The 144,179-nt window shown below is 41.5% G+C and overlaps 2 protein-coding genes and 1 non-coding gene across 3 annotated transcripts; 2 read left to right on the plus strand and 1 right to left on the minus strand.

Annotated features, from left to right (window-relative positions):
* Positions 1 to 16,565: 16,565 nt before the first annotated feature.
* On the minus strand, positions 16,566 to 16,672 carry LOC127194946 (U6 spliceosomal RNA). Its single transcript, XR_007831326.1, has one exon. It is a non-coding gene; the product is annotated as a U6 spliceosomal RNA (small nuclear RNA).
* A 14,440-nt stretch (positions 16,673 to 31,112) lies between these two features.
* Tacstd2 (tumor associated calcium signal transducer 2) lies at positions 31,113 to 32,374 on the plus strand. The gene has a single exon (XM_051152234.1). The coding sequence runs from the start codon at positions 31,113 to 31,115 to the stop codon at positions 32,064 to 32,066; it is 954 nt and encodes a 317-aa protein (XP_051008191.1). The 3' UTR covers positions 32,067 to 32,374.
* Positions 32,375 to 62,978: 30,604 nt separating this feature from the next.
* On the plus strand, positions 62,979 to 120,211 carry Il23r (interleukin 23 receptor). Its single transcript, XM_051152235.1, has 11 exons — positions 62,979 to 63,090; positions 64,050 to 64,152; positions 67,602 to 67,898; positions 74,439 to 74,562; positions 80,829 to 80,989; positions 86,920 to 87,065; positions 95,320 to 95,476; positions 107,850 to 107,936; positions 110,706 to 110,808; positions 115,959 to 116,049; positions 119,163 to 120,211. Exons 1-11 carry the CDS (start codon positions 63,079 to 63,081, stop codon positions 119,799 to 119,801), a joined length of 1,920 nt encoding a protein of 639 aa, XP_051008192.1. The 5' UTR covers positions 62,979 to 63,078; the 3' UTR covers positions 119,802 to 120,211.
* The last annotated feature ends 23,968 nt before the right edge of the window (positions 120,212 to 144,179 follow it).

Consider the following 144,179-nt stretch of genomic DNA (forward strand, 5'->3'; position numbering starts at 1 on the left):
GTTCTTTCAGATCAAGATGTAGAGCTCTCGATTCCTCCTCTAGCACCATGTCTGTCTGTATCATGACATGTTTCCTGCCATGATGATCATTAACCAAACCTCTGAAACTCTAAGCCAGCCCCAAATTAAATGTTTTCCCTTGTAAGAGTTGCCATAGTCATGGTGCCTCTTCACAGTAATAAAAACAAACAAACAAACAAACTAAGACAGACACCTTGATGTCCATTGTCTGCGCTGCAGTCTGAAGTCATCTTGATGCTCATGAGCCATGCTGTCACAGGGGCCATACTGATCTGGGTGGCCTGTTCTGCCAACTGGGGTCATGGTGATACCTGGACCCAGAGGGTCACATCTGGGTCCACAGTTTTACTGCTGTTAGATCTGTGTTAATGGCCATGGCGCATGTCACCACTGAATGCCAAATGGATGTCAATGATCTGTTCTGCTCCTGAATCCATGTTGATGTCTGTGATCCGAGCTTCATTGGAGGGACTTATCTGGATCTGTAGCCCTGCTGCAATGGAGAGGCCTGTTTGTGAGCCATCTTTCCATAAGCTACTTTGGCAGTGATATCAGTGACTGTAGACATTTGAGAAAAGGGGACGTGGAAGATTTCTGTGACAACTCCTACCTCTTCCTAACCCCTCCACCAAATAACAACAGTCTAAACAGAAAACTGTCAAAGAGAACTCTTCAAAACGGTCATAGGTTGCAGAAATGTCACTCTCCACAGCAGTTGGCTTGTAGCCAGGGTGTAGGATGGGAAGCACTGAGAGTTTGACTACACTCCAGTTGGATTAGAGATAACAAAAATTAGACTTTTTGATGGGGGAGGGCAGGAAAGTAGACAAGGAAGGACCAGGAAGCAAATGTGATAGGGATGTGTGCTGCAGATCTATCTATCTATCTATCTATCTATCTATCTATCTATCTATCTATCTGTGTGTGTGTATTATGTTGAGAAAAAAGTTTTTAACCTAGTCTACAATATGTGTCCTCTGTATGTAATAGCAAGTTGTCTTTGTTATAAAATTGATTTTTCTGGCTATTATGAATAAGCCTGCTATGAACATGGTTGAGCAAATTTTCTTGTTGTGTGCTGGAGCATCTTCTGGGTATATTCCAAGGAGTGGAATAGCTGGGTCTTGAGGAAGCCCTATTCCCATTTTTCTGAGATAGCACCAGATAGATTTCCAAAGTGGCTGTACTAGTTTGCCCTATGAGAATATACAGGGGGAGGTAATCCCCCTCAGGAACAGTCATAGGGGAGGGGAATAATGGTAAAATGGGGGAGGGGGGAGGAATGGGAGGATACAAGGGATGGGATAAACATTGAGATGTAACAAGAATAAATTAATTTTAAAAAATTGATTTTTCTTTTTCTTTGCACTTTTATAATAAATGCATTGTATTTTTGCTACATATTGTTTTATATAGCAGTGTCAATAAAATGTCATCTTGAAAAAAATTAAAAAGAAGGTAATTGCTGGCTACTCTGGGCTGAATAAATTCTCTATGCTGTGCAACTTACTAGAGAGCCAGAGCAGCCTTATTGCCAGGGCCTGTACAGCAGCCTTCATGGCCATACTGTATTAGGACTGTGACTGAGTCCTGTTGGAACTTGAACAACCAGCTAAGAATCTGTCAGTTAAGAGGGATGTGCTCTGTGCACATGCAAATCAGCAAAGTTTGTCAGGCATAGGCACAGCTGCAGGTTTTTCTCAGCTCAGGAACACAGAAACTCTCAGTCTATAGGAACCATCAATCAGACCTGAGAGGCATAGACTTGATGCTGAGAAAGCGTTTGTTCCTGGGGACCACAGGGTGTAATTAGTCTACTATCCTTTGAGTAGAGTGTCTTTTTGCTCACTTCATGGATAAAACTATTCTTTGAATATGGGATGGATGGTTGGAGACTTCATTTTTTATAACTGCAAGAAATTTAAGTTGAGTCCGAAGTGTATTCCTTCCGGAGCTCTTATGTGATAAATCACTAGAACAAGCAGTAGACAGAGGCATAACTTTTACAGAGAATTAGATGCATCGATGGGAACAAAGGGATGCCAGTAAATGTGCATAAATTTATAGATATATCTTAAAATAAGAAAGTGTAAAAATGCTCCTTTGATAAATACAGTGTAATAATCTATAGGAAGGTCCCAGTTAGTGAGTGTCATGAATAAACTGTCACCCTCACATAAGCAAAACTTGTCCTCTATTTCTCAGGCCCTTTTTCACTCAGTGACCAAAAGCAGTACCTCTGGTGACACAGATTCTTGGTCTTCTGTTAGCATTATAGAAAGATACCAGCATCCACATACCTGCTGAGCAATGAAATTATAAAACTAGAGAAATTTACAGATAGGCTTGCAAAACCTTTAAATTTTTTTTTATTAGATTTCTTTATTTTATGAGTGTTTTACCTGCGTGTATAGATGTATATGTGCCATGTGGCTTCTTGGTGCCCTTAGAGGTCAGAGGAAAGTGTCAAGTCCCCTGGAACTGGAACTAGAGATGGTTGGAGACACCGTGTGGTGCTAGGAATTGAACTCAGGTCCTCTGCAAGAGCAACAAGTGTTCTCAGCCATCTCTCAAACCTTTTTTCAACAGGATCTCGCAATGAATCCCTGGCTGACCTAGAATCTAAATATAGACCAGGCTGGCCTCATAGACAAGGCTAGCCTCAAACTCAAAGAGATCCATCTGCCTTTGCAACATGAATGCTAATGTTAAAACTGTGCTACCCAATAGAGCTGTTCCTGGTTACTGGGCAGGGAAACAGGGTGCAAGTGAGCTGAACCCAGGTGAGAGAGAGAGAGAGAGAGAGAGAGAGAGAGAGAGAGAGAGAGAGAGAGAGAGAGAGAGAGGGGAGAGAGAGATGGCCAAACCACTTGTCTGCCGTGCAATGGTGTGGGTGAGGGAAAGATTCACTCCCCCTTTCTCCCCATTCCACACCCATACCTCCCCCACCTTGTAGCAGGCTGGAGAACTGCCCTCTGGACCACAAGAGCAGCACCTTTCCCAGGCAGCGCTGTAGAGTTGGTCCTGGGTGTCAGTGTAGGGGGAGGGGGGACAGGTAAGTTAGCCTGAGAGTGTGATCATGAGAGACCTGGCCCAGCTACTTGTCTGCCATGCAACGGCATGGACGATGGAGAGATGCCCTTCACCTCCTCACCCCTGCCTACCTATGGCACCTGGAAAGCTGGCCTTGAGGTCATGAGAGTGGGAGAGCTGTCCCTAGCCCTCACCAGTTACAACACTCTGGAGAGCAGGCCCTGCACTTCACCTGGGTAGCACAGTAGAGCTAGCCCTGCTGGTGTGGCATGGATGAGCCAGCCCTGGAGGCAGGAAAGGGCAGGGCAGGGAGGCAGGGATAGTGAAGGAGAGCTCACCCTAGTGGTGTGGGCGTGGGAGAGCTGGTAGGCTGATGGGCTCAGCTACCACCCAGGCTCAAATCCAGGGCTTTGAGTTGTCCCACCCCAACATCTTCCCTATTTAGAAATTGCTGGGGCATGTAAAGGGGCCAGCCCTACTGATTCAAACCTGCAAAACAAGGCAATAAAGGAGCCTCTGAGAGGGGTCCCAATGAGAATCCAGTGCTGACAGTGTAGCAGAAGCCAGAGGCCTCGAACCAAACCAATGACTCATTGCAGTTAACTTTTGCAAGGAAACAAGTGTGGACAAAAGGTGTACTGCAGGACACACTGTCACACACTACAGCTTTCACAAAGACACTTTTTTCCTTGGAGGGGTTGGGGAGGTTGCAAGGGAACAGACCAAGTATGAAGGATTGGGGACATGAGTGGTATTGGGGTGCATAATGTAAAATTCGCAGAGTCAATAAAGTGTTTTTATTAATGTATGCTACCATACCTGTTCCCCCAAACCCTTTTTAAGAGGGTTCCACACATCCCAAATTGGTTTCAAGCTCACTGTGTAGCAAAGAAGGGCTGTGAACCCCTGATTGCTTTCCTCCTCCTCTCCAATGCTGGGAATACAAGCCTATCTCCATCACACCTAATTTCTGCAATGCTGGAAATGGAATCTGGAGCTTTGTGCATACTAGGCGTGCACTCTACCAGCTGAGCTACATTGCCACCCCAAAGTATTCTTTAATTGGATCGATGGGATACTAGCTCTTGACCTAAGATGAACTCTACTTTTCCAAATGTAATTAAAAAAAAAAATGGGAGAAGCAAGGCTAAAAATACAACATGGAGAAATAAATTGAAAAATAGTCTCCAGCTGTGTATAGTAGCCCATGCATGCAATTCTAGCACTCTGAAGTTGATAGTTCAAATACAGTCTCAGGAACAACAGCAACAACAACAACAACAACAACAAAAAAAAAAAAAAAAAAAAAAAAAAAAGAAAGAAAGAAAGAAAGAAAGAAAGAAGGGGAAGTCCAAAATGTTGAGATTAGTAAGTGAAGCAGAAAATGACACAGTTCTAAGTACAGTGTTCACTTTGTGCTTATGATCAAGGATTCAGAAGTAAATAAAATGTGATTAAAAATATTTTGTACATTGTAGGTTTAGGGGCTGGAGATGTGTCTCTGTGGTAGAGCACTTCTTTTTTTTTCAGAGGGCCCAAGTTTAGTTCAAGTAACCGTGTCAGTGGCTCACAACTGCCCTTAACTCCAACTTCAGCGGCAGCCAACATTGTTTGTTTGTTTGTGACAGGATTACTCCATGTAACCTTGACTATCGTGAAACTCACTATGTAGACCAGGCTGGCCTTAAACTCAGGGTCACCAACACCTTAAACATATTTAATCTTTAAAAACAAAAGCAAAACCAAAACATTCTGTTTAGAGTGATTATAGTAGCAAGGCAAAGTTTCCTGAATAACATTTTAGTTTTAAGTAGAGTTTAGGGGGCCTGGAAATCTGACTGAGTTGGTAAAGTGCTCGTCTAGCACAGAGCATACACAAAGTCCTTGGTCCCATCCACAATACTGTAAAGCCAGCATGGTGGTAGACAGCTGCAATCCTCCTAGTCAGAAAGTGGGAGCGTGAAGATCAGATATTTGAGGTCTTCCTTGCTACAGAGCAAACTTGAGGCTTTCAACACAGGAGCCTGTGCAATAGAAGGAAGGAAAGAAGGAAGGAAGGAAAGAATTAACATCCGAGTACAAATCCCTTAATAATTTCATTAGATCTATAAAGTTAGATTATATTTCTTAGGCTCTATTGCCACTTAGTGGGCACATTGCTGTTACCGTGTAAACCTGTCTTCCTCAGTGTCATTATCGCTCTGAGCAAACACCATGACCAAAAGCAACACTTTATTTTGTTTACATTTCCATATCACAGTTCAGCACTGAAGGCAGGTGGAGGAGGACCAAGAATGCAGGAGGGGATGCAGAGGGTATGAAGGAGTGTTGCTTACTGGCTTGTTCAGGATGCTTTCTTTCAGAAGCCAGAACCACCAGCCTAGGCGTGGAAGCTCTCACAGTAGAGTGGGCTTTACCAAATCAATCAATCAACTAATACAATCTCCTGAAGGCTTGTCTACAGACCATCTAATTGAAGCATTTTCTCACTTAAGCTTCCCCACCTCTCAGATGGATGGTAACTTTATGTCAAGGCAACATAAAACTAGCCAGGATGGAAATTAAATAAGAAATATTGGCCTCCTTTTGGACTAAGTGTTGCAGTGCCCCATTTTAGTCCTATGGCTGAGACACTGGGTCTTATCTACATAAGGCTTTTTTTTTTTTCCAATGCCAAGAACAATACAGCAGCCATTTTTGTCACATTGAAAAGAAACAAGACCTAGAGTAAGTTTAACTCAGGAGCCATTCTCTGTTCTGTAGACAAGTTATCCACAAATCTGGTCCTCAATTCTTTCTTCTCAGGATGATAGTACTGACACCTGCCTCATAAAGTTGTTCTCATTAAGTCTGTTAATACAGGCCCAGGGAGGCGGAACAGTGGGCAAAGTGCTCACCTGTCAAGCATGAGCACAGATTGCCAGCACTTGCATAAAAAGCTAGATATAGACAGTACATGCCTGAAACCCCAGCACTGGGGAGCCAAGACAGGGAGTGGGGCATTCACTGGCAGCCAGTCTAGCTAAATATACAACTCAGTGAATTAAACATCTTCACAGTGTTGTACCATTTCCAGAAAAAAAAATTTATTATCCTTTATGTGTTTAAAACATGCAAAATCATAATACCTTATTCCATGTTATGGGTTATTTTACATTTTCAGTATACTCTGTCAATTTTTCTCCACTAATATAACTTGCAGCTTCCTTAAATAAAGTGAAGTTTATATTATGATCTTAAATGATATTTATTTATTTTTACCTGACCTTCGTAGGTATGTCTATGGGTACCTATTATGTACCAATATTTTATCTCTTCCTTGTCTAACTTTAGAAAAGTACAAACTGCTTACTGTGCATTTAGAAGCACTGTATTCAACATATAATATATGCACTATGAAAATGTTAAAAATTCTACCAAGCTCTAAAATAGGACATGAACTAGAGCAAGGGAACAGGCTCCCAAGAGAAAAGTAGACAAGTGGCATCAATCTTCTTACTTATACAAAAAAATGTAGGCATAACTACCCTGCCATAAGAGTTAGGGAAGTTATTTAATCCATGAAAAAAATAGTTTACTGATTAAGTTTCAAAATGCCAGCCAAAGGCCAGTTTACAAGAAGGACTTTCTTTACTAGGTCAACTCCCCACTTGTCTACCTCTTTAACTCTTGCCCATCAAGTATTACAGTAAAACTATTAACAAGAGCCCATGCAACAGAATCAGAGCAAGCTGTAATATTGAGTTTACTCATGCCTTTTAGTTGTGTTGGTCTTAGCCAGTTAAGTTTCATGTGGCTTTATTCTTAAATTTATTTGGTTTTGGTTCTGGTTTTTGGTTTGAAACAGGGCCTCACTGTGGAGCCTAAGCTGTCCTGGGCTCCACTATAAAGACAAGGCTAACCTGACCTCATAGAGATCCAACTGCCTCTGTTTCCCAAGCACTGGAAGTTAAGGTGACTGCCACCGCACCTGGCGCCACTAAATTTTTGTATTAAAGTTTTTGTTGTTCCTCTTTGTTTCTTGAGGTGATGATGTCTTGCTGCATAGCCCAAACTGGTCTTGTGTTCAGGATTCCTGTCTTACCCTTTCAAATGATACAGTGAAAGGCATGTGCCTCCAGGTTTGGCTTGAATTAACTTTTAGAGTCTGGCTTAGGTATTAATTTAATATAACTCAATTCTGCTTGCTCTAGGGTTGAGCTGCTTTCACAGAGTACACATATATAAAATACAGTCCCATAGACACATGTCAGTATACTGCAAGCCAAGGGTCTATGACTGTTAGATCACCTCTAAGCTGAACATCTGCAGTCCGGTAGTAAGGTTACATACCAATGCAGCCTGTCATTATGGGGCCTCCACTCTCTTCTCTGTTGCTGTTTTATTCTGAATAATTAACTGAGTCAGCACTTTCAGGAGGACTGTCACAAATTTTAAAGAATTTTGTTATCTTTGGCTTCATTTTCTCTGTGTCTAGACTGTAGATGACATCTGAAGGTGTTTTGTGGGAAAGTCTTAATGAGAAGCCTTCCCTCTCACTGCCCAACCCCCAACTATATTCTAACCTCTCAGGTTGGAGAGAGGCTCAGAGATCAGTTTGAATTTCAAGTCATCACAGCAGCTCTAAAGAGCAGTGTTGGTTTTCACCTTCCAGAAGGAGAATAGTTAGGAAGGTTTTAATGTTTGATGCCCTCTCCATTCCTCCACACCTCCCTAGGCCAACATAAAAATACTTTTTTTAAAAAATGTAAAACATACCTCTTTTATTTTAGTTGTACATCCAGTAAAAGGCCTTAAAAAGCACCAGTCTCTTTCTGGGGCAGCTCCAGTGAATAAACTGCCTTACTGAGATGTCTTCTGCCAGGAGAAAGGTGAGAGTTATAGAACGAAACTAGTCACACCTGAATGAGAAGGGCTAGAAGAACACCATAAGTCCAAATGACAGAAATTCTAGAGGACGAATTGCAGTCACTTCGGTCACACTCTCTCGCCATTGTTAGGGCCCATTTGGTATAAAATACTCGTATTATGATGGAATTCTGTAAAATGTCTTTATTTTAATAAAAGAAGCATTTTAAGCCATAAACACCTTCTTGATGGGTGATGGTTCTGTTGGTAAAGTACTTGCAACCTGGGTTTGATTTCCAGAACCCTTTGTAAAATCCCAGGCCCAGCCAGATGTGGTAGGGTGTACCTTTAATCCCTGTGGAGGCAGATGAAACTCTGCGAGTTCAAGCTCAGCCTGGTCTACATAGTGATTTCCAGGCCTGCCAGAGTTACATAGTGAGACTCTGTCTCAATATACAAACACACACATGTACACACACACACACACACACACACACACACACACACACACACACACACGAAAAAAGAGAGAGAGAGAAAAAACCACTACGCATACCAAACAAAATTCAAGCTTAGTGGACACATTTGTAAACCTAGTTCTACATAGGTAGAAACAAGTGGATCTCCAAGACTTACCAGTCAGCTAGCTAGCCTACCTACTTGGTAAGTTGTAAGTTCCAAGTCAGCAAGACACTTTGTCAAAAAAAAAAAAAAGAAAAAAAAGAAAAGAAAAGAAAGAAAGAAAGAAACATGTTGCTCTCTGGCCTCCACACACATGCTCACAGATATTCACATATACCCACACATAAACGTGCATTTATTCACATACATGTAAACAAACTCATTCTCAGTGATATTTGGAGAAAAAGGCAGTACCACAAGCAAGTTTGCACTTCTGCTTTCTTTCCGTGATAACTTTAAATGGTTTGTGTTGCTTTCAGATTTGTTTTTGTAGCACCAGTAATCTGGATCACACAGAGAATGCAGCTTCTGGAACTGGGACATCAGCTGGAGGTCACTCCACAGGAACAAGGTTTGGCTTAATGGCTCATTGCTCGAAAGAGCAGAAAGTTATTTTTCATATCCCTCTCAGTGAAAAGTTTCATTTTTAAAATGCTGTAAAAGCAGCACTGAGCACTAAAGAATAAGTGGACTAATGATGCCAATTTCTCAGTGGAACTACTATTGAGTATAATTTTCTACACTTTATATAATTTCACTAGCAATCACAGCATGCATTCATAGCTTTGCCTTTACGTTCCCTCTAGGTACAGAGGGTAGGATGGCCACTGGTAGATTTTGAAGGATTTTGTAGCTGCTTTCTCTGCCTTTGGTCAGTTATAATTTGAGGCATGATGGCTCTTATTTAATGTTTAATACCAATGGTAAGGAAGTTCTGGGAAGAGCATTGTATCAAACAAAGTCGACACAGGTTTTTTTCTTCTGTATTCTGGACTTTAGACCCTCACTACCAGACTGCAGATAAGAAAAAAATAAATTCTATCAATACACTAGTAAATTCTAGGAGTAGGTTGGGGGTGTGGAAATACACTTTTGTTTTGTTTTGCTTTATGAGTTGTTTATTTGGGGGGGTTGTTTGTTTGTTGTTTTTGATACTGGTGATTGAACCCACAGTCTCAAACATACTAGGGAAACACCACCACTGAGGTGTATATCGCTATCCCGTCAGCATCAGCATCAGCATCAGCATCAGCATCAGCAGCATCACTAGCATCGCCACCACCACCATCACAGTGCTAGGGAATCATGCCATGGCTTTGTGTATGCTAGGCAAGTACTCTATAACTCAGCTACATCCATAGCCACGAGAAAATATGTTTTGCAAACTAGAGACTTCACTATTTATTTTTAATTATTAAAATATCAAAACATGGATGATGGTTTAGTCGTTTATGGGAACCATGAGAAATCTGAGACTTGCTTAGAAAACGAAGGCTATGCATTTATCGTAAAGTGAAGAGAGGCTAAAGTCTTTTTAAATTAAGTTTGTTTATTTTTAATTTATTCGCTTTACTTCCCGATTGTAGGGCCCTCCCTCGTCTCCTCCCTGCTCCACCCTCCCTCTTTCTTCCCCCTCACCCCTTTACCTCGTCCTCAGAAAGGGGGAGCCCTCCTCCCCTACCATCTGACCCCAGCGTATCAAATCTCATCAGAACTGCCTTCATCCTCTTCCTCTGTGGGCTAGCACAGAGGAAAGTTAGCAATGAATAGGCAACAAGGCCGTGTCAGAGGCAGCTCCCACGCCTCCATATTATGGGGTTCATATGGAGACTGTGCTGGAGAAGCTAAATTTTTAAAAATAAAACTGGAAGAATAATAACAGCTAACATTTTTTTGTTTTGTGTTTCAATATGTCTCTCTTAGTCAGTGTTCTATTGCTGTGAATAGACACCATGACCACAGCAAGAAAGCATTCGATTGGAGCTTGCTTACACTTTCAGAGACTTGCCCATTATCACCATGGTGGGGAGCATGGCGTGCAGCCAGACATGGCGCTGGAGAAAGAGATCAGAGTTCTATACCCAGATCCCGAGGCAACAGGAAGGAACTCTGGGCTTAGCTGGAGATTCTGAGACCCCCAAGCCCAACCCCTTGACACACTTTTCCCAACAAAGCCACACTTCCTAGTCCTGTCATATAGTGCCACTCGATGGTGACCCAGTCTATGAGCCTCTGGGGGGAGGAGGTCTTTCTCATTTAAACAACCACAATGCCTTAAATTTTTTTCCATGTAGTATCTTATTTAAAATTTTCAGTAGTCAGAGAGATACATTTAGTGTATTCATCCAAATACAGTAGGTTGTCATTGCTGCTGCTGTTCTAAGTGAGGCTATACCTCTGTGTGTGCAGGCTCACGGGAATAAACAGAGAGAAGAATATCTTTGCAGTGAAACCCAGAGTCACTATATGAGTTTTATTTAGATGAGCAATTGCAAATTGTTCTTGATGAGGAAGCAAGGGAGGCTATGTTTGTTTGGACAACACCTGACATTGACATTATTGGCTTATCTAGGTGTGTGTACTTGCAGTGGGGGCTGCTCTGACTTGTTTTTCTGCCGTCTTGTTGATATAACATACTAGCAGCAGCCTTGCCTAGGTTTGACAGGGCCTCACAGCTCTTCCTGAGGTTTGGGGATTTAATGCTTGAGCATTGCTTTGATCCCTACAAACTGGTAAGAAAGTCTCTCTTGTTGCTTTCTCTGTGTGCTTTATTGCTTCTCTCCCTAGACTGGATGACCAGAGCTATATGTGGCAATTCTTCATTGTGATGTCAAAGAGAAATGTCGAGGCTGATATTAGGCCCCTGTACCATGTTTCTGGGTTATCTAACTTAGTTGCTTTGATTACATTGCTACATGAGGGAATACTCTCCTTCATAGATTCCATTTAATCACTCTGAGTCTTTACTTGAGGAACCAATGCCCACCCAGATCTTACAACCCTTCCAGTCAGGGACAAGGTTAATGCAGGTTTGTATGTACATTATTTAGCATTTCATTTTTTTTAATAGTAGAAAAACTGAAAAGTTCATAGATGTGAGTTTCATAAGAATGAGCACTCGGGAGGCAGAGGCAGGCGAATTGCTGTGAGTTCGAGGCCAACCTGGCCTACAAAGCAACTCCAGGACAGCCAAGGCTACACAGAGAAACCCTGTCTTGAAAATAAGAGAGAGAGAGAGAGAGAGAGAGAGAGAGAGAGAGAGAGAGAGAGAGAGAGAGAGAGAGAGAGAGAGAGAGAGAGAGAGAGAGAGACAGAGAGACAGAGAGACAGAGAGACAGAGAGACAGAGAGACAGAGAGAATGAATCTAGGCTGGGGTGCACTGCGGGTGCAGGGCCGGGGGTTCGAAAGATTCTGATTCTGAGGAGGATGATTGTGTTCTAGAGCTACACAGAAATGTTCACTCCTGAGAGCAGCCTGATTGGGAGGAAACACTTAGCGCAATATGTATTAGAAATACCCAAGCCGGGATCATCCAAGATGGCGTCGATCGTACGCTGTATCTGAACAGAGGAACAGCAGTGACTACACAGCCACCAAAGGACCATACTGAGAGCTCCAAAACACAACGCTGGTGTTTCCCAGAAATAAAGAAAGTCTGTCATGTGCATCATCCATACCCTCCCACCACAGGACCATAGGATCCTACTCAGGTGAGCTCCCAGGGACCTGGGTGCTGCCGCTGCTGCCGATTTTAGGGTTGTTGCCTGGCGCAGTGCAGGTCAAGGAGATGGCATTCGAGGAGGGGGTGCTGTTGAAGTCGAGCCCAAGTGAGGACTGCACCACCCACACCACAGGCCTCACGGACCTCCTCTCACAGGCCGGGGCCATGCTCACTGCTGAGAGCTGGATACTAGGGGCAGCATCGAGGTGGGGGCCCATGGCGAATGGAGCACAGGATGGAACCAGAGACTCGGCAGGTGCAAATCAACAGAGCCACAAGTTCCCTGGGATAAGAAGCTGAGCTGGGCCAACATCAATGGTCTCTGCGAGCTACTCAACGAAAACTTTGAGGGGCCTCCACTTGCCACCTGCTTGATGGCCCACAAGATCCAGTACCCACAGGATAGGAGGCCATCCAGGCCTTGAAGGCCAGCAGCAATCTGGCAAATTGAACAGGAGCAGGAGAGCTGGCCCTGAGGACACAAGAACAGGAGATCTGGCCCTTAGGACATCGGAGCAGGTGAGCCAGCCCTGCCTTGAGGATGCATGAGCTAGAGAGCTGGCCCTGCCCTGAGGACACAGAAGTGGGAGAACCAGCTCTGACCTGAGGACACAGGAGGGAGAGAGCAGACCCAGCCCTGATGATATGGGAGCAGGTGAGCTGGCCCTGCCATGATAACAGCTGGCCCTGCCAGGATGACAGGGGAGCGCGAGAGCAGGCCCTGCCCTGAGGACAGGGGAGTGGGTTAGCAGGCCCTGCCATGATGACACAGAAGTGGGAGAGTGAGCCCTGCCCTGCGGACAAGGTGAGGAGGAGAGCAGGCCCTGCCTTGAGGACACAGGAGTGGGCCTCTTGATCCAGGGCTCTGAGTGAACCTCACCCCAGCATCTACCCCATGTATCCTGTTGGAACACATGAAGGGGCCAGACCTGCAGATTCAAAGATTAGGAATCTCCTTGACACCCAGCAACAACGGGATATCTGACAGCAGTCCCAGTGAGGATCCGGTAACGATAGTGCAGGCCTCCAACCAGACCCATGACTCGTAACAATGAACATTTGAAAGTAAACATATGTGGACAAAAGGCTGTACTGTGTGATACACTACAGCTTCGGTGATAAGATTTTTTGTTTGTCTGTTTGTTTTATTTTGCTGGGGAGAGGAGAGGGATTTTAGTGCATGACGTGTAAATCCTAGACACTCAATACAAGTATTAAAAAAAGAATGAGAATCTACTTTCCTAATGATATAAATGAATTATAATGGCATTTCTGAGAAATTCAGAAAATCGGTCTTATTTTATTTTATTTCTTATTGTTTGAGGTAGATTTTGATCACTGAATTTTTTTTTCAATAGAATAGTCTCACTCAATGTTATAGCTTATACAAATAAAGGAGAGCAGAGAACACCTTTAGCTTTTCTTAATGTAGTCTCTGAGCAGCATGCCACACAAGCTATCAAAGCAGCAGCACCTCCCTTCCTGCATCCCAGCCTGCAGCTGCCTTAAAGTACTACCACAGGAGCTGTCAAAATGGCTGCACCTCCTCAGCCTGTGACCATCATGAGATACTGCCACAGAAGCTGTCCACAGTGGCAGCGGCACCTCCTCTCCAGCCTCCCTTAGCATTGGCACCTCAGCCAAGGCCATTTGCCCTGAAAAGCCCCACCCCTTAAGAAATCCTATATAAAGCCTAAGTCTGTTCAGTTCCCTGCTATCTGCTCAGAAGGCCAGAGGCAGCCACTCCGGGATTTGTCCCTCCAGTAATTCTCTTTTGTGAAATTTGCTGCCCGTTGTGGCTCTCTCATCAGAAGACGCCAAGAGGTAATAAAGAGACGAGAAGTAGAACAAGCCCGAGGCTCCTCAGCTCCTCAACTCCTCACTTGGGAGGTGCAACAACCTCGGCTAAGGAGGCTTCCTCTCAGAGCTGAGTGGTTCCTGAGGCCCCGTGTCCCAGGATGCCCTTCCATTGGAATACCTTCTCCCCTCAGAGCTGAGAGGTTCCCGAGCTTCCAAGTTCCGTGATACGGTTCCATTTGAGCAAGAAAGCCAACACTTCATTCTGCTTTGAAAGAAAATTAGGTCGTATTAATGAGCATCTGTAAACTATTCTAAGATATTAAGTAAAGTAGATAGTTTACTATCACCAATAATCTACTGCTTATGCTAAAGTGACTATAATTTGGTATTAAATCACTTTGCGCAGTGGTGCTTGTGAGCCTGAAGACAGGAAAGAAGTGGTGATGTGTGAACCTGTGAGAACGCAATGGCATCAGCTTCAAGCAGCGCACGAAGAGAAATCACCCTGTCTGTGGACACAGTGCAAACCACCAGGGCTTCTGTGTGGATGGCTGCTTTGGTGGTGTATGTGGGAACGGAAATCCGTACTTCCTGCCATGGGGCAGCTGCATGAAGAAATACTGAGCCCTGAAGACCAAGACAGAGTCAACAAGTTCTGAAAAGTACCTTGAAATTGTGTTGTGGATACTAGACTCCTTGGATGACAACATCTTATTCTGTTAAGACACAGGAGGTGTATTGTTTTGTTCTGTTTTGTTTTTTATGTAGAAAATTGAATTTTACCTTCTCAGAAGTACTGTGACTGGTGGATTGGGGCAGAGCACACAGAGGTTGAGGAATTCTCTGCCCAGCATGTCTGAGGGTCATTTTTGGTCTCCTGGGAACACAGACCTAGTGGCATGGCGGCAGACCCTTCACGGCAGTGTTGACTGTGTTAACCATGGGCATCTTGGAAGGCTGAGGTCAGGGCCTTCATCTTTTCACTCTCAGGAAGTGTGGGGTTGAGAGTGCAAATTGACAGGACCCACCATACTTCTGGCACTGGAACCAAGACGGTTTTTCATGATGGGAAAAAAAAAACCATATATTGCTCTGTTTAAATGAGCTTCTATGAAAAACGATTCTCTTTGTATACGTAATATCTACTTTTGCCGACTCTTGAGTCTTCGATGCATTTTTAAGACAGTTTGGTTAAAGGGAGTATTGTAGGTAATCAAAAATGTCACCTGTTTTCCTAAGCAGTGACTGATCTGTAAACATCTGCGTACATACAGCAGTTTTTACTGCATTTGTCCTATGCTTATGTCTACTCCTTGATTAATATCTGCTACTATAATTTACCATCTTGATTGTGTGCATTCATGTATATATTAACTCAAACTTTTCCGAAATGCATCTGAGGAAGTTTGATAACAACAGTTCACATGTGAGAGTCAAAGTAAAAGCATCCAAACTCAAATGTCAGCTTTATTACAGAATGGTAATTTGTTCACATTATTTCTCAGAAAATAAATATGTACCATTTTTAAGTTTCTCTGTCCTAACTGTGGAAAACAATTAAAATTTGAAATGAGCCTTACTTGTTTCTTGGAGTACCTCCACCATCAGCTGTAACGTTTGCTGTTGCTTCCAGTGGACTTAACTGCACTTCCCTTAGTCTGTCTCCAGTGCCTCAGGTATGCAGTTTGCTCATGTGTCCAGGAGATGGCGCCAGAGTTCATTTTTGTGGGCGCCGGGCTTTCTGACTTGAACATTTTATATAACCAACCAGTCTTACCAGAACGATGCCGTGTTTATACTCACATACTATATATTTATTTAAATTTCAGAAGATTGTGACATGATAATTTCTGATGAAGATGAAAGACTAGCAGGTGAAGAATTTGAATTGGCAGCTGGACTGCATGGTTTAAATGACTGACTACCTCATTGTGCGAAAACTGACTCAGTTCCTTGACAGTGACCCACTGTCAGCAGCCATGGCCACAGCTACCAGCAGTACATTAGGGACTCTGGTGCAAATCAGTGATCTGAAAGGATGATTTTATTGTCTATTTTAATATTTTCTCAGGTAAATAGTAAGAATAGTGGTTAACATCACTCCCATCATCAAGTCTCTTTAGCCATTTGGAGGGGAAAGGGCAGGGAGTGTATGCCAGAAGCTAACATGAAATTTTTCCTCTTTTGTTTTCCACCTTATTTTTTGAGACAGGATTTCTCCCTGAACCTGGAGCTCACTGATTTGGCCGGACTGGCCACATTCACCTGTTCAGGAGTATGTGAGGGCACAGACTGCAATAGGTACATAAATACTACACACACACACACACACACACACACACACACACACACACACACACACACACTGGTACTATTGATTACTTAGCTCTTTTTTTTAATTTTTATTGTATTACTTTTTATATATACATTTATATTCTATACATAAAATAAACTACACACAGCAAGAAGAACCACAAAACAATCAGGAAGTATATAAATGCTACATTCATAGTGTTTTGGCTATTTGTATTTGGCAACCTTGAAGAAAACATCTTTCCTATCTTGATGAGCCTAAAATTCTGATTGTAAATCAATATCTACCATATCTCATCTCTATCAACTTAAAACATATATCTAGACCTAGACACATCTTAACTCCTAAACAACTAAGCTTAAAAAAAAAAAATGAGACGCTCCATGAATTTGCATGTCATCCTTGCGCAGGGGCCATGCTAATCTTCTCTGTATCGTTCTGATTTTAGTATATGTGCTGCCGAAGCAAGCACAATGACTTAGCTCTTTATGTGCACTCAAAGCACATTTTATTATACCTTTCCTGGAGCTGGAGAGATGGCTCAATGGTTAGGAGCACTTACTGTTCTTACAGGGGACCCCAAGTTCTGTTTCCAGTACCAATATGTCATTTCCCAAAACTCCAGTGTCAGGGAATTTAATGCATCCGTCTGGCATTCTTGGGCACTCCACACAGGGTGCACACATACAAGCAGGCAAAATACTCATACACATAAAATAAAACAAAAAAATAAAAGTAATTATCCACATCTTTTTACATCAGAAGAGACACATAAACAGAATGAAAAAAAACAAACATGTATTTAGTGGAAATTGTCTGTTAACTCAGAAATCTCTTAGTTTAATATTTTAAGGAATTTTCTAGATCCGGGGAGCAAACCCACTTTCTTGCTATATTTCTGTGCTGACTAGAACCTATGTAAAGTGAGGGAGGGGGATTGGTAATCCAGATACTTTTCATCTTTCTTTGTTGAGACTATGAACAGAATCCTGCTTTCAAGTTGCCATGGCTCTGTTGGAAAGAGTTCCTCTGGGAGCAAACCTTTAGCGAGGCAGACAGCGATCCTTGTTAACCCTTGCAACCTTTAAGGAGACTAACAGCTGCTGGTCCAGCCCTTCTGACCAGAGCCTTGCTCATGCAAGTCCTGTCTCTTCTCTTAGTCATAGAAGTATTCTTTGATCTCAGGCGATGCAGTTAACTCACGGAATGGGAGTATGGCTGATGGTGATGGAAGGATGAGGGGGAATTTTCAAAACCTGAAGGTATATTGTTGAATGAGTCTTGAATAGATTTGGGTACCGTTGGTTTTTATTCAGTTAATACTTGGCTCTTTAGGTGTTGAAAATAATGCCAACTTAGCAACTGAGTCGACTGCATACCTTCGCTGTTGTCGTTGAGGAAATCGGGAACTAAAGTTGCTCCGCTGGTACTAGATAAAAGAAGAGACTTGATACCCTATGAGCATATACAGGGGGAGGTAATCCCCCTCAGGAACAGTCATAGGGGAGGGGAATAACGGGAAAATGGGAGGGAGGGAAGAATGGGAGGATACAAGGGATGGGATAAACATTGAGATGTAACAAGAATAAATTAATAAAAAAATTAAACATGAGTGAGTGAGTGCTTTTGCAGAGCTGATGGACTATGTAAGGATCAGAAGTAGACAAAATTAGCAACTTTAGATGTTAGACTGATTACACCTCAAGACAGAATGGCTGCAAGGAGTCCTCAGCCTTCTGAAGTACTGACAGTGTTCTGTTTCTTGAGTTAAAGGATGGGTACGTGGGGATTTTCAGACCGAAATACCACATTCCAGTGACTCAGTGATACTTTTGGTGTGTCCAATATTCACTAAAAAGAAAATGTTAAGTTAACAGTTTCCATTTTTGCGTCATGTTTTGATATCAGGCCATGGGTGACCAATGGTGGCACAACCTGTTTGATTTGGGTTTTGAATGAAGAGGACCTGGGATTCAAACCTGTCCCTAAAGAAACCTATTTTTTGTAGTCTAACTGGCGGTGATTAGAGCATAGCCTGGATGCTAGTCTTGAGTCTCTGGCTTAACAGACACCCATACACTAGTTCGGTTAATGTGCTTAGCTGTAACAGGGAGAGCTGGCCTTTCCGCCAGCCTTGCAACATTCATGTGGTGGGCACATCAAGGCCAGCAAGCCCATTTCTAGTCTCGTCTATCTGAGCGATCAGTGGAATGGCTGGCAACAGACACTCTGCTACAAAACTAACTACCGGTGCGGCTGAGTGCACACAGGTAGGCCAGTGTGGAGTATTTCTTCTGTGTTAAAGAACATTCTGAAATGAAATCTTTTTGTTCAAAAAGTATAGATAAAGCATAAACTGTTTGTCCCTATTTCCTCTTCAGAACTTAATTTCTGCTGCAATAGGCATCAATCCCATCACAGTTGATGATCCAACTCAGTGGAAATTTCTACCCAACTTTCTTCAAGGAAATGCTGAACAAAATAAACTTGTAACCACACCCAAATAATGCTATAACTCAAGCCCTGTGGCATTACTGGCATGCAAGGGAGCCAAACTGAGACCCACCTCTGATAAATCAGGTATAAAAGAATTGTAGGTTTCATACTGTTTGAGTCTTTGAAATGATTTAATTCATGGTTTTAAGAGGTGTCGCTTTGCAATACTGTGCTGATAAAAGACATTTCTTGAGTTTTAAATACAAGAGAATTTCATAAAGATTTGGACTTTGAGACAGAGTCTCACTGTGTGGTCCTGGGTTGCAGCCTTCTTAGCTGTGCATCTAGAGAGCTGGCATTACAGGCCGACAGAGACATGGAAACGAGCCTTAGAAAAATGTATCAATCTGTGTGGTTATAGACAGCATCTTGAACCAACATAAATGGCGGCGGGGCTTTTTAATAGAATTTAAATGGAGCTGGCATGGGGAAAGCACTTTGAAAGGACTGCTTACATTACTGTGTAAGCTTTGCTCCAGCCAGGAACAGTTAGCTGAGATTGACGGGCTTTGGAGCCATCGGTGTGGCTCTTTGATAAGCTGTCAAGATCCATCTTTAGTTATTCTTTATGTATTTGGTGCATCGGAGCATGTGGCTTTGAATGTTCTGGCCATGTGCTCTGTCACTGAGCCCTAATCGTAGATATGTCCTGCTAAGGTGATCTTTAAGCAGCAGACACTGGGGTGTTATCCTTAAGAGCCTATTGCCCTTGCATAGGCCAGAAAATTATTTCTGCTGCAGTCACAGTCCATGAAGTCCTTAGAACAGGGACTATTTATTGGTGCATAATAAAATTGTAGAATGCTTAATTAGATGCATGTTCACTGCTCCGCTAGTACATTCATGACCAGTGGTGTGCTACTATGTCCTTGTGTGTGACTGTCTACTTCTGTGAAAGCTGACATCATACATGGATGAGTCCTGCTGGAGGACGCGTTCCATTTGTGTGTTTCTGTAATGGTATATCTGTGTACACCCGTACTCTTAAATCCATTTATACTACCTTGAAGAAACATGTGTGATCACTCCTGTAATAGGAATCTCTGTGCCCTCCCTCGCTTTATTCCCATGTGTGTTTTTGGACTAGTAAACCTGTGTGGACTCATGTTCATGGACATCTGTGTGCTCTGATTTACCAGGGAGTGCATGGACGACACCCCATAGTAGAGCACCCTTGAGCACCTCTCTGCTTCTGCACAGGTAGATCTGTGTCCATGTGCACACAGTATCTTCGTTTGCACTTCTTTACTAGTGGATATCTATACGGTGCTGTCCCGGAAGATCTGTGGGCATGCAGAATTAATCCAGCCAGGTTTGCTGCTGCATGTGTACACACAGGTGCGCTGCAGAACCAGGATATTGATGGGGACCAGTCTGCTCCAGTAACTGCTGTTTAAGACAGGCATGTGCACTGTGATAAAAGTACACCCCTGTGCTCAGTTGTTTCAGTACGTACACATTGGTTGTGCTGCAGAGGTAGGGCATCTGCCTCAGGACATTAGTGTGTGCGCCAGAAGCAGTAGTACATGGATCTTTGCTGCTGTGTTTCCCTCGCCAGATGTGTCTGCACTTATCCAGATACCCTTCACCATGGGCACAGCTGTCTGCATTTATCCGACTCTGTGCCGCTGTGCACACGTGTCTCAGCTGTTTCTATTTGGAGAACTAGGCGCAGGTAGGTGCAGTTTTTCTGATTAGTTATTCTTGCACAACAGCTTTTGGCCACTTTTCATGATTAGCTGCACTCCTGGATCAGGGGGTCCCTGGTTTGCCTTATTAGCTAACAGCTCAACACAAAGTGTCTTCCCATGCTGAATTAGCTGCGGCTCTGATCACAGCAGATTTGATGTGAGCCCTAATCTATACTTAGTCCTAACCTAACCTGTAACTAGAAATCCTACTCCTAACCCTAACGCTAACCTAAACATAATAAACCTAACCTTGAATACCTAACCTTAGAGCTCCAACCCAAAGTGTTAGGGTTAGAATTCTTTATCTAAGCTTAGCACTAGCCCTAATCCAAGCAATAGTTCTAACCTTACACTAAGCAAATGATTGACCATAACTAAAATGCTAATTTTAATACTAATTGTAACCATAGCAACAATCATAACCACTAACCCCAGCACTAACCAAAACCATTGCATAAGCCTAGCCTTAACCCTAACACTGAAGAAAGCTCTTCATCTGTTAGAAACATAACTGAAACCATCTTGTGTAATACTGCAGTACCTGCGCTTGCCACCAGGTTGCGCTGATAAGAGGTAGCCTCAGAAACAAGCCCCAGACAGTCCACCCAGCTGCTCAGAGGAGACTGTCCTAGAACAGGCCTTGATAATGCTGATGAATCAAGCCCAAGTTGGTGTTGTTAGGCCAGTGTTCTAGCCCCAAGTTGTGGGTCCAGATAGCACAAAGCTGGCACTAATAAGATGATACAGAAGTTGGAACTATGGAAGCAGTCACTAGGATCACACTGCTCTGCTCCCAAGACATAGCTTCTCTAGCTTTCTGTGAGGAAAACGGTGGATTGAGACTTTGTGAGTGACTTTGGCCTCCATGACTACTGAACTTCTGGCACTGTTGCTGGATTCACATAGACTAACTGGCCAGCACTCTCAAGGACTTCCCGGACCTCCATCAATGTCATCTGCTCAGTTTATCATACATAGAGGAAGGATTTCACAATGATGGTGGGTGAACCAGCAAGCTAATAATTCATCTTCACTGGAAAAGACTCTCCAGTGGAATCTGGCAGCAGCATTTTCTGCTCAATCAACTATTACCCACCAGGTGAGATGTCTGTTTATCTTTTATATTCACATGTTATAAAATGTGTTTATGTGAATAAATGGAGCATATCCAAAGGCAAATCTTGTGTGGCCATTCTAATGGCCAAGCACATTTCAGCCCATAGACCATGCTGTTAATATCAAACCCAAACACTAACAGTAAACCTAAAGTTAACCTAAACCTTCCCTAAAAGTGGGTCTAGATTTAAGCCTAACCCTCATCCTATGTCTAACCCTATCACTAATGCTAGCCCTAACCTTAAACCAAACACTTACACTAGCACTAACCCTAAACCTAACTTGAATACTAACCCAAACCCTAATTCTCATCCTAAATTTAACCCTAGCCTAAACACTAGCCTTAAAGACACGACCGGCCTTAATGAAATTGTAAGCCTGCCTCTAGCCCAAATTTGAAAACTAGGTCTAAATCCTATTTCTAACAATAACTGAAGACCTTATACTAACTTTATACCAAACTCTTGCCTAACCTTATCCATAATGTTAACCTTGACTCTGCCTCATTAAACCTAACCCAAGGAATAATACTAACCATAACTGTAAACCTAGCCCTAAAGTTAACATTGGGCCTACCTCTAACCATAACCTTAGAAATAACATCAATACTGTACCTAACTCTACCCTAAAATTAACCATATTTCTAAATCTCACATTAATCTCAGAACTATAAACAAAACTTTTATTCTAACACAAACTGTGGCCTAACCATAACTCTATGCCTAACTCTAACATTCATCTTAGAATAAACCTAAAAGGCTCTTTAGAACAAATGGGCTAGAGAGATGGCTCAGAGGTTAAGAGCACTGGCTGCTCTTTCAGAGGTCCTGAATTCAATCTCCAGCAACCACAAGGTGGCTCATAACCATCTATAATGAGATCTGATGCCATCTTCTGGCCTGCAGGCGTACATGCAGGCGGAACACTGTATGCATAATAAATAATAAATCTTAAAAAAAAAAAGAACTAACACTAACTAGGAAACCAGACATTACCCTAAACAATGTCTTACCTTTTCTTGTCATAGCCTAACCTTAACACAGCATTTTCTAACCTAATGTTAACCCTAACCCTAGCCTTAATGTGTATGATTATTCTAATCATATCCTATGGAAAACCCTAACCCTAACCTTCCATCTTGTCCAAACACAAATACTAAGTCTAAGACTGACCAAAATCCAATTGTTAATACTAAATGTACGCTTGCCAAAATGTTACACCAAGTTCTATCAAACCTTAGTCATTGCTATATGTTACCCTAACATTCACCTCAATAGTAAAGGGAATAGTCACACATCTCTGTAAGGTTAGATCACATCCTAATTCTAAGCCTAGCTCTAACATTCAACAAAACATAAATGCAATCCTAACTTTAACACTAAGGTATCCTTATCACTAATCTTAATTCTAATGCTAACACTAACCTTAGCCATTAACTAAAACTAGTCCTAACCTCATTTGTAAAACTTAAGCCTAACACTAACCAAAATTTTATATCTAACAAAAAATGCTGGCTTAACCCTAGTCTTTACCTAAAGCTATCCTAAACATTGCCCTAATTCTAGGCCTACCTCTAACCCTATCTATAGTCCTTACACTAACACTAGCCATATCCCTAACCCTAAACCTAACAGTAGCTTTAACAGTAGACTTAACTTGAAGTAACATCCCAGTCCTAGCTCCTGCCCTGTGCTAAACTCCAGCTCAAAGAGTAGCCCCGAATCTATACCTAGTCCTAAATATTTTAAGCCTATCTCTCACACTAAACTTGACCTTAGCTTAAATACTAACCCTAAATACACCCTTGATCCTAAATAAAAATGTAACCCCACTTCAAGTCTGTACCCTAAAACAAAGTCCTCAATAACTTCTACCCTAGTTCTAACTGTGCCTCCTTCACTAACTTTATACTAGCTCTAGCCATAAGCCTAACAAACTTTAACCCTAACCTTACCAATTCTAATCCTAAGCCTCACTCTCCTGCAATAACTTTATACCAGCCCTAAGCCTAATACTAAACAACACTTGTCACAGACATGGAGATAAGTCATAGAGGCTTTGCTTGACAAAGTTCCAGAGACCTCCGACTGTCTAGCATGCTCTCTAGACATCCAGAGCTGCTGTTGAGGCTTTGCTTGACAAAGTTCCAGAGACCTCCGACTGTCTAGCATGCTCTCTAGACATCCAGAGCTGCTGTTGAGGCTTTGCTTGACAAAGTTCCAGAGACCTCCGACTGTCTAGCATGCTCTCTAGACATCCAGAGCTGCTGTTGAGGCTTTGCTTGACAAAGTTCCAGAGACCTCCGACTGTCTAGCATGCTCTCTAGACATCCAGAGCTGCTGTTGAGGCTTTGCTTGACAAAGTTCCAGAGACCTCCGACTGTCTAGCATGCTCTCTAGACATCCAGAGCTGCTGTTGAGGCTTTGCTTGACAAAGTTCCAGAGACCTCCGACTGTCTAGCATTCTCTCTAGACATCCAGAGCTGCTGTTGAGGCTTTGCTTGACAAAGTTCCAGAGACCTCCGACTGTCTAGCATTCTCTCTAGACATCCAGAGCTGCTGTTGAGGCTTTGCTTGACAAAGTTCCAGAGACCTCCGACTGTCTAGCATGCTCTCTAGACATCCAGAGCTGCTGTTGAGGCTTTGCTTGACAAAGTTCCAGAGACCTCCGACTGTCTAGCATGCTCTCTAGACATCCAGAGCTGCTGTTGAGGCTTTGCTTGACAAAGTTCCAGAGATCTATGGTAGATCATCACTACCTTTAAATATTATGTATGGTCCAGGTGTGATTTTGCTTAGAAATATGCTATTTCTCCTAAAACTGTTTTTTTTTTCTCCTTATTTCTCACCCTTAGGAAAATCATACAGGGAAAACTTTTTCCCACAGAGAATGTTGAAAGAGGGCTTCTGACCAAAGGCTTGAGACAATGATAGAGTTTTTTGTTCTGACTGTGAGCACCCAAGCAGAAACAGCAAGAGGGAAAGTTAAGACCTGGCCATAATAGTACCTGGATAGATACTGCTACCTATAGAAATGTTTCCTTAGAATCTGCTTTGAGATCACTAGAAGGTGGGCTTGGAATGTCATGCTTTACAGATGGTTTAGAATAGAGGACCCCTTGGTGGCTAGCCTAGGCTTGGGTAGCACACCTGTTGGTCTGGGGCTGGACATAGGTCAATTTTCCTCTTTATTACAGAACATTTAGTTTAAGCTATGTTGCTTTGACAATCATGTAAACACAATGGCTTTGGCCCAGGGGAGTTTATGATAAAACTTTCTCAAGTATTATTTAAGAAATAATAATAAGATTATGCTAACCATTGCTTGAAAATTAATTCATCTTTTGCTGTATGTTTTATTGTAGGTCATACAGAACTGTTTGTGTTTCCTTGTTAGACTGTTCTATTGCTTTGTTGATTTTTGAATGCCCTATTGATTATAAAAATTGAGAAAATCATAACATAATCTGTAATGAAAAAATTAAACTTCACTTTAATAAAATACTGGGGTTGGTCCATGGAGAGAGTTAGTTGGACAACAAGCAAGGGGACAAGGAAGTAATAGAGGTGAAAGCGTAAGCTAGAGTGAGGTGAGGAACAGCAAGGGAGATGGATAGATGGGGGATGGCAAAAAAAAGGCAAGCAAGTAACAGACATGAAAGAGAGAGAGCTAGAGTGAGATAGATGAGGAACAAGCAAGCAAGGAGATAGAAAGATGGGTAACAGCAAGCCAGCAAGATACATAGACAGACAGACAGACAGATAGATAGATAGATAGATGATAGATAGACAGATAAATACTTAGATAAATAGATGATAGATAGATAGATAGATGGAAAGACAGGAAGCTAGTAAGCGAGCAAGGAGTTAGTTGGACAGACAGACAGCAAGTGAGACAGAGACGGAGACAGAAAAGTTCTCCTGGGCTTTACAATCTTCAGCTTGCGCCACATATGCCTGAGTCTCCGAGTATTTCTTTTTCCTCCATTCCTCAACTTCTCCTCAACAACTAGCTCCCCTAGCTAGTTGTTCAATCAACAGTTGGTTTCCCTTAGCCAGCCATTCACCACCTGCTCAATTCTCCCTACCCAGGATCCATCTCTCTTCTCTCCTCTTTGCCGTTCCCAGAGCTGGTCTTGGGGAGTGGCAAACACTCACTCTAACACTTGTCTTAACCATAAAACTAGCCCAAAATGAAGCCCTAACTCTAACCCCAGCCCTAAGTCATATCTAACTCTAGCCCTGAGACTAAACTTAAAACTAGCTCAAACTAATTTGAATACTAGCGTTAACCCTACACTTAACCCTAGTGAAAACACTAGGTCTAAATAAATCCCTAGACCTACTTCAAGCCTGGACCCTAAAACTAGGTATATAATTAGCATTAATCTTATTTCCAGTACTAGCTATACCTCTTAGACTGACTTTGTAGCAAGCTTTAACTGAACTGAACCCATAATTCTAACCTTGGCTCTGCCATCAAACCTCGCTCTAAACATAAACGTACATGTAAAACTCACCCCAGGAATAATACTAACACTACAACCAATCTACCCTAACCTTAACACCAGGCCTATCTCTAACTCTTAAACTAACCTTGGAAATAATAGCAATATTGCTATTTCTAAGGCCTAAATTAAACCTTAACCCTTCCTCTAACCTAATCAAAACACTAACCAGAGCATTAACCATCAACGTTACCTAAGCCAAGCCCGAAGTCTTCCACTGACCTAAACCCTAATACTAAACAAAGCTCTACACCTAAACCAAACACTGACTCTAACCCTAGCCTTAATCCTTAGACTAACCTTAAACCTACCCCTAACTCTAAGACTAGCCCCAACCTGGCTTCTAAACCTAGCCATACTTTAAACCTAACACTACCTCTCACACTAGCCCAACCTTACCTCTAATCTAAGTTGTCACAGTAGCCCTAACCTTAAACCTAAAACTAGCTCTACCCTAGACATAATTTGAATCCTAACCCAAGTACCAGCATTCACCTGAGCCTTCAAAAAGCTCGAACTTTTGCCCTTAGCATGTCCCTAGCTCTAAATGGAACTGTAGCACTAGCTTAAGCAAAACTCGTAGGACTGGGTTTAAAAATAACCTTAACTCTTGTTGGAACAATAGCTGTGGCCTTTAAAGAACTTCATATCCCTAACCATTCTCCAAACAATGGCTCTCCCAGCAATCTGAGCCATAAATCTAAACTTAGGTCTAACCCTAAGCTCAAGACAAATGCTAACTAGAAGAGCAATGTAGCACTGACTGTATACCTACAACTCTACCATTAATCTTAGAAATGTAACTAAAACAGCCCCTAGTTCTAACTAACCCAGGCAAATCCATAACCCCCACCCAAAATAACTCCAACTCTAACAATCTTAGAAATGAACCTGATTGTTTCTACCTCTAACACTAACCGTGGCCATAGCCTTAAACTTAGCCTATCCCTAGGACAACCCTGTCTAACCTCAACTCTAATGATACGCCTAAGCATAACCATACAAGAACCCTAATCAGACCATAGCCAAACTCTAACCCTAACCCTACATCTACCTGAACAACAACACTGTCTAAAACTAACCATAAATCAGTTTTGACACAAATTCTGCACTTCTGCTAATGCTACACAAAACACTCTCTCCCTGAGTCCTAAGCCTAAACTTAGTGCTTAACCTTAACCATAATTACAAGCCAAATTAAACACTCACATAGCCCTACTAGTAAATTTATAGCTAACCCTAATCCTAACCATAGCTCTAACCATACTCTAAGCCTACAACTAGCCCTCCACCTAAATTGGCATTAAAATAAAATCTTAGCTCTCACCATAAATTTAACCCTAGCTTAAACACTGACCCTAAATATATCAACAACAGAAATGCTAACTCTGCTCTTAACCACTATGCCTCATAACAGCATCTTAAACTTAACTCTATATCTAATCCAAATGAAAATACTAACCCTGAATAAAACCTAACCTAACCATAAGCCCAAACATAACACTAATAAGCTTAATATAATCACAGAGGTTGCCTTAACCCTAACACTCCAACACTAACTCCAAGCCAACCTGACACCAACACTAAGTCCAAACATAAACATAATCCCAGGGCCAACCACCTAACAGTAACCCAGAGCACTATCTCTAGCCTTAACCTCCAACTTTAAACCCAATCATAAACCCAACCTTGACTCTAAACTTTTCTGAACCCTAATGCTAATCCTAATTACAACCTAACCCAAAACTAACCAAACCTTAGCTGTAATCTTGACAGTAACCCTTAAAACAAACCCCTAAAAACTCAACCTCAAAACTCAGACCTTAGGCCAGATGTGGTGGTGCACGCCTTTAATCCTAGAACTCAGGAGGCAGAGGCAGGCAGATCACTGTGAGTTCGAGACCACACTGGTCTACAAAGTGAGTCCAGAACAGTCAAGGCTGTACAAGGAAACCCTGACTCAAAAAACGAAACAAAACAAAACAAAAAACAGAAATAAAACCAAAACTCAAACCTTAACCATAAACCTAACCCATTCTCTACCACTAACGCTAGTCTGCCCTAAACCTAACAATAACACTAACCAAAACAGAAGCCTACCCCCCTAACTTTCCAACCATATTTTTAAAGTGAACATAAGCCCAACTCAAAGTCAACACTACCATACACCTTACCCAAACATTAACCTTAATCTTCCTAATTTTATCCCTAATCCACTCATAGCAACCCTAAACATAACTCCCAACCCTAACTGTAACAGTAACCTGAACCCTAACCACTAAATATAATCCTAACTCATATGTTAACCTCCAAGCAGAAACTCCAACCCTAACACTAAACCTAACTCAACCCTAAACCCAACAAACCATAATTCTAGCCCTAACACAAACCCAATCCTAACCCTTAACTCTAATCCCTAAAGCTAGCCCTTCATCAGAACACACACACACACACCCCTTTCTATAGACACAAGGTCATTAAGAGTCTGTGTCCATCCATAACGGTGCATGCAATTCTCAGGATTCCATTGTCTAGTCTTCCTTAAAACTAGGCATTTGGAAGGTAGGCTAAGGTGGGGATGACAATCAAAGATGTCTTGGGTGATGATATTTATCTTCCCCAGGCCATATGGTTCTCATATACACTCCAGGAAGAGCATATCAATGTTGTGACACTGTGGCTACAATTGACTATGAATTAACCCAACACACATTAGTTAGTGCCTCCTATATATAGGCTAGTACATGATTTTGTTTTTAATTAGAAGAAGGGAGAATTAGAGCTGGGTCAGTTTATGCCTGTTGAGGAAAGCCTGGCCAGACCAGACATTAAAGAAGGAAGGCAGGGTATCTGGAGGCCATCTTTGTTCACTCTATCTTCCCATGTGGAATACAAAGCTTGACCGCCTACTACTCTGCTTCTCCTTCTCTGGGCTGAGTTAACTAAATAGTCAACCCAGGGTCACCTGTGTCCCTCAGCCCTGACAGCCCCTCCTCACTAGCTTTCCTCCATCTGGCTTGAGGGTAGGGGGAGTGAAAACCAGGTGACCTTACCAGTTAGAGTAGATTGTGGCCACCCAGCCAATCACTGGAAAAGTGAGAGGAAAGATAATTTTTTAATGGAATATAACATTGTCTTGGAGTTTACAAAGCCTCACCATTTACTGCCTTGTCTGTTTAGATTGATTCTCAGGAGAAGAAAAATAAATAAATAACCTAAGAAACAGAGCCTCTGATGCACAACTGAGACCCAGGAAGGGTAGTTTTTGTTAATCCTGGGATACAAAAGATAAGGGAGTATGGAGAAGAGGCATATTCCTGACTGGAACAATGAGCAGTGTGTATCAGTAACTGAAAGTAACTAAGGAGTTGAGTAGAAAAATCACAGTTGTACACTGGAACAGATAAAGAAGAGGCAACTCCAGGTCCAGGACTCTGAAAATGCTGGGCAACTTGTGGGAGTCTGGAAAGTCGGCAGGGACACAATGATGATGGCAGTAACTATGACAGCAGCTGACACTGTGCACCAACTAATAATGTATGAACTATAGCCTTAGAGCAAGATGTCTCTCTTTCCCTACGCGCGCGCACACACACACACACACACACACACACACACACACTCAGTATTCTCAACAGAAAGATGAGCACAGATTTGTTCTTCAGATTTTTCTCTGAGGCAGGGTGGGTGGAGGTTGGACAGGCTAGTCTAGTCGTTCAAGAGACCTAAGGAGACAGTAGGGGTAGAAATCAGAGGTGTGTCCCCAAATCTCCTAGTGCTGTTGGGTAAGAATTTATCCCTCGTGTCTCTACTTCCTCTGTCTACAAAGACAAAATAATATGTTTGCATCCATCCGCCTTAGGAGTTGCTTGAAAATTAATGGTGCGGAGGCTTGGCTGGCTTCTATGAGTCAAACAACACCCTTGTACAGTATACCAGTGGTACACACTAGATGCTGATATGTAAAATGCATTTTGAAGGTGGACCTGGGGATAATTATAGTTTGTTAATTATTGTTAATTTTACCACAGCTTGGAACAGTGGACTTTCTCTAGATTCTGAGAGATTGCCACCCCTCCGTCCCATTAAAGAGACGGTTTCTCACAGGCTACGTTCTCTTATTTTTACTTCGTAGTTCAGCCACCTCCATTGGAGAATTTGCTCTTTTAGAATCAAGTTGTACAACATCTCTCCTAGCGGACTTGCTGACTCTAAAAAAAAAAAAAAAAGTGTTTCTTTTCACTTATCTTTAACAAGTACAGGCACAGTATGTGTTCAATGGAACTTTTAATACATAGCACACTGCAACTGTATTACACAGGTGATGTGGCAACAGAATTGTTTCAGGAGCCTGTCTTCAGATGCTGCATTCCTTTGCTTTCATAAATATTCATGAACTGTCCTTAGAGCCAAGCAGAAGACCCAGCCAGGCTGGCATCCTAGGGAACCAATGGCTGGGTGACCTCAAGCCTCTCTGCTGCATCTGCATCATCTCACCTAGAACAGGGCTTACGGACAGTCTGTTTGTGCTCCTAAAGTCACGAGGTCACACTTATGCTGGTGATCAGAAAGCAAACTGTGTAAATATGTTATGAGGTGTTCTGGAGCGAGAAAAGAGGGAAGGAAAGAGATTGAAGATAGGAGTTGGGAGAGAAAAGGCTGTGTAGGATTGTGGTGCCTGGACTAAGAGGGGGATGGGGCGGGTTAGGAGTTGGGCTTCTGAAGGAACTCCCCGGGGCTGCACCAGGACAGGTTCTGAGCCTTGAGGAGGGCAGCTTCTCCTAGGTGGGGCCAGGTAAGTACTGGTTTCCTCTATGGTTTTTTTTTGGTCAGCAGATGGCAGGAGCAGCTTCCCCAGTCTTGATTCTATCTCTTGCTCTCAGGGCTGGCGGGTTTCCTCCCGGAGACCTGGGAATGGGGAACACCACCCAGATTCCACTGGGTGAGTCACTGGCTAACCAGTCCTGCAAGTCCCGGAGAGTATAAAAAAAACTGGGAGGGAGCGGCTAGGCAGCAGTTGCCTGCAGTGTCCGACCCAACCTAATCCTTCAGAACCCCTGCCCCTTGTCAGTAGCTGTAGGTCTGCTTTCTTCCACCCTACCATGGCAAGGGGCTTAGAACTAGCACCACTGCTGCTACTACTGCTGGCTGTGGTGACTGGTTTTTGCGCTGCGCAGCTCAACTGCACGTGTCCCACCAACAAGATGACCGTCTGCAACTCAAATGGCCCAGGTGGCGTTTGCCAGTGCCGGGCAATCGGCTCACAGGTATTGGTCGACTGCTCCACGCTGACTTCCAAGTGTCTGCTGCTCAAAGCGCGCATGAGCTCCCGAAAGAGCGGCCGCCGCCTGGTGAAACCGAGCGAGCACGCGATCCTGGACAACGACGGCCTCTACGACCCCGAGTGCGACGACAAGGGCCGCTTCAAGGCGCGCCAGTGCAACCAGACCTCGGTATGCTGGTGCGTAAACTCGGTGGGCGTGCGCCGCACGGACAAGGGAGACCTGAGCCTACGCTGCGACGAAGTGGTGCGAACCCACCATATCCTCATTGAGTTGCGCCACCGCCACACCGACCGAGCCTTCAACCACTCTGATCTGGACTCCGAACTGCGGCGGCTCTTCCAGGAACGCTACAAGCTGCACCCTAGCTTCCTGTCGGCGGTGCACTACGAGGAGCCCACCATCCAGATAGAACTGCGCCAGAACTCGTCGCAAAAGAGCCTGGGAGATGTGGACATCGCTGACGCCGCCTACTACTTCGAGAGGGACATCAAAGGCGAGTCGCTGTTCGCGGGCCGCCGCGGCCTGGACGTGCAGGTGCGTGGGGAGCCCCTGCAAGTGGAGCGGACGCTCATCTACTACCTGGACGAGAAGCCCCCTCAGTTCTCCATGAAACGCCTCTCTGCGGGCGTCATCGCTGTCATCACTGTGGTCGCGGTGGCGCTAGTGGCCGGCGTGGTCGTCTTAGCAATCACCAACCGGAGGAAGTCAGGAAAGTACAGAAAGGTGGAGCTAAAGGAGCTGGGGGAGATGAGGAGCGAACCTAGCTTGTAAATAAGCAGGAAGTACTGGCCCAGGCCAGACTGAGTTGGCCTGTTGATTCTTGGCCAGGAGGTAGTTTTCCTCCCACCTCTCACCTCTTCCTTCTCTCTCCACAAACAAATTTGCTTGATGCTGAGCTCAGGTCATCTCCTCGCCCTTGGTCTTAAAGGAAGCATTTCTGAAATTCCTTGTCCAGTCACCAGAAAACTGACCCGGAGAGTTAAACAAAGGCTGGTCAGGTGGCTTCTTTAAGAAACAAGTGCCAGGCAGTCCAGCACCATTTCCCAATGACTTGAATGGGTTGAAATGGGAGAGCGGCGTTTTTTACTGTCCTGAGTTGCTAGCCATTAGCTCCCTGACTCACAGCCTTCCAGAAAAGAAGAGGAGTTCACTAATTGAGACTGTGCAGTGTTTTCCCTCTGCTGTAGTTAGTATGGGAGGAAAAGGTATCTCTGATATTTGACTGCAGTTTGGATGACTTTGTTGGACAGTGTCTGTTATTCTGTTTGCCCTTGATGTAGCTGATACTACAAGGTTTTCTTTTGTAAAACATTTGTACAGATGCGTCTTTGATAATTGCTGATTTTTAAGCAACAACTCGAGTTTAATAAAATATGGTAAAGGCACAAACCTAAAAAAAATGGGCTGTGTGAAAATTCCCTCCAGATTTATATCATCTTGTTGTTCTCCTCTGTCGAATACTTGGATTTTATATTTTAAATTCTAATACTTCCTTGTGAAATTCTAACATTTGCTATGAATACTCGGGTGTTTCCTGGGGGTTGGGGTGGTGTGCTTGCCTGGCATCTGACTGGCCCTGGGTTCCATCTTCAGCAGGAGGTAGGAGGGGAGACAGAAACTTTGGGATTGAGGTTAGTTTGAAGGATTATTGCTTAAACTAACCTCCCTCAAACCCACAGAGGACTGGGAGATGGGTGAAGCCTTTGGCTGCTTATTAACAGGCAACCCTTCCTTCATAGTTAGTTCTTAAGCCACGTGAAGGAGTAAAGCCCACTCCCAAGAGGCCTAGGAAATAAATGACTATGCAATTTCAGGGCTCTGAGGCTCATCTTCTGAAGAACAGGGCCCAGGGCCGAGAGTCCGTTTCTTTTCTTTCTTTCTTTCTTTCTTTCTTTCTTTCTTTCTTTCCTTCTTTTCTTTTCTTTTTTGTTTTTGTGTTTTGTTTTGTTTTTTTTAATGGCTGTAACTCAGGGCCAGTCCCTGTTTCGTTTATTAACCACATGAGCCGATTACAGTTTTTTTAAAAAGTCTAGAATAGTTTTCCATGTTTTACACATTTTATTCTGACATCTTTAAAAACAGAAGGACGCACACATTTGCATTTAACGATGCCCTTTTCCTTACATATTGTTTTGGCGACCAGCGACCATCAGATATAAATGCTGGCTATTGGGAGTTTGTGGGGAAAGGGATGGAGTCAGGAGGGAAGACTTGAAGGTAGAAATTGGGAGAAGGGAAGAAGGATGGGCGAATGGGGTGGGGCAGAGCCTCTAGATGCTTTCCTAAAATTCTAGCATTTGCTACTGGTTCTCCCGTGTCTCCTGCGGTGGGGGCGGGGGGGGGGGAGAAAAAGGAGGCGTTGTTGCCTAGCAACGGGAAACTGCGGGGGTAGGGGCGGGGCGGAGCCTGGGCCAGGAGGCTAGTATCGGTTTCCTCTCTGGGCTTTCGGTCTCCCAGAGGCAGGTGCAACCTGATGCTATCTCGCAGGGCTAGCTGGGTACTCCACGGAGAGGGAGAGCCACCCAAATTCCTTTGGGTAAGCCGCTGGAACCAGCCGGTCCGGTTTGGCGGAGTGTAAGGGCGAAAGGGAGCGGCCTGGCTATTCGCGCAACACCTAGTCCCGAGCCTGTGGGAACCCGTGACTGGTCCCCCCCCCACCCCCACCCCCGTGGCTGAGGCCCGAGTTTACACATCCGTGCTGCGGCATGTTAGAGGTGGTGTTCTGCTTTGCGTCCGCGCAGGACAGTGACTTTTAACTTACTAACTAGATAGCAGACCCTGGCGTTGCTGCCGCTGTGGAGTTCAGCTTGGGTTTGGTGGCCTGGCAACTCCGCGCTGACTTCCACGTACCTGCCTCTCAAATGAGCGAGTAGGTGAGGCTCCTTAGTTTCACAACATATTTTCTCTTAAGAGTCCTACTCTGAAGTAAGAGGTACTAGTCTCATTTAGCTGTTGGGCAAATACGTTAATCTTGGTGATGAGACTTAAGCAACTTCCCCAAACCCATATTTAAGAGGACTTGTGTCTTTTTTTCCGTCGGCTGTACAAGCCAGTGTTGGATTTAATCAAGCTTAACGCTTTCTTTCACTCATTCATAGTCACTTCCACGAAGCCAAGTGTGTTGCTGTGGGACAGAAACAAGTCGTTGCAATAACCAGGAAGCTGATATTCCACAGTAATCTAGATGCAAGGTTTCAGTTTCTCCCCCACAGAAATATGTCTCGCCTCACCCCTCTTCTACAATCCAAACTGAGCCTCAGCCTAAACTACCTTGCTGGTGGTTCAAGGGTGGCAGCTCTCAGCTGCCTGTCTTCTCAACCTGGGCCTGTGGGTGTTTGCCTTTGGTGGTTTAGGCGGCTATGGGAGGGCTGACTGACTTCCAGTTTAAAACTTCCTCTCTGGCCTCTGGCCTGGCATGGTAGTGCAGGCCTTTAATCCCAGCACTCAGGGAGGTAGAGGCAGGCAGATTGCTGTGAGTTTGAGGCCAGCCTGGTCTACAAAGTGAGTCCAGGCTACACAGAGAAACCCTGTCTCAAAAAACAAACAAACAACAACAACAACAAAAAACGAAAAAAAAAACCTTACTCTCTGGTTCAAATGAAATTACTAAAAGGAATGGGAGCTCTGGCAGGCAGGCAGGCAGGTTTCTAGCAGTGTCATGGGGCAGAAGTGCCTGGTTAAACTCCTAGTGAGAGAGACTCTGCAGTCTTCACTCTCTGGCCCCCTTCCTCTTCTCACTCTAGGGCCCTAACTAAAGGCCTTGGGGGAGACATCCTTTAACCTCAGGGAGAGGGAGAGGGAGGGAGAGGGAGAGGGAGAGGGAGAGGGAGAGGGAGAGGGAGGAGAGGGAGAGGGAGGAGAGGGAGAGGGCGAGGGAGAGGGAGTTTCTTCTCTAAGCCCTGAATGGATGCTTCAGACTTTCCAGCGCTCGGTGTTGGATACCCTTTCACCCTTTCATATTTATGATCATTGAGATATTGACTTATTTGGGGATCTGAATTAAAATCCAGCTTCCCAAGTGGTAAGAAAGTTACTAAGTCACTAAGTTGCCCCTCTGTGTCAAGTAAGACCCTCTCACCATTGGTGAGCTCAGCATATTTACACTTCTTTCTGTTCTAGACTGCATGAACAACACCCACGAGAAAACTGAAGTCTAAAGAGGTTGACTAAATACATGCATGCACATGTCCAGAAGGCTAAGTCAGCTTTGGCTTCCTTGACCAAGTGGCTGTCACGTGCACCTGGTGTATAGAGTCCCTTTCCTCTTCATTTCCCCCGGGACTGACCATCTTTCTGGTTTCAACTCAACCCTATCTGCTGAGAACAGGGCAAAACCAAGACACCTTCAGGCCCTTAGCCTCTTCCTCTATGATTCACCCCTGACTCCAAAATTTTCCTTTCACTGACTGGTTTGAGCTCTGGCTGGGGCTGGATTTACAGGCAGAGAGAAAAGCAGGTGGGGCTATCTGTCCTCAGGTCTCAGCATGCTCGCTGAGCCTCCAGCAGTCTAGGCTGATTTCCTTGTGTGAGTCACCGTGGCCTTCTCCACTATTTCCATTCTCTTAAATAGAGCAAAACTGAACATTATTTACCTTTCTTGCATAGTTTTTGTTTACTGTTTCCAAGTAGAACGTTAGAGACTGGAGGAGTGTCATTAGAAAATACAGAGAAATGTACAGAGATGTACCCAAGTCAGGCAGCAGGTGGCAGTGTACTTGAGTTCCTAAATTCGCTGTCCTACCTAATGTTCATTCCGTCTGGTTACTCTCTTGTTTTTTCTTGGTTGTTATACACATGTTTTTGAGATGGGGTCTCACGCTGTATCCTTGGATGGATTAGAGCTCATTATGTACATCAAAATAGCCTATAACTCTGCCTCTGCCTCCAGAATGCTGGGATTAAAGATGTTTGTCACCATGCCTGGTGACTATTTCCACTCTTAAGTTGTGATTATTCTGTAGCTTTTGGATATCACTTAAATGGGAGAGATACTTTAGTTAAATAGGTGTGACATGGTAAGCATTGAAGTCACTTGACTGCTCTTTTCCTCTTTGTAAAATGGGTATAGTTTTATTTAGCAGCGTGCTTGGTCTTACTAGTTAAGATCAGGTCTAAGGGCTGGAAAGATCACTCCTGTTCGATCTGCAGAAAATTAGCCTAAGGGAAAACTGCTGGTTGTGAATGCATTGATTGAACATCCACCCACTTGCCCATGAGAACATCTCCTTTTCTAGGCTTCTGTGATGGGGCAACTAGGGCCACTTGTTCCCAGAGACAAAGCCACGACCAAAACATCCATGTTCAGCTGGATGAACAGAGACAGATCTTCAACTGTGATATGAGAAATTAATGTGTTTCCTTTTAAACTTCAGGCTTATCCATTTATGGAAGTTCCATAAGTGGATAAACCAGAGTTGAGAAAGCCACTGGAAGGGTGCTCTGAACAGGGAGTGGAAATTAAAGAGCCGAATGCTGAGAAGTCAGGCTGGAAGAGTTTGGCGCTGAAGAGTTGAGTAATGAGGAGTTCAGCTCACAGACAAGCTCCCATGGCAAGACATGTCTCTAGAAGCTACCACATCAGATAGTGTTATGTCCTATGTCCCTTACCCAACTCCCTCTCCCTGTAACAACTGTGGAGGAATGCTGAGTGGATGTATCAAACATCAATAAAGCACTGTTTAGCCAATCAGCTGAGCAGAAGGCAGGAAGTGGAAGGCAGGGCTCCTTGGAGGTGAGAGAGAAGAGGAGTCAGGGAGGAGAGAGGGTTGACTGGGGAGGAAGAATGGCCAGTGGAGCATCATAATAGCAAATGCTTGGGGTATATGTATTATATCTCAGTTTAGAGTAATTCATTTACCATAGTTTAGGAATATATTTGTATTAGTATAGTTTCTGCCCAGTTTTGTGCAAGATTCTGCCTAGCAGCTTTACAGTATGCTTCAGGCTCTGTGTCTTTATTTAGCATCTTAGGGTGAACCAACACAGATTTAATATAACAAACAACTATTCCTTTTTAATGCCCCAATGTCAATTTAAAAGAGCAACTTATATTTTTTTTCCTTCCTACATCTTTTCTTTTCTTTCTTTCTTTCTTTTTTTTTTTTTTTTTTCAAAGAACAAAGATTATCCTGGTTTGGGGATCTCCATGAACTCCTGAGAGATAAAGCTGTTCCACATTATCTGCAACATATCTGCCTTTATCCCTTTTTTTCACATTACCTTCTGCCTCAGTGTCCTCATCTCACCCTCCTTTTCTTATTGTTACAGCAACCCCTACTTCCTATGATTCCCATCCTCATGGCATGCTTTCCATTAACCCAATACTAATCTTCTTGCTGTAGGATTTTTCTTTTATTTTGCTTTCCTTAAATACCCATAATATCTGCGATTTGAATATGCACAGTACTGTCAGTGTCTCTTTAAACCCCCAAACAACGGATGCACTTGGGATGATTGTTTTATAGTTGACTATAACTCTATTATCATGATGGGTCTACCCCTAGCTAGTGATTAATGATGCAGATAGACTTTTACTCTCATAGGTGGGCTGGAATTAGAGCCTAGTACCCTGAACATCAGTCTTAAAGAGGAAATTACTCTTCAAAACTACTACAAACTAATTTCTCCTGATCACTGAAGACATTCCCACTGAAAGAAGAAAAGTGATTTAAATTAAAACTTTCCAGATACAATTCCAGTCTCAATAACTCTTGACTCGGGCATGGTGGCACGTGCCTTTAATCTCAGCACTTGGGAGGTAAAGGCAGGTGGATCTCGGTCAGTTCAAGGCTAGCCCGGTCTACAAAGTTCCAGGACCACCTGGGCTACACACAGAGAAACCCTGTCTTAGAAAGAAAGAAAGAAAGAAAGAAAGAAAGAAAGAAAGAAAGAAAGGAGAAAATTAAAGTCTTACACATGGCGTGTACTCACTTATATGTGCATGCTAGTCACATAGTACAAGACAACCATACTACGACTCACAGACCCAAAGAAGCTAAGTAACAAAGAGGATCCAAGGGAAGATGCTTGAGTCCCACTTAGAAGGGAAATAGCATAGACATTAGAAGTGGGTGAAGAGAGAAAACTGGGTGAGAAAGGGGGTGGTAAGGGGAATGAGAGTGGGGATCAGATGTGGGGTGATGGGGGGTGAGAGGGCTGGGAGAGAGAAGGGAAACTGATGGAGGTTGTCATTTTGAAACAGGTTGGAGACCTACAACAGGGTAGGCTCCTGGGAGGTGACTCTAGAGGAGACTCCTAGCAGCAGGGGACATGGAGACCACCTCATAGCCTGGCAGGACTTCCAGTCAGTGGAGGGAGAGGGACACCAACCCATCCACAAAACCCGCGACCCAAATTTTACCTTGCCTATAAGATATACAGGGATAAAGATGGAGCGGAAAATGAGGGAATAGCCGACCAATGACTGGCCAACTTAAGACCTACCACATGGGAAAGAGCCAACACTTGATACTATTAATGATACTCTGCTATGCTTGCAGACTGACTGGAGCCTGGCATAACTGTCCTATGAGAGGCACCATCCAGCAGCAGATCAAAACAGATGCTGAGACCACAGACAAACATTGGGGGGAGCACGGAGAGTCTTGTAGAAGAATGGAAGAAAGGTTAGAGGAAATCAGAGGAGACAAGAACTCCACCAGACCTACAGAGTCAACTAACCTAGGTCCATAGAGATTTACAGAGACTAAAGCACTATCCAAGGAGCATACATGGACTGGACCTAGGCCCCCTGCACATATGTAACTGATGGGCAGCTTGGTATTCATTGGGGTCCCCTAGCTAGTGGAGTGGGGGCTGTCTCTGACATGGACTCAGTTGCCTGCTGGTAGATCACTTGCTTCTAGCTGGGCTGCCTTGTCTGGCCTCAGAGGAAGAGGATGTACTTAATCCTGATGCAACTGGATGTGCCAGGCTGGGTTGTTATGGTGGGGAGGCGGGGTGCTTTTCTGAGGAGAAGGGGAGGGGAAAGGGGGGAAAGGAGTGAGGATGGGACCAGGAAGAGAGGAGGGGGAGGGCTGGAATCAGGATGTAAAGTGAATAAATAATTTTTAAAGTCCCAATACAAACAAAAAAGTAGCATAAACACAAAGACAACTGTCTCCTCCAAAAATATACCAAGCCCACAGTATTGACCCCAATGGGAATGACTTCAATGGAATTCCAGACAGACAATTCAAAAGAGGGATTATAAACATGTTCAGATAAATCAGAGAAGATATAGATAAACTCCTGAGTGAATTATAAGAAAACACAAAGAACTGAATAAAATGAGGAAATCAGTACAATATAAAAATGGAATTTAGTCAAGAGATAGGAAACCTGGAACTAGAGAAATGGTACTGTAACTGAGAGGTGCTCTTGCAGGGAACCTGAGTTTTATTCCCAGCAGCAACTTTAGGCACCTCCATGGGCATCTGCACTCATGTGCATGTACCTACACAGAAACACACAGATATACACATAATTTAAAATAAAATATTTTTAAAGATATTGAAGAAAAAAAAAAAACCTGAAAGAGTAGAAATGAAAGCTTCAAAAAGTCAAATGAAAAGCCCAGGAAAATACCTCACCCATAGAATTGTCATAGGGAGGACAGAATATCAGAGACTGCAGAAAAGGTAGAGGAATTGGAACATTTTGTCAAGAACAAAGATGCATTAGTTAAAACATACAAATGGACTATGGAAGGTCTGTGGAACACTAAGGAAGTAGCTACATGCATGGATGATGATTTCAACATAACAAAAGAATCTGCAAATGTAAGGAAGGAAGGCGATGTCGACCCAGGTACGAGAGGAACAGAAACCATCAAAAGGGTAAGATCAGAGAAGAAGGGAGGAGTGACAATAGGAAGGATTGAATGTGGTGGAGGTGGGAAGGCTGGGTAGAAGAGGGGGTTGGGGAGAGTAACTCACACTACAAGACTTTGGAAGAAGCCATAAGGAAACCTACCAGAATAGAAGCACCTTAAAATACACACATATATAAAAAGAATTTAAATGAAGCTACCCTAAAATGGGGGACAATACTCCAACATGGAGAAATCAAGTAGACACTAAGCTGAAAGCTTTATCCCCATTGGCTAGCATTAATAGTGCTGGAGGATGCTATTCACCAGTGAGTCTCAACCTTCCTAATGCTGTGGCCTTTTAATATAGTTTCTAATGTTGTGGTAACTTCTCCACTATAAAAGTATCTTCATTGTTACTTCATAATCGTATTTTTGCTACTATTGGGAATCATAATGCAAATGTCTGTGCTTTCCCATGGTCTTAGGAGAGCCCTGTAAAAAGTCTTTTGACCCCCAAAGGGTTGTGACCCACAGGTTAAGAACCACTGCTATAGATACTATGGGAGGAGAAAAGTAATCATCAGTCTCTATGAATCTTGCATGCTATAATAATGACCTGTCTGTCAAGATATGCCAGATATGCCCATTAGTGTAACACAGGCATAAATGTCATGACATTAACCAACTACTTTTTACTGAGTCTAAGACCCACTCCATGAGGTAGAACAAATACCTGGATGTACTTAATCTTGTTAATAAGGCCAAGAACTTGAAACTCAGCAGGTCATAGGACCTAAGTGAGAACCTACTATTCTTATTCTGCTAATAAACATAGCATTTTAACAACTTGTAATGACTGCTATACTCACAGATCGACGTGTCACTCAACCTTCATTAGAAAAGTCTCTTCTTTCAGTAGATGGTGATACACACACACACACACACACACACACACACACAACTGAAACAAGAGAAAAAGAGACTGTAGAATAGCCATCCCTAAACAGGAAGTCTATACTACAAGTCAAGGCTCAGGGATATTCATGGAAGAAAATGGAAAGACAGTAAGAGCCAAAGATAGTGACGACTTCAAGGAAATGGAGTTTTCTAGGAAAAAAAAAAAAGCATGCACACGGCAACTCGGTGATTGTGGCAGCATGCACAAGATCTAAGAAAGCTCACGTCAGACAAAGTCCCCTAAGAGTTATGAGGGGGTAGCCATGTAGTCCTCTGAGCTGAGGAGTTAACTGACATTTGACAGCTGCTTGCAAAGGAATCCATTTTCTTTAATGGTGTAAGCTCTGATATACTGACCATCCTGTAGGGTAGGCACCACATCCATCCAGTAGAAGTTAACCAGTGCAAACTGAATTCGATGAGTTAAAAAAAAAAAAAAAAAGCGAAAGCAAGAAAGAGAGAACAAGAAGTTGGTAGGGTGAAATAGTTAAGGTGAAACTGGGAAAACTTGGGGTGAACATGATCAGAATATATCGTATGACATTTCCAAAGACTTAATGAAATGTTATTGTAAATATAAAACAAAACCAAAAAAATATGAGCCGTCTGTTTTCTGACTCCAAGAAATGCATCTCACCATCAAAGTCAGACACTACCTTAAGGTGAAAGGATGGAGAAAAGTGTTACAAAAGCTAATAGAACCAGAAAGCAAACAGGAATTGTTCTTCAAATAGGCTTCAAAGAAAACCTATTCCGAAGAGATCAAGAAGGTCGCTTTATGTGCATTGAAAGCAAAAACCCATCAAGAGGACATTACAATTATAAACATGCATGTATCAAGTACAAGTGCTCTCAGCCTCATTAAAGCAAATACTTCTAGCTGTAAGGTCGTAGTTTGTGATGATTAGTACTAATTGCAACTTGACAGAGTCTAGGATCATCTGAGAGGTGTGTGCATGCCTGTGAGGCAACACTGTAATCATTTTAATTGAGCTGGGAAGACTTGCCTCCTGTGGGCAGTATCATTCCTGGATTATACAAATAGAGAAGGGGGACTGGGGAGCTTGCATTCATCCAGGGCTCTCGCCTCCTGACTGTGGATGTGACGTGACCAGCTGCTTCAAGTTCCTGCTGCTTTCACTGCGTGGATGATGGACTGTGTCTTGAACTCTGAGCTAAACTAAACATTACATCTCTTACGCTCCTTTAGAATATTTTGTCACAGTAAGAGAAACAGAAACTGAACCTGAGAGTGGGGAACTTCAGTATCGCCAATAAAAAAAAAAACTTAGCCATGCACCTCACAGCCTTAGAGAAACAAAAACAAGCCAAACCTGAGTAGATGGAGATAGAGATTAAGATCAAGACACGCCAAGTGGTGGTTGGAAGAGCAGGCTTTTATCCCAGCACATGGGAGGCAGAGGCAGGCAGATCTCTTCGAGGCCAGCCTTGTCTACAGAAAGAGTTCCAGGACAGCCAGGGCTACACAGAGAAACCCTGCCTTGAAAAAAAAAAGTCAGGACAGAATTCAATGAACCAAAAAAGAAAAACCTATTTAAAAAAAAAAAAATCAATGAAATAGAGTGCGTTCTTTTAAAACATAATTAAGATTGACAACCAAAGAAACAAACAAACAAACAAAATTAGGATCAAATTTTAAAATCAGACATGAAAATGGAGACATTCAAAACAGATAGCAACACAATTCTGAAAATCTTAAGGACATGCCTTACAATATTATTTTCCACTCAATTGGAAAGGATAAATACATATTTGATCACATCTCCTCCAGGAAGAGAGATACAACAAAATAATGATCCTACTCAGAAACATTCATAGCTATACCCAAGCACATTTCACCAGCTCTCTAAACATCCTTTAGTCTATTCAACCTAGTAAAATTAGTGTTACATTAAAAATGTATCAGTTCGGCCTAAGATGGCTAATAAAAGACACAGAGTCTGAAGCGTACTTTAAAGCTGCCAGTACTACGCTGGGCAGAATCTAAACTAATACAAATCTACTCCTAAACTATAGTAAACAAACTACTCTAAACTGATATGTCATACATATACCCCAAGCACTTGTCACTATGGTGCTCCTTTGGCCATTCTCTCCCTCCGTCCTCCTTAACAGTCAACCGTCACCCCTTCTCAACTGTCCATACTCACTCCACCCTCTCTCCAGGAAGCCCCACCTTCCACTTCCTGTCCTTCTGCCCAGTTTATTGGCTAAATAGCGCTTTACTGACAGTTGTTACATCCATTCAAGGCATTCCTCCACAAATTAGCTACCACAATAGATTTTGTGTTTTTAGAGAAGTTTAGTCTCACAGAAAAAAAATTGGCCGAGTGTGCAAATATTTCTTACCTATCCCTGCCCCCCCCACATACATACAGCTTCCCTTGTTATCAATACTTCACACCAGAATGGTGCATTTGTTTAAACTGATGAACTATCACGGCTCATTATTATCACCCAGAGTCTCTAGTTTGTATTAGAATTTATCCCTGGTATCTCACAAATGTCTAATGACCTACCAATCACCCTAAAAATCTTTGGTGCTTTACTTGTTTATTTTTCTTTTCCCACAATCTCTGGCTATGATTGATCTTTTTACTATAACCATAGTTCTGCCTTATGTAGAATACAATATTGTTAAAATAATACAGCCTGCAACCGACTTGTTAAATCCCTTCCACGTGCTTTTGTAGCCTAATAGTACATTTGCTTTTTGTGGTGAATATTATTTCATGGCTTTAGTGCACTACAACTTATTCGCCACTTCTTAAAAAAAATTAAGGTGGTTTGAATAAGAATGGCCACTATAGGCTCACACACTTGAATGTTTGGCTCCCAGTTAGTTGACTCGTAAGAAAGGATGGGGAGGTGGCCTTGCTGGAGAAGGTGTGGCCCTGTTGGAAGAGATGTGTCACTGAGACTGGACACAGAGGTTTCAAAAGCCTATACCACGCCCAGTTTTTCTCTCTTTTTCTCTGCTGGCTGCCTGAGGATCAGGATGTAAAGCTCTTAACTGCTTCTCCAGCACTGTGGCTTCCAGCTTGCTTGCTTACCACCACGCTCCCTGCCGTGATGATCATGGAAGGTATAAGCGCGTCCCCAATTAAATGCTTTCCTCTATAAGATACCTTAGTCATCATGTCTCTTCATAATAGTATGGTACTTATGACAGAAATTGGTACCAGGGACTGAGGTGTTGCTGTGAGAAACCTGACCATCTTGTTTGTTAGAAAAATGTGGAAGACTTTTAGACTTTGGACTAGAAAAGAAGTTGAGTTCTCTAAACTTGGCTTACTGGGCCATCCTAGTAGGAGCATGGAAGACAGTAGTGCTGGGTGCAATATGGACTGTAGAGGTTCAAGAGGTGTCAGAGGGGAAGAGTATTAGCAGTTGGCCTAGAGACCATCCTTGTGATATTTTGGCAAAGAATTCAGCTGCATGTTACCCTTGTCCAAAAAGTCTGCTGGAACTGCTGCTAGGGCCACAGCATTTGTGGTTGAAAACCACTATGCTATAGGCTGTATTGAAGAGTTTTGGATTAATGTCATTGACACATGAGTTTCCAAGACATTCTAGTATTGCTGGTGCCATGTGGTTATTGGCGATCACTCTGATATTCTGATACTTATCTACAATGGAAAAGAGAAAGTATGGCAAAGAGAAAAATGCAAAATATGCAGTTTGAAGCAAAAAAAAAAAAAAAAAGAGCACCAATTGAAGCCAAGTCCTGTGTTCAAGGAAAAATTTAAACAAAGGCTTGATATGGGAGGATACAAGCGATGGGATAACAAGTGAGATGTAATATGAATAAATTAATAAAATATATTATTAAGAAAACAAAAGCAAAATTTAAAAAAAGAAGACCATTAAAAAAAAAAAAAGGAAAGAAAGGCTTGATGCTGAGTGAAATAAAGGGAGTGGTGCCCTCGGAGCAAGGCCCCACACAGCCAACCCTGGCGTTTATAAAAAGGAAAGCTGGAAAGCTGAAGAAGCAATGGAAAGCATCAGTAAGTCAAAGCTTATGTAATTTTAATTAAAGGAGTTGGAGCAGATTCCATCCGAAGCAAGTAGAAGAAGCTGGCAGCCTCTGCCATGTGGATATGGCTTTTTCAAGAAAATACAGGCATAAAGAAGTTGTACAATCTTCCTCCACAGTTCAGGAAATCCTCATAGGCCAGGTGTGTAGCAGAGGAGTCCCTGCATGGAAACCCAGAAAGACCATTAAGTATAGTTTTGGAGATGAAGCCTAGATTGAATTGGAGACCCCCAAGACCTTGGACATGCAAGAACATTGAGATACCTACCAATGATTGCTGCAGACAGGTGTGGAACTAGCCCAAGAAAAGGAAGTATGTTGCAGTCAACAGATCTGAAAGGAGTGGAAGTTGGAAACACCATCAAAGTCAGGATTCTGAGTTTTCTTTGTTTGGGTTTCAGTCTTACTTTTAGCCTGGTACTTCCTCACTCTGCCCCCTTTGCTCCCCTCACCATTACTATGGAATAGTCCTGTATACTCTGTGCTATTGTAGTTGGGTGAATGTAATTTGCTTCTTGATTTTAAAGGGGTTTGCAGTTAAGAAATTGCCTTGAGTCTCAGAAGAGACTTTGGATTATTAAACTGTGTTGAGACTATGTGCACCAGCCAAGGACAACACAGGCCGTAAACTTCAAACCCCTACCCAGATCTAGCCAATGGACAGGGCATTCTCCATAGTTGAGTGGAGAGTGGGGTATGACTTTCACACGTACTCTGGTGCCTCATATTTGACCATGTCCCCTGGAGGGGGGAGACCTGGTGGCACTCAGAGGAAGGATAGCAGACTACCAAGAAGAGACTTGATACCCTATGATCATATAAAGGGGGAGGAGGTCCCCCTTAGGCACAGTCATAGGGGAGGGGAGTAAGGGGAAAATGGGAGGGAGGGAAGAATGGGAGGATACAAGGGATGGGATAACCATTGAGATGTAACAAGAATAAATTAATTTTTAAAAAGAACTCATTAAATTAGAATGAGAGCATTTTGCATCAGAACATGGCTACAAGCCTATGGGGGTCAGTAAGTGGAATATAGTGCTTTGAACAGGAATGGCCCCATAGGCTTATATACTTGGATATTTGATTCCCAGTTCGTGGACTTTTAAGAAGGACAGGGAGGTGTGGCCTTGTTGAAGAATGTATGGCCTTGTTGAAAGAGATCTGTCACTGCGAGTAGACTTTGGGGTTTCAAAAGCTCACACCAGGCACAGACTCTTTCTCTCTACCTACTGCCTGAGGATCAGGCAAGCTCTTAGCTAGTGCCCCAGTAACATATCTACATGCCACCATGCTCCCTGCCCTGATGATCATGCTAACACCCTGCAACTGTAAGTAAACTCCCAATTAAATGCATATATAAGATGCATTGGTCATGGTATCGCTTCACTAAGACAGACATCAAGACTGCTTCCAAGTTTTGGCAAGCGGTACTTACATCAATTAAGAACAGGAAGGCTGGGGCTGGAGAGATGGCTTAGTTGTTAAGAGCACTGGCTGCTCTTCCAGAGGTCCTGAGTTCAATTCCCAGCAACCACATGGTAGCTCACAGCCATCTATAATGAGATCTGATGCCCTCTTCTGACATGCAGATGGCCTGCATATAGAGTGCTCATATATATATATATATATATATAATAAATAAATAAACCTTTAAGAAAAAGAGGAGGAGGAGGGTAATCGAGCTAAGTGTTTTGGTACAGCACTTACCCTGTTGTACTTACCTGGATTGGACACATAGTCATATGTCTTCTGTAAAAGCTCTTCTGTCTTCATCATTTAGAAAATCTATTAGGTTACTTATTTTCTCATTCATGGTCTGAAATATATCTCCAGTAGATAAACTGTTTTAAACAAATTGAAAAGGGGCAAATGGCTAGGGTTATAGATCAGTTAGCCAAGCACTCACTGCACAAACATAAGATCTGAGTTTGAGTCCCAGCACCCACGTAAAAAACTAGTTGTAATCCCAGCACTGGGGAGGCTTTCTGGCTAACCAGCTTGGATTAATTGGTAAACCTCGGTCCCAGAAGCAGACCCTGTCCCAACAAAACACTGGATGGTTCCTGAGGTATAACATCCAAAATTGACCTCTGTGCACCTGTACACACACGCGTGTAGATACACATACAACTTCATTCACATAAACACGCACATATGTAAGTACACACTCACGCCCCCCAGTGACTGTCAATAAATTACTAGAAAACTACTGGTACAGATGGGATCATGGCTCTGAGGCATCTGTAAACATGATCTGAAGGGTAGAAACCACAACTGTAAAAATCAGAAAATTTGAAACTAGGTATGTTTGTGAACATGGATTAGTAAGACGGAAAAACTAACAGCAAGGGGAGGAGATGCTATACAAATGATTCTTTTTAAATACATACAGAAAGGTCTTGAGTTTTGGGGTCCAAGGCGACACCAAGGCAGAATGTCCTTGTGAATAGAAGTATTAGAAGAGTTATTAATACTGTACAGAAGCAGCAGCCCAGGCCTGTGTAGGAGAGGAGAGGGCCTTCTTACAGGTATAAACAAAAGGCTGGGCTCTAAGCCACAAGGTTGGTAGCTTAACAAGTAGATAGTGATATGGGGCTACAGTCAGGCCGTCTCTGCCTCACAGCAGAAGGGGAAAGTGGAACAGGTCTAGCATTTTGAGGAAAGAACATGTGACCTTGAGGCTGTAGGGGAAGTGGAGAGGAGGAGCCTGCCCACTTAGTTCATGTGTGCCCATTATATGTGGTGTGAGGTCTTGACCCTGGGTCCTGTACACAGAACCAGCTATGAAGGAGGAGGGGACCATAGCTGTAGCTGGGCATGCTCTAAGCAATGCCTAATCTGGTTTCTAATGCAAACAAAAATTTTATAAATCAGTAAGAGGAATATTTTCTTTTAAAGAATGGGTTCAGAGACTCAGTAAGCATTTGCTTAAAGAAGAAATTCAAATAGCATTTAAACATGAAAAACTGCTTGCCCTGCAAGCGACAAAGATGTGTGTGCCTTTAAGTGACAAGAACGGAACAAGCTCACCTTATACTGTGTCAGGTACTGCAAGTGTTTAAGATATTTGAATTTCGCATTTCAAGAAGATTACATGTAAAGGTGTAAACAATGGAGCTGCAAGAGTAGGCTCAAGGCCAATTTTCTTTTTTATATTTACTGTCACCTATGTAATTAGGAAGCAATCTTTACACCAACACTTAAAGGAGTGCTCAGCTGGGACTTGTGAATGAGTCAAGGCATAGTCAAGCTGCGGCTGCCTCCTCCGGCTTCCCACGGAGCACACTCAGGCATGTGCAATCATCCCAGCTCCAACGTTAGAAACCAGAGGTTGGCATTTGGAGGTTAGACAAGAATGGGACTGTAGTCAGGAAGGCCAGTCAGGACGGTGCTACACTGGAAATCTATGAGGAGATTATAAAAAAACAGCACTCTGTGTGCTGGTGTGACTATCCTCTTCAAGCAAAAAAGAGTAAGTTTAAAGTGGAAGATCTGTTCAGTGCAAAGCACTGTTAGTATGCTGGAAAAGCAGAAGTAAAGCATAGATGAAGGAACTGGCCAAGCTAATTGTTATTGAAACGTAATTCGTAAGTAAGGATGCTGAAATTCTTTAGATAATGTAGCTTGTAAGCAAGGATGCTGAAATTCCTTAGATTGCATGATATCAAACTCCCGGCTAGTATTTAAAAAATGGGAATAGTCACGCCCAGTGTATGTTCTAGAAAGAAGAGGGAACATTTCAATCAAAGTGCTATCCCTGCATTGCGTCTACATCACAGCTGTAACTCTCAGAAAACCCATGGCCATTTCACCTGCTTCACAGGCTGTGCCAACAGCAGCAAAGATCTGATTATGTCACAGGTCTATGAACCTGTTATAAAACAAGTCAGACTTCATAGTTCCACCACGTTCCTACCACCTTGAACTTGGTATTCAGCTTCCAGTACCTCCTATAAAAGATATGCACGAAAACCTTTCTGTGGGAGGAGACCGAGTTATTTTACATGAAGATCTCTGGACACAGAAAGGTGTATCAGTGTGCAAGATTATCGTACAAAGTCTTCAGGAACAAGGAACGCTGAGGGAGCAAATGAGCATGGCGTTGCTCAGCCAAAGTCCGGAAGCGCCCTGGTACCTGCAAGATTGTCTTGTCTTGCAGGACAAGGGCCAGGGCTCCATAGGCACAATTGCTTTGCTGTTGGGTATGCGCTGTCCCAGAGAAGAGACATGCTTTTACCCATGACAAGTGCTGGAGGCAGGCAGCTGCTGGGATGGGAACCCCTGTGAGTGGAGGTCTGGTATGCAGCACAATGACTCCTCTGAGTAATGACAGTGATGGTGTCACAGAACAAATGCTCCAGTGGAACTCTTCAGGCACTGTCCTCTTGTGACTGTTCAGAAAACAATACTCACAAAAGGAGCGCATATCTCATCTCAGCCATATTCTACATGGAAACACTTTTCCCAAGGCCTTAGCCAAGGAAGTTATTTTTGTTTGTCCTGAGAATCCAGATAGAGTAGTTTTGGAGACAAGACATTCACAAATTCTTTGACTGTAGCATGTTGTGCTAGTTTTCATTGCTGTGGGAAATACCTGAGAAAATACTAAAGGAAGAAAGAATTGTTTGGGCCATAGTTTCAATATATGGCTGGTCAACTCCATCACATGCAGGGGATTTGCTGTGGCACATACCTGAGAAAATGCTAAAGGAAGAAACGCTTGTTTTGGCCATGATTTCAATATATGGTTGGTCAACTCCATCACATGTGGGGGATCAATACTGCTCATTTTTTGGTCTCTGAGAAACAAAAGGAGATGCAAAGAGGAAAAGATTAGAGATGATATGGTTTTCAAAGACATGCCCCCACCCCAGCAATTAATTTCTTCAGATCAATTCTGACTTCCAGAGCTCCCACTTCCTCTAAGTGGGAAAAATTGTGACTTCATCAATGAATTCATCCATTGACTAAGCCAGAGCCTTCATGATGTGCTTCCCCCACCTTCTACCTCTGAACGTTGCAATGGGGACTTGCCTTCAACATGCCAGAGTTTGGAGGACACATTATGTATTCAAACCATACAGACCCATACAAGGATATTGGTTCCTGAATGGGATCCAATCATGTGTCTAAGTCTGGGCTGATAAAATAAACTACTATATAATGAAGAGCTTAAGCAGTAAGCATTTATTTCTCACATCTCTATAAGCTGAAAGTTCAAAATCAATATGTAATTATCAGATTCTGATTGAGGGTCCCTTTCTTGTTTTATAGACAGATGTTGTATATTCACATTGTAGCAGAGTCTCTGGTCGCTATACTTCTCCTACAGAGGGCTATCATGATTCAAAAAGACTCCCCTTCTGTTACCTAATTATCTCCTATATTAGTCATCTTTGCATCATTATAATAAAAATATCTGACATAATTAACTCCTAAAAGGAAAGATTTATTTTGGTTCATGGTTTGAAAGTTATAGTCCAAGATGAGGGAGCCCCATTTCTCCCTGCCTCTGTTGAGGTGCCAGACAGTCACAGCCAAGAAAGTATGGTAGAGAAAACTGTTCAGATCATGAACTAGGAGAGAGAGCAGGGGTGGGGGTGGGAGAAAGGTGAAGGAAAGGGAGGGGGAAGAGAAAGGGGGAGAGGAGGAAGAGAGGAGAGAGAGAGACTGGCTGGGATTCCATTATCTCCTTTGGGAAATCAGCCTCATTACCAACGACCCTAAATAATATCATACTACCTAAAAGTCCAGCACGCCTCCAGTCTTGCTGTCTCTGTGACCCACCTTTTGACTAATAAAAAGCCATCCCACCTGGGCAGGGCAGAGGAGATAGAGGTGTGGCTAAGGTACCCAGGCTTAGAGAGAGGAATTCTGGGAAGAAGAGACCAGAGAAGGGCCCAAGAGGAGAAAGAAAAAGGCTGCCACAAAGAGGAAGGAGAAAGACCCGAGGAGGAGAAGAAACCCTCCATGGGTTAGATGGAAGAGAAGCACATGGCCAGCGTGGGTGGAGAATCCAGCACGGATGAAGAATATTAACAAGTATTTGGAATTATGGATGGGAGGTAGCTTGATAAAAGTTATTAGAAGCAGATGGCAAGGGATTGAGGCAGGAATCCCATACCTGTCCCACCATGGCAAATAGTTTAGATGATTAATGTCTGCCCTGCCCCAGATTAACTAAGGCTATTTTAAAATATAACAAATGTCAGTGTCTTAAGATTGCTAGCTGATAATACTAATAATATTGATAATTAAAAACAATAGGGAGCATTTAATAAAATCAATAGCATCTAAACGCTATCACATTGTGTATTCAAATATTAATTTGGGGGGAGACATATAAACATGTTGAAGAATTGTTATTTTGGCAGCATAATGATGTATACTCTGAACAGAAAATTTACTCAAATGCTAATATTACCTAGATTTTGGGGGCTGTGGAGACATGCTTCTAAGATCTTCTATTGAGAGAAATTGTTGTGTAACTCTGTTCCTGGGACACAAATGTATTCACCCTGTGCAGGAAACTGATTGCACACCAAATTAAGGATACCACTAAAGTCCAACCTGGCAAACCAATGAGTTTTATTAGGGTTATGTACAGGAAAATAGGTGAGGTGTTACTTACAGAAGCAGGGATGATTCAAAGGCAGCTACATCACCAACAGCTCATTCCATCAAGGTTGAGACTTCATGAAAGCTAAATGGTTAGAAGGCAGCTCACAGGTTTAAGCATCTCTTCCAGGCAGCTCAGCTACTCTCAGCATCCCCTTAGCAGTGCCTGCTGCTAATAGAACCTTGAGGAAGGACCTGCTTGTGCAGCTGTTCAGCTTTAGGGACTTCTTGATTCTTTTTAAATTTTATCTCAAAATTTTTGTTTTCATATTTATTTATCTACCTATTTTCTTTATGAGTGCTTTGCTTGCACGTGCATAGGCACCGCGTGCATGCCTGATATTCACAGAGACCAGACAGGGTGTCAGATGCCCTGGAACTAGAGGAGTTACAGATGATTGTGAGCCACCATCTGGGTACTGTGAGCCTAGCCCTCCTATGAGAGCCACAAATGCTCTTAACTATTAAGCTGTGGATCCAACCCCAAGAACTTCCGGATTCTTAAGGAACCTCCTTTAGAATTCCTGGGGTCTTGACAAGCATCAGAGGAATAGCTACATGACAGAGCATGACTAACTCACGGCTTTTACCCCTGACCTGGTTTCCCCCAAGAGAGAGCAACAAGCTCACGTTACCCCCAGACTACTCCTACCCAATGACTGAGAGGGTGTGGAGGGCAATGGATTCCCATCTGTGCAAGATGCAGGTCCTTCTAGTGAGCAGTTTGGGGTCTAGGATTTCTTGTCTCCAGCATCTCCTCAGAACTATGTTAAACCCTGAATCTCTTATCACTCAATCTTCTCTTTTTTAAGCAATGTCATACCCTCATCATGACCTCCTTGGATTATTGATATTCCTATTTTAATCTCAAATTTTTCCATTGAGTAAGCATACAGTATGACTGGCCATGTCTTGCCATCTGCATCATAACAGGCCAGAATTTCTTGGTTTAGTCTCTGGCTCAGTCAGAGGCTCATGCTTTCCTGCACAACTGAAGGCCACCTGCCTAGGAATGCTACCATCCATGGTTGGCTGGACTCTTACATCAGTTAGTAACCAAGACTATCCTTCATGGTCGTATCTGCAAACCAATATTATCTAGACAATTCCTTATTGAAGACTTTCCTCTCAGGTGATTCTAAGCTGTCACGTTAATAATTCATGCTAATTTGTACAACCACTTAAGTGCTCAGGGGGAAACTGGCAGGCATTTTATGACAAAAGTGCAGAAACGTGAAGCCTAGGCTGATCCACAGATGTGCTGGTCACAAAGGAGAAAGAAGAGAGGCAGTGAGGAGCAGTCAAGAAGCCAAGAGTGCTCCCCCCCTCTCCTTCCTCCCTCTTTCTTGAACACACATATGCATTATTTAAACTTATAACTAAAAATTTACCACCTTTTGTGCAGAAGCTGATCTTGTTTTTTTTTTTTTTCCCTAGGCTGGTCTTGAACTCCTGAGTTCAAGTGATTTCTCCAGCCTGAGTTTCCCTCGTTTCTGATTTTAGCTATTTGAAGGATGCACTAAAATGCAATATTAACTTTGGTCAGTGAAAACCTATGTTTAATCTCCCCATTTCACACTGATTACTCAGCTGTCACTTCGTCATTTGGCTGAAATTAAATTCCTGGATTTTAAGAATCAGCAACCTAGTTTTTGCAGGTCAAAGTGTTAATGGCCAAAGGGCCAACAGGTTGAATTTGATCTTTAATTTGAATTTAACTTGAATTTGAGCTTTAATAATTTAAAAATATAAAATTTAAAGAATCTTCTGGGTATATTCCAAGGAGTGGAATAGCTGGGTCTTGAGGAAGCCCTATGCCTGATATAATTGTTGTCTCAGAGGTGTACTGCCTCTATCTGCTACCCTAGGCTTAGTCTTGGAAGTGTCTAGCCTCTGTACAATAAAATCTGGGCCTAGAGTGTTTTCATCCTCTGAGACTTACTGGTGAATAAGCTCACCCTTTCTAGCTCTTTCTGAATTCTGGCTTGTTAGTTAAACTCAGTTGTTCTGACTCAAACTCCTCTCCCAGCTGACAAATTCAATCTGGCTTCTCTCAGTTTCTCACTGAATAGCTCTGCTTGGCCTCAGACTTACTCTAGCAAACTGTTCTAATCTGGTTCCTTCTCATTCTCTGGCTCCATCTGTCATCGCCTGTGTCTAGCTTGTTCTCTCTTCAACCTATCTCTGTAAAACTCTCCCAGTAAAAATTGCCTCTGAGTTCTGTGAACTGAACTGCCACAAATGCAACTCCATAGCACTGGTTCTCAATTAATGGAATTAACTGGACTGCCTGAACAGAGCTGACTAGAACTCAGAGATCTTCATGCCTCTGTCTCCTGAGTGCTGGGATTAAAACTGTGTACCACCATACCTGGACCTAAGCTTTTCTGTACCTGAAACTTGCTCTATACTATTGTGGCCTTGATCTCAGAGATCTGCTTGCCTCTGTCTCCCGGGATTAAAGGCATGTCTGTCAACTGGATCACATAGACCTAGAAGGTCTTTGGATGTGATCTCTTGCTAGAGCAGCCATGTCTGAATTAAAATTCCTCTATAGCTTCTTTTTTTTCCAGTTATGAGTCTATTAATTTTCCAGTAATCATTTTACACATAGTTAATTTTAAAAGTTGGTTTGGTTTGAATATATTGCTTATAACCAATTGATGAAAAAACTTCCCATTTAAGCTACCAATAGCAATGAAAGTAAATTACATTGAATACCATTAATAACTATTTTTATTATATTGACAACTTGTTCTCTGTATCATTAAAGTTGAGCATCTAGGGGCTGGAGAGCTGGCTCAGTGGTTAAGAGCACTGTCTGCTCTTCTAGAGGTCGTGGGCTCAAGTCCCAGAAACCACATAATGGCTCACAACCATCTAGCTGGGATCTGATGCCATCTTCTGGCACTCAGGTGTAAATGCAGATGGAGTACTCAAACACAAAATTATTAAGTCCTTTAAAAATGATTTTTAAAAGAAAAAATTGAGCATCTATTTTACAGTTTTATTTTAGATTTATTTTTAAATATATGTGTGTGTTAGTCAGGGTTCTTCAAGAAACAGAACTGATAGACTGTGCATCTATATACTAGTAAAGGATTTATTAGAGCACCTTACAGTCCCAGTAGTTACACAATGGCTGGCTCCTGACAGAAAAGCCAAGAATTCAGTAGTTGTTCAGTCTACAAGACTCGGTGTGAGAGCAGCCCCAGTCTAATGCTGGAGTCCCAGGGACGTTCTAGAGAGCTGCCAGTTTTCAGTCCACACTGGAATCCTGAAGAAGTAGGCTCTAACACCAGCAAAATAATGGGTCAGGATAGATTAGCTTGCCAGCAAGAATGAGGGCAAGCAGATAGAAAGCACAAGCTTCCTTTTTCACATTCTTTTATGTGGGCTGCCACCAGAAGCTGTGACCCAGATTTAGGGTGCATCTTCTGACCTCAAATGGCCCAGGCTTAGGGGTTATCTCCCCACCTCAAATAATACAACCAAGAAAAATCCCTCACAGGGGCAGCTAGCTGCTTGGGTTTTAGTTAAGTCCAAATGTAGTCAAGTTGACAACTAAGTTGGCTGTTATAATGTATATCTCTCTGTGTGCACATGAATGAAGATGTCCTCGGAGGCCAGAAGATGGAGTTGGATCCTCTGCAGTTAGGGTACCAGGAAATTGTGAGCTTCCTGGTGTGGATGCTCTGCCGCTGATCTAGCTCTCCAGGCCCCAGGTTTGTTTTCCTGATCATATCTCAGAGTTCTTGGCTGTCATGAACATGCTCTTTTTCCCCATTGGTGTTTGAGAGTAGCATTTTTTCACCGTTGTTCTGCATTCCTCATAGTCATCAGTTCTGTATGATCAAGTCTGTTGATGATGTTTCTACCTCAAAGTTTGAGCCCAGTCAGAAATATGTCTTTAAGAATAACGAATAACTGATCATATCTTGAATTTTAAAAGAAAAAGACAAGAAAGACTAAATAAAACTCAGAGAAAGAGGAACTGTTTTTCTAATTCTAACTCTTTCATAGACTTTTTTTAATCTTTGGTGCTGGATATGAATATATATATGTATATATATATTCAATAGTGAAAATGCTAAATCCAACTGAAGCTCCATGGCTTCAGAATGGCTACTCTAAGTGTAAAAACTCATTGAAATGTACAGGCTCTGAGTCTGGTTGATTCTAGTGTGTGATGCCTATTTTACTGGCAAGATTTTTAAACAACAAAGTTTATAAATTGAAAAGTTTTTAAGTCAATAGACAATATAAAAATATTACCAAAAAATTACAGAAAGTAAAAGAGGTCAACAGATTGGCTCAGTGTGTAAAGGGCTTGTTGAGCAGGTGTGGCAGCCTAAATTCAATCTCTGGTATCCAAGAAAAGGTGAACAGAGTGAACCAAGTCCACAACATTGTCCTCTGACCTGGCACACAAACCCTGTCTCCGTCATGCATTCTCTTACACAGTAAATTATAAAATAATAAAATAAAATAAAATAAAAACACAAGCAAGTAATTGGTGGGAAATATTAAATTAGAAAAAAATTTAAAGAGGGCAAAAAACTGAAAAAAATGTATAAGCAAAACAAAATAAATGCATTAAGGGGAATACAATTCTAAAATAAAAATACTTTTAAAAGCGTAAGCACAAAAACTTCAATAAGCATAGTAAAAAGAAAAAGTAGGCACATGGTGGAAAAGGAGGGAAGGAATGAAGGAAAGAGAAAAGAAGGAAGGAAGGAAGGAAAGAAGGAAGGAAGGAAGGAAAAGTGGTTAGCAGCTTTCTTCTGGGCGTTTGGGAATTAGAGCCTGGCTGAGCATGGAGCCCCAAGCTTGTGACTGCAAATGAAGGTAAGAGAATCAATAGTTCAAAGGGGAGCCTGGGCCTATACAGCTAGGCTCACAAGATGCCTTGCATCAAAATACTATGAGGGGCAGAGAAAGAAGACAGGTGAGGTAGGGAAGGAAGGGAACTGTGGTGTCTCTCAGGCACACAGAGAGATAGGCCGTGAGGTGTTCATCAGCTGAATTTCTGGACTCTCTTCTTGGTGGTGTTGTTTTGGTTCAGGGTTTACTTTGTAGATAAAATGGCTAGAACCTATAGAAATCATCCTGTCTCAGGTTCCAGAGTACTTGAGATACAGGCCAGAGTGTTTCCTCTGACACATGGCAAGCGTTTGATGCCTGTAAGGAGTGTCTTCACTTCAGCAGCTTACCTTCTTTGCACACCAGTGGCCTCTGCTGGCCACATTTAGTTTTGCAGTTTGGGGCTGGACATATTTTCCATCTCTCTGGACATGGCCTAGATCACACCGGAGATAATTACAGATGTTCTAGCTGAAGTGTCTTCCAAGTGCAATAGGTACAAAGGGAAGAGGCCACAGCACCGGAATCTCTGTAGGCTGACCTGACTTCGTGCTTTCAAAATTCAGTAAGCATGAATTGCTCAGGTGGAGGGATTAGTCTGTGGATAGCGGGATGTCTGCTGCAGTTTCTGAGTTCACAGACTCCACAGCAGTGAACCTCAAAGCAGAGAGATACTACAGACATCGATCCACCTGATGACCTTAAATTCCAAAATTACCCTCAATTGATGTCATCTGTTTCCCAACACCTATGCGATTCCTTTCCTGGTCTGAGCCTCCTCTCACCTGCAGTGCCTGGGTTGTATTATTTTATTTTATTTTATTTTACTACTATTTTAGAGCCTTTTTTTAAACCAAAAAACAGGGCAAACATTCCATCAATTTCTTATGTGCTATGTTCCCACACCTTTATCAGTGAAATACATATATTAAACCCAATAAGCCTACAGCCATTATCATACAGGGTCCCGGCTTATAATACTGTGATGTGCATTCTATGGGTTTTAATAAATATAGAATGGCATGAGATCATCACTGTAGCATTACTCATTGTGGTTTCCCTGCCTCAAACATCCTCTTCCTACCCCATTCATCCTTTTCTCCCTTCCACTTGACCGCTGACAGCCATTGTGAATATTTTTAGTTGTTCTTATTCGTTTATTTTTCAGTTCTCTATATTACCTTATTTTCTGTAATGCCATGCAATAGGAATCATACAGTGTGTAGCCTTTCAGAGCGGCTTCTTTCACCTACTAACATTCATTCAAGCTTCCCCCATGTTTTTCTGTGACACGACAGCTTGCTTTTTCTTTTTCAAAACTGATAATATTCTATCATCTGTTTATCCATTCACCTATTAAAAAGCATACTGGTTGTATCCACACTTGAGTCAACATGAATACTATTACAAATTTCCATACGCCATGTTCTGTGTGCCTCTAGATTTTTATCTTCTTTGAGTAAATACTAAGGAGCACAATTTCTGGTTTATATGTAAGAATTTAGGTGAGCCTAAGTTTCAAGACAGTTGTTCTATTTTGTTTTCCCACTAGTAGCTTTAGCTTATCTCTGCTTCTTAGAGTTCTTAGATGCCTTGAGCATTCAAGCAAGGTTGGCTATTCACATAAAGTTGACCTTTAGTGCACACTGCACAGGAAGTGGGGTGAGTCAGTCTTCTGTTCCTTCCCCTCTAACAGGGCTAAGCATAGCTGAGGGGCTGATGCTAACCCCTGAGCTACTGGCTGGCAGTGGCATGATCTTTCTGATAAGTCAATTTATGCCCCCCCCCATTCCGTGTTGTGATAACTAATAAAACAAGATAACTCCTTACTTACTCTGCATATTTGAAGAATGATAAAATTATCCTCAATTTATTTTAAACTTATAAGAACCCCAACCCTACATATGCTGGGTAAGCACTTCTAAACTCTACTTCAATATTTTTTATAAATTCATGAAAAATAATTTGTTTCATTCTTAAATAATAGCTATGCCATGTAATCTGTACATTTCTTTTTATTATTATTGACTTATTCAGATTACATCGGAATTTTTATCCCCTTGCTTGTCTTCTCCTCTTCCTCCCTCCCTCCCTGTTTCACTCTATTCCCATCCCCTAGGTCTGTGACAGAAGGGGACCTCCTGCCCCACCATATGGTCACAAGCCTATCAAGTCCCATTCTGTATGTTTCTTAATTACTCAGAATTTCCAGTGTTAAAATGTAGGTCAGGTTCAGAGAGTGAGCCATACGGCATTGGTAATGCAAAGAGATGGTGGTGAATGCTCACCCACTGGACGATGGTGGGGGTGACAGAAAAAAAAAAAACCAGTTGAAAGAAGGATGCCTGCATTGTGAGTCAACAAAAGCCTATCAGTGAGACTGCATAAGCCCAAACAAACTAAGACAGACAACTTTCAGCAGCCTGATAGTGACCGGTGTGCTGATTCTGCTCAGGGAAATGGGGTATTTTCACTCATTCCAAGCAAACAAATGAACATCTTCACATCTCCACATGCTCTCCAGATTCCCACTGCTTTGCTTTCCTTTTCTTTTGGTACCAGCTGAGTCTCCATAGCACTCCCTTCTTGGGAGGTGGCTTCATCTTTGATCAGTTCTCCACTTCGTCATCCACTGGGTAATGGTATTTCTTTATTTAGCAATGGTCACCACCTCTTTTTTGCTTTCAAAGTGAAACTTAACTATTTAGCCAGAAATACAACACAAATTTCAGGCTGCTATTGACCTGAGGTTTTTGGGTTTTGTTTGTTTGTTTGTTTGTTGGATTTGTTGTTGTTTGTTTGTTGTTTAGGTTTGGGTTTTTGTTTGTTTGTTTGTTTTGTTCTGTTGTTGTTTTGGTGGGGTTGGAGAGTGGGGGACAGGGAGGATCTTGCTATATATCTCAGACTGGCCTCAAAATCATGATCATCCTGCCTCAGACTCTCAAGGACTGGAAGACAGGAATGTGCCAGAATGCTCATGCCTCCACTCACATGCTTTCCGATTGGAGTTCTCTACTCTGTCATCTTGAAGATCTTTATCCACCATCACTTGCACTTTCTGTTCTCCACAAGTGAAATGTTTTTCACACCTCCCTCACAGCTTGAAAGACTGTAATTGACCATTAAATCCTGATTGGCAGTCATGTCTTCTGCTTGGTCTTCAAAGATATAATACATTCATGCTTTTCCTGTGGTTCTCAGCTTAGCCATTTATTACAGTCATCTAGGAGGCTTTTGTAAAAATCTCACTGTTCATATTTAACCCACAGAATTGCAGTTTTGTTGTCTAGAATGAGTCCAAGTGTAGCAATGTTTTAACTATTCTCCCACTATGTGGCTTCTGGAAACCAGATGTGGGTCCTTGGAAGAACAGCAAGCATTCTTAACAACTAAACCACATTTCCAGACCTAAGCTTTCTTTTACTCTTGAGAAAGGGTCTTATTCAATTTCCAATACTATCTTTAAACATTTTTGTAACCCAATTATTCTTGAACTAGAGATTCTCAGCCTCCCAAACGTTGGGATTTTAAAGTAAGTTTTTTTTAATAAACACAATGATACATATCCAAAAAACCAAAAATACAATGAGCTGTAAATGGATCAGAGTCATGGCAAACATTTTACCTACTAAGCCATTGTCCCAGCTCTAAACTGATGATTCTTTTTTTTTTTTTTTTTTTTTTTTTTTTTTTAATTCACCTTACATCCCAATAGTAGCCTTGCCCCACCGTCCTCCTATCCTCTTGGTCCTGCCTCCCTTTCTCTTCCCCTTCTCTCCTCCCCTATTCCTCAGAAAAAGGGGAGTCTCCCCTCCTTACCTACCCACCCCAGCTTATCAAGTAGCACCAGGGCTGAGCAAATCCTCTTCCCCTGTGTCCTGGCAAGGCAGCCCCACCAGGAAGTCATAGAGACTGAAAAGGACACCCTCTAATTAGACAGGACTCCTAGTGGAGGGCGAGGGACACCAATCCATGCACAAAAACTTCGACCCAAAATTTGCCCTGTATACAAGATGTGTGGGGATAAAGATAGAGCAGATATTGAGGGAATATCCAACCAATGCCCGGGCTAACCTGAGACCCACCCATGGGAGAGAGCCAACCCCTGACACTATTAAAAATACTCTGTTATACTCACAGATAGGAGCCTAGCATAGCTGTCCTGTGAGAGATTACACCCAGCAGTGGATCCTAACAGATGTGGAGACTCATAGCCAAACACTGAAAGTCTTGTGGGAAAGTGGGGAGGGTAGATAGAAGTGTTGGGGACAATAGGCCATATGGCCAATGTTCAGCCAACTTGTCCAAGTCTGCACCTTTAAGTCTCTGTCTTTCCCAGAGCTTGCTTTTCACCAGAAACTAGCTGACCCTGTTGTGAGTCAGCAGTTAGACTAAAGCTAGATGAAGACAACGCAAGATGCCCTGTGTGACAGGACATTATGACCCTGCCTGGAATTCCCTGTGTTTTGAGAAAAGTCTATAGCTGGGTTGCTATAGCAATATGCTTCCCTGCCTCCTGACTTATAAAAGCTGCTGTCTGACTAATAAAGTTTGAGAGTTTGATCAATCAGACTTGCTCTCCTTCTTTGTGTCTTGCATTTTTCAACAGGTGACCTTCCTCCCGAGTTTTAGTCGAACCCCACAGGTCGGGTCATAGAAGTACCTGGAAGTGACAAGAGCTCTACAAGAAGACCAACAGCCAACTAACCAGAGCCCAAAGGGGCTTGCGGAGACTAAAGCACCAACCAAGGACTATGAATTGACTAGACCTAGGCCCTGTACACAGGTGTAGCAGATGGGCTGCTCAGGCTTCATGTGGGTCCTCTAGTAAGGGGTGCAAGGAGCTGTCTCTGACATTGACTCAGTTGCCTGCTTTTTGATCAAACTGATGATTCTTACTCAAGAATCAAGACTACTTTTACTTATAGGAAAGAAATTTCATATTTTCTTTTGGAGAATGGAAGCATTTGCTCTTCTCTCATTCCAGTAGCTATTTCTGAAGCCAAAGCGGCCTGGCAGCATTATCACATTGTACCTAGTAAGAGCCCTGATGTAAGTGAAAGCTGTGAATTGGAGGTGTAGTTATTACAGTTTCAGAGAGTTAGCTTGTGATCATCGTGGCTGGAAACATGGCAGCAGGTAGGCAGGCTTGGTACTTGAGCAGTGGTTGAGAGCTCACATCTAGACAGCGAGTTGGAAGGAGAGACAGCGAGATTGTGCCTAGTGTGAACTTTCGAAACCACAAAGCTCACATCTAGTGACACATCTTCTCTGAGGCCACGCCTTCTAATCCTTCCTAGACAGTCCACCAACTCAAACACCCAAGTGTCTGAGCCTATGAGGGTCATCCTCATTCAAGCCACCACAGGGGCCTTTAGGACAAATCTGAAGGCATGGATGTACATGAAGCATTTACTGTGCAACTTACAGGAAGCATCAAGGCTGACTTCCCCCTCCCCCACTTTTCCTTTTCTTCCTTTCAGGCCTTCTCTCCCCTGTCTCCTCTCTGCGTTTGTTGACGAACTACAGGATTTACAGGGGGCATAACTCCTGTCCCCTCTACCCTTGAGAGATGCCTGCTGCCCCAACTTAGGGCACCCCCTGCTTGTTGTGTCTTTCTCTAGGGGTATATATCTTCCCTCCCTTCGACGTACCCTGCTGTGCTCTGAAATCTCATTTCTCACAATTTTGCAATTGGTTTCTCGCCCACCATTATCCCTCAGCGGCCAATAAAGAGGAGGAATGTTGACCCAGAGACCCTTCAGCTTCTAGCTGTGGAAGCACAGGATCTGAGCTAAGCCTCAGCAAGCTTCCAGGTGTGTGGTTGGGAAATGAGGCTGACAGAAGAGAGAGATGCTGCTTCCTCTTTAGTTACCTCAAGCCACCATTGTTATCTCCAAAGGAATCAGAAGGAGCAGAGGGTTTCTCTCCAATTTTCCCCTCACCCTCATTACTTCCTTTCTCACTTCAGCCTATGTTGCAGGTAGAAAAGTCAGCAGCTATGTGGATAGACATTTTCCTTTTTAAATGTTTGTTTGTTTTACCCGGTCTCACTTTGTGTAATTCTACCTGGCCTAGAATGCCTTACAAAGACCAGGCTGACTTTGAACTCAGAGTTCTGCCTGCCTCTGCCTCCCAAGTGCAGGGATGAAAAGAGTGAGTGACCACCACCCATCTATTTGACTTCTTGTATAAGACACTATTTTTAATTAAGGTGAGGGGGGAAAAGTACTGACATAGCAGTTCACTTTCAGTAATCTGGGTTTTCCCAAATAGTGACATGAGAGCTAGTCATTATGAAATGGATACCGAGTTCCTCTTCAAGAAATGAAAATGTAGGTCAGGGCTCTGCTGACTTTCCACTTGCCTCATAGGTAAAAAAAATCTGAAGCACTCACAGACAGACAGGCAGTGGAAACGAAGACAGCACAGCCATGAGGGCAGCTGGTTGGCTCTGAAGAGGGAAGGTGCTGCAAATGAGAAGAGAGGTGAGGAGACCCTGATTTCCTGAAACACTTATAGACAGCTCTGCGCTTTTCTTTGGAAATGCACAGGCCAAATTGCTTTCTCTCGTGGCGTCTGTGATTCTCTTGTGTAATGCTCCTGCTGAACAGGGAGTCTCTCGTACTTTCGGCCATCACACTTTTTTGATGCTCACCTCTCTGCTGAGCAGTTAACGGCTGATGAGGTAAATCTGCAGCTTGGGCTGCCTCTTATGGAGAGGTATGCTGTCACAAATTAAGAAAGGGCTCTTCGTATTCATAAGCCACAAAAATATAACCCTGTGACTTATGCTATTTGATGAGCCACGAGTTCTGGTTTGAAGTTCCTTAATATGAAAACTCGGCTTGAACTAAATTGACAAAAAAAAAATTAACTATTGTTGAATAACTGACTTAATCCATGATTAGCCTAATGAGTAGAGAGCAAGGCTCCAGGTGTAAGCTGCAGACAGCGTCTCCCAGTATTTCCATCACAGGTCTGTAGGTTTGACTTGTCATAACACATGTCCTCAGCTTGTTCCAGTTTTCCTCATTTTGTATCCTTTTTCCTTTGGGAATTCTGAAACTTTCCACTTTTCCCAACTTCTGTTCCTCAAAGGCTGGTCTTCCAGATCATGATGGCTGTGCACCAGTCAGACATTAATGTCACCATCAGAAGTATCAGCCAACAGAGGAGCTGTCTGATGAGGGGCAATGCCGTAAGAGGAACTACATTTTACCAAGGGTCTGGTGACCTAGGATGACCCGTAGTGATGCTTGCAGGCCGACATTGCAGGGATGCTCTGCTTACCTGGCTCTTGATGAACCTCCTTACAAAACAGTGGCATCCACTCTCCCTGTTTTTTCTCTTCTGAGAAGATCCCACTAAAGATAATAGTATGAGAAATGGCATGTTCATTGTCTCATTAAAATGTTACAATATAAACATTTTCATATTTTTCCAGAGAGAAAGAAGAGAGTTCTTCTTCATGTGGGGCATGAGTCACCTCACACTTCAGGTGCATGTGGTAATAGCTCTTTATGTATTCTTCAGATGGTGTCATGGAGGTATAGTATTTTGTGTGTCTATGTTTTCATTTAACAAATAGAACATTGAATGGGTATCATTTTCAAGCCATTATGTCATAATATCTGGAAAATACAAAAATTATTGTACTGAAAAATTAATATGGAATGTAACAAAATAGAAATAATTCAATTTTCCTCCAAATGAAGGTTGTTTCCCCCTATCTGAGATGCCCCAATGGGCACTCCTCTGTCATACATGAACGTTTGCACAAAGGAGGTCATCTCATCCTCAGTTGAAATGTTCTATTTTAGGATTATCATAACTGTTTTGTAACTGAGCCAAAGCTTGCATTTACTTCAGTTCTGTGAACTTCTCACTGACAATTACTATACAGCAGGCTCTCTGCTACCTTTCAGTCCTCGTGAAACAATATTATTTTGCTGTTGTTGTTTCTGTCTTAAAATTCATACAAACATTCAGTAAAACAAGTTTCTTTGAAACGGAAGAAGTTTAAGAAAGGCTATGGTTGTCATCTGGGTGTTTTTGTAAGGAACAGCTGTCTGTGGGACAATGGTACAGGTAACGGAAGACAAATAATCCTAACACAGAGTTCTGAACAGTGAGTGACATTTTTCAGACTAGGTGACTCAGAATAGTGATAAATGCGTGTGCCTTCTTCCTTGTGTGTGTGTGTGTGTGTGTGTGTGTGTGTGTGTGTGTGTGTGTGTTTCTTTCTTTCTTTCTTTCTTTCTTTTTCTTTTTTTTTTTTTTTTGTTAAATGTGAAATGCTTCACAAATTTGTAAGTCATTCTTGCTTGGGATCCAACTATGTTGGAGCTATTGACATAGATGTAAAAACTTGCAGCAAGATAAGTCAGGGTCAAATCAACAGCTTCCCACAGGATTTGGGAGGAAAGATGCCGGTTGGTGTAAATGTGCAGACAGTAAGTAGAACTGCTGTTTATACATCCATCTAAATGATGAGCAAACAGCAAGTGAAGTAAGACACAGCATAGATGGTGTCTAGAACTGTTATTCATTCTTCTGTGACTATTTTAATAGAGTCCAGGTTACATCTGTCCAGGGTTTAGTAGGATGGTGTTACTCTATTTCAGTAACTTTACTGGCCAAGTGAAGAGGCACACACCTTAATCCTGGCACTAAGGAGGCCGAAACAGGAGAACTGCCGCAAGGTTGAGGCTAAAGTGGGCTACAGAGTGAGTTCAAGGACAGCCTGGTACACATAGCAGAATTACTCTGCCAAAAGATAATCCTTAAATAAACGAAAAAGCTTTACAAAGATTTTTAAGTATATTATACATTTCAAAAATGAGTTAAACATTTCTAATTAATATAATAATCTTATTTAAGAAATTCAATTAGCTGGGCTGGGTAGCTCATGTCTATATTATCACCATGCAGGAAACTGAGGCAGGAAAATAGAAGTGAATTTAAAGCCAGAATGGGCTGCAAAGTGAGAACTTGTCTCAAAAAGAAGGAACTAACTAGCTAGCATGAGCTACTCTTTTATAAGCCTCCTTCTGATCACCCACTTGCCCCCACCCCCACCCCCGCCATTATGTTCTGAAAAGCCATTTCTAAAACCCAGGACATGTGACCAAATCTTTTGACATTTTTCTCTGTCTTCTAAAAAAGGTTTCACCATGAGTCATGGAGATGTGTTTTGTCTAAACTTGAATTATCAAACTTATTTAAAATAACCAGGTACTTCCTTTTGAGAGAGAGAGAGAGAGAGAGAGAGAGAGAGAGAGAGAGAGAGAGAGAGAGAGAATTTCATAAATCAATCTGTCCGTCTGTTGGCCTTACTCTGGACCCATGCTGACCTATACTGCCCCCTTTCACCTCCTCCTTCTTTTTCTTCTTCTTTTCCCCATCTCCTTCTTTTGTTTATTTTTCTAAGACCAACTTACATTTTGCACAATAGCCTTGAACTTGCTATGTAACACAGGCTGACCTCAAACCCTCCATCCTCCGGCTTCTGACTCCCAAATGGAAGAATTATAAGCATATGCTGCCATGCCCTGACACGTATTTCTTTTTTTCTTTTTAAATATTTTTCACTTTGATGTATCTGTATGGGGAACAGGGTGTGTATCATGTCCCAAGGGGGAAGTCAGAGGACAACTTGCTTCTCTCCCTTGTCACCTCATGGGTCCCAACGATCAAACTCATGTCCTCAGGCAGGGTAGTCAAATCACCTGCTCTCATTTTTTTTTTATTGTGTATCCCGGGCTAGCTTAAAGCTTATGATCTATGTAGTACATGCTGGCCCCAAGCTTGTGGTCCTCCTTCCTCAGTCTCTTGAGTCCTGGGATTACAATAGTATGAGACCATGCCCGAACATTTTCATAAGCTCTCTTTTTCATGCCTCTGGTTCTATTCCCTATTGATGATGTTGTAATTATGTTATTACTTCTTTAACATTTAAATATTTTCAATTTATATGTAAATGTTACCTAAACAAAAATAAATCTTAAATTACATACCCAAAAAGCTGATTCTTTACACTTTTTATTCCAAAGGCAAGGACCTTTTTAAAAATCAAATATTCATCCTTATTCTTATCTTAATAAGATTTAAGTATATTTTAATATAAGTACTTCCAGGAAAAGCTGGAACAAATTTCATAAAACTTCTGGTTTTTTTTTCTAGATAAGAATTTTATTTCGTTAACATTGTATTCCTACTGACTTCATACAAATGACTTTACTGTAAGGGGAGGCTGGTGGGAGTGCAACCCAAGGCAAGCCAGCCGTTGAGCTTTAAGTTAGTGGTTTGGTGTCATGAAAGTAACACATCCACTGTATAATGTTCAAGTCACAGACATACACAATTTAAAATAAAAATATTAACATGGAAATTACTGTTGCTAACAACCTTCAGTAGTTTCCCGGGTTCGCTCATTGTTTGCTTCTTCCCAGTCTTGAGCTTTTATGAATTATCTTGTTTTTGCAACTTGTTTTTTAACTCAGTAATGTATTATGTCTCCCCTATATTATTAAATTAGTGATGAATCTTATGTGGCTATTAAGTACTTTCTTTTTGTCATTGCAAGAATAAAGATATGATCAATATATTTACACTATGATGATAAAAATAGCTTTTAACTCAAACAAACAAACAAAAACACCCCCTACCCCTGCAAACAACAAGAGAGTAGAACTGGATTGTTTTGGTGCCCAGTACTACTTTGAGTCTCATCTTTGACCAAAAAAAAAAAGCTGTAGCTTGGTAATGTCTCCATTCTCCACCTTAGAGTAAAAGAGGAAATTATATTTGCTCTCTGACAATGAGAAAACCTCAAAAGCTGCATCATGCCACTAGCCATCAGTGAAGACATATAGCTATTTTTCAATAATCATTTAGTTATTGAAAGAATACATTTTACATGCAGTAGCATATTCTTCTTCTAAATCTCTGATAATATTTTTTTACACAATTGATTATTTCTTGTGTTTGTTTCCAGGAATTACAAATATAAACTGCTCTGGCAACCTGTGGGTAGAGCCTGGCGACATTTTTCAGATGGGTATGAACGTTTCTGTATATTGCCAAGAAGCCCTTAAGAACTGCCGACCAAGGAAGCTTTACTTTTACAAAGATGGCTTTAAACAAAGATTTCATATCACAAGGATTAATAGGACAACTGCTCGAATTTGGTATAAAGGCTTTTCAGAACCTCATGCATCCATGCATTGCACTGCTGAATGTCCTGGGCATTTTCGAGAGACTCTCATTTGTGGGAAAGACATTTCCTCTGGATGTAAGTATTGTTGAGTATCCTGATGGTTAATTAATAATTGCTGAGCTCTTAGCTAATTAAAATGAGGGGCAAATCAACATAACTTTATGTTAGAATGCGGCCTCCATGCAATTGTCTATAGAGTCATGTTGATTTTTTTGTGTGAGAATTATATTAATTTATTTTTTATTTAATTAATTTATTCATATTACAACTCAATTGCCATCCATCACTTGTATTCTCCCGTTCCTCCCTCCCTCCCGCTTTCACCCTATTCCTCCCCTCCCTCCAGGCCTAAGACTGAGGGGGACCTATATGGTCATAGACTATCAAGTCTCATCTTGGTAGCCTGCTTAGTTTTTCTTTGAGTGCCATCAGGCCTCCCCACCAAGGGGAGGTGGTCAAATATGGGGCACCAGAGCTCATGTCATGTTGAACTGTGAGTTATAGGGGCTGCTGAGGCTCGTACAGAGATTAACAACTCACGGAGACAGCCACTGCCTCTTAGGGCCCAGTGTGCCTTGATCAAAAGAAGTATGGAGGTTTGATGTGAACACCATAAATTTTAAATATTGCAAATATCCCCAGAGAACAATTCCCCCCACTAGCCTGAATGAACACAGTCTGAAAGCCAGCACCTCATGTCTGAGAGGCTGATCTCAGCTAAGGGTAGTAGTGTACACCTGTGGTCCAGCCCTGTGGATGAGGAGGAATGGATGGTGAGTTCCTGAGCCTCGGCAACAAAAAGTTTAAATGATGCTCTTTTCATCTGCTTTTCATTTGGCTTTTGTTGATGTGTTTGTTTTTTGAACTAATACCATTGACTTTGAAGCTGGCTGATCCCATTAAGAGATTTTGAAGCCAATAAAATTAAATTAAAAATAAAATAAAATGAAAGCTTCAACTGCCCCCCAAAACAGAGAGAGAGAGAGAGAGAGAGAGAGAGAGAGAGAGAGAGAGAGAGAGAGAGAGAGAGAGAGAGAGATTTTGAAGTCAAGATTCAGGGTGCATCTCAAAACTAACTTTGTGTTGCCACTATCCTCCCAGTGAGCTTAGTAATCTTGGGGCAACTTGCTTAGATAACCTCAACCCCCGTGTGTGTGTGTGTGTGTGTGTGTGTGTGTGTGTGTGTACGCGCGCGTGCGTGCCTGCGGAGGCCAGAGGTCAAACTTCTTAAGGGGTCTTCCACCTTATGAAGTCTGGCTGGCTAGGGAGCCTTGGGAATCCTCCTGTCTCTACCTCCTCGGTGCTGAGATTATTACAAGCTTAGGGCACCATGCCAGCACGTTACGTGGACACTAGGAACTAAACTCAGGAACTCATGCTTACACAGCAAACCCTTTGCCTACTAGCTGAGGCATCTCCTGGTCCACCCATCACTGTCTTAAAGCAGAGAGTCATTCTTCAGCACATCTTTGCCATTTGGGGTGAAAGATCAGAAGAGCTCCCTTCCCCCATATGCTTGATAACATTATATAAGTGCTTGCTTTTTCCTTGGCTCCAGATCAGAGATAATAAGAGGCAGACTGGATCCCATTACCACCTGGCCTCGAGGCTGACTACCTGAAAACTAGGAGACTTCCTTCTTCTGTAATAAGGCCACTTTCCTACTTAACTGAAGGCAGCTGATCAAGAATCTGTGTCTCTCAAACTAGATAGCTTCAGGATGAGGTGGAGGACAGTTGAAGGAAAGAAGTAAATTTTAGACTTTAATAATGAACTTGTTCCATGTACTTTAAATTAGTGAATTAGACAGTAGAAGGTGCCTATATTGTGAAATCAAACTACAGGCAGACATCTCATTTGATGTATAAAATCTTGCCAGCTTGTCCACATCCTCAGGAACAAAAGCACGTTCCCAGCATGTCAGTGCTTTACTCTTTGTCCCTTGGGAATCGATGAAAGAGTGGACACGATATGCAATTTCTTGAAAATGTGAAATTACAGTTTCTGGGAAACACAAGTTGTTGATTTAAGTGAGAGGGGAAAATGATCTAAAATAAATATCACTTCCATTAAAAGAGAAAAAAAATCCAGCAACTTTGATTTTCAGTTCCATCTCCTATTTACAGTTCTTGAATCAAAGAGCACCTCATCCTGTAAACAGACAGAGGTTGTGGTGGAGATCGGAGCAGGTTATTGCATAAGATGAAACAAGAAATCAAAACAGTTACCACCATGTTACTTTGGTTAAAACAGAAGGGCACTGCCTGATGCCAGCCAGTTGACTGAACCATTAAGACAGGATGTTTTTGTGACTCCTATTTTCAGGCAATCGTGGTATTAAGTTTCAGTTTGAAACTGAGCACAGGTCCCTTCATTTTGATTTAAATTGCTAGTTTGTTTTCCTAGTGAAGGACCCTCATCCAAAACAACAACAAACGTGCTCTTACAAATTTTACATCATACCCCTCCCGCGTCTGTGCTGGAGTGCATGTAACTGATAACTTGCTGCTACCTTCCTGGTCTTGACCGAGAGGGTTCTGCCCCAAGCCTAGAGACAAGCTGTGTTTCAGGTTCGAGAATGTTCCTCTTCCAGGACAGCATAAGAGACACTCTCACGCTCTACCATCACTCTTTCCGTTCATTCATTTGCCAAGTGCCATTCCTCGCAGAAGCCTCAGGTTATGAGTGTGAAAACCCAACTGCCAGGCAAGAATTTACTCAAACCCCTGGGTTCAAGGTGAATCCGCTTTGGGACTCAGTTCTCAGTAAACTTACTTTGTATTAACTAGGTCAAAAAAAAAAAAAAAAAAAAAAAAGAGGGCCTTGAGGATTTTGTGGTGTTCTATAAAGCACAGTGTTTTCACTGGGCCGCTTTGACACAGTGTATTTGTTCTGTGAGCTTTACAATGCCAAGTAGTCATCACTAAACAGAGCAGTTGCAGGACATTTTGATACATAGCAGAAGGTAGAGAGTGAGTGAGCTGGTACTTCCCCTGAAAAGATCCAGGTGCTTCAAGGTCTCTTTAATGAGTGATTTCTGAAATACCACTATCACAGCTCCCACTATAATCCATACTCCTAAATGCTTCTTAGATTCTTATTTCTGATTAAATGAGAACATATTATGGGAAATTTGTTCAAATAGAGGTCACTGAAACATGTCAAATTAAATACACCATGTAAGTGATATTTCCACTTAACCATTTACTTAACAGTTTAAGCATTTTTTTTTTTTTTTTTTCTTTTCGGTCTTATGGTCTATGTATATGGTGATGAAAGAATTGTTGTCCATTAAAATCCCTGAATATTCATCTCCAGTGTGCTCTTGTGTGGATAGCCTGGCCTGAATCCTCCTGTGGGTGCTTTGATCTCTCTTTCTGAGACATCACAGCTCTCCCCATCTTAATTCTTGCCATTGTCAGCTTTTTAATTGAACCATTCAATTCATGGGATAAAGTTTAGTTATTGTTTTTACAAATGTACCCAGAAATATGTGACGTGCTAGAAATACTAAGTAGAGAGAATCACAGACCTGGCCCATTCCAAAAATCTCTGTGGCAAACAATCTTTGGTTAGGCTGAATTAATAAGTCTCCTGGTAAATGACCAGGGAGTGTTCTCATAAGGCTAGAGGGTGAAATAGGCATGAGAGAAGAAAGTCTTAGTTCCCTCGGTGCATTCAGGGTATTCTCAAGAAGTGGCCAGCCAGTTTTATTCTTGGATATGTGGCTCTAACAGTGGGATGTTCCTCTCATGACTTTACTCTCTAGCTCTTTATTCTGCTTCCCACTAATACATATTGCTCACTCACCCGTGTGTAGGTGTCACTTTTGTCTTTTGCAAAGTTAATGTCAGCCATGCATTACAGTCCTGACCATTTGCTTCATGGAGAATAGTGTAAAACAAAGTCCAAAAAGCTGACATTTGTCTTCTATGATCATCAAATTACAGTGCTCTCTGTCTAAAACCATAGGAAAAAGTAGCAAAAATGAAACACCTATCAAGCCTACATAATCCCTCTATTATAATCCACAAGCTCTCACAACGCAGAATACAGAATGATGTAGTGCTATTCCCGTGCTTACCTCCTTCAAGTTCAAATAAAACTTAAAGATGTCGTTCACCTTGTGGGAACCCAAGTTACTCATTGGGATTTAAAGCCACCACTCACCAAAGTCTTAGAAATCACTTTCATGTAATCATCACTGCTTGAAAATAGCTTTTTAAAAGTTGAGGTGTGTGCGCGCGCGCGCGTGTGTGTGTGTGTGTGTGTGTGTGTGTGTGTGTGTGTGTGTGTGTGTGTGCATACACATGTGTGTGAAGGCTAGAGGAGGGCACTGGATGCTTTCCTCTGCTATTCTCCTTCTTCCTTTGTGGCAGAGTCTCTCTCTGAATCCAGGGCTCACATTTTCTTGGCTAGGCTAACATCCAGCAAGTCAGGCTTACTCTCCTGTCTCTGCTTCTCTCAGAGCTGACTTTACAGATGTGCATACCGTGCCTAGCTCATTACATGGGTGCTGGGATCTGAATTCCAGGCTATACAATTGTGCAGCAAACACTCTTAACCACAGAGGCATCTCTAGAGGCAAGAACACAGCTTTTTAAAAATATATTTTATTTTTGTACATATACATTTATATTATTACACATATATACAATAGATTACCTATGGCAGGAAGAATCGTGACACAATCAGGAATTATATAAATGTTACATTCTTAGTGTTTTGGCTATTTGTATTTGACAGTGTTGAAGAAGATATCTTTTCTATCTTGATGCATCTAAATTTCTGAATGTAAATCAATCTCCATCACATATTGTCATTATCAATTTAGAACACTTATCTAGTCCTAAAAACATCTTAACCCCTAAACAATTAGGCTTCATTGTAAAACTAAGCTACCTGGTCTTCAACTCCCTCAGAGACTTGAGACAGATACAAAGAGAGACCCTTAGAGGATTCTTGTTGATTTATCATGAGGCTTGACTCATTCCCAAAGGAAATCTCTGGTTAGTTAGCTTAGGTCAAAGGTCCCTTGCCTAGTTACTGACATCTTCTGGCTGGACTGGGGTAAAGAGGGAAGCTGAGGAGACTGGGGTGTATTGCTTTTTTTCGGAAAAACTGCTAGCAGACAAAAAATATAATGAGGCTATGGGGAGGAGAAGCTGAACATGTGCAGGTGGGGTGGGGGAAGGATGTGGGGGAGAGAGGATGTGCCTTGAAATAGTTCTATGAAAATAGTTCTATTAAAAAAAAACTTTGATGTGGTGATGGTACAAATCTGCATAGTATAACCTGCTTATTTTCACCACATTCAAGGGCTTTTTTCAGTGGTGTTCACTCTATTTGCTTAAATTCTTGGACTCTTATTGTCAAAGGAAACTGTGTCTATTGAATCACAGCTCTCATCATCCCTGGACTTCCACACACTGCCTATCTGCAAAGGGGACCACCACCATCCTTCTACATTCTGTCTTATGAATTTGACTGTTCTAAACACCTTTTATAAGGAGAATCATGCAGCCTTTCGTGTCTGGCTTATTCTGTACCCAGTGTCCTCAGGTTTTATCCATATTATAACATGGTTAGAAGTTTCCTTCCTCTTATTGCTAAATACTATTCCTTTCTGCGTGTAAATAGCAAACTTTCGCAGGGAAAAGTAGAATATATGCTCTATAGGAGGAAATAGTCTTCTAGGGCAATAGGAAAAAGCTGAAAAATCTCTCACAGAGCCTAGGCTTGAAAGGGAAAGTAAGAAAGAATCAACTGCTGCAGAGGCCTAGCTCAGTAATAATGATGTAGTTCTGATGGGACAGTATAGAGCTTTCCAGATAGAAAGTCACTGTGGCTTTGGTAGAGCTGTGCAAACAAAATCCTGAGTAAATCAGAAGGGCTAGATAAAGTATTTGCCATGAAAGCGTGAGTTTGGGTCTCCAGCACCCACATAAAAGCCAGGCAGGGTGATGACTGCCTGTAATCCCAACACTGGAGAGGCAGAGACAGGAGGATCCCTAGGGCTTGCTGGTCTACCAGTGTAGCCACTTGGTAAGCTTCAGATTCACTGAGAAACCCTGCCTCAAAGCAAACGAAAACAATAGCAACAAGCATGAAAGACCATAGAGATGGGTCAATGGTTATGAGCATAAGGGCAATTTACAACTGCTGGGAAGTCCAGGTCTACAGGGTTCAATGTCTTCTTCTGGCCTCCAGAGGTACCTACACTTATCACATACTCCCACACAAACAGACATTCATAATTAAAAATAAAATAAATATTTAAGAGGCATACAGACCATATACACGTGTTCATAAAAATACCTACAAAAATAATTGTAATGCCTTGCTTAAAAAGAAAGGTAGAATAGTAGCTGAGAGGAGATAGAATTGGAGAATTGTAGGGAAGCTCGCTTTACTTGGATGGGAAGAACCAGACCTGTTAGTATCTACTACCATAAAGTGTACTGTGGGGGAGGGTCAATGCTTGATGGAAAACTTGGTTACGATGTAAGGTAGTAGTAGTAGTGGGATGAGGAGCCTATGGGTGACAAGTGACCTAGTTTCCCTAGGAAGCGTGACTTCATCAAGAGCAGATCTTAGCAATTCATTTTGTTGCAGATCCACCAGATGCCCCCAGCAAAGTGACGTGTGTCATTTATGAATACTCAGGCAACATGACTTGCACCTGGGACACTGGGAAGCCCACCTACATAGATACCAAGTATGTGGTGCACGTGACGAGGTAGGTTCTATAGCACTGTCAACTAAACATTCTATTCCAGAGTGGATCCAGCTGAGACTGAGACCAGCCTCAAACCTGAGACACCTACTTTGGTCAGGGAACTCTTAAAAAAAATCTGAAATCCAACATTTCTGGTCTTGAGCACATTGGAAAAGGGAGGTTAAACTGCAATTAAACTCTGGCAAACCCAACCTGTATTTTGAGTTGATAGAGGCCAGATCAATGTAATTGTATCATATTTTAAAGAAGACACACTGGGGCTGGAAAGATGGCTCAGCAGTTAAGAAGACTATGGCTATTCCAGAAGACCTAAACTTGGTTCCCATGTCAGATGGCTAATAACTGTCTGTAACTCCAGATCTGGATGATCTAACACCTCTGACCTCTGTGGGCACCTGCATTTACATACTCACATGCATGTACACACACACACACACACACACACACACACACACACACACACACACCATTAAAAAGAAAAGTAAATTCTTAAATATTTATTTTTTAATGTGTTTTATATGTATGAGTGCTCTGTCTGCATGACCTTCATGACAGAAGAGGGCATCAGATCCCATTACAGATGGTTGTGCACCGCCGCGTGGTTACTGGGAGTTGAACTCAAGACCCCTGGAAAAGCAGCCAGTGCTCTTAACTACTGAGCCATCTCTCTAGCCCCAAAATTAAATTCTTTAAAGAAGACATAAAGCACTGGAAAATTATCTTAGAAAATGGATGCTTTCTTCTAGCAAATTCAAAGCACACTTTCCAGTAAGCACAAACAGAAGGAAGCATGCATCTGATCATCTTCTAACCCATAGGAAACACAATCATGAGCTGAAAGAGTTAAAGGAACGCCTACTCCTCTAATAAACTGTCCAAAAGGCCTTTTCCATCCAAACAAAAGTTGAGTTATACTGAATGCTGTGGGCAAGGTGGGAAGCATACATCAGGCAAAAAGTATGTGCAGACCCTGGCCTCTTAGGGTTTTTCCACTTAGCTAAACACCAAGAGAGGCATAGGCAAAGTTTCACTTCCAATTCGTGTGCTTCTGTGTTCCAGTAAACTCACACAGACTGTAAAGCCTGTCACCCTGGTCCACCTGCTTGTTCAACAGAAAAGTAGCAATTCTTCTGTGGTAGGACAGGAAAATTGGAGGTCCTCTGGTGTTGCATGGACCTTGTCAAACACAGCTGAGCGTGCTGAGCAAGAGCTCTCTTACTCCCTGGCTCCCTAGTGATGCCTTCACCAGACGGAGCTTTGTGTTGTTTTGCTGTGTGTCATGGGTGCTGCTGAAAAAATTGTTTTCCCTCCAAGAACATGTTGAGTTATAGCAAATGATGCAGGCAAGGTAGGAAGCATGAAGCGGGGAAAAAAGCCTGTCCAGATCCTGGCCTCTTAGGGATTGGCCTCTGTTACTATCTCCCTACTGGTGGCCCCTGTCTGTGAAACTCAGTGACTGACAGTGCCTTCCACTTGTTAATAGTTTTTGGATATAAATGAGTGAATGGGGCCCTCACAATGGATCAGCAATTAAAAATGCTTGTCTCCAAGCCCAGTGACCTGAGTTTGTTTCCTGAGACCCCATGGTGGAAGGAGAGGACTGAAACCATAAATTGTCCTCTGACCACCATATCATGATATGTGTACCTGTGAGTGCGCACGTGCACTAAATAAATAACAAATAAGCAAATATTTACCAATTTCATCAAGTTTTAGAAAGAGAAAAGAATGAATGGTAGGCCTCTATTCTGGACCAGCCAACTCATTTAGCAAATATTTATTTCCTGTTTAATGACTTCCAAGCCCACGTTATGCCTTAAAAATTAAAGGAGGAAAAAAGATACCAACACATCTAACAAGCTCATTTTCATTCAGAGTCCAGTCGTTTCTCTTAGATGTCAAAAAGACAGCTCAAAGTGAGCATAAACCAAACACCAACTCTTCTTCCAACTTGCTTTCTACTGGTTGCCAGGCTTGGAGACAAGCATTTTAACTGCTGAGTCCATTCTTGTAACTATAACTCTCCTGTTTGGGTCACATCCTTGGTACCCAACACATTTCTCCTTACTAAGACTTGAGGTCTCAGTTTGTGCGGTGAGAGAATTAGCCACAAGCCAGTTACGAATGTGTATGTGGTTTCCTCTAACTGGAAAATAGTGAAAAAATGTCCCACTTACCACTTAGGCTTACCACTAGGTATAAGTGCAGCTTTCTTGCTTTCACGTTTGAATTCTTATTTAACACAGGTCAGCCTACTTTCCAATAAGTTCTCTGTTGACACACTTACGACTTCTCTTATTTCAGAAAGAATACAAGGCACCTATGTAAATATCTAAACCCAAGATGTACTTTAACTTCAGATAAAAACACTATACACCAGTTAGATGTGGTGCTGCACACACACTGGCAAGGCCCGGCACTTAGGAATCCAAAGCAAGGAGATTAAGAGTCCAGTGCCAGCCTGAGATACAGAGCAAGCCTGTCTTAATTTTTTTTTTACTTCATTCATATTCATAAAAGTGACATTATAAATGCCTTTTAACTTGCCGTAATTTAATGAGTCCTCCGTTAGGTGTGAAACCATCTATTCCTTGCTTTTCCTTCTCATGCATTTATGTTCACTCACGGTAGCAATGCTGCCATCTTTCCTGTTCCACAGATGAGGAAACTGAAGTATATCAAAGCTAAGTAAATTGTCTCAAGTCTCACAGCTTATGAAGGGGCCTAGCCGGGACTTGAACCTACTTGTCTTTAAAGCCCAAGCTTTGTACAGTGAGCCAACATGATATATCTTTTTTACCCCACCCCACCCACACGGTGTTCACGATGCACTTGCTGCTGGAAAAAGGGAAGACGCAGTATGAGAAAACAATGTAACTTAAGTCTGAGTTGGTCCCTACCCCTACACCATGTCTCGAGTGACAGTCAGCCTCAGAGAGCCCTTTATCACCTGAAAAGTGGCCCTCCTATGCCAGAACCACATTTCTGTGGTATTTTAATTCATAAAAGTATTGTTTGGCTAGAGCATAAAGCTAGTTCCTCGTTTGCGTGTCCTTGGGAGCACTTCACTTGCGTCAAGCTCTGATTCTCACATCTGTGCCTCTGAGAGCATGTCATGTGAGTCAAGTTCTGACTCTTAACTGAGGTATTATGAAGCATCAGAAACCCAGGAGTTACTAAATAGGCATTTGTAATAAAGGGACCTAGAGTGCAACCCTAACCGTGAAGTAGCGATAACTTTAAAGCTCTCTGTCTTCATCATCAGTCTTGTGAAAGCAGTCGCCTAGAAGAAAAGCAGTTCACGATGTTAGATAAAGAAATCCAGTCCTTGCCTCAACTCAGCAGCTCAGACACCATAACTGGGACAATAAAATGAAGGTGCAGGTGATGCCCCCGACCCCCAGCACAGCACAGCACCCCTACTGAGAGTACAGATCTGTGAAGTATTTTCAATTCTTAGAAATGATAACTTCGGGGCTGAAATTTGACTCAGTTAATAGAATGATTGTCTAGCGTGCACCAAACCCCAGGTTCAACCCCTAACTCTGAATGACCCGGATGTGGGAGCATGTTTCTATAATACAGCACTCAGGGGAATCAAGGTCATCTGTGGTGACATAGGGAGCTTAAAGGCCAGCTGGAGCTACATGAAACCCTGCCTCAGGCACTGTGGGGTACTCTTTTAATCCCAGCACTTGCACAAACAAGCAGATTTCTGTAACTTTGAGCCCAGCCAGGAAGTTCCAAGTCAATCAAAGCTACATGTCAGGGCTACTACATATGAGACCCTGGAAAGCGGGTCAGGGGAGTGGACCAAAATATTGTGTTGTTACTGCAGAGTAGAGATTTAAAAATTAGAGGGTCGGGAGATGGCTCAACAGGTAAAGGTGCTCCCTGCTAAACCTGATGACCTGAGCTTGATCCTGATCCACAGAGTGGAAGAACCAATTCCCATGGGTTGTTCTCTCTTTCTTTCTCTCTCTGTCTCTGTCTCTCTCTCTCTGTGTGTCTGTCTGTCTGTCTCTTTCTCTCTTTCTCTGTCTCTCTCATACACACACACACACACATACACACACACAAAGTGTCTTCCTTTTTTAAAGAGAGATTTAAAAATAGATGCTCAGATGGACTATCTTCCTTTTCTTGGTTGCTAAAAAGACTCCTGTTCTTGTCTGTTTCTCCCATTTGCTGTCCAAAAGCAAAATTGACTAATAAAATTTGACAGTTTAGCACAAAGTATGTTATATGGAATTTACCAAGAATAGTTAGCTGACTGTAAACTCTTATACAAAAAAAAAAAAAAAAGATCTTTGATGTAATTGAAGGAACTGTAGGGTTCTCTGTGCTGCCTGCTTCCCCTCCTACCTCAATAGTCTCCATGGTCTTGTCTTGGACAGCAAATGACTCCTTCTTTTCATTTAATTAGCATCCTGGTACAATCCATTCTAATTTTCTATTTTATTTTACGTTATTTTTGGAGATAGGCCATCACCCCAGGATGGCCTAAAGCTCTCTGAGTATCCAGAAACAACCTTGAACAGGGGATTCTCATTCCTCTCCCTCCAGTTCCTGGGGTTACAGGCACACACCACCACTCACTCGGTTCAAAATATGTCACGCCCATCCTCATTGGCCCTCACTTTTGATGTTCAATTCTGCATGATACTGGACTTTTATTCTTTCTCTTGTACCACCTTTATTTCTCAGCGATCGCTCCTTCAGGAAGAAGCCTCTGAAGCATGCTTAGCTGATCCTGTGTGCTCCCTTCCCCTCACTTGCATAGTAAACCCCAATCTATAAACTCCCGTTAGAGGGTCTTTTGGGCTGGGCCTGTTCCACTCCAAGCTACTTCCTGCCTTTTCATGGTCAAGGACAGCACTTGCTGAGCCCTCACATCATTTCATTTATTTGTTTTAGGAAATGCTAGGGGGTTATCTACCTGTAAAACTGGCCTTTCCTACCCTGACTCAGTCTCCAATCCCATCCTCACCCTCCTCTATTGTTTTAAAATTACATGTATTATCAGTATTATCTGTAGGCCCGGCTAGCAATCAATCAAGACACAGATACTCGTTATATTTTAAACTAGCCTTAGGTAACCTGGGGCAGGGCAGATCTCAATCCTCTAAATTACCTTCCATAGTGGGGCAGGCATGGGATCCCTGCCTCAATCCCATGCCATCTGCTTCTAACAATTTCTATCAAGCTGCTTCCCATCCATAATCCCAAGTATTTGCTAGTGTTTTTCATCTGGGCCAGATTCTCCATCCACACTGTACTTCTCCTCCAGCTAACCCATGACAGCCTTCTTCTCTTCCTTCAGGTCTCTCTCCTTCCTCCTCCTGGCAGTCTTTCTTCTTCCCAGAATTCCTTCCTCTCTAAGCCCCACCTATCTCCTGCCCTGCCCAGGTGGGATGGCTTTTTATTAAGCAAAAAGTGGGTCAGACAACAAGCAGTAATTAGCATCAAAATACCTCAGATTATCCCCCCACACTCCTCTCATCCTCACTTAAATGTCCAACTGAAAAGGCTGATGCACTAAAACTGTGCATTGCTCCTTCCCAGAGGAGGCCCATTTATTTCCAGGTATGGACAAGACTGAGTTAGCCATCAGCGGACACAGTGCATGGTGTCTACAATATGCAAAAGAGTTCGTAAAAATGTTTTATTTTATTTAAAATGAGAAAAGTGATAGAACATAAAATGTTTTAACATTTGATATTAATATATGTCTGTAAACATACATATAAAGCAACACATATGACCATATGAATGTATATGTGTAATATATATATATGTGTGTGTGTGTGTGTGTGTGTGTGTGTGTGTGTGTGTGTGTGTGTGTTTTGAGACAAGGTTTCACTGTGTAACAGCCCTGGCTATCCTGGAACTCTCTTTGTAGACCAGGCTGGCCTTGAACACACAAGAATCTGCCTGCCTCTGTTTCCCAAGTGCTGGAATTAAAGGTCTGCACCACCATGCCTGGCTCTAAATATATATTTTATATATTCTTATATATGAGTATAACACCAATTTTTTAAATGTAGGAGGTCTACAAGGAAAAAAGTATTTAGAACCCACCAGAGTTAAGCCATGGCCCTTGCCACATTTGAATTTGTTTTTAAGAATTCAGAAAATAAAATGAAGTTTGATTTATTTTTTTTTAAGTAACAGGTTAAGTTCTAAAATCAGGTGAAAAGGATAGCATTCAAAGTTACTGGAGCAAGAAATTAAATAAATAAAATGGTTTTTGTTTTGTTTTATAGTTTAGAGACAGAAGAAGAGCAGCAATATCATGCCTCAAGCTCTGTTAACATCTCCACTGACTCACTGCAAGGTGGCAGGAAGTATTCGGTATGGGTCGAAGCCGCCAATGCCCTAGGCACGGAGAACTCACAACGACTGCAAGTCCATCTGGATGATCTAGGTAAGAAATGAGAAGTGCTACATGTCTTTTATTACACACTACTAGCTTGCATTGATGGCAGCAAGTGGTCTAAATCTGAACAAAGTACACCTAAACTTCCTGCAGATTATAAACAATAACTTTTTCCCATTATTCTTCCACCTGGGGCAACTCTCCAATTGGACATCCTTCCAGTCTCATCTCAGGATGGCTGTGATTTTACAAACTTAAAAAAAAAAAGGGGGGGGGGGGAACTTGGTTCTCTAAAGCCAGAGAGAGTAAGAGAGACATGATACCTATCCTAGAATAACTTGCCACGCTTCAAGTGGAGATGTAAAGAAACAGGGTTGTGCACAGATCCTTCTGTTGTGAAAGGCATTAACATACCAAAAGATTATGCTCCACGCACTGCGTGCCAGGGAGGGTTCTTCTCAAGTACGGAGAGAGATGGCTCAAGATTGTATAAACTTCTCTAACTTTGCCAACCAAAGAAGTGTTGGCATGCTTTGCTTGAGATATTTTAGACCCTGCCTTTTAAAGCTTACAATATTAAGCATTTCTATTAACTTATTCTACAGTTTTGTTTTCAGTGTTATCTGAACATGTGATTGTTGTTTCCCTTGTTGGAGATTTACACTATTCTCAATTTTCCACCCGCATAAAGTATAACGTCATGAACTACTTTGTGGTATATCTTCATTAAGTTCTTCATATTTTAAATTAATTTTTGGCTAGTATACAAACAAATGGGTTTTGTTAAACACTTTCCCATCTACATATTAAGATATATATGTGTGTATATACACATATAGATATGAAATTTTATATATATATATCTACATATGTATAGATAATCTTTGTCATTAGTTGTTTGTCAACTTGATGCAAACTAGAGATGCCTAGAAAGAGGGAGCTTCAGCTGAAGAATAGCCTTCATTACACTGACTTGTGGGGCATTTTTAGATTAAGATTGATATGGATGGGCCCAGGCCACAGTGAGTGGTGCTGCCGCTGGGCACATGGTCCCAGGTTGTACAAGAAAAACAAGCTGTCTGAGCCGTGGAGAGCAAGCCAGTAAGCAACATTCCCATCACTCTCTGCCTCGGTTCCTGCTTCCAGGTTCCTGCTTTGAGTTCTTGCGCTGACTTCTCTGCATAGTGGATTCTGATGGGGACCTGTAAGCCTAATGGACTCTTTCCTCCTAAAGCGTCTTTTGGACATAGTATTTATCACAGCAACAAAAGGCAAACCAAAACTATTTTATAATAGCAGCAGAAAGTAAACTGAGACAATTATACTTTGTTCTTATTCCCCCTCCCTCAGGCCTCCCTCCTCCTTTCTCTTGTTGGTCTATTTTCTCCTATTCTGCTTTCATATCACATATATTCTGTCATACTTTATACCTCTTCCTCCCCTCTCATAGTACCCCCTTGCTTTTATAACACACACACACACACACACACACACACACACACACACACACACCTATGCATTTGCTTTTAATCTACATTTCACAAGTGAAAGAAGACACAGAATATTTGTCTTTGTGAGCCTGGCAGTGTTTCATTAACATAAATGGTAAGTGGTTTCTTTCTTTCTTTTTAAATTTTCTTTTGTTTTCATTTTGCAGCCCAGGCAGATTTTGAACTTCCAATTCTCCTGCCTTGGCCAGCTGGATAGCTGGAATTACAGGCCTGAGAAAAGAAAACTGGCTTGGTTGTCCTCTTTTGACAAATTACAAACTGTAATTACCTCAGAGCTATCTGCAACATACTCAGTTCCCAAAACAGAGCTCAGCCAAAGAGCACCAAGTGAGAGTGCCTCTTATTAGAGGCAAAACACACATGATTCATGATTCATGTGTCTGTTAAGAAAAATTCCAGTAAGCTACCATTTATGGAGCATTTCCTCGTTCTTTGATTTTCGCTGTATTTTCATTGTGCATGGTACTGCGTTAAATGAAGAACACTTTCATTAGTATTTACACTGTACATTGAATACCTTCCTGCCTATCCCCATACCTGTCTTATCCCCCGTTCCTACTAGTCCTCACTGTTCTCCTAGACGGTATCTCTTCTACTCCCATGTCATATCTGCATATATACATGTGTGATTTTATGTATGCAAAATCTACAAACCACAAACGAGGGGAAACAAATGGTAGCTGACTTTCTGAGACTGGTTTAATGTGCTTATCTGCAGTATGTAATTGCATCTATCTTACTTCAAATTATGTAACAGTCTTCTATGAGCATACAAATTCCCATTCTGTGTATAACAGATTTTCCTTACCCATTCCTCTGTGGTTGACACTTGGTTCCCTGTGGGCTGCTCTGAGTAGCACTGCCAAGCATGGATATGTCTCTACCACTGTGATGTTGTCACTGACTTGAGTACTATGTGGGGGGAGAGGGGTGGGGAGAGGGGTGGGGAGAGGGGCAGGGGGAGGGGCGGGGGGGGGGGGGGGCGGGGGGGGGGAGGGGGGGGGGGGGGTGGGGGGCGTGGGGGGGGGCGGGGGGGGGGGGGGGCGGGGGGAGGGGGGGGGGGGGGGGGGGGGGGGGGGGGGGGGGGGCGGGGAGAGGGTAGGTAAACAGATTGTCTGCATGTATATGGGGAAAAGCCTCTGGGGCAAGGGTAGCTAGGCCCTGGCTGGAAAGTTCAGAGCAGGGGACAGTTGGGGACTGAGGGTTGCTGGGAGAACCATGAGGCAGGTCTGTTTTGATACGTTAAATAGGCACTTCAGTTCTGTCCTGGGTTTGAAACTTAACAGGCACAAGGACGACAAGTCTCACAGGGTCCACACAGTGTAGCATGAGGGCACTAGGAGAAGATGGGGTGATGTGGAGAGAGGAGGAATCGTTGGAGGCCAGCGTGTCACAAGGCTCTGAGCTCACTTGTGGGATCCACATGATATGTCACGTGGAGAAGTCAGGGAACCGGAGAGAATCACAAGGGTGTACAGTTTCTGGCCCCATAGCTAGAGTCAGTACCCATGAAGCAGGTAGAACAAAAGATAGATGGGAGAGTAACGCTGTCTTGACCTCACAGTTCGGATGACAGTGGACAAGAAAAGGAAGGGGGAAGAAGGCATGAGGTCACAAGTCTCTGAATTTACAGGTGTGGAAGAGAAGCAAGGGGCAAGGGTTGGTGCAAGTATTAGAAGCCACTAGTCCTACCGTTAGAGTACAAATATTGCAGCCAGGGAGTGCAGGCATCACAGCTTATGATCTCACAGGCAGACTCTGCGTGCTGCCAGACCAAGTGATCTTTCTGAATGTCACTGGCACGTGTATGTGTTCCTTCTTATCTCTAATTTTACTAATTTGGGTCCTTTCTCTTTTGATTAATTTGATGAAATTAATTTGATCAATTTTATTTATATTTTTAAAAGAACCAACTCTTTGTTTAATTGATTCTTACTATTGCTTTTCTCGTTAATTTCTGCACTGATCTTTGAATGAAATGGGCGCAGTAAAGAAACCAAAATGGCCACTTCATGTGTGAAAAGGGACGAGTTTATTCTAAACTACCAAGGCTGTCTCTCAGAAAAGCAGAGAGAAGCAGTGGGGTTTTGGGGGTGGGGGTGATGATGATGATTTCCAGGGTTTTAAGGGACCAGGTACCAGGGAGGGGAATCTGTGAGCTGAGGTGGAGGGCTTTGAAGGACTAACAGCTACTTCTGAGTTGGGGTTGAAGGAGCCTAGAAGGCAGCATCGACATTTATATTCTAATAGGTACCACAGACACATGTTAGTGGAAGAACCAGAGGTCTCTGTTGACAGAGATAAGGAGGATGATTCCTTTCAGCAGAAACAGACTGTTTTCTTAAGTCCCTGAGGGAATGCTGGCTTTTGTCTCAATGACAGACTTTGAAAAAAGGGATTTCATTTTGTGGGACCAAACCATTTTAATTATTATTTTCCGCCCCTAACTTTGAAGTTTCGCTTGTTGTGTTTTCGAGGCTCCATGGTGCACTTCATTAAGTTGTTTATCTGAGATTTCATTAGAGGTGGTTATTATCAGACTCATACTTTTTGGAGGAGTCATAGTGTGACTATCTAGTGTAAACAAAGGGTTGGATGTCTTTTGTCATACTTATTCTTTAAATGGAAATGTTTTCAGTGTTCAAAATGGACACTAAAGCTTCGGTGTTTTCTCTGTTAGGCCAGTGTTCTGGGAACCAGGCTCAGTCCCTGAAAGTAGTTGCAGTAACAATCACTATCAATCAAAGTGTAAGTGCTACACACATAAAGTAATAGTCAAATAACGAAAGAAATCACCCCTTAAACTCCAAACATTTTAAGAAATACAGGAACATCGGTAGTCTGGTATGCATTACAATATTAATTACTTCATTAATGTCTGGAAAGGAAAAAAACAGAGTGAGTCTAGTGATGAGTGTTGTTTTGATAGAGAAAAGAATCAAGGGGAGAAGGAAATAGAAGAGGTGAATAGTAGACACAAGAGGAGACGATGTAGTTTTTACTAAAAGCAAAATGAAAGACAGAGGTAAAGACATACAACCATAAAAAAGGAAGGAAGGAAGGAAGAAAGGAAGGAAGGAAGGAAAATATAATTCGTAACAGTTTTACTGTTATTGTAATTATAATCTCAATATCATCACCTCCATTTATTGCACATGTGCTGTATTCCAGAAACTTAGTACACATCATATTTTAAAACAACCATATATGGTAGTACTGTCTTCATTTTACAGATTAATAAAATGATAAAAATATTTTGCTGTAGCTGGTAAAGAGTAGCAGCAGAATTTGCTAGCAAACCCCAGATTTGCAAACTTGCTGCAGTTAACCATCACTGATCATGGATGCTGGAGAAATTCTCAGGTGGCCTCCGCTTTCAAATCTGGCTTTTCATAGTGTGAACAGAAGTTTGGAATTGTTCCTCCTCTCTCCTCCTTACCTCCTCCTCAGTGCTTTCACTGCACTCCTCACCTTCTCTTATCCCAAAATAAAGTAATAAGCTCAATTTGAATAGCAGAGATCAATGAGGAGATTCAAATGAACAAAGTCATCCTATTATTAATGAATGATTTTTCATTGTGTGACATTTTAATAACAAGCTATTGCAAGTTCAGTGCATCTTTTTTTTTTTTTTTTAATGAAACTGAGCACAGAAGACTCTCCTGGGAGCAATCTCCACACAATAGCTCCAAGGTTGGGCTTGAAGAACATCAGAAAGTACTGACACAGTGGTGGTGCACACCTTTAATCCCAGCACTTGGGAGACAGATCTCTGTGAGTTGAAGGCCAACCTGGGTGAGTTCCAGGACAGCCAGTGTTACACAGGGAAACCCTGTCTCAATATACGCCACCCCCCCCAAATAAAAACATTGGGAAGGCAATGTTGAAATATGGGGCAGCAAAATAAACTTAGGCATAGAAAGAGAATTGTCTCCTGCCAGCTACTGTGAACATTAATCTCTCTATTGTATAAATGTAGGTAATCAGACTGGAAAAAGTTTTTTTAAAAAACAACCCTATAATATATCTTCTTTAATACAAGTGGGATCAAAATCTGTAATATCCATGATGGCTTTAATCATTTGTCTGAAAATGTAACATCTGATGACACACATCCTCCAGCATCTTAAAGTTTTCACCATCTCCCAGTGGTGTCAACCTGGATACTAAGCCTTTAACACATGGGCTATTGGGCACATTTAAAACCCAAACCATGGAAGAAAATATATCTTCCTAATTTTCTTATACTCCAAATAATGGGGCCAGCAGCTGGAGACTCATTGGGCTTATAAGAAGCATTTCTCTCTTACATCGTAAATCAGAAAATAAGACAAGGTTCATCAGCTGTTACTTAGATCATGAATTTGATGTTGTATCGAGTTTTGATACGTCTATGTGTTGATGAAAAGGTACCAATTTCTCCCTGGGGAAGTTTTTCAACCACCATCACTATGATTCTTTTTCTAGTGATACCTTCTGCATCCATCATCTCCAGGGCTGAGACTGTGAATGCTACTGTGCCCAAGACCATAATTTACTGGAATAGCAAAACCATGATCGGGAAAGGATTCTGTGAAATGAGATACAAAGCAACAACAAGCCAAGTGTGGACGGTAAGCTAAATTCTCATTATTCCTTAGCACATGAGGAAACTATTTACAAAAGAGCTAATCAGCACGTTCAGGCTGGACTTAGGAAGGGCAGCTTCCCCCACTTTTCACTGATATGGTCGTTGAACTACTCTAGTCTGAGTGGTTGCGGTGTTGCCTCTGAATGGGGTTGTTCCCTGAAATTACCATCTGCTTTTGTAGGCTGAATTAGCAACTAAATGGGACCATATCCGCTTCGTATGATTGTCTCTTGGGATGAAATTTACATCCGCATTCACGGATATAAATCCAAGCACGCTATGCTGAAGGCTGACAAGATGGTGGCTGGGAACGATTCAGAGTGGGGATGTACGGCTTAGAGCAAGAGAAGTGTGTTGTGAAATCAAACTGTGTCATTCAGGAGCTCAATAGTCAAGACACTGCTGTATTTGAAGAAGAACATAATTTGGGTCCCAACACCCACACTGGATACTTTACAATCCTCTTTTGGCCTCCAGGGCCAGCTTGCATGCATGTGCTTGCACACACTGACAAACACACATAAATAAAAACAAGTCTTCAAACAGGGTACAAACTCTAAGGTTTATTAGTCACATAAACTTTAATCTGAGATAAGATTAAGGCAAAGTGAATTTCTGAACAAACTAACTGTACTTAAATATCAAGATTAAATTACTAAGTATCTTAGGAGAAACATAGTTGGCTTGAAATCAGATTTTTTTAGGGTACAAAATTGGCATCCCCAAAAGGCTATACTTGGTCACTTGTCTCCAACACATTAATCAAAGAGACAAATGAAAGTGGACATGTGAAAAGCAGAGAAGAGTCTCACTGTGGCCACAATTGGAATAATAAATAAATAAACAGGATTCAGGGCCATCTTCAGAGGGATGACATGATATTTAGTTTTAAATAGAAGGCGAGAGGCATATGTACTTACCCAGTGTGAGTCATTAAGCTATTTCAGCTCTGTTCCTAGAAGGTGGTCTGACAGTGCACTTACTACTTGCGGTGTACTCTCGGAAGATTACCTCTGTACTCAGCTTCAGCCTCCCCTTCACTGAGGAGGCATCCCCTCCCCTTCACTAAGGAGGCATCCCCTCCCCTTCACTGAGGAGGCATCCCCTCCCCTTCACTGAGGAGGCATGCCCTCCCCTTCACTGAGGAGGCATCCCCTCCCCTTCACTGAGGAGGCATGCCCTCCCCTTCACTGAGGAGGCATGCCCTCCCCTTCACTGAGGAGGCATCCCCTCCCCTTCACTGAGGAGGCATCCCCTCCCCTTCACTGAGGAGGCATGCCCTCCCCTTCACTGAGGAGGCATCCCCTCCCCTTCACTGAGGAGGCATGCCTTCCCCTCACTGAGGCATGCCCTCATATGGGTGGGAGAGTGGTACTGGGTAACCTTGCTCTTTCTAGACCCCAATGTTACCTGAGAAGAAACAAGGACAATGACTTGTCCCTGTGCCTTCAGTCAAACTACAGGAGACAAATGGGACCTGAAATGAAAGTAAGATGTGGCCTTTCTCCTGCTATAGTTACCTTGTGGGCCTAACTGAGGAGTCAATGCTTTTTAGCCAGAGCATCTTCGAGGTGTCTATTTGAGGCTCAGTAATAAAATCATATCACAGAATTAGTCTGACATAGGGAATGGGTCTAGTTTGGTTACATTTGGAAAATGTGCTTTTATTACTTTTAGATATAATATTGCTTCTATATAAGCTAGATAAATGAAGACAACAGAGTATGAGTGAAGAGTTACGCACAGGAGCAGGGATGACTCGAAAGCAGCTGCATCACCAAAAAGCCCCAACACTGGCGATGACTCACTGAAACCATCCACCCTGGAGCGTTCTCTCTGTCTCTCCCCCCCCCACCCCCTCTGTTCTATGCAGCACCCAGAGCAGGCAGAGGCACCTCCTCGGACAGCTATTTACTCATTTTTATGCTAAAGAGGAGCCCTGGGGAATCTTCCAAGTTTCTCTTGTCTTGGTCATTGGAGTGACTTTTTGTTTACCTCCTAAACTTCATGAACCTCCCCTTCCCATGGAGGGAATTTTTCTAAGAAAACTGCTCTACAGCCAATATAAAGGTGCCTCTATCTGTCTTTCCTATCCCCATCACATTCACTAGCTCCTGTAATCCTTACAACAACCCTGCGTGACAGGTAGTATTAACTCCATTCATTATATAAATGAAGTAAAGCCTGGAAGAGTCAAGCCAAGTGTTTCCAAATTTATATAGTTAGAAACTAAGTGCCTCACACAAGCTCTTTTGTACCATATATCCAGATAATATTCATAAAGTAAAAACAACAGGTTTCAAAGCCCTCATCTCAACCCTTCCAACTGCTTCTGAAGTACATCCACTCACACAGAATTTCTATAATTTTCCAGTTAAGTCAAAAATAGCCAGGGTGAAGCTTTGTTTTATATTTTCATCTAGGTCATGCCTCCCTGTGGGAATATTTGAAGGCCAGAGTGAAAAAGAATCAAAAGTTGAAAAGGACCATGCCTTTCTCCTCAGTTCTGGAGTGATGCTGCCTTTGTCTGATATAGCTGGAGAGCAGAGATAGGCAGCTGTCTAAGGAAAGCCTTGTGGCTCAGATCACAGGCTTTAGTCAAAGCTCAGCTATGCTTTCAAATTGTACAATCTACAGCAATCTCCTGCTCACTGTGCCTTAGTAATCCTTGGATAACACAGGGACATAGTGTGTTAATCGTGAGAGGAGTGGATGCCACGGTCTGAGGGCTAAGTAATATATTCTGTGACATTTATCTAAAAGAATGTTAGGCCAAATGCAAAACTTAAGACAAATGGCTTAAGGGGGATAAGAAAGCCCAAGAAAATACGAGATCTAAACTACAACATTCCATCTCTCCACAATCAGGTCTTCTGATCAGCCAAGATCTAGCAATTTGCAAGATCTTTAATACAGATTTACCTTCATCAAAGAACTTCAATTCACAGTCTCTTCTTGGATTCCAAGACTGGGTTGAGACATATAAACAAGATTTAAGGAGGTCTAGAAATATCAATAGGAAAATAAACCAACCATAATGTAGTCCAAACTACAAAGTAAGACCAGACCTCCAATGTTGGTTGTGTTTAAGTGAGCTATGTCAGTGACATAGACACATTTGTGTCGTTCCACATTGAATTTATTGAATATCAATAAATACATATGTTCACAAGTCCATATATGCTCATTTCACTGACTTTAGTTTATCAAGTATAAATGTCTTTTCCTGATGGGGAATTGCCTCTCCCTTTTGCTATTATAATATTGAAACAATGGTCCCCAAGATGTTGAAATTCCCCACCAGGAATCTCTTACTGAGAGAAAGGAAAGACTGGGATTCTAGCTCCAGCCAGAGGGGATATTTTGTCTCCCAGAGAGAAATTTCACACAGCTTTGTCAGATCACTTTTTTTTTTCTTTTTTCTTTTTGGTTTTTTGAGACAGGGTCTCTCTGTATAGCCTTGACTGTCCTGGGCAGACTGTAGACCAGACTGGCCTAGACCACTTTAAAAGACAGACTGGATCCATAACGGTAGTGATGACCGCACCACACCTTAACTAGGACTACTTATTTATGCACAACTTTTGCCCTTTACTTGAACCTAAACTTCATATCAGAGCCCCTAATTGAATAAATCCCCTTATCCTGCTTTTCATTGTCTTTTTAATTGACCCATTGTAGATGAGTGAATGAGTCAAAAGTTAGCATGAGTGAAGTAGACTCCACATTCCAGAAAGATTGAGGATGTGAACATGCTTTGGACTGGCCAGGAAGAGAAACAGCAGATTGGGGGCTGGTATATATTTTACTGGAAATGCAGTCATGGCTTCTGTGATGTGCAACCCTGGAGATGGGGTGGGGCACCTATAATAAGCCACACAAGAAACATACAACTATACTGGATTAAGCCAATTAAAAGTATATGGGTCCTTTATTAGCTGGTGACCAGGAGCCAGATCAAGCCTCAAAATCTCTTGATGCCAAACCTCAGGTATATAGCACTTTCAAAGGCAGAAGCCACAAAGACCATCATTTACATAAAAGTTAGTTGATGGTCAGAAGAATTGTAACATTCATCTCTGGAAGAATATAGTAATTATTTTAGACATGGTATAACTTTTTTTTTAAACTTACAACTTCCTCAGTTATTTTAGCTTATGTTTAGTTTGTATAAATATTTATTATTTTGGTTAGTATATCTGGACCATGTTCAAAGTCATGGAAACTTCAAATGGGCTGCCAAGGTAGATGTGACTATTGTGGGGTAGAAAGCCAAGAGATGTCTAAGTAAACACAAAATGGAGTCAGAACAAGATGGCAGTTACCTTAGTCATGAATGCCTGCATAGAGCGAGATGGGGAGCAACTACACGGTGGTGTCAACACCAGGCCAGGTCTAAGAAAAGTCTGGATGCTTTTAGGAAGATCCCAGAGGGCCAGAAAGTAGCAAGCATGAGCCATCATGTATCAGAGGAGAGAAATAGAACCCAAGTCCAACACTGGAGAAAACAGACCTCTTGTCATCGGAGCAAAGCAAAGAATTGGGCTAGGAATAAGGCCAGCAGTTGCAGTAAAGTTGCAGTCTCCAACCAGCTGGAGAAAGACTTTCTAGAATGGAAGCTTTTGTGTGGAAAATACAGTAGAGAAAAAGAGCTCTTGTAGAGGTAGAAGAGGCATTCACCATAGAAATCTTTGAACCATTTGCCACTGTGCTGCATAAAATCTAGGTCTGTACAAATATTTACATCAAAGGAACCATGTTTAGGCCATTGAAAGCCATTATTTTCTTTTTCTATAGACGAGATGATGTTACAAAAGCAAATTCGTCACTTGGGTATGAGTTCTGCCCCCAGCATGAAGCATTTTGAGAAAAAGCACCTGAAAGGAGACTCTTAGGTGGGCAAGGCTGGGCAAGGGTGAGCAGTATCCTTTATGAGCCTTGGCAAATCAAGCAAGTGGAGGCAAGTAAGGGAAGCCTGCCCTCCTCTGCTGCCTGATCTCCTCCCAAATGTGCGGATGAATTTGGGCATCCCCAAAACTGACTGGTTTAGAGGAATGGGTTCTAGCCCAAGCTCAAGGGAGGTGCCTGCCTCAACATTAACTTTCATTTGACTGATCCAGAGATGACAGTTGTTCCAAAGATGACTCACCAGAGCATGACAGGGGCCAGTGTGGAGGAGTGTGGAGAACCAGCAGTAAGGGTAGAGGGGCCAGGAGTTTCCCAAAGGCCATCTGTTTCAGTTGAGACCCTTCATGGGTTCTGGCGCCATTACAAAAGGATTCGGGTTAGGAACTTAAAGTGCACACTGAAGGGGATGGATTGTCTGAGGAGAGGTCAGACCCATGAGATAGAGTGTGTGCCCCCTCTTACATGTTGCAAAGAAATGGGAAAGTTCACAGGAGTGCTTTTAGTCAGCGTGTGCAGTTGTCTCTAATTCCAAACAGGAGGAAGAAAAGAGGTCTTGCATCTTGAAGAAGGAATGGGTGAAAAGAGGGGACCCATTTCGTTAATATGTTTCTATCACTCTTTTAGACTGGCAAAACTTCCTATTCGAGTGAATAGAATCTCTGGCTGGCAGAGACCTAGCATTCCATTTGTGCTGAGCCAATCACTTTGGCTAAGGCAATTGTTCCCAACCCCTCTAATGCTGTGACCCTTTAACATAGTTCTTTATTATAGTTCATGTTGTAGTGGCCCCCAACCATAAAATTGTCTTCATTGCTACTTCATAAGTGTAATTTTGCTACTGTTGTGAGTCATAATGTAAAGCCTGTGTTTTCCGATAGTCTTGTGAAAGAGTCATTCGACTTCCCAAGGAGTTGCGACCCACAGGCTAAGAATCTCCAAACTAAAGGAACAACCCCTAGGAAAGTGGGCTAACTTGCCATGCTAAAGAGATAGAGTAATTAGCTCAGTAGCAATGAAGTGCCACAAGTCTGCCCATTTTTCTGAATTATTCAGAAAAGTGAGACTTTTCCTTTTCCTTGTCTATTTTCTAAGCATGTATTCCTTAGCACCTGTGGGCTTTTTACCTGGAAATGAGGACACCGGGGAAACACCAAACTTGGAACACTCCATGGGTAGAAAGAAAGATGTATTGCAGAAATTCAAGACAGCCATGGCCATCCCTTGGGGGAATAGCAAAAGGCAGAAAAGCCTTGCCAGTGTTACACAGACAGATTGCAATTGCAGGGGTGGGGAGTTGGGGTGAATAGTCTGGAAGTCAGAGTATCAAGTGGAGAAGGTTTGAGCCCGAAAAGCCTGGAGGACTTTAATATGTGTTACAGGTGTGTGTTAATAGGGAGCCAGATGCCCGTCGCTGGATGTAGTTGGCTGTAGGGGCAGATGTGGGAAGTAGCTGCTGTTCCTAACAGATGGAAACCTGCATCACAGGTTTCTGAGGGATGCTGACTTTAGGCTTTTGTTTACCTGCTAGCAATCCTTCTGTTTACCTTGTCAGTTATAGGGTTTCCTCTTCAGTCTCCATAGCCCCTGCTACTAAGAGTCACAGCTAGAGTCCACCTCATGTCCTCCTTGGAGCCTACCCTGACGTAGATCTCCAGCTTGTCATAGACATGTCCCCATCCACAGTTTCTCTTTTCTCCTCCCCAACTCTCCCCAGGTCTGATCTCCACCCTCATATCCCTCTCCTACCTTGTTTCCTCTGCTCAACCACTACCTCTGTCTTTTCTATTTCCCCTTCTGAGTGAGATTTAAGCATCCTCCCTTGGGTCCTCCTTGTTACTTCTTTAGGTCTGTGCATTGTAGTATGTTTATACTATATATGGCTAAAATCCACTTATAAGTGAGTACATACCATGTGTATCTTTTGGGGTCTGAATCTATCTTAAACTGTTTTATTAAGGAGACTTAAGAACCCCAAAGGGGAACCAGTTTCTTCTGTATCAACACAGGGCAGGCTATCTCTGATGGCTTGGAGTCTTGGAGATCTGAGTGCTTATGGACATGACCTATATAAAAAAGGCCAGAAGTGCTTTTGAGTACATGCCTTTCCTTCAGCTTTCTCACTCACTCTCATTCTCTGGAGTGCTTTTTCCTTTCATAATAAACTGCCCCTAATACTATAACAATACAACGGACTGGTGCTTGGTGTCCCTCCCCCCTCTCCCTGCTCCTCCGAGGAATGTCGGGCTCTCTTCCAGCTTCTTGTTAACCTTGAAGTCTTCCTTTTGGTACCTTAAGCTTCTATCAAGAATTTACTCAGGGACTGAAGACATGGCTCCTGGTTAAAATAGCATTCTGTGCTCTTGTAAAGAGCCCGAGGTTCCGTTCCCAACACCACATGGCAGGTCACAACTGTCTATACCATCAGTAAGTCACTTTTGTGGAGGATGTGCTGTAAGCCCTAGGAGCCTTCTCTTCTGGATGAACCAGTTTATATGGGGTGTGTTTTTCACTTTGTTTGATAACAAAGGATACCAGAAATAAAATCACAAATGTGTTCCTGAGCTGTTTTCTTTCCTATTTCCTTTCCATTGTATTTTCAGAGTTCACCTCTCTCGAATGTTTTATTTGCTTTCATTCACTTGTGCACACACATTCATACATATTGTATAATTTACATAATTCTCAATAAGGAACAATTTAACAATCTAGCTGCTGAGTAGTTTTTAAATTTTTATCATGAACATCTGAGTTATTTTCATCATTCCTGGAAATTACTCATAGAAATATTCAATGCTTGCCCAGAATTTAATCCCCAGCACCAAGTAACTTGGCAACTATGCATGCCAGAAATCTTAGGGCTAGGAGGTGGGGACAAGAGAAGTGAGAAGTTCAAGACCATCCTTAGCTGCATAGATTAAAGTCAGCCTAGACTTTGTCAGACCCTAACTCAAAGAAAAAGCCACTGAAAAGAAAGACTATGAATAATTACGATTAAACTCTACATTCCCTGCCTCCACCCCGCCCCGGGGCGGGGGGGGGGGGGGGTGGGAGGCGGCAGAAAACAGCTATCCCAAAGTATAAAATTGATCACAGTTTGGAATTTCTGGGGATTTCAAGCTTGTCATATATAAACCGGTATGGGTTTTGCTTTTAATTGTAAAGCCTGCATGCGGTAGGGTATGTTTTCTGCAAAGTACCGTGTTCTCGCTTATTTTCTCTGGCCCTAGGAAGTGTCCCCAATCTTGCAGGTGTTCCATAGATCTGCTGAATGAAACAACCACTTTAAAAGGCCGCCACAGCACTTGACTACCATTGTGCATCTATTTTAGGTTAAAGCATTTGACACCAATTTCACACATGTGCAGCAGTCAGAATTCTACCTGGAGCAAAACAGCAAGTACGTATTTCAAGTGAGATGTCAAGGAATGGGTAAAAGAAACTGGCAGCCTTGGAGTTCACCCTTTGTCCACCAAACTCCCCAGACAGGTAGGTATGTTCAGATTCTGTGTTCTCTGCAGCTTTCTGTTTGATCACTCTTTTCTGAGCATTCTCTCAGCTTGCCTGCTACCAGTGAGAAAAGCTATTCCCTAGAGAATGATAACTTTGAAATCATCATGTCATCATTCCACTTTGAGCTTTTAAAGTTGACAATTTGTGAAATGGTTTAAATCACCTGGTGGTGCTTAGGTGTTAACACATCACATCACACATGGTCTGATTCCACACAGAGTTGAGTGACAATTCTCTGTGTGTGTGTGTGTGTGTGTTGTTTTGTTTTCGAGACAGGGTTTCTCTGTGTAGCCTTGGCTGTCCTGGACTTTGTTTGTAGACCAGGCTGGCCTCCAACTCACAGAGAGCCACCTGCCTTTGCTTCCCCAAGTGCTGAGATTACAGGAGTGCACCACTGAGTCCAGCTGGGGTGACAAGTCTTACACTGATTTCTTTCTTTTTTTTTTTTTTTTAAGATTTATTTATTTATTATGTGTACAGCATTCTGCCTGCAGGCCAGATGTGATGGTTGTGAGCCATCATGTGGTTGCTGGGAATTGAACTCATGACCTTTGGAAGAGCAGTCAGTGCTCTTAACCTCTGAGCCATCTCTCCAGCCCACTTACACTGATTTCTTATCAGTCCTTGTTTCATAAAGTATCACTGAGTTTAAAAACATATATCACAAAAATAGAAAAAAATCAAATAATGTGAATAAACACTGATTGCCGCTATACCAAAAACAACCAGAGAGTTAAAAACACTTAACTATGGGATTAATGGCTTCTCAACAAGACCTCACTGATAGATATTTAAAAGATCTCATTCTTATTATTAATAATTAGATATACATTTAGTCATGCCCCACAATACCACCATCTTCACTAAATAGATTTCAATTGTAAGTAAGTGATAAAGTCAATCAATTATAATTCTCATAAAATTCCAGAATGGCTCTGTGAACTAGAGGTATGCCTTGTCTACATAGTTTATATGCCAGGTTCTGTTTTGCTTGCCAGGAAGAGCACCTTCTGCTTAATTATACTCACATCATTAATCACACCGTCCTTACTGTAACAGCTTGGTAACTGTGAACTGTGATTTCAAGTGGAAGGAGCCAGGCAAGTCAAATTCTTTTGGCGCCCCCTGATGCCCAAAGCTTAGAGCGACAATCTTTTTTTGGAAGTTAAACTTTAATTTATTCTGTCTTAAATTGATGTTGGTAAAAAAAAAAAAAAAAAAAAAAAATTCTTGAGACTTCACACATGATATAAAATAGATTTGTTTAGTAATTAAATTCTTTGTTTAATTTATTTTATTTTGGTTTTATGTGTATGAGTATTTTGTTTATAGGTTTGTATGTGTTTGCCTAATGGATCCTCTTAACTGGAGTTAAGGATGGTTGTGAGCCACAATATGGGTGCTGGGAATCAAACCCAGATGTTCTGGGAGAGCTCTTAACCTCTGACCCATTCCCAAGTAACCTGATTCTTTCTTAATGAAATCAACAGTTACTCAAATGAGTATAATTAAGCATAATTTACTTAAACTTGCAAAGCACAGATCTCTATAAGCTTATTTGTTTTCTACATTTGCCGAATTTGGCTATGTAATTAGCATCATTTTGCAAATGTAGAAACTGAGTCATGATTTGCTTAGGCAGCGCATTGCCCATGGATCATTGCACTGGGCTGCTCAAATGCTGTGTGTTCTCATCACCTCTGCTCGTCACTCTCCTCCTCATAGTTGTAGCTCAGTTCTGCCAAAGTCGAAGGGCAGATAATCAGGCTTCAACACAAGTTAAGGGAAGGCCAACAAATGGTATAAATTGTGTGTGTGTGTGTGTGTGTGTGTGTGTGTGTGTGTGTGTGTGCCGGCATGTCTGTCTGTCTGTCTGTCTGTCTGTTTGTTTGTTTGTTTAGATAGAGTGTTGCTCTGTAACATAGACCAGGCTTGTCTTGAACTTGTGTCAGTCCTCCTGCCTCAGCCTTCCAAATGCTGGAATTACAGATGTGTGTCATCACATCCAGCACAAGTGTTTAAGGACAAAGGTCCTCCATTTAGGATAGAAGGGGAATGAGAACCTACATCTAAGCTTAAAGTTTCTTATTTCATAAGGAGAAATTTTACATAAAATGCGAAATAGCAGCCATTATTAGCCATGTTAGCTTATGCATTTCACACATTAGCTAAAAGGAGCGACAGGCTATTCTTTGATACATATCCTTTCTGTGATACATTAAATGAGAAAATATTAGAGAAATTAAAAATAGTAAAATTCAAATGCATATTTTTCTCTTTGCAAACACAATGAAAGTGTATTTATCGTATGACTACTCGTGTGTTAATGAATTTATGCTTATCTTTCCTATGCACTTACATTTTTCTCATTGGTACTGCAGTGTATTCTGGTTTGCTGATGTAGTTTACTCTGCTGAGTTTTTAAACACCTTGTTTAATGGTCACACATTATTCTAGTTTATAGACATACCATGACTTATTTAATCATTTTCTTATTTTTTATGTTTTTGTGGTTTGTGTATGTGGATGCTCTGCCTGCATATACGGCTGTGCACCCCATGCGTGCAATGCCTAAGGAGGCCAGAGGAGATCTGATCCATTGAAACTGGAGTTACATTTGTGCCAAAATGTGGGTTCTGGGACTCCACCTTGGCTCCTCTGAAAAAGCAGACAGTGTTCCTGGTTGCTGAGCCATCACTCCAGCCCATATTTCCTTATTTCAACAAAAATTTCAGCTACTTCATTTTATTGTCATCGATAAGCTTTAAAAAAGAGATTTGCACTTAAACTTTTGATTCTTTATGTCTAAAAAAGAATTATTAAATACCAGCTAGGCAAAAAATGGTGCTGGGATTTGTGGGTAAAGTGATTGATATGCAAGAATGAGCTCTGAGTTCAGATTTCCATCCCCTGTGTAAAAGCCCTGCACAGCAATAGCTATCTGTAACCACAGGGCATGGGCGGGGCAGAGGTCGGCAGATTCCAGTGGCTGATTAGCCAGTCAGTCCAGCCCATCAGTGAGCTCCAGGTCCAATAAGAGACCCATGTCTCAAAAAAAAAAAAAAAAAAAAAAAAAATGAGGTGAAGAACAAAAGAAGTTGACACTGGATGTCAGCCTCAGGCTTCCACATGCATATACACGGGAGAAAGCATCCTCACATACACAAGCACACACTCATACACACAGTTAAGCGTATACATGTATACACTACACATAGAGTGTTGAGTATACATACGTACATCACCCATATCCAAAGTTAAGCACACACACCAAGCCATACATAGAATGAGAGAGAGAGAGAGAGAGAGAGAGAGAGAGAGAGAGAGAGAGAGAGAGAGAGAGAGGAGAAGAGAGAGAAGAGAGAAGGAGGAAGAGGAAGAAGAAATAAGAATTAAGCACATTTTAAGGTGCATGTTGCCAAATCGTCTCTTTAATTCTATTGGTAATTTGATACATAAATACATTGTAGTTACATCTTTTCTACTCCTGTATCTCTCCTCTACCCTCTACCTCCTCTCTTCCTCTCATGATCCCTTCATATATATACATATATGTGTGTATATGAATATATGTGTATGTGTACATATGTATATAAGCATATATATAATCACTGAATCCATTCAGTGCTGCACTTACATATGTGTTTGGGGCTGACCATTTGAGATGGATCGCCTATTAGGGAGCTTACCCCCTGAAGATACCTCATTCATTCTCACTCAAAAGCCACTGCTTGTATGTAGGTCTTCATTTAGAAGTGAGGTCTTAGGAAGTTTCCCTCATCTTCATTGGCACATCAACTGGTGTGTTCATTATGCAGGTTCTGTTTAGGCAGCCATATTGTTGAGAGATCATGGGAGCAGCTCCCTGTCTAAAAGACACTATCTTGCAGCAGGCATCTTGGTCCTCTGGCTCTCACAGTCTTCCTGCTCCCTTTTCCACCATGTCTCCTGGGCATGGGTATTGGAGTTGTGTTGTAGATGTGCTAATTGGGGCTGTGTGTCCCATGGTCATTTTGTCTCAACATTTTGAACAGTTGTGGATCCCTGTAGTAGGCTCCATCTGTTGAAAAAAAAAAAAAAAGGTTTCTTTGATGAGACCTAAGAGCTACACTTATCTTTGGGCATAAGCATAATTGTTTAGAAATAGAAGCTATACTGATTTAGGAAAATGGTAGTAGTAGTTTCTCAAACACTTCTAGCAAGTCTTTACTATTTATTTTTTAAAGAATCCATTGGGGCTGGAGAGATGGCTCAGAGGTTAAGAGCACTGGCTGCTCTTCCGGAGGTCCTGAGTTCAATTCCCAGAAACTACATGGTGGCTAATAACCATTTATAATGAGATATGGTGCCCTCTTCTGGCAGGCAGGCAGAACACCGTATGCATAATAAATAATCTTTAAAAAGAATCCAAAGAAAATAGTTTATTATTGTGTTAATTAGATATTAGTTTATCCTACCATATGATAGGCATTACAAGTGCTTAAGAACCTCAGTAAGCAAAGGAGACAAAGATCTAGACCTTGGAGAAGTTTTATTCTAGAGAAGATAAAAAAGAATAAAAAAGATAAAAAAGAAAGTAACAAGTTTCTTTGCCTTGTAAGTACAAATACAAATCAAAGCAGGAAGAGACAATCTACACAGATTAAGATTAACATGACTTGTGACTGAAAAGAAAAAATGTGTTACTATAAAATTATTTAGGTTAGCCAGTTTGCTTGGTGATGAAGGGTTTTTTTTTTTCAACAGCTAAACTCAAAGCAATTAATAACTTATGTATAAGGAAGTACAGCCCAAGTAATCATGTTCCTTCCATAGAGGATTTTCCAATTTTATTTTCTAAAATAATTACATAAGTTTCACTGAGTTCCAAAATTCTCTCCAGCTAGGCTAGCGGGCATTTCTCTATATTACAGCTCTCTGAAGAGATCTTTTCCTTGCCTTTAAAACCTGGTCTTGGGCACTAGGCATGGGTGCACATGCCTATAATCCTGTTACATGGATAGCTGCAGCAAGAGGGTTTTGAGTTCAAGTCTGGCATAAGTTATGAGTGAGAGCTCACCAAGTTATGTAGTGAGAGCTCACCAATGAATGAACGGATGGACAAGGAGAACACAAGCATCAAAAGAAAAAAAAAACTTGTCTGAGGCTGAAGAGTTAGGTGTCTTGAATAACATAAGCTCTTGTTCCTTCATTGACACAGGAATGGCCTGAGTCAACCCTCTCTCAGCCATCTGTCTATGTGCTCTACATAGATGCCAATAATAAATCTATGCTTCTAATGTAGGGCTCGCCATGAAAATCCACAAGTGAGAAGATAATGGTATGGCATCAACTACTTCCCACCTTATCATGAATAGATGTTGAGGAAACAGGCTTAGTTTGAGGTGATGATAATGAAAACACAGGACTCCGAATATCTTGAGATGGTGTGAAGAAGGGGGTAGTCTGAGAGAAGAAAAAAAGAACATGTGAGAAAGGTGAATTTGTTCAAGGCAGGATAGTGGTGGCCAATTCATAGTAAGTTTTCCAAGCTGGGTTCAATTGAGTAAATTATCTCAAGTACAGTGTTCCTCAGGGTGGGCACCTTGGGCCGGTTGCATTGAAAATGCCTGTGCAGATAGATCTTGGAGCCCCTTCAAATCCCAGATACTTCTGTAAAGGGAGTGTGAGAACCCTGTGCTCTAACCAGCAGACAGACCTTCAAGATAGAAGCGCTGGGTGTGGTGGCTGCTAACCTGTAATTGCAGGCTGAGGCGCACTAGGACTTCAAGGGCAGCCTGGATAACAGAGTGTGCTCTAAGCCAGCCTGGAATATGTAATGAGACCCATCTTTCACCCCAACTATAGAGAGAATTACTAGTTACCAATCTTCCCAGGTACAGTGTTCCGGCTTCTTCTTGCGTTCCTTAGCTAACGCAACTAGAAAACAGAGGCAAACACCACCGTCTGAATGATCCCAAAGGCAAGAGAGACAGCACACAGAACAGGCTTCTGGGTTGGGTTCCTAGGCGCTCAAGCGGCAAGGTAAAAAGTAAAAGGTGTGCTCCCAAGGCCACACAGTCAGCTACTACACACACGCCGGCATTTCTACACACCTCTTTAGAGTCCTTTGCTCTTATTTCTAGAGTTTAAGCTTGGCTTAATGACTGTTCATGCGCACTGCCTCTGTGTCTTCAAGAAGATCTGTTGGCTAGTGTCCTCACGATCCTCTTTGCCTTAGGCCGTTTGGTCTGGCTGTGAGGTCTCGGGGGACTCAGAACCACTGAAGTTTTCTAACTCACCAACCTGGACAGCTGCTGTAGAAAACCCCTGGGGTCTCTAAACGCAGAAAATATCCAAAATGCGAAAGACGATTCATCAACAATTTGTAGCGAACTAACACTGAAAAGTTAACTCCCTGAACCAGTACTACCGGAGGAATGGGCAACATTTCTCTGCCCTACAGACCTCTCTGTAAGGGAAAAGGGCGCGAGTTTCGAAATCCCTTTATGAAGTGAGAGCGCCAAGGGAAAGGCAGTAATTTCATAGTGACTAATTAGTGCTTGAACTGCAACTCTCAGTAGCCGTTTCCCAGAGAAGACAGACTCCTATTTGGATGGTTTTCCAGAGGAAGGCAAGTGTGAACAAGCCGGGAAACTTCATTTCACTTTGTTCCTGAGAAGTTACTGGCTGCAGCATCACCAGCACTCCTGATTCCATGTTCATTAGTTCTTCAGGGTGTTTAGTGCTTAAAGAAGGAAAAACAAGCATCTCAATAGAACTCAATATAGGTGCCGTTAAATGTTATGCAAGTAAGATAATAGTGTACAGAATGTTTTCCAAATTTTCTCTTATTTATAATTAGAGATTTGTCTTTTACCCATAAAAGATGAATTATAATTTGTAGAATACACTGTGAAACAAACACACTTCCTTGAAATGTGAACCATTTGGGGGCTTCTCGTTGAGATTTTATCTTCTCCTGGTCTAATAAATCACTGTGTTTCTGTAGAATAAGTAACAACTCAAGAATTCTGATGGCCTAGAGAGATTGCTCAGTGGGTAGGTGTGGGCTTTTCTTCCCAAGGGGCTACTAGACTATTGAGACCTTAGCACTGTGCCCCAAAACAAGGCTAGAACTTTGGAGAATCTTAACAGGCAAAAAAATTGATGTGCTTTGACCTCAGACCCTCCTTTCTATGTGGGCCACATGGCTTGGGGAATTTTCTTTAAAAACACCTGATTGTTTTCCCTTCCTTTGTCTTATTCGTTGCACAACAACATGCCTTTTTCTCTGTAAATGTACTTACAGTGGAGGAATGCATAAATTAAGAGTCCCTTAGCAGTGTCTCTGTATACCCTGCCACCTTTAATATACACGAATGGTACGGTCATTAATCCATGAAATAATTCTTGATATGGCTTAGTTTTCCAGGTGTCATGGTGAGTTTGTTGCAGACATACCATTGTTTCTTCCTTGGTCTTCTGATGCCTGCCTGCTGTTGTATGTTCAGTGTCTTCACTTTACCAATCAGTACATATACACTAGGCCAAATTTTTGCCCTTGGTCTGATGGTATTGAATTCTACCCTCACAGGTTTGGTTGGCCTGGGATGATAGTCTTTAAATGTTGTTACACAGTGAGATTAGAAAGATAGGAACCAAAGGAGATCTTTGTGTTTTGAGAAAATAGTAGGGGTGGAAAAAATTTCCTTTTTCTTTGACTCTTCTTTCTTTTGGAAAGAAATAGACAGAACGACACTCTTGTTTAGCTCTGATCTAAGTTCTTATAATTCAGTTCTTCACTGACACAAAGACTAACACAGGAAGAAGTAAGCAACGCAGTCTCATAGAGGTTTGTGTTTGTGGCCCAAGAAGCCCACTTACAGAAACACTGCCTTGAAAATATTAGAGATATGGAGCTCAAGGTGTATGGGAAAGAATCAACTGACGGAAAAAAAAAAAGAAAAAGGAAATTCATGTGCAATAACATTTGTCCTAATGCTAATTATAACAATAAAAATTTGAAGCCAATTTAAATATCCAACATAGCAATAGATAATGTTTTTGAGAATTTAATTTTTGTAAAACATAGTACTAAGTGTTTTATGTGAACTTTCTCATTGTGGTGGTTTGAATGAGAATGGCCCCCAATGAGCTATTATGTTTAGTCTCTAGTTAGTGAAACTGTTTGCAGAAGACTTATTAGAGGAAGTGAGACCAGATCTCTCTCTCTCTCTCTCTCTCTCTCTCTCTCTCTCTCTCTTCTCTTCTCTTCTCTGTCTCTCTCTCTGTCTCTCTCTGTCTGTCTGTCTGTCTCTCTCTCTCTCTCTCTTCTCTCTCTCTGTCTCTCTCTTCTCTGTCTCTCTGTCTCTCTCTGTCTCTGTCTCTCTCTGTCTCTGTCTCTGTCTCTCTCTCTCCCCTCTCTCATCTCTCATCTCTTTTCTCTCCTCTCTACCTGCAACTTGCAGGTCAGGTGTGAGCTTTCAACTACTACTCCAACAACCATATTTGGCTGCCTGCCACCATGGTTCTCACTATAATTCAAGTCATCAGTTAAATGCCTTTCTTTACAAATTGCCTTGGTCATGGTGTCCCTTCAGAGCAATAGAACAGTAACCAAGACAACACTCATTAGGATTCCTGAATGAAACATGGCTGTTTTCCAGTTGTACAGGGAAGAATACAAGTCACAGAGAGGATTAGTAATTTACTTGGGATTATATAATTCCAAGTGGTGGATCTGGTATCTAGGACCTATGTGAATCAGCAGTTTGTGTTCAAAACAGCTTCTCAACAGGACTGTGATTGAGTGGGGATTGAGTATTAAGTCATTGTAAATGTGTTTTGAGTAATTTTTAATGAGGAAGTGATTATTATATAATCCTGAGTGGATGGTGACATTGTTAAAGCATGTGGTCTCCAAAAGGGTATTAATGTGGAAACAATACTTAACCAATATTTAGGATAACTGTCTCTACATTCTGAAATCCTGTATACTCTCCATAACTTCAATGCTTCCCAAAATTAGTTTGATTTTACTGAATGATCAAGAAAAACATCTGGATGAAAATAACCATCAGCTGATATAAAGAATCAGTGCTAAGTGCTTTAGCCCAGTAACACGCACTGTGCTGGGATGGAGAGCCTCGTGAGGCCAGGCAGTGCCAATACACTGTGCCTTTTCCCCAGAGAAGCAATGCTACCTCTTTTGAGACCAGACTGCTAGCGGAGCTACCACCCTGAACTGTCGTGCTGCAAGAGTAGACTATTAATTCATCAAAGTAAATGTAAAAACTAGATGAGAAATTTCACTCTTCAACTGCCATGTAGGTGACATTTCAAAGTTTGTCACTAGTTTTAACTCTTCCTTCGCTCATAACAGCATGCTTAGTTATGATAAAGTTACAGGCATGATTGTGAGGCTCAGCAAAGAGCATATGAGGTCTACTGTGTCACCTGAAACACACTGGAAGGTACTGAATGGTTTCCTCACAGTGATGACAAACATAGTTTTCCCGGAAGTGGGGAGAGAGAGAGAGAGAGCTAAGGAGATCATTTGGCACCAACTCAAAGAAAAAGAAGAAGAAGAACAAGAAGAACAAGAAGAAAAAGGAGGAGGAGGAGGAGGAGGAGGAGGAGGAGAAGAAGAAGAAGAAGAAGAAGAAGAAGAAGAAGAAGAAGAAGAAGAAGAAGAAGAAGAAAACAAACAAATCAGAATACATTATTTCCAAAACCAGTCCTTTTGGAATGGATTTGGTTAATTTAGCCTGATATGGGTTGGGCTAAAGAGTACATTTATCTTCTGCTTTTTACCCAAGGATAAGGAATTCTTCTTATTGAAAACAGGCTAACTTCTTTCCAGACACATTGTCCTCTATTAGGATCATTCTTACTTTCAATGTCAATGTATGTAAGCTATGTCAAAAATATTTCCAAATTACAAGTTATTTCGGTTTCTGAATACCCAAATATATCCTGTAACGATATACGAGATACACACCGTACCACTCTACTGCAGGACAGAATTGTCCCTCTATGAAAAGAATCCCACAGGTAATGTGGAATAGAGATAGTGTGAGGTTTGGCAGCATGTTAGCTAGTGACCTGTGCTTAAAGCTGACATAAACAATGTTTTACAGTGCCAAGGAGTCTATCTAAGGGTGTGCCATTCTATTTGTGGCTGTTTTCTTATGTTCAAATGCTTAAAAGTACTACGAAATACTAATAGCTGGTGAATTAAGAGGGTAGACTTGGATTATTTTTCATCACACACTGTAATATCTTCACCATAACTTTTGCTTTTATAATAAAAAATATTTAAGTAAGATTTAGAAAGAAACTAACTAACCACTTGGTGGCAGCATAGCATAATGAATATATGGCTTCTCTTCAGTCCTATGCTTTAAAACAAAAAAAAAGTCATAGAGTTGATTTCTTCTCTGATAGTCCTGTTTATAAGTTATTTTATTTAGATATCTAATTCTTTGTAAAATTACCCTCTCATAATTAAGCACTTCTTTTAAATGACTAGTTTAATTTAAATGAGTGCACCTCATTGATTTGAAACTGTGATAACAGACTGCAAAGGAAATTTTTATTTACTCATTAAGGCTAAATAAATGTGAAATATAGTAATTTTAATATGATATAAGTTAAAGACCCAGAGAATTTTTCATTGCCAAATAATCAACAGTAGTTATATAGCAAAACTATATTAACTTGTATTAAAAGAGCACAATTTCTTTTTTTAAATATAAGTGCTAGTTTACAAATAATACAAGTAAAAATAAAAATAACAGCAACACATGCTGTAAACCTCTGCCTTTGCCAAAAGGAAAAATCATGCGACATTTTAATGTGGTAGCTCTGTTTTTTTAAATTCCAAAAGCATGTAGTTGCAGGCCCTTCTTGTGAGAATTATCACTGCTCTGTGATCTGCTCCTCAACACGAGCCAGCCTGGCTGTCGGCCATGACGGTATAGCCTTCCCCACTCAGAACTTAGCAGAACCACTTACCAGGGAGCAGAAGAGACCTAGCAGAACACTGAGAGAGGCTCAAAGCGATTTCTGATGGCCACAATTGACAAGAAACACTTTCCTCTTGCTGTAGAAAGAAAGAGTCCAAACACAAGGCAGAACTTTCAGTTTTCTGGTGCTTTCATAGCCCAAAATCCCCCAGAGCACAGTTTACAGAAAACTGCCATGAAGTTGCCTGCATACAATTTTTTTTTAATCTAAAGGCCTACAGTAATCTTTTATTTCAGTATGTGTTGTCCATTTTTAAACGTGTCCCATTAACCACACTTTATCCCATATGCCTTTGGTGGCTTGGCAACAGGGACATCTCAAGTTGTGCAAGACACTTTTTCAAAAAGTGAATTTGAATAGTGACACTAGAATTTCTGGGTAGCTGGGGTTTGAGGGACACTGAACTTAGAACCTGTTTCAGAATCAGAACCTTCTTCTGGCCTGTCTTCTGCCAACTATGAGGGCTGTGTCCTTGATGTCACCCCTGGCTGCTCTCAATTATTAGGAAGCAGGAGGTGGGCAATCCTGGGACTCCTTTGAATTCCAACTTAAAGTAACTGCCAAGACTTCTTATCTCACCCAATTTTGAAGCTTTCATTAGTGGGGCCCTGAGAATATGGTGGCTAGACAGGCCTGGCCGAGATCCACAGAAGCCAGGAAGTCCCCCAAAGGAGTTATAAGTGACATCTCAGCTCTACACTACAACCCCAAGGTATCTGTTCAAAAAGTTCAGCTTAGTGCAGCCAAACTAGAGCCTGGACTATCAAGGCAGCTTAAGTTCTTCTTAGCATCATTTATTTGAAGAAGCCAAGTAGGGACAAGTTGTTGTGCATTTTTGTGGCTGGGTGGAATTTTTATCTTGGTACTGTCTTAGTATTTGTTGCTTAGAAACCAAGTGAAATTGCTAGCCACATTGGTATTTTAAAGACTGATGTAGTGTTTAATGATCCATGCAGAAGTTCCTTCTTTGAAATGTAGTCACTGAAAAGAAAATAAGACAAGAAACACCTTTAATCCCAGCACTCAGAGAGTCAGGGGCAGGCAGATGGCTGTGGTTTAAGGCCAGCCTGGTGTACAAAGTAAATCCAGGACAGCCAAGGATACACAGAGAAACCCTGTTTCAAGAAGAAGAAGGAGGAGGAGGAGGAAGGAGGAAGAAGGAAGAAGAAGAAGAAAAGAAAGAGGTAGACGTTTGAGACCTTGTCCTTATCTCACCTTCTGTACCTATTAAAATTACTAGTTTAATCATCTCCAAACAAGAGAAGAATATGTCTCAGCAAAGTCAGACACCTGAATGCTAAGACCTAAGATGCTGACACCCTTTCTTTTCTGTTTTAAGTCTCCCAGGTCACATCAAAATCATCCTATGAGCCTCAGAAGATTGAGGTGTTCACTGCTACAATCTTCAAAGGACATCTTACCTCTGGTAAACTCACTCACGCACACACACTATGTATATATGTATGTATGTATGTATGCATGCATGTATGTAGGTGTGTGTGTGTGTGTGTGTGTGTGCACTAAGGCCTCCTCAGCAGGTAACTTCCACAGCAAAAACAATGTATCAACATTTCCTGGAAATACGATAACCAGCTGCTTCCTATAGGAAAATACTTGGTTAGGTTTAAAATGTGTTTACACTGAATGTAAGCAATAACTCAGAGACCTGTCTTCTATGGTAGTGAGATTAGTTACATTGTTATTTCAGCAGGCTGTGGGTCTCAAGTCCCAAAAATGTCTTAAAAAAAAAATACCACCTACCCACCATGTGCTAGAATTGTATATACACCATCTGTCAATCTCAATAGCAACCTGTTGAGATAAATGTCATGGATCTACTTTATAGATGAGAAAACTGAAATTCGGGAAGTTTAAAGAATGTTCAAATGTACAGAGCTATTAGAAATTTAAATTTTAGCTGGGCAGTGGTAGTGCATACCTGTCATCACAGCACTTAAAGGGGGGCAGAGCCAGGTAGATCTCTGAGTTTGAGGCCAGCCTGGTCTACAGAGTGAGTTCCAGGACAACCAAGGTTACAAAGAAAAACCTTGTCTTTAAAAAAAAAAAAAAAGACATTCAAGTCTTACTCTTTTGTTTTCCTTTGTTTGTTTTTTATTTTGTTTTTGAAGACAGAGTCTAACACTATACGCCAGTTCCAGAATATTCTGAAACTCACAGCATGCCTCCTGCCTCAGGTTCCCAAATGCTGGGATTACAGGCATGAAACAGCACACTCAGCCATATTCTTTTAAGTACGTGTCTGTGTTCCTTCTCTTAGATGAACCAGCTCTCAATATGTTAATATGGCTTGAAATGTTTTTATTTGTGGGCAAAAATATTAGATAAGATTGTACAGTGGGCAAGTATAACCCTAAACTGAAACGTGGCATTAAAATACTTGAGGCCTGACTTTCTCACTAGTAGGCTATTTACTTCCTGGCACATAAATCTAACAGGGCTTAAATAAGAAAATTTTCAGGTTGTATTGATATTTTTGCACTTTTGTTAGTTTATTTAACAAATAAGTGTTAAATAAGTATGTACCAGGTACTCTTCTGGGTGATGAGAAATTAATAATAAAAAAAAAATGGACAAAGCTGAACATGGTGGGATGTCCCTATAATCCCAGCAATAAGGAGGTGGAAACAGAAAGATCAATAGTTTAAAACCTCAGATACATAGCAGGTTAGAAGCCAATCTGGACTTTGTGAGACCTTGTCAAAGAAAGGGGCACAGAGGGAGGGATACAGGAAGGATGGCAGGAAGGCAGACACACAGAAAGGAGGGAAGGAAGGAAGGAAGAAAGAAAGAGAAATATCTTTGTCTTCATAGGGCATCTACTATTGATAGATAGGAGGAAAACTATTAACAAAACAATAAAATGTTCCATGTTATACAGTAATATGAAGCAGGCAAAGACACCCCAGTACAGATTCCTAATTGCAGACATTGCACATTGAAATTTCTGTGGAAATTGTTGAGGCTGGGGACTCATGGCTCTGCCATTAGACAGGTGGTACTATCTGTAGCTTATGGAAAATAACATGGGAATCTCAACAAGTTTATAATTAGTCCCCAAGTTCACTGAGCTGATGAATGGCAGAGCTCAGTCAGGCTCTTGGTTCCTCCTGATACCATTTCTCCAAACACCATGTTATCTTGATAATCCTCTCTGCAATTCCAAGCTCAATGCTCAAGGGGGTGCTGCAGCCCTTAACTCCATTAATTGCTTAGCATAATAACTCTTTGGCCCCGGGAGAAATACTAATTCCCTTGTCGGTGAGAATTTGAAACAGACTAAAGTTCATAGGCTCCACCCTGGCAAGTGGCTTAAAAGATGAGGAAGGACAGGCTGGAAACCCCCATCTGAATGGACAGAGACATGAGTAGCATAGGCCCAGCAGCTCCTTAGTGCTAATTATAAAAGAAGAGTGGGAAAGCGAGGCAGGGATGGGAGAAGGATGGGAGGAGGCTGCATGGCCCCACAGCAAATTCCAAACTGGTAAGTCACATCTGAAATATCTTCTAGATCTGAAACTATGGAGGTTATTTCCCTGGTATTAGGGAAAACACATGTTGGATAAACTATATTGAGAGAGCCAAAGAGATTAATTCAACTTCAAAGTTTAAAAGAAGTGTTTTTAAAAGGGGTGAAAGATGTGGCCATTTTGATTTCTTCCTTACAGCATTATGGTTCTAAACAGAATTAATTATTGTGCTTTTTCATAGGTTAAGTTTTGTTTTTGAGAAATTGTGAGAAGTCAGAGATAGATTCTGCCTCACAGAAAAGGTTACAAAACTGATCTTAGTTGTGACTTTGGCCAGCCTTAGACTTTGTCACAATGATTAGGAATTCTCAGCTGTGTCAGACAAAGCAAATGAGGTTTGTCACAATACATACTCACATAAAATATGTATGTGTGAGTTGACCACATTTGCTGGAGGTGCACTTCTAGAAACCCACTAACCTCAGGTAGATGCGGTCCAATTTCCTCAGACAGAAGATGGTTTCCTGGGCTGTACAGTCAGGCAATCTGGAAGGCATTCACTTCATAGTCTTAGGTAAACGTTGACCTTGCCTTCCCCTCCCTTTGAGATCAGTGACTGTCACTTCAAACAGGATACAGTAAACAATGATACGATCACCACAGGGACACAAATGCCCAGTTAAAATTACTTCTCTTTCCTTTGTTAGATAATAGTGAAGACATTGGATTTTTGTCGGGAATGGTCTTCTTGGCCATCATGTTGCTGATTTTTTCTCTGATTGGGATATTTAACAGATCGCTTCGAATAGGGTAGGTTTCCATAGTTCCTGGTTCTTGATTTAGGCCATATGTATGTACTATCAAAATGGAGTCAACTCAATTACTTAATAGAAAAACACATTAACATCTTTATTTTGAAAAAGGGAAGTTTATTATTACCACCATTGTGTGTGTATGTGTGTATGTGTGTGTGTGTGTGTGTGTATAATATTTGACTAGGAGAATGTACACATGCCACAGTGTGTGCTTGGAGATCAAAAGGACAACTTTGTGGAGTTGGTTCTCTCTTTCCACCTTTCTGTGAGTTTCAGGAATTGAACTCAGATCATCAGATTTGCACAGCAAGGCCTTTACCACCTGAGCCATCTCACCAGCCCAGAAAATTGAAAGTTCAAGGACAGACATTTCATAAGCACCTACCCTTGTGAAGCTCTTTACAAAAGTCATTCAGTGAATCCTCAAAATGATTCCATCAGGAAAGCTCTGTGTCCCATATGATGTCGATCTAGACAAGGCTTAGGAAGAAAGGTTGACTCCTCCACCCAAGGGCACCAAGTACTCAGCGGGCAGGGATAGTGGATGCCAGTTTTCGTGTTTTCTTCTTCCTACATAGCACTTTCATTGTGCCCAGGCATCATGCAGAGAGCCTAGATACTTCACAGTGGTCACAGCCTGCCTTAACTTCTGTGCAAACACATAGCTAAAGCAGTGTGAAAACAAGCAGGCTAGCTTTAATTTGTCCATTACCAACTGTGTGGATGTTTATGAGTCTAGCCTCAAGGCCTCTTCTATTTTAAAATGTTCTAACAACTTCATGCAAGTTTGTAGTGTATTTTGGTCATATTCAATCCCCCCCCCATCCCCTTCTCTTATTTTCCCTTTTGTACCCCACTTAGTTTAATTGGGGTTGTTGGCATGTGCATAGATGTAGAATTATTGACTGAAGCATGGCCAACTTACCAGAGGCTACACCCTTAATGGAAAACAATTCCCCAATTCTCCTCAGCTATGGGTGGGAATCATGTGCCCCTCCCATATACACACTGGGATGCTTACTGACTAGATCTTGTACATGTCTCATGCAGGTAGCCAGAGCTGGTATAAGTTGGTGAGTGTGACAGCCCTGTTGTGTTCTGAAGACAGTGTTTCACAACACTCCTTCTGCCCTCTGGCTCTCACATTCTTTCTGCCTCTTCTTCTGTCATGCTCTCTTGAGTCTTGTAAGGTGAGGGTGTTATAAATGGTCCAATCAGGCTAATCATTAAATAGTAACTTATTTCTCAGCATTTTGACCAGTTATGAGTCTTTGCACTGACTGCTAAGTACTGAAAAATAAATAAATAAATAAATAAAAGCTTCTCTGATCAAGGTTGGGAATAGTACTAATCTATGGGTATAAATAAATATGTAGAAGGCAGCTTGACAACAAGACTATTTAGCAAAACAGCAGTAGTAGATTTCTTCCTTATTTGAGCCTATGCTCTCCCCAGACATGAGCTTTTGACCACTTTATAGTACTACACTTGAATTTCCTTTCTGTGGGAACAAATCCAATCAGAGAGTAGTTGGTTACCCCAGTAACATTTGTAGCACTATTGTACCAATGGATATGTCTTGCCTGGCATTTTAATATTGTAGCATATGGGGTTACCAGTGGCTAAAACCATTGATGACTTTTCTTCCCCAGTGCCCTGTATAACTCCTTCCAGCACTGTGAACACAGGACAGTAGGAAGGAATTTTTCAAGTCAGTTCCAGCTTGATTTTTCTATGTTCTGCTACCAAAGTGTATGATGTCTTCAGAAATAAGATCTTGCCATTTAGTTATAGTTATAGTTAGGGTTTTATTGCTGTGAAGAGACCACATGACCATGGCAACTCTTATAAAGGAAAACATTTCATTGGTGCTGGCTTACAGATCAGAAGTTAAGCCCATTATTGTCATGGTGGAAATTATGATGGCATGCAGGCAGACATGGAGAGATAGCCGAGTGTTTCACCTCTGGATCCACAGGCAGCAGGAAGTGAATGGTGACACACTGACCAGGCTTGAGAATTGGAGACCTCAAATCCCATACCCTAGTGCCACACCTCTTCCAACAAAGCCACACCTCCTCCAACAAGGCCACACCTCCTCCAACAAGGCCACACATCCTAATAATGCCAATCTCTATGGGCTAATGGGAGCCATTTTTATTCAAACCACCACAGCAACTAAAATCAGCAGTAATAGCCTGTGTGGTCTTGGCGAAGTTCTTTCACATAATTTCTCCAAGTATGGTTTTAGTAAAGGTCTATGTCTACTTGTTCAAAATGAGATATGAGGAAGGAAAGGCCTCTGATTTTCCTAATGTTACCAGCTACATTTGACGTTTCTAGTATGTCAATAGGCTAAAGTTGCTTAATGTTGCGATTTTCTAGTGCATCTAATTGTACATAGATTTGGACGTACATGAACACTCACTGGTTTCTGACATAGAGTGTATTTATATATGTCCAATCAGAAATTGGAAACCAGTTTCTCTCTGGCTCTCTCTCTCTCTTCTCTCTCTCTCTCTCTCTCTCTCTCTCTCTCTCTCTCTTCCTTTCCTTCCTTCTTTCCTTTTTGTCATCACTAGTTTTGTGAGATGATCTTTCACTGAAATGTATAATAAAAATGAAGGAGAAGGATTTTTAAGCAAGCTAGTCTATACGTTGTACTAACCTGATATCTGCACAGGCTTTTCCTACAGAACTTAAGTAATATTTCAATTTAAAATTATACATTAATAAGCATATCTCTCATGCCTTTTCAAAGTGAAAAAACCTAATATGTAATTTTGCTTGGGAATATATTAAAATTAATTTATTTATTTAAAAAAACTTTTGAAATGTATTAATGTTCAAATAATGCCTACAAACATTTTAGTATTTGTATTATCATCCAAACATATCCTAGATATTTTGAAATTTTAAGTAATAACCATTTCATTACTATAACTAATACAACCCAAAGACTTTTAGTTCACAACCATGCATAAGAAAATAGAACAATTCATGGATAATTTAATTGCTTAAGTTCTAATTTTAAGAACATAAAAAGGGGCTGGGGAGATGGTCTTTCAGTAAAGCACTTGCCTTCCAAGCAGGAGAACTTGAGTTTGAGCCCTAGAACCCAAGTTAACAAAGGACACAGGTGGAGTGTTACTTATTTATAATCCTAGTGCCGGGAAAGCAGGAACAGGCACATCTGTGAGGCTTGCTTGTCAAGCTCCAGGCCAGTAATAGACTCTGTCTTTAGAATAAGGCACGTGGTACCTAAGCGATGATGCCCAAGGTTGTCCTCAGGCCTCCACATGTTCTCATAGCTACATGTCTACATATCCACACATAATTATGAAAATACAAACACATGCAAAATAGAAAGAAGAAACCGTTCCAATATACATGCAGACACTGTTATTGAGTACAACTGTACATTACTGATACAAAGACCTGTTATTAGAATCAGATCTAAAACAGAGGCAAGAATCACATTTTAAGTATGTACAACTAATACACGTTAGCGATTAAGACCAAGTTACTGAAAATGCATCTGTGTCGCATTAAGACAAGAAGTAGAAGCACTTCCCTTGGAGTCTTTTAACTCCAAGAGTAAACGAGCTCATGTTTGAACCCTCTGCTTCAGGCTCCCTGAACCTTTGGTCCTCATCTGTATGTTATATGAGCCTGAGCCTGAGCCTGAGCCTGAGCCTGAGCCTGAGCCTGAGCCTGAGCCTGTCCCTGCCTGAAGCCTGTCCCTGCCTGAAGGCTGTCCTGTGAACCTGCCTGCTCATGGGTCTGTGTGTGTCTATCCCTGTGTGTGCCTGTCTATCTGTGAGTGCTGCATCTGTCCCTCACAAAGGGCTGCACTCTGTATTTACTGAACAGCACAGAAAGCATCACATGGGGAGGAGAGGGATACTTTACAGAAACCTCTAACAGTTGTACCGGAAATTAAGTCCCTGCCTCCAACTGGTCCCAACTGACCCAGATAACAAATGCCATTGTTTATCAACCATACTTGGTTGTTTTCAGCATTTATAGTGAATTTTGGGAAGTAACTTGCAACTTTTATATGTGCTGCTTTCAAGCAAATGAAGCACATGCATTGTTGGTGCCAGGGTCATAAATGCACAAGATTACAGTTGTGCATTATCTTAGGCTGTGAGTATTGATTACACGGAAAACCCAAGGCAAGTGAAGTTGGCTATTACATTCTTCTCCCAAAGGTAGGTTAAACAAGCCAAGTACACAGTAAACCAGTACCTTTAAGTCTTAGGTGGCCTTGAGGTGTGTTATTTACTCTTGCTGTGAGATCTAGCAAAAGTTCCAGTCTCTCAGAGTGGAAGATATTTTAAGAATATTCCATTGCCACATAAATATAATGAAACTAAGAGTAAATAAAAATTTAAAATATGTGTGCAAAATCCCTGTATACTGCATCAGTGTGCTATGTAAAAACATCCCCATAGCACCAACTGACTAGCTTGGTCTAATTATAAAGAGCAGGAACTAGTTGTAAGACCTGAGTCATAAAAGATTATATAAATATATGTAAAGAAATTGTTTTCCCTAGTGTCAATCAAGGTCAAAGGAGCCTGCAAAGTTCACTCAGCCACTTTGGTTGTTACTTATGTGCTTAGAGAACCTGCTAAAGCAAATAACAGGTGTTACTTTGTGTTGCACAGTCTCCTCATGTGTGAAAATATACCTCAGATCACTGTGGTCTTGTCTATATCCCTGGTACAACCCATTTGCCCAAATGTGTTTGCACAGTCAATGTGGAAAGTGCTTTCATACAGGAAGCACCAGGAGGAACATCTGACAAGGTAGCAAATCAGCCTCTCACTAAATGCTTAGTGAGCAAGAGATGGAAGCCTTTGCTTCGTGAGGTTTGGCTGCATGCTATTCTAGCTCCATTTGTCATCTGTGATTCCCTGTACCGATTCCAAAGGAATGTTCTGAGAGAGGGTGACAGTCCCAGCACACAGGAGGCAGAGACCAAGGGTTCAAGGCCAGCCTGGACTGCAGAACACGTGCCAGGACAGCCAAGGATACACAGAAAAACCCTTTGTCAAACAAAACAAAACAAAAACAAAAAAGGAAGGAAGGAGGGAGGGAGGGAGGGAGCTGCTTCTTATGTATTGTTTTGTTTTCTAGAATGAAAAGAAAAGTCTTACTGATGATCCCAAAGTGGCTTTATGAAGACATTCCTAACGTGGAAAATAGCAATGTTGCAAAATTATTACAGGTAATCAAACAGCACCAAACAGAAATGGATTGGTGCCCAGTGTGATGGGGTATGCCAGCAATACTTGCACTGGGAAGGCTGAGGCAGGAGAATCACAAATTTAAGACCCCCTGAGCTATATAATGAGAACTTGTCAAACAAATAAGCAGAGGCTGTAGCAGTGGCTCAGTGGTTAAGACACCTGTTGCTCTTGCAGAGGACCCAGGTTCAATTCCTCGCACCTCCATGGTGGCCCACAGCCATGCATAATTTCAGTTACAAAGGATCCAATACCCTTCTCTGAACTTCTTGGGCACCATATGCACATATAATGCACATAGATATATACAAGAAAAACACTCATGCCTATAAAATAAAATAAACCTAAAAAATACTAAACAACAACAAAATTTTCATAATTGAAATGTCAGTTGGGACTAAGTCTGCAGCGGTCTGATCATTAGAATGTGGGTGATATATATGGAAGTGAGGTCTAGCATTTCAATCCCTACTAAAGGGCAGGAAAAAGGAAAATATACTATTCAGGAGGAAACTAAGATGGAAGATTGTTCAGTGCCTTCAGGGCAGAGGATGAAGGGAAAAACATTCTGTAGAATACACATTAAAGGCTCCAGGGGGCTTGTTTACAAGAGATATAGATGTGTCCAAGTCTCAGAGAGGGTACCATTCCATTCCTCCAACTTTCTGGGCTACCCGAAGATTATTATTGGGTGCCCACGGAAGAAGGTATTACCAGAGGTGAGCTGGGTTTTATGTCAACCAGAAAAAAGAGGAGTACACAAAGGACAGGCTTGGGAAGCTGGGGAGGGAGAGAAAGAGCTTTACCAGCTACAGAGCAAAGGAAGGGTCAGAAGTGTATGTTTCGAGAATTCTGCTTAGCTATCTTCATTTTCAATACCCAATCAGTGGGACAAGAATGTCATATGAGGGCTGGAGAGATGGCTCAGTGGTTAAGAGCACCTGTCTGCTCTTCCAGAGGTCCTGAGTTCAATTCCCAGCAACCACATGGTGGCTCATGACCATCTATAATGAGATCTGGTGCCCTCTTGTGGTATACAGGCATACATGGAGGCAGAATGCTGTATACACTATAAATAAATAAATCTTTAAAAAAAAAAAAAAAAAAAAAGAATGCCATATGAGCGTATGGTGCTACCAGACCAATGGCCATAGAAAATGAGCCTAAATGTGATGGAGGCAGAGAGAAAATATGGAAAGATGAGGACTTTCTTGAGAGAAAGACTGTGCTAGGCAGAAAGGTGATGTGAGCTTAAGTACAGTGGGGACAGCAAGATCGTGGGTAGACCAGGCCTATTTATAAAGCAGATACACACGGCTCTGCTTAAAGCTGGGTGGGCCCATTGTCTTAGTTTTCTTTCTTTTGATGTGATAAAACCCCATGACCAAAACCAACTTAGAGGGAAAAGAGTTTATTTTGTCTTACAGCTTGTTTAATTAGGTTTCTTTTTTGATGTATGCGTTTATATTATTACACATGAATAAAATAAATTACATACAGCAGGAGGAACCATGAGACAATCAGGAATTATATAAATGTTACATTCATAGTGAGTTGGCTATTTGTATTTGTCAAACTTGAAATAAGCATCTTTCCTAGCTTGTTGGGTCTACATTTCTGAATAGAGATTAATATATATCAATCATATCTCATCTCTATTAACTTAAGACATCTATCTTGATCTAAAAACATCTTAACCCCCTAACCTATTAAGCTTAATTGAAAGACTAAACTATCTGCTCTTCAACCGCATTAGAGACTTGAGAAGGAATAAAACTTAAATACCTGAGTGAACTGGAAGTGTAGGCTAGCAGCTTCCAAATTAAAAAAAAAAAAAAAAAAAATGACAGAGACAATTAACTGCCTGAACAATCACCCAACACTCTCTATAATGTTGGAGCATCATCTTCAGCTTTCTGGCCTAATATATCTGACAGATATATTTGCGAGGCAGGAACTATTGAGGACTTGCTTACTCTTCATCTCAAGGCCCTAATTGTTACTCCCAAATAAGGTTATTTTTTAATTCAATGGTATTGAGTTTTTCATATTGAGGTAAATCATGCTCAGGTCAAAAACTAGTCTAATTTTATCACAAGAATATATATTCGAGGTCTACCAGATAGATATGATTCTGTAGATACATGAGGTAAAATAGTTAAGTAAAGGCTTCAAAAACCTCAGAGACCTACAGAATTGGCATTTAAAGATGTTTTTATTATTCTAAAGATTCTTGGACAAGACAAATTAACTCCTTGCAACACCCAGCCTGCCTCAAAGAAGATGATGAGCATCAAAGAACCTCCTGATGGAGGCAGCTTCAAATGTGGCAAACACGCCACTGGACAAAATGTCCTCATGTCTGCCACAGACAGCTTGTTGTCTCATCCCGGGAAGGAAGGGCAGAAACTTCAGGCAGGAACTGATGCAGAAGCCATGGACAAGTGCTGCTAACTGGCTTGCTTTCCATGACTTGTTCAATGTGCTTTCTCATAGCACCTAGGACCACTAGCTCGGGGATGGCACTGCCCACAATGGTCTAGTCTCTCCCACATCAACCTTCAGTCAAGAAAATGCACCACAGGCCAATCTGATGGCTGTGTTTTCTCAACCCTCCTCCAAAACGACTCTAGTTTGTGTCAAGTTGACATAAAACTAGTCAGCACACCTACTAATCAACATAGCCCAGACAAACATCATTTGAGTGAAGGGCTCTCAGGATAAAATTAAAAATAAACAAATAAAAATTAAAAAAAAAAAACTTTTAAGAGAGGTTTTAACCAAGAAATATGCTTAAGACATGGATTGTTTTAAATTCTTTCTCTGGGAGACCTAAATAAAGGTTTAGAAGATATCAGAAAGGTGGAGGGAAGAAATCACGCAGGAGATAAACACTGAGATAAAAGAGAGAAGAAAGTTTGGGAAAGAACATTTCAGCCACAACTCAACTATTCAGTTGATTCCTTTAAATGGTTTTAGGTGTTTTGTTTTGTTTTTTAATTTTTATTTTGTTGTTGTTGTTGTTTTGTTTGTGGTTTTTTTGGGTGGGGTTTTTGTTTGTAAAATGAAGTAATGTCTTTTTTTTTTTTTCTAGGAAAAAGGTATATTTGAGAACAATAACACTAGCGAGCAGGCCCTGGATGTCGACCCTGTGCTTACAGAGATAAGTGAGATCTCTCCACTGGAACACAAGCCCCCAGATCACAAAGACAAACGGTTCACGGGACTCCTGGAGACAAGAGACTGTCCAATAACTGTGTTGTCCACCAGCTCTTCTGTTGTGTACATTCCTGATCTCAACACTGGATACAAACCCCAGGTTTCAAACGTGCCCCCTGGAGGAAACCATTTCATTAACAGAGATGAGAGAGACTCTGCAACCTTTGAGGCCACAGGTGACCACTTCGCCAGAGTGAGAACATATCCCAACTTTGCATTTTCTGTCTCAAATATGACCTTACTAAACAAAACATTAATTTTTGATGAATTGAATCTTGTTTTAAATCAAGGTGAACTCAATCCTCTTGGCATACAAAACTCAAGACAGGAGGAAACCAACATGGTTTTGGAAAGTGACTCACCCTGTGAGACCATCCCAGAGCAGACCCTGTTGTCTGATGAATTTGTCTCCTGTTTGGCGATGGGGAGAGAGGACCTGCCATCTATTAATTCTTACTTTCCACAGAACAGTCTGGAAAGCCACTTCAGTGGTATTTCACTCTTGCAAAAGTAGACTATCCCATCAAAGTCCGCGTGAGAAGCCGTTTTTCCACCACAAGCCAGATCTTTCCTCAGAAGAAGTGTAGTCACTGTTCTAAGCACCAGGATGGAACACATCTCACCTATAAAACAAAACAAAAAAAGAAAGACAGCCAGGGTGTGTTTGTTTGTTCTCATTTTAATATTCCCACTGAAGACAGGATCTCACAAGCCTATCGTGACTCTAACTCACTATATAGCTGAGGATGGCTAAACTCCTGATTTTCCTGGCTCTTTCCCCCAAGGGCTAGGATTAAAGTTGTATGCCACCAGAAACATTTCTTTCATACTTTCTTCATTAAATTGCACAGAACAGCTCTGTTTGTATAAAGGATAAATAGTGCAGAGTACAGGGTAGTGAAATAAATGTAGAAAATGGGCCTTTAAGATCAAAACACGAGTATTTCTTTGCAAAGGCAGAAACAAGTTTACTTTTCATCTTATCACTTAAAATTCTCCTGAGTAAACAAGATACAGAACCAAACAACAAAACAAGTAAAGGCAGAAGCAGAGGCTAGCAGCTATGTACCATACTTTCTAATTGGTTGTCCATGACTTTTCTTGTTTGAGATTAAAAGATTGAAAAATAGTGGTGGTTGGAACCATGGGCTTGCTTTCTCCCGAGTGGAGAGTGGTGGGCTTCATTCTGTGGCAAACACCAATATTCACACTCTAGCGAGGCAGGAGGCGCAGGATCAGCAAGACAGGTGGTTTGACTGTTACTGTCAACTATGTATTGACTGTGTCATAAAAGTACCCTGAAAACAGATATGTATCCAACTCTGGGATGGTGAATATCTACTACATCTGCCTTTGTCCTGTAGCCTGGGTCTGCTGAAGACATTGCTGACTTGTCACTACGCGCCTCAGATTACTTTTTTTCTCATTCTATAAAGCCCTTCTGCTCCAAAGTAGAGCAAGTAGTTCAAATGTAAAATGCTTATAACCTAACGGAAATTCTATTGTCTATCCTAAAATATACATGCATTTGTTGTACTTTATATAATCTAAAAAGGATGTTTTGTGTCACCCACAAAGTGCAAATGTTAAATGTTTTGGCTTATAAATTGTCATGATGTTGCCTTATTCGTCCCTAAAGGGAGACTGTAAATAGCAGAAAGAAGCAGGTCAGATTTGAGACACAATGACAAGACGTATTCATCTTTGTTTGTTGATGGATCTGTAATATCGTGGAGGACATTTCCATAGATCATGTCACTGTAATCATAAATCTAACCTGCCTAAAAAGTTTGTGTGCAGTTTAAAGGATGAAAGCCGAGAGTTCTTTGCTCTTCTGTAAATGCTTTCGCTGCAAATGCGTGTCTCTTGCCCCAGGTGGTGGGAAAGGAGCAACAGTTTTTGTTCTGTGGTGTCTCCCTCCCACCACATCCCAGCTCAGCACAGGAAAAGCTTACAAAGTAGCAGGTTTCTTTGTGGCTTTTTCTATATACTTAGTTTTGGCTGACACTCTCCCCACTTTGTGTCCTTGCCCCCATGCTCACTTAAGCCCACCCACCCCAGTATTCCCTCTTGTACTTACATTGCACATTTCTTCTATGACCCTCCTTACCCCTCTTCCCGTAAAGCCTCTTTCCCCTCTCAGAGGACCCTTTCTAGGTTGCTGACCTCCATCCAGGCTCACACCTACAAATGCACATATAAAATATTAGATCCTAAGATTCACATAGGAGAAAGAACATGATGTGCTGTCTTTCTGGGCACGAGTTACTTCATTCCATATGACGTTTGGGGGGCGAAGAGATGCTTAACAGCGGGTACCACTCTTGGAAAAGCCTGAGTTCTGCTCCCAGTGTCCATGTTGTTTGGCTCACAGCTGCTCAAGCCCCAGTCACCTTTCTATCCTCTGAGAGCACCTGCACTCATACACACATACTCTAGACAAACAAACAGATATAATTTTAAGTACATATCTACAGGAAAAAATATATAATATTTTCCAGTCCCATCCATTTTCCTGAAGTTTTCCTAACTTCATTTTTCTTTGTGCTGAATAATACTCCATTGTACATAGGGACCAAAATTTCACTATCCATTATCACTTAATGACATCTAGACTAGTGCCATTCCTTGATTATTGAAAGTAAAACAACAATGAATGATGAACACTATCTCTTTAGTGGGTGTCCTTCAGAAATAAGCCCAAAAGCAGAATACCTGGGAATACAATAGATCTGTTATATTAGATCTCTGAGGACTCTCCACGCTGCTTTCCATAGTGTCAGCACCAGTTTACACTTCCACCAACAGTGCATAAGGGTTCTCCTTTCCCCACATTCTCAATAGTACTTGTTTTCTTGATAAAAGCCAGTCTGATTGGGGTGGGATGGAATCTCAAAGTTTTGATTTGAATTTTCATGATATTGAACACTTGAAAAAAAAAAAAAACTTCTTTGGAGAGCTCTCTGCTAACTTCCTAAGCTTATTTTTTAAATTCAGGTTGTTTGTTTTCTTTTTAAATTTATGTGTATAGGTATTTTGCACACGTGCATGTCTGTACATCATGTGCCTATAGTACCCATGGAGGCCAGAAGACAGCAATGGATGCCCCTGGGACTGGAGTTACAAATGGTTGTGAGTCACCATGCTGCTGCTAGGAATCAAACACAGGTTCTCTAGAAGAGCAGCCAGTGTTATTACCCACTGAATCAGCTCTCTAGTCCCTTGTTCATTTTCTTGTTGTTTGACTATTTTAGGTCTTTTAATATTCTAGATATTAAGCCTCTATTAGAAGTACAGCTGGCAAAAATGTCTCTCCCATTCTGTAAGCTATCTCTTCATTTGATTAACTATTTCCTTCGCTATATTAAAAACTTTTAATTTTGTGAGGTCCCAGTTGTTTCCTGAGCAACTGGGGAACCTATTCAAAAAGTCTTTGCCTGAAGAATAAATCAAGAACAAATGGAAGAGAAATGAAAGAAGGGAGGGGGGAGAGGGGGAGGGAGGGAGGGAGGGAGAGAAAGAGAGGCCTTGGGATAAACCTAATGAAGGAAATGAAATATCTGTATAACGAAGCTGAAGCAACGTTTTCCTGTAGCACTTTTCATGGTTTTGCCCTTACATTGGGGGCTTTGATATTTTGGGAGCTGACTTTTATGCTATAAGAGATAAGGATCTCGTTTTATTCTTGTACATGTGGTTATCTGGTTTTTTTCCCCCCATGCCTTTTGTTGAAGAGGCTGTCTTTTAGCCAGTGTATTTTTGGCATCTTTTTAAAAATAGCATTTCTGTAGCTAGTTCTTGTCATCTTTCTCCGTTCTATTCCATTGGTCTATACATCTGTGTGTGTATGTGTTAGCTCCATGCTGTTTTTATTATAATTACTCTGTACTATAACTTCAAATCAGGTATGGTGATACCTCCATTTATCTTTTTTTCTCAGAACTGTTTTAGCCATTTGGGTTCTTTTGTGCTTCCATATATATTTTAAGATTGCTTTATCTACTTTTGTGAGGAATAGCATTGGGGTTTTGATTGGATTGTGCTGAATCTGTAGATTTCCTTAGAAAGAAGACCATTTTTTGCAATGTTAATTCTTCCAATCTATAAGCATGTGAAGTTTTTCCATCTTCTGGTGTCTTCCTTGACATTTTTTTCCCTTCGGTTTTTAAAGTGTCCTTTCAGAGGGCTTTTACATCTTTAATTAGGTTTATTCCAAGGTGTTTTGTTTGTTGGTTTGTTTGATTTTCAGTCTGTTGTGAATAGTATTATTTCCTTGGTTATTTTCTCAGTATACTATAGCTGGTAAGAAAAGCAATTCCTTGCCCTAGTGCCTTCTTGATCTTTACTCTGCTTTCTTACATAGGATCAAATATTGAGTCATCGATAATGCAGTGAAGCCATTTCTTGGAGTAGGGTGTGTGTGTGTGTGTGTGTGTGTGAGAGAGAGAGAGAGAGAGAGAGAGAGAGAGAGAGAGAGAGAGAGAGAGAGAGAGAGAGAGAGAGAGAGATCTGTGTGTGCACTTTATTTGGAGTTGAATATTTGTAGCCAGAGTTAGAAATAATATGTAAGATACATTAAGGCTTGCGGCCTTTAGGATGCGGCTCTCAGACGGCATGGGTTGTGGGGTTGCACTCCTGTTACATTCCAGCTTCTTCTTTTCTTATATTTTCAATCATACCTTTTTTTGACAGAGGAACTGCACATGACTTTGACATAGAAGAGAGATTTTCAAAACTGTGCTTTAGCAATCCACCCTCTTTCTCAAGCACAATCAGTTGCAAATTTCCCAAGTGCAAAAACAAGGAAAGCAGACTTCTTGCTGAGAAGACACTAGAGACTTTGCTTAGACCTCCTTTCCTCCGTCTCTTACCTGCAGCTGCCTCTGAAGCAGCATAGATACCCAGACTGGCCGTCTCTCTTCTACTCTGTGGAGTGAGCCTGGCCTGGAGAAGACTAAACCTCAGGACTAAACAGAATTCCTCACCTAACATCAAATGGACCAGCCCAGAAGATCCATCCAAAACATCCCCATATTTCTCTGTGCCATGATGACGGGGCAAAGGGAACGTCTCCCTCAGACAGTTGACAGAGATCGACTGTATACAGGAAGAACCTTGCTGCTCTCCAGTGATGATGTGGTTAGTCTAGGCTTGTTCAGTGAAAATAAAATATTGTATTGTGAACATAATTGGATTTTATAAAGACGGAGATTATGGAGTCCTGCTGCGACTTCTCTCTGTGGGGTGATTTGCCAATTGTATTTTAAAGGGAACTGTTACCCACTTGGCAGACACTATTGACTTAACATACAAGTGGTGATTAAAAACAAACCATGACTCTCTCTGAGGTAAAAGCATGACACTAATATAAAGTAATTAGATTCAGTTTCATGACTAGATTGTGTCCAACTTCTGTGGATGCTATAGTTAACGACAAAATTACAGCAAGATACCAGAGGCTGGACTGAGTGTTACTATATCTCTTTTCTGCTACCAAGATTAACCATTAAATTCCAACTAATATTTCATGTTAAGACTCTTTTAGCCATTTTTAATTTTATATTCAACCTAACTCAGGATAATTCTTGCCTGTGCAGAATCCCCATAATTGCTCAGAAGATACCTTCCATTCATCCTTATGTTCAAAAATGCAAGCTATTACCTACTTTCATAATTCACATTTAGTAAATGGTCTATTTTCTACTCTGAGCAGTGAGAAGGTTCTAGATGAGTTGTGTAACAGAAAGAGAAAAAGATAAACAAAACAGCATGGAGCTAAGCAATGGCTTTATAGAAACCCTATTCTTTCCTTAGATTGTTGTCTCAAGCAAAACAAAATACTGACTCTAACCATAAAGGCAAACCTAAAATTAACTACTCTTTTAGAGCACACGAAGGAAATCATAAATAGTCAGTACCAGGACCTGAGTATGAGACACAAAAGTCAATGAGCCTTCTTTTCTCTGTCTCTTCACATCCTGCCTCAAATTTGGTTTATTCCATTTTTTATTATTTTTACTAGCATATACTAACTGTATTATACACGATTAGTTGTAGTGTGAACTTTTAGATGTATATAATTTAGTCTGATCATATCCACCCCCTGTTATCATCTTTTGTCCACCTGCCACTCTTGCTATTTCTCTTCCTTGTCCCAACTGGTCCACCTTCTACTTTCAGGTGTGTGTGTGTGTGTGTGTGTGTGTTTATGGTGTAATGAATTTCATTAGAGTTCCTCAAAGGAGTATGAGTGATGGGTTGTTTCCAGAAGCATTGGCAACTTACCAGTGGCTACCCCACTGAAGAAAATGCCTACCTCCCCAACAATCATAAATTGCATACATATTCAGGGAGGTGAGGCTTTGTGATCTCCCCCAACTCAATAAGTGGTCTGCCTGAAATTTTTACTATAAAAGAAAGAAGTGTAACAGTAAACTAAAGAGTAAAAACTATTTTAAAACTACAGAGTTATCCACAAAAATACATTTTAAACAATGTGAGCAGAGTGGGCACATGAGTGTGTATAATTGTTTGAGCTGGGATATCACTATTACATCCCAGCCAGCTTCAAGCTCCTAGGCCCAAGCATTACACCTGCCACAGCCTCTGGAGTAGCTACAACTGCAGGTGTTGCCGCCATACTCAATAAACATACATTCCCAACATGCAATAGGAAGACAGTGGGCATTAGAAGCCCACTGAGCTGAGTAGAGCTCTGCCCTTCCAGGTCTTGGCAATGTAGTTAATAATAATCACTTGTCTCCTGAGGATTTGGTCTCTTCTTCCTTAATTTAAGGTCACATTGTTAGCATTGTCTGCAATAAAGGACAAAAACAGCTCCACACTATCACCATCAGCAGCTTGGAGAGTTCTAATTTTTTAGGAATCCTCACTCAGGAATAATCTGAATTTGTGGTTTCCACACAGAAGTTTAGGAATAACACTTCTAAAATATATTTGGGGATTTTTACTAAAGACATATTTTGGGGAGGCTTATATAGTTTTGTTTTGAATTTTATTATTCATCAAGGGTGTGGCACATACCATGGTGTCCATGTAGAGTTTAAAGGACAACTTTTGTGGAGTATGCTCTTTCTTTCCACCTTAAGTGGGCTCTAGGAGTCAAACTCGTTCCACAGGCTTGTGTGACAAGTGCTCCATCTGCATAGCCACGTCACTGGCCCTAAAGATGCTTCAATGCAGGCTTAAGTATGAGGGTTAGCAAAGTGAGTCTCCCAACGTCTGTGACCTAAACATTGGAAAGCTGACTATGACTGAAAGCTTTCTCTATGCATAGAGCCCAAACACCTGCAAAGAGCTTATTCATAAATTTCATATACCTACATTTTTAGTAAATATGCATGCTTATTCTGTCCTGGGTAGTGGGGTTAGGATAGAGTATATAAAAGGGACGTCTGGATGCCCCCCGGTTACCTCCACTAGAGTTAAGCTGATGTAAAGATTCTCACAGCCTCTTGGACATACAGGTATCAGAGATATAGCAGCATGCATGTTAATCTACAACACTATTTCTAAATAGGCAGCATTTGAGATACTGCTGTCTGGATGGAAATGTACCGCTGAGGGTGTCTCACTGGGAAGATCAGGGTAAGGACACAGCCCATCCATCTGTGGACGTCAATGGCAAGGTCAATCATCATCTGCACTGTTTGCCCGCAGCATGAAAATTCTGCTCAACCTTAGCCTGATGAGCCTCTCTGCAGCCTTTCCCCAGGAAGCACTGGCTGCTAACTGCAAAGTGGTTCTGTCAGCATTTCATAAAGTTTATGCTCTCTGCCAAGAGTATGCATAGCCACTTATTTAATTAAATACTTATTTGTAAGCACTGTTAATGTGCAAAGCACCCATCTAGGTATATGAAAAGTAGAAACAGAATTTTGTTGCTGCCTTTTAACCGCCTGATCCCAGCTCTATGACTGTGGTTTTGAGGATTTTTGTTGTTCAGGTCTTTGTTGTAAGTCATCTCAAAACCTTTAGGAAAGCAGACAAGGCATAAACAGTTAATAAACCCATGAGCAAATGTCAAAAAAAAAGTATGGAGGTTAGGAGAAAGAGAGGCACTCATGGAGAAAAGAGGATACTCCTAAGAGGGGAAAAAAGACCTACCCACGTGCAGAGGAGACTGGATGAAAGTGAGACATACCCTGGCATGGGCATGAGCTCCTCAAGTGAGAGTTAGAATTAACGTTTTGCTATTAGTCACATTTACCATCTTGGTGGTTCTTAAGTTACGTCTCAAACACTTGGGAAGAACTCTTTTCATCTAAATACAAGAAAAGTTCAGCTCTCATTTTACTTTACGACTTAATGAAGATTTAGTCTATCTCTGTCACTGAAGTTGAAATTCATTTATATTTCACTAAATATAATGGGATTTTAAGAAACCACCAGTGGCCAAATATTTGCAGGTTTGCTTTCTTTAGTAATCTTTGCATGGTGCCTTCAATGTATCAACTTGTAGGGTCTCTTAGAGTCAAACACAGGAAACCCTGTGAGGGAAAAAGAAGTGCAGCCCTGAGTATGGAGACAAATGATTAACGTAAATGCCAAAGAAAAGCCAGAAGCATCAATTGCCTGCTGCTCCAGCATGCAGTGACTTCTAAAATCACATTTAAAAATTCTTAAATTTAGCCTTTTCCATTTTGTCTCTTTGTTTTACTAGAGCAGGGATTCTCATTACCAAAGCAAATTCAAAGAGAACGTCTAGAATTCTAAATTACAAATAAGTGGACAAATGGCTTTCCTAACTTGCATTAAGGACAAACAATGTTTTTAATTTCAAACTTACTGCATGGCCAGTGTGTGATTGTTATTGGTGTCTTGATCCCTGAGTGCCCTTTTTCTGTGACAGGAATACACGTCCTGGCGTGTCTTACCCCAGATGTTTGCTGCTAATTTTATTTACTCCATTTTTGAAACAATTAAGGGAAGTAACTGATGTCTTCTTTCTTGGGCCACCCTGTCCCAGTCTCCTTTCACTGTGCCTTGTTGAAATTGATTTTAAATCCCTGTAACTAGAGTGTTACAAAATATTTGATCCCATTGTGAACCCTAAGATTGTGAATTGTAAAAACCTGTTTTTAATTGTGGTATGGCTCAGTCTTTGATCCTAGAGCTTTCTGTTTACTGTAAACAGGTAGTTGTGGTATGGCTCAGCCCCAGCACACACCTTTAACCCCAGAGCTTTCTGTTTATTGTAAACAAGTAGTTGTGGTGTGACTCAGCCCTACCCTACATCTTTTATCCCAGAGCTTTATGTAAACAGGATTAAATAAAGTTAGCCTTAGGTCAAAAGGTGGAGAAAGAAACCAGCTGACAGGGAGCAAGTAGAAAGAAAGGACCTTGAATTGAAGGGTATTTAAGACAGCATGGAGAAGGAGGAAGGGCTCTTTCCCTCAGAGACTTGAGCTGAGTAAGAAAGGCTTTTTCCCTTTGGGACATGAGCTGAGTAGGAAGGTCAGCTAGGTGCTTTCTCTGCCTCTCTGAGCTAGTAGGATTTCTACCCTGCTTCGGGCTCCTGAGTCTTTATTGGTAAAATTGAACGTTTGGGATTTTTCATTCTTTATAACAACACTTGAGGTCTTGTTATTTGTATCTGAAATAATTATTTTATTTCTTATTATTTATCTTATTCTCTCGCTCGCTCGCTCTGTGTGTGTGTGTGTGTGTGTGTGTGTGTGTTGCAGGAGTCGGTTCTCTCTTTCTACCATGTAGGTCCCACATATCAAATTTAGGTCATTAATCATTCTTGGAGGCAAGTTCCTTTACCATCTGAACCATCTTTCTGGCCCATTGTAACTAACCCCAGTGGACGTAGTGCGTAGATGGAGTATATTTTTATCCAGGATGTAGTCAGCAACTCAGGCTTTAACTGAGATACTAGACGACCGACTGACTTGCTTTCATGTATGTGGTTGTCTTAATTATTGTTCTATTGCCATGAGGAGACCCCATAACCAAAGCAACTCTTATCTTAAAAAAAATCATTTAATTGAAGGCTTGCTTACAGTTTTAGACATGGTGCTAGAGCAATACAGAGAGGGGGGGGGAGGGAGACTAGGCCTGGCATGGGCTTTTGAAGCCTCAAAGTCCACCCTCAATGACACACCTTCTCCAAAAAGGCCACAGACTCCCTGGTGACTAAGCATTGAGATATAAGAGCCTATAGGGGTCGTTCTCACTCAGACTGTCACAGTACGTTAAATGCAAATGGTCTTTGTTAATGGGACTGGAACCGTCCACAAGACTAGCCAATCCTGGTCAACCTTTACATTGATAGTACTTATGTTCGAGGTATTTTGGAGACAGTGTTCCTTTACCTAAATTCCACTTGGGTGACTTCATGTCTCCCAAGCAAATCTATTAGAAAATCCTTTATAACTTCAATTTTACTGCTTTGGGTTTCTTCTACATCATTGAGACAGATTTCCTATATAGTCTAGACTAGCCTCAAACTTCCGATTCTCCTTCTTCAGCCTTAGAAGTTCCGGAATTCCACAAATTAGCCACTCTGCCCAACTATAATTGACAAAACTAAGGACTCAAGGCATTTAAAACTTTCGTTATTTGTGTGTGTGTGTGTGTGTGTTTTCTGTATATCTGTTTATTCTTGCTTGATAACTGTAGATCCTACTTCTATTCTGTGCACATGAATAAAAGCAAGACTAACAACGACATTAGAACTAGCCATCGGCGAGCCTCGCACATACCTGACTCCAAAACAAGACCGACAACAGCATTGGAACCAGTTGTTGGTGAGCCTCTCGCACACCTGACTCCAAATGTTCTAAGGAGAACCTTTGATGGATCTAGCATGGTTTAAGTGTCCACAATTACTCATGCAAGTCCTAGGGGTGGGGGTGGGGGACTTCGATAAGCTTCTCTTATAGCATAGTATACTTCGTGCCAGGGAACAGAAGCTAGCTGATTGGCTGACACTGATGGAATGTGTGGGAAGGTAGGAAGGAATGAAAAAGGGAGAGCTAGAGAAACAGCATTTCACCAGTATTGTGGGCAGAACCGCTTCTCTCCAGTGTATACAGGGAAGCCCTAACTTCCAATATGAGAAATTTGGAGACTGAGCCTTCAGGCTAGGGAGTTAAACTAAGTGCCATTTTGGGGCTGAAGAGATGGCTTAGCAGTTGAAAGTGTGTAATGTTCTTCCATAGCATCCAAATTTGGTTCCTCCCACTCGTGTGGGTAGGCTCACAGTCGTCAGTAGCTTCGGCTCCAGGGGATTCTAAGCTTCTGGCCTTCATGGACACCAGCATTTACATACACATAGCACTCCTCCTTGATGTAGATGAAAACCCCAAAGTAATAAAATTGATGTTATAAAGAATTTACTAATAGGTTTGCATAGGAGACACAAAGTCACACAAGTGGAATTTACCTAAAAAGAGTGCTCTACGCTAACCAGGCCTGTGAGTGAGAAGGGAAATTTAAGATGATGCTATGATGTAACTCTTGACCTGAATTGACCAGCCTTTAGGCCCTGGTTTCCATAACAAAGGAATACCTCTAAAGGGCAATTAGGGGTTGGGCAGTATAGAGCCGCAATCACCATTAAGTCCAGGTCTGCCTTTAAGACCCCTGTGGTCTTATCAGGAAATACATAATTCCATAAAGTGATCCTAGCTAACAACTATTCAAAAGAAAACACTGGTGTACTTAAAATAATTCTGGCAATACGTAATATCTTTGCTGTGTAAGCCTCCTGTCTGCCTAAGCAGCCAGACTTGAAGACTACTGTCCTTATTTAAACTGTTTGGAAGTGTAACCTGAAGCCAAGCCTGAAAGAAATGTAAGATGACAGCATGTAAGATGCATGGGCCTAAGGTGGATAAAAGCGAATGAAATCTTTTGTTGGAAGCTGACTCTTATTTGGGCATTAGTCACATTTGGTCAGGTGCTTAAGTAAAGAACTTTTCCTACATGTCTAACTGTGTGGAGTGATTCTTCACTGAGAAGACATGTTGTTGCTATTACATATATACATATATATATATATTTTTTTTTTTCTTTTTAATCAATTACAGGACAGGAGAGGTGGCCCAGCAGTTAGAAGCAATAGATGCTCTTCCAGAGAGTAGGGATTTGATTCCCAGCATCTACATGGCACCTAACAACCATTTGTAACTCCATCTCCAAGGAATCTGACACCATCTTCCAGCCTCCATGGGTATTTCACACATGTAGTACATAGACATACATGTAGACAAAACACCCATATTCTTAACAAATAAACACACAATTTTTGTAATGTAGACTAAGCTGCTCTTGAGCTCACACAAACCCTCCTGCTTCTGTATACATAAGATTATTGTATAATTCAAATGCTGATTTCTGTACCCTCTCCTATATCTGGTTGCAATCCTTGTTCTGAGAATCTCCTGTCTCAATGTTGTATAAAACTGCTCCCCAATTGTGCCATGCCAACAAAGCAGCTTACAGCCAATCACTGAGCAAGGGAGAAAATAGGGCTGGACTTCCTGCAAGCCAAGGGAGGAAGAGTTAGAGGAGGAAGTGGGGAACTCAGCCTCAGGGAGGACCAAGAGACATCAGGAGAGAGGAGCTGGAGCAGGAAGGCTACAAAGTGCAAGTATCGCTGGGATGTATGCTGGGAAGAGACCAGATTAGCTTAAAGAGTTAAAAAATAGAGTAATAACTGCTCATTTCTTGTGAGTGAACCTGTTAAAATAATATTAAAATGCCTCAATTGTTTGTGTGATAGCTAGGTTAAGAGAGAAGCTGAGAAACAAACACAGTTTTGTAAAAATAACTTTAACAAGCCTCTACCTCTCAAGCCCTGGAATTAGAGATAAACTGTAAACACTTTTTTAATGTTCAATCATACTCATAACTGACGGGTCATCCTTTCATCATACAGTCTATTTTCTCTTAGTACTTAGAATCCAGTTTCTGTTACTTACAAGTGAGATTCCTAACTGATAGCATTTCCCAAGGGGAAAAAAAAGTTAAAGAAAAAATTCATGTTTGTTTTCTAGAATGTAAATGACTTTGTGTTAATAATGGTTAACAGTAATTCACAGTGTTTGTTTTACCTTGAACTTTAATGTGCCTGAAATTGAACAGGGACCACAGCCTAAGGAAGCATTTGACGTTCCCAGCACAGTCTGCCGGGGGCTGGACATGGAACCGCCCTCACAAATCCTCCTCCGTTGACATCTCTGCAACTGCAGATGATAGAGCAAGCGAAACTACACTGCAAACTGCTGAAAACACCATGTCTTAATGGCCTGTGAGGAGACACTCGCTCTTGTTGTCAACTCGCCATACATCCTATTTGGAAATCTGAAAACAGACTAAAAGCTCTGTTGTTTTGTGGTTATAGATGATTCTAACATTGACCTTTATATCTCCGCTTAAAGCACTGTCTGTGAATAAAGATATTGAGCATCAAATAAGAGAACCCCCTCCCCCCCCCCCCCCCCCCCCCGCAACACGCAGCGAAGTTTCAGAATGTGAATAAAGTATAGTTAAACAAAATATTCAAGCCAACTGGGCAAGTTTTCTTTCCTGTGACTATGTAAGCAAAAATCTTTTGCATGGTACTGAGTTTGATGTGGTATTAGCACATAAAAGAGAAAGCATTGCATTTGCACAGAAACCGGATGACCTAGGTGTCAGCTCCTACACCCCCAGCTGCAAATAGCTTTAATGAGGTACCAGGCATTGTTACCATGAATACATAAACTTGACAGAAACTAAATCTCAGTGTACAGGTTCATTCATACTGGATTCTTCACCTCCACTGTTTACTTAACCTTCCTAACAACCTCTGAGGTATGTGTTAACACCACCGTTTTATGGCTAAGGAAACTGAGTACTGCCCAGCATCACCTACTAGATATGGTAATAGATAGATATGGCTTTTGAAGATATGTCCCTTTATTCTTATCCATGTGCCTAATCCAGCAGTGCAATGTAGGTACCCTGATGGTTCTCAGGGGCTGGTGATTAAATTGTTTCTTTAACTAGGCATGCAAATATGGATCCTTCTTCTTAGTAGTAGTAATAGACAAATAAATCACAAAAAATGCAAGACAATATGAACATAATCTGGGGTGTGGTGTGTGTGTGTGTGTGTGCTGAAATAGTTACTAAAGGCACACCTGTGACACACACCCAGATCCAGCCACAGTAAGCCTTTTTAAACACAAGAGTATACCACTGAATTCAGCACATTAACCTGCACCAAACTCTTTGCATAAGGAAGCATCATAGATTTCTCTGTCAAGTATTTTCGGGACACTCACCAAGTTTTGATGCCTTATATTATATTATGAACTGTGGAGCAATACAATTTCCTGCATTTGATGCTCTATTCTGAGCATTTAAGGGCATACTTTTATTTATATTACAACACATACGGGGTTCACAGCTCATAGGCCATAATGTCTGTAAGCAGCCTTCCTTGAAGAGTTCAAGGGGAAAAAAAATGAAAGAGGATGAATAACAAGGAACAATCAAGACAAAAATACAGCTCTTATCCCCAAGAGAATAAGAGAAAAAGTATTTTTAGTCCTTCCATTGGTAGAGGATAAGACTTTTTAAGCAAATACATCTCAAAGGTTTTTTTTTTTTTTTTTTTTTTTTTTTTTTTTCCTGTTTGTTGGGATATTAGGTCAGACCCAGATATGGGCAAAGAATGGCTCTTTAAGGACTAAAGATAGAAAAATTGTAATTATGCTCTGGGGTTTCCAATAGTCTAAACTCTTCATAGTCACTGGCGTTTAATAAATCTTTCTAGACATAGCGCCTTTTTTATCGATTCTGAAGCACAGGATAATGCAAATGTGACGGCCAAAAAAATCTTTAAAAAACAGGTAATCAAGGAAAACACAGAAGTTCTTTATTTGGCCTTCACATTTGTTCTGGAAATTTGAAGTATTTCAAAAATATAGTGGTAACGCTTGGCTAACTCAGGAGCCCTGGATTCAAGTTCAAATTTCCTATCACCCCTTTATGTCATGTTTGTTCTTCCACATAACCTTCTTGGGCCTTCCCTCTTGGGACACCAAATACACATCTTTTTTGAACTGAGTCTTGTCATTCTTTCATGCAAATAACCCTCTCTGTATAGGATACTGAGCCACTTAGAGAGCATCAAGATGAGACTCCTTAAGGAACACATTATATTGGTGAGGATTATGAATATTCTTAGCAACAGACTGAACCTGCTATGTAAATAATACATGCAACATAAGAATGTAAGACTCTGTGCAAAAATAATTTACAGTTTCAGGAAGGTGGTAGCATAACATTAAAATAAGCATAGAGGTTTTTTTTTTTTTTCAAACATTTTTATTGATTATCTGGAAATTTCATTTAATTCACCCTATCACATTTACTTCCCAGTCCTCCTAGGTCTACCTCCACCCTTGTGACTCTCCCCACAAAAAAAGAAGAGAGAGAAAAAGTCCAATTTGTGCTGCCCACTGGAGCATGGTCAATGGCCAGCGCCTTAAAGAAAACTGAGTTCTTCCCCATCTGCCCAGACCCCAGACGCCATCAACTGTAAAGAGCTACACTTCAGCATTCTTATCACAACTCTTTAACAGTTCCTTTCAATGGCTTCCTGTCTAGGTTATTACTATTTTTGTTGGGAGGGGTGAAGTAGGGGTCATCACAGGGGCTTTTTATGTCCTCCTTTCTCAACTGTGAGTCTGCAGCCATCAATGGCACTGCAAAAGTAGCTTCCTTGCCCTTTATAGTCAGTGGAGGTTCTTGGAAGCTTTTCACACGATGCCAACTTAGACTACAGTCCCCTGTGTTGCTGTGCTTGAGTTGGGGCCAAAACTGGATTACTCTGAAGAGTAGGGAAGAGGAACACTGTGGCATTCTTCTGCCTTTTCTAATGGGTTCAGCCTCACCTTTCAGTGATGTCAATCTGTTATTGTAACAGCATCTCTGCAGGAACACCAGTTACTTGGCTGTGTGTGAAGTCATGTGTCTCGGTCCTGTTGTATCAGAAAAAGGCCTGATATGCTCTCCCTTCTTACTTAGCATTTCTGTTGCTGCTAGTCTAGGCTAGATCGTATTGCTGTGTATCCCCAAAGCCACCTTCACAGGCACAATGCTTAGCTCACAGTAGTTCTCTTCACTGGTCTAATCTTCTAGTCTTCTTCTAGGTCTATAATTTCAAAGAAAGTAGGGCAGCCTTTGTTTCCTTTACCTCTGTGATTCATTTCTTTAATACAGTGCCAGGGAAAACATATGTATCTATTGACTGTATCAATAATTATAGTAGTGTTAAAAAATTTTTTTGCACCGTCAAGTGTTTTAATTATAACCATTCTGGTAGGTGAGCAGTGGTAGTTTCTTGTGGTTAATTTGCATTTTTTCCGATGACTAATGAGTACCTTTTCATGTGCTCTTGACCTTTAGGAAAGCCTGGGAATCAGAGTGTAGGGTTGCCACAACAGAGTGCTACCACAAGTTGGGTGGCTGAAACAGCAGACATTTTTATTTTTATTTTTATTTTTCTAAGTTCTGGAGGCTGGAAGTCAGACATCAAGATGCCTGAGTACTAGCTCCTCTTTTTGACATGTAGATGGCATATTCCCTGCAACTTCACAAGATCCCCTGTGAATGTCTGTGTCTCTAAGAAACAATGATAAGGATAGCACCTCCTGTGCACACAGTCTCCTCCATCACACCATCCCTTTGTATCAGCCACCAAGTCCAGGCAGGTGTAAATGCAGGCAATGATCCGCAGAGAGATAAGAACAAAAACCTGATGCAGATTGACTTCATCAACATGAATTGGACTTGGGGAGTCTAATGCCAGGTGGTACATTGTCAGCATATTTGAAACAGTACAATTAGGGGAAAGATTTCCAGACAACAATCAGTCCAATTCCAGGTACACAATAAAGCTTAAGATGTGACTTAAGCTTACATAGAAACTCTTTTACAAGCTACATGTGACCATGCAGGTGGATTCTATAGCTAAAATGTCTAGAATCTAGTGTGGCCTTTGACCACTAGCATAGAAGCCAGGAGGTCATAAAGTACACGTGATATCTAAGGATGGGCAATGGTCTAGGGAGAAAAAAGTCCGGAATAATCATTCCGGGGAATTTGGGTGAGGTCTGCCTCTGTAATGAGAGGTGGGAGAGGTCTGCCTCCACAGATAGCAAATAGGTCACCAAGTCACTAACAAAATCCACTCTCAGCTTTCTGGATAGTATGCGTGTATTTTATTTTCTCTCCTCCATTGAGGAGACACCACTGCAAGATCAGCATTCCTGGTTCTCTGAGTGCTTCTCTGTGAGTACAAGGACTTCTGTGTCCCTCAACAACTAAGACCTGGAGGGACTCTCAACCTGGAAACCCACTGAACACACTAGCCTGGGAATAATGTAGGCTACCTGCACTTTACTTCCTGTCCTCCTTTACTAATTCTCCAGGTGTCATCCTAAGCCCTGTAGCAGACCACTGTCAGAAGCCTCTCTTCCCTCTCTGCCATCATTCCCTGGGACTTCACCAAAGCTCTTGTTGGACTCAGCCTTTCCCTTTCAGTGGGCCCTCCAAGCACCCTCTTTTAGCCTATTCTCATTCCTTCATGTCAATCCCCTTCCCCCCCCCCCCATACCGATGAAACATTCTCCAGAACCCCAGTGGCCACATCTGACAGGGACATGAAACTACAACCCATAGCCACCACGCATTCCTAAAATCCAGAGAGAAGGCAACAGAAATTAAGACACAGAGCATCAACCCAACAAAGACAAGACCAGATATCAACACCTAGAATCATTCAAAACTCAGATGCCTAGATAGCAACACAAAAGCACAATGACCTCCAAGACAACATGGCTGCCCTAGAACCAAGCAACCCTAGTACAATAGGCTCTGAGAAATACAACGTAGCTAAAGCACAAGACAAGGATTTTAAAATATCTGTTGTAAATATGTTCAAGACCTTAAAGACAATATAAACAAATCCATTCATGAAGTCGGTGAAAACACAAATAGAGGAATGAAATAAGAAAACAATTCAAGACATGAAAATGAAAATAGATTCACTAAAGAAAACCCAAACTGAGGTAAAATTGAAAACAAAAAATTTAGAGACTCAAATTGGAGTCTCAGAGGTAAGCCTCACCAACAGAATACAAGAGATGGAAGACAGAATCTTAGGCATTGAAGATAAAATAGAAGAAATCTATGCCTCAGGCAAAGAAAATGTTAAATATTCACAAATCTATGCACAAAACATCCAGGAAATATGAGACACTATGAAAAGAGCAAATCTAGGGGCTGAAGAGATGGCTTAGAGGTTAAGAGCACTGGCTGTTCTTCCAAAGGTCCTGAGTTCAGTTCCCAGCAACCATGTGGTGACTCACAACCAACTATAATGAGATTTGGTGCCCTCTTCTGGCATGCAGGCACACATCCAGGTAGAATGCTGTACAAATAATAAATAAATAAATCTTGAAAAAAATAAAATTAGTACTGAAAGAAAGAAAGAAAGAAAGAAAGAAAGAAAGACCAAATCTATGAATTATAGAAAGAGAGGAAAGAGAAACAGGTTAAAGGCACACACACAAACAAAATACTTTTAATAAAATGATAGAAGAAACTCTCCCTAACTTAAATGAGGAGATGCTTAGCAATGTCTAATAAACATACAGAACACCAAATAGTCCTAACCAGAAAAGAAAGGCCCCTTGGCACATAATAATCAAAACACTAAATGCACAGAATGTCACGACCCCTCCAGTGGAGTCTGTGTGACAAATGTTACTGCACAACCCGAGGTGACGATGACCCCTGGTCAGGGAGACCCTCCTGGAATGGGTCTGATGTTCCTGCCAGGAGTAACTGATTGCAGCCTTTTTACTCACTTGTGTTGGAATATTCTGTCTTCGTTCTTTCTCCTAACCTACTCTCATATCTCAATTTTTCAAACATGACTGTGTTGCTATGAAATGCCCTAACTTGGGACTGCTGCCAAGGGCCATTCAGGCCCAGAGTTTACCACCAAGTTGCACTCCACTTGTCAAAACAAACATGCCTAAGAATTAATCATCAGCTAATAATTTATATTATGACTTACAAATAAAGTGTTTAAGAAAGCTCCAGATAGTGATGCTCAGATCAAAAGAAGAACTAAGAAAAAAACTGTCTTGACACACAGATGTTTGGCATAATGAGAGAACATTGACCTTTGATTAAAAGGGCACATGCGTACTGATACCAAGCTTAAGAATGGTGACGTAAGAATGATGACAACATTATTTCTTTGCATCCTGTATTTTGGACTGTGTATGTACAGTGATTGCTTCATTGACTTCCTCAAATGAAAAAAAAATGTAACCACAAAAATATTCCCCACTTCAAAAACTGTGTATACAAATCTAGCTTGCTTGCCTGCAAAATACACTCAGATCAAACTCCCCTGTGTTTGACTCTGTTTGTCACTTTGCCTATCTTTGTCTACTGATACTTCGAGAACTCCCAAGGACCTATACCCAACTGAGATGGTCCGTGGCAACAGAACAGAAAAAGAATATCAAAAACAGAAAGGGAAAAAGACCAAGGATTACATAAGGGCAGACACATTAGAATAACAGCTGACTTCTTTTTATTAATTTACTTAAATTTATTTATTTTTTTATTTATTCAGTTTACATCCCAATTGTAGCTCCCTCCCTCATCTCTTCCTAGTTCCTCCCTTCCTTGCTCTTCCCCATTGTGTCCCTCCCCTAGTCCTAAGAGACGGGGGCCCTTCTCCTCTCTCAACTGACCCCAGCTTACCAAGTCTCATCAGGACTGTTGACATCTTCTTCCTCTGTAGCATAGTAAGGCACCCCACCAGGGGGGATGTGATCAAAGAACAGGCAACAGAATAGATGGCAGAGACAGGCCCTGCTCCCCTTAATAGGGGACCCATATGGAGACTGAGCTGCCTATTGGCTACATCTGAGCAGGGTGCCTAAGTCTTCTCAGTGCATGGTCTTTATTGGTGCATCAGTCTCTGCCACCTGCCCTGGGCCCATATTTGCTTGTTCTGTTAGTCTTCTTGTGGAGATCTTGTCTCCTCCGGGTCCTTCTATCCCCCAATCATCCATAGCACTCCCTGCCTCTGCCCAAAATTTGGCTGTGAGACTCGGCTTCTGCTTTGATCCCCTGCTGAATGGAGTTTTTCAGAGGGACAACTATGGTAAGCGCCCATCCTGTTTCCTCTCTTCAACAGATTCCACTGTCTATTCTATTTCCCCTTCTGAATGAGAATTAAGCATCCTCTCTAGGCTTCTCCTTATTACTTAGCTTCATTAGGTCTGTGGATTGTATTATGGTTAGCCTGTACTATATGGCTAATATCTGCTTATAACTGAGTACATACATGCCTGTTCTTCTGGGTCTGTGTTACTTCACTTAGGATGATCTTTTCCAGCTCCATCCATTTGCCTACAAATTTCATGATGACCTTGCTTTTGATAGCTGGATAGTATTCCATTGAATAAATGTACCACAGTTTCTTTACCCATTCTTTGGTTGAGCGACATCTAGGCTGTTTTCAGCTTCTGGCTATTACGAACAGCACTGCTATAAACATAAATAGCCTACCAACTGGAAAAAATCTTCACCAATCCTACATCTGACAGAGAGCTAATATCCAATATATATAAAGAATTCAAGAAATTAAACACCAACAACCCAAATAATCCAATTAAAAATGGGTACAGAGCTAAACAGAATTCTCAACAGAAGAATATTGAATGGCTAAGAAGCACTTAAATAAATGCTCAATGCCCTTAGATGTTAGAAAAATGCAAATCAAAATGACTCTGAGATTCTATCTTGCACCTATCAGAATGCCTAAGATCAAAACCTCAAGTGAGGACATATGCTGGTGAGTATGTGGAGAAAGAGGAACACTCCTACATTGCTGGTGGGAGTATAAACTTGCACAGCCTCTTTGGAAATCAATCTGGCCCTTTCTCAGAAAATTGGAAATAGTTCTATCTCAAGATCTAGCTATACCACTCCTGGGCATGTACCCAAAAGATGTTCCACTATACAACAAGGATATTTGCTCAAAAACAGATTTCTAATGTTTACTCTGAAAGCCATAAGAGGCTGGCTGGCTGGCTGGCAGGCAGGATGTTCTACAAACTCTAAAAGACCACATAGACTACCTCAGACTACTATACCAAGCAAGACTTTTGGCCACAATACATGCAAGGGAGAAAAAATCCATAATAACAGCAATTTTAACCAATGTTTGTCTACAAAACCAGCTATACAGAAGGTGCTAAAAGGAAAACATCAACATGAAGAGGTTAACCACACCTAAGAAAACACAAGAAATAAATAATCCCAGAGCAGCATATCAAAAGGGGAGGGGGACCCACACCACCACAACAAAATAACAGAAACCAACAAACACTGCTCTTTGATGAATCTCAGTGTCAATGCTCTCAAATTCCTAATAAAAAGACAAAACTAATAGATTGGATACTAAAACAGGATTCATCCTTCTGCTGTATCCAAGATACACACCTTAACATCAAGGCTAAATATCGCCTCAGAATTAAAGGACAGAAAATGGTATTCTAAATCGGTAGACACAGGAAGTGAGCTGGAACAGCCATTTTAGTATATGACAAAATAAACTTCTAAAACAAAACCAAACAGAAGAAATAGGGAAGGATATAACATAGTGTTAAAAAAAAAAACTCCTCAAAGAGGATATTATAATTCTAAAAATTATGCTCCAAACACAAGCACACCCAACTTTATAAAAGAAACACTATTCAGCTTAAATCACATATTGATCCTCACACAGTGATAAAGGGTGACTTTGGTACACTTTCAGCAATAGACAGGTTATCCAGATAAAAACTAATCAGAGAAATCCTGGTGCTAAATGACAGAATAAACCAAATTCACCTAACCAATATTTACAGAGCATTTCACTCAAACACAAAAAAATACATCTTCTTCTCTGCACCTTACAGAACTTTCTCCAAAATTAATGACAAATACAGACACAAAGCAAGTCGCAACTGATACAAGAAAATTGAAATAATTTTATGCATCCTATCAGACGATCATGGAGTAAAGCTAGATTTCAGCAACCGCAGAAACAGCAGAAAGCTTACAAACTCATGGAAACTGAACAACTCTCTAATGAATGAAAATCGGATCAAGACAGAAATAAAGAAATAAATTAAAGACTTTCTAGAACTCAATGAAATAAAGAGACAACATACCCAAACTTATGGGACACAATGAATCCTATACTAAGAGGAAAGGTTCAAAGAATTAACTGCCTACATTTTTTAAATGGAGATGTTATATTTTTAAATTAATGGTACACCTGATATCTCAAGAACAAAAAGAAATAATCATACCTAAGAGGAGTAAATGGTAAATAATCAAACTGAGGACTGAAATAAGTAAATAGAAACAAAAAGAACAATACAAAGAATCAATGAAACAGTTGTTTCTTTCAGGGTTCAATAAAATTGAAAAAAACTTAGCAAAATTAACTAAACCACACAGAAAGAACAATCAAATTAACAAAATTAAAAAGGAAAAGAGTGGCATAAAAACAGACATTGAGGAAATCTAGAGAATCAGAAGGATATACTTTGTAAATCTGTACTCTACCAAATTGGAAACCAAAAAAAATTTTTTTTCTCTTGATAAATATCACCTACAAAAGCTAAATCATGATCAAATAAGCAATTTAAACATACCTACAACTTCTAATGAAATAGTATTCCATTGTTTGTTTATTCTTTGGTTGAGGGACATCTTGATTGTTTCCAGTTCTGGCTATTATGATTGTCTGCTATGAACATAGACAGCCTACAGACTGGGAAAGGATCTTCACCAATCCTACATCTGACAGAGGGCTAATATCCAATATATATATTTTAAACACTCAGGAAATTAAACCTCAACAACCTAAATAATCCAGTTAAAAATGGGGTACAGAGCTAAACAGAGAATTATCAACAGAAGAATATCAAAAGACCAAGAAGCTAAAGAAATGCTCAACTTCCTTAGCCATCAGGGAAATGCAAATCAAAACAATTCTGAGATTCTATCTTATACCCATCAGAATGGTTAAGATCAAAAGCTCAAGTAACAACACATGCTGGCAGGGATGTGGAGAAAAGAGAACTCTTTTCCATTGCTGGTGGGAGTGCAAACTTGTACAGTCTCTTTGGAAATCAATCTGGTCCTCTCTCAGAAAATTGAGAATAGCTCTACCTCAAGATCCAGCTATACCACTCCTGGGTATATACCCAAAAGATGCTCCACCATACCACAAGGACATTTGTCTAACTATGTTCATAGCATTTTATTTGTAATAGCCCAAATTTGGAAACAACTTAGGTATACTTCCACCAAAGAATGGATAAAGAAATTGTGGTACATTTACACAATGGAATACTACTTGGCTATTAAAAACAAAGATATCATGAAATTTGCAGACAAATGGATGGAACTAGAAAAGATCATTCTGAATGAGGTGACCCAGAACCAGAAAGACACACATGGTATGTATTCACTTATAAGTGGGTTGTAGCCATATAGTACAGGATAACCATACTATAATCACTGACCCAAAGAAGATAAGTAACAAGGAGGATCCAATGGAAGATGCTTAAATCTCACTCAGAAGAGGAAATAGAATAGACAGAGGTATTGGCTGAAGAGAAGGAATAAAGTTGGAGAGAAAAAAAGAAAGATATAAAGGTAGAAATAAGACCTGGGTAGACTTGGGGCAGGGGGACAAAAAGCCTGTAGAGAAAAGAGAAACTGTGGGTGAGGGTATCTCTGTGACAAGCTGGAGACCTAAATCAGGGTAGGCCTCCAGGAGATATGAGAGACTCTAGCAGAGAATCCATGTAGCAGGGGCCATATTGACTGAAGAGGACACCCTCTAACTGGACAAGTCTCCTGGAAGAGGGAGGGGAACACCAACCCACTCTCAAAAACTTTGGTTCAAAATTCACCATGTCTACAAGACATGCAGGGATAAAGATAGAGCAGAGATTGAGGGAAGGTCCAGCTAATGCCTGACCCTGGCCCTGACGCAACCCACAGGAGAGAACCAACAATACTCTGTTATGCTTGCAGACAGGATCAAGCATCGTTGTCCTCTGAGAGGCTCCATCCAACAGTGCTTCAAAACAGAAGCTGAGCCTCTCAGCCAAACACTGGATGATGCATAGGGAATCTTGTGAAAAAATGGGGGTGGGGGCGAAGAAAAGGGCCTGGAGGTAACAGGAGCTTCATAAGAAAACCAACAGAGACAACTAACCAGGATCCAGAAGAACCTTCTGAGACTGGAGCACCAACTAAGGACCATGCATGGACTGGACCTAAGGCTCAGTACAAAAATGTAGCTGATGGGCAGCTCAGGCTTCATGTGAGTCCTCTAGGAGGGGGATCAGGGACTCTCTCTGACATGGACTCTCTTACAAGCCTTTAGATTACTTACCTCTGGCAGGACTGCCTTGCTGGGCCACAGGGGAAGAGGACACACTCAGTCCTGATACAACTTAATGAGCTGGGGGATGGGAAGGGGCTCCCCTTTTCTGAGGAACAGGAAAGGGGAATGGGGGAGAGGCAGGGAGGGAGAGTGGGACTGCAAGGTGTGGTATGGCCAGATGTAAAGGGAATGAATGAAGAATGAATGAATGAATGAATGAATGAATGAATAGAATTATACTTAACTTATCAGTGGAGAATCTAAAAGCCAGAAGGGCCTGGGCAGATGTCCTGAGCCCCATACTAGAATGCCCAGCAAAATCACCATAGATGGAGGAAACAAGATATTTCCTGATAAAGTCAAATTTAAACACTATCTAGGCAT

Source organism: Acomys russatus, chromosome 10, assembly GCF_903995435.1.
Source record: "Acomys russatus chromosome 10, mAcoRus1.1, whole genome shotgun sequence".
In the NCBI taxonomy this organism is placed as follows: domain Eukaryota; kingdom Metazoa; phylum Chordata; class Mammalia; order Rodentia; family Muridae; genus Acomys; species Acomys russatus.

What these genes read in the sequence shown, in the direction of transcription:
- Tacstd2 (XM_051152234.1), top strand. Translation starts at nt 31,113, where the DNA reads ATGGCAAGGGGCTTAGAACTAGCACCACTGCTGCTACTACTGCTGGCT.
- Il23r (XM_051152235.1), top strand. An exon ending in AGTCCATCTGGATGATCTAG is followed by an intron (nt 80,990 to 86,919) that starts GTAAGAAATGAG and finishes TTCTTTTTCTAG; the next exon opens with TGATACCTTCTGCATCCATC. An exon ending in CCACCAAACTCCCCAGACAG is followed by an intron (nt 95,477 to 107,849) that starts GTAGGTATGTTC and finishes TTCTGTTTTAAG; the next exon opens with TCTCCCAGGTCACATCAAAA.